The 106,621-nt window shown below is 41.5% G+C and overlaps 1 protein-coding gene across 11 annotated transcripts; it reads right to left on the reverse strand.

The window, feature by feature from the left end:
• Positions 1–14,651: 14,651 nt before the first annotated feature.
• Positions 14,652–71,556, reverse strand: BDNF (brain derived neurotrophic factor). Of its 11 annotated transcripts, XM_012814105.1 has the most exons (4): positions 50,478–50,561; positions 30,442–30,723; positions 19,960–20,082; positions 14,652–18,397 (listed from the first exon to the last, which is right to left on the reverse strand). In XM_012814105.1, exon 4 carries the CDS (start codon positions 18,374–18,376, stop codon positions 17,630–17,632), a length of 747 nt encoding a protein of 248 aa, XP_012669559.1. In that variant the 5' UTR covers positions 18,377–18,397; positions 19,960–20,082; positions 30,442–30,723; positions 50,478–50,561; the 3' UTR covers positions 14,652–17,629. The 11 variants fall into 11 exon arrangements, with proteins under 11 accessions (XP_012669559.1, XP_012669501.1, XP_012669564.1 ...); XM_012814047.1 differs by lacking the exon at positions 19,960–20,082; XM_012814110.1 differs by lacking the exons at positions 19,960–20,082; positions 30,442–30,723; positions 50,478–50,561 and adding exons at positions 18,627–18,736; positions 49,669–50,000.
• Positions 71,557–106,621: the final 35,065 nt, after the last annotated feature.

Raw genomic sequence — 106,621 nt, forward strand, 5'->3', positions numbered from 1 at the left:
CCTCCCTCCCTATCCTCCTCCCTTCCTCCTTTCCTATCCTCCTCCCTTCCTCCCTCCCTATCCTCCTCCCTCCCTATCCCCCTCCCTTCCTCCCTTCCTATCCTCCTCCCTTCCTCCCTTCCTATTCTCCTCCCTTCCTCCCTTCCTATTCTCTTCCCTTCCTCCCTTCCTATCTTCCTCCCTTCCTACCTATCCTCCTCCCTTCCTCTCTTCTCCCCTCTCTTCTTCCCTCCCTTTCTTCCTTCTTCTCTCTTAGACAATACGTATTTTTGTTGTTGTTGTTCTTTAATTCTGATCTCTCCTTCATGTTCTAAATGCTGTCTTATGTTAGAGACAAATTGTGTCTCAACATTCATCATGATATGATTTCTCAGTCACTTAGGACACCTAACATCCCTGGAATGTCAGAGTTGAAATATCCTGATATTCACATTACAGGTGAGAAGACTAAGGCACAGAGAGGAGATGTGACTTTTCTAAGCACATTAGAGTCTGCTCAAGGCAGGACTGGGACCTGGACTTGTCACCTACCTAGCACTCATTTCAGTATACTGTCTGAGCACATGCATAAGCAGGATTCTGGGGAATTTAGCTCCTTAGAAATGGTTCACAGAGTCTCAATAGATTTCTCATAGAGAAATAGATTTCTCTCCTTGCTTCAGAAATTAGAATCTATGGATATTTAGAGCTGTCAGGAACCTTAAAATCATCAAATCAGCATTCTCATTGCTATGATCTGAACGTGTCCCTCAAAATTCATATGTTGTAAATTTAATTCCCAATGCAACAGTGTTGGGAGGTAGGGCTTTTTGGGAAGTATTTAAGTCAGGAGGCCTTTGCCCTCATGGACAGATTAATGGCATTACAAAAGAGCTTGACTGAGGGAGTGTGGCCACTTCTCACCCCTGTCCCTTCTGCCTTGTGAGGGTCCAGCATTCCTCTTCTTTGGAGGATGCAGCATTGAGGTGCCATCTTAGAAGTAGAGAGAAGCCCTTACCAGAAAGCTGAACCCGCCAGTGCCTTGACCTTGGACTTCCCAGCCTCCAGAACCTTGAGAAATAAATTTCTGTTCTTTAGAAATTACCCAGCCTCAGGTATTTTACTATAGCAGCACAAATACACCAAGATGCTCCTTTTGCAGAGGAGAAAGTTGAGGCTGACCAAAGCAGGGATACGCGCCCATCTCCTGTGCCTGGAGCTGGGCAGAGCAAGGCCAGGGATTCATTCTAACCTGCTAACTCCCAGGTCCATGTTTTCAGTCTGTACGTGCTCTTTCTTATTATTCAAAGTCTCTGTTTCAAGAATTCATTTCTTTATAGTCACATATACTAAAACAAATTCTACTTCACAATGCCTAAAAGAGCTTCAAGAGGACTGTATCCACACCAGGGAGAAATATTTCCCTTGGTTTTCCTCTGGATGGTCAGTTCAGGTTGGTGTGTGGTGGGACTAGGGGTCTGGGGAACTGGCCAGTTCTACTTTAACAGAAAGTATTGTATTGTATTCTTTCATACCCAGAAGGTACCACAGTCATTTGGTTCTCAATGAAACCAGAACCCAATGCAGTGATAGGGAAATTGAGAACCCGGTGAAGCAATGCTCCATCCAGCCCAAACCTAGACTACATATCCACATAGTACTTCTGTAGCCATATAGTTCTTCACACTCACAAAGTGAACACATAGCCCCAGGTTTAGTGTCCAGATTCTGTAGTGGATGCAGGCTGTGCAAAATCATGTGTGTATGTGTGTGTGGAAACACTGTGTAAATTATAAAATACATACAAAAAGAAAAGCAAGAAATCCGTAATTCTTACATACATTATCTTTTTCTCTCTCCTCTGTCGTGCATTAGAACCAGAGAAGAATATTGATCCAAAACTCTAGCAACCTCCCATAGTTTTCAAACTTGCCTGCTTGGTAAAGTCATCTGGGAGCTCTCAAAATAATGCTAAGGCCTCAGCTCTACCCACAAAGAATCTGAGTCACCTTATCTGCTATGGGATCTAGATATTACAATTTCTTAATACTCCACAAATGTTTAATGTGTAACAAGAATGTAACTCAATTTGGCAATAGCCAGCTTTCCCTGACTGCTGGGTTCCACTCCTTGTGCTGCTACTAACTATTTCAGAGCCACTTAAGGCTTAATACACTTATAATGTGATCTTATGGCACAGCCATTTGATCAAATAGACCCTTGTTGAGCACTTCTTGGCACATGGCTAGACGGATTACAGTTGGTGAACAGGTGAATGAAAATGTTCACTACTCTAGAAGAGCTTAGGGTAAAATGAAAGGTCAAGATATCTATACGAATAACTACTGCCTAGTAAGGGAGCACTTTTTTATCTTGAGAAAATGCAAAAGTCCTTGTGGAATTGAACCTGGAAGATTCTGTAACTGTGGTTCCCAATCTCTGGGGCATGGACTGGCACCTGTTAGGTACCTGTACAGAAAGGGGTGAGCGGTGGCAATCAAGTGACACTTCATCTGTATTTACAGCCACACCCCCCATCCTGGCCCCACCCCTGAGCTCCACCTCCTATCAGATTAGTGCAGCAGTAGATTTTCACAGAAGCATAAACTCTTCTGTAAGCTACAGACACTAAGGATCTAGGTTGCATGCCTTTATGAGAATCTAATACCTGATGACCTGAGGTGGAGCTCAGGCAGTGATGTCAGCTCTGGACAGTGGCTGCAAAGTCCCGGGGCCTGCCATCCGGCCCTCCAACGGTCTGAGGGACAGTGAGCTGGCCCCCTATTTAAAAAGTTTGAGGACCCCTGATGGGAGTACAATGGGTGGGAGTACAATGTAAAGTGTGCTGGGAGTTGTCTGGGCATTAAAGTAGGAAAATAATCTACAGCCACATCCTAGAAGGTCGTGAATGCCAGTCTCACTGATTTGTGCTCTGTCAGCAATTAAGAGTGCTTTGACATGTTAATGGAGGGAAGTCATGCTCCATTCATCCATCTACCTGTGTCTGTATCATGGCACCCTGGGAAACACACATCCTCTGAATTTATATTCTGGTTCTGCTATGTGCTCTTTGAACAGTGCTCCACAAATCCACAGCCACTCTCAGCCTCAGGTTCCCAAGGAATGGCATAATTAGATCTACAGCCTATACTTCTTATAAGGATTATCATACTGACAAACAATTACCAAGCAGACAAGGCCAACTGGAATGCTTTTTTGAAGACTCCTTTGAAAGATCCAATATTGGGAGCATCAACTTGTTACCTGAAAGTTTTCCTCTCAGTCTGCCTGTGCCATCTCTTTGCAAAAGCACTGGACTTTACCCCTGTGTAGTCAACAGTGAGTAAGAGCTTCATCTCTGTCTCTGTCTGAACTGATCCATTTCGGTGCATTTGTGTACAGTGGGTGTTGCTATCTGTACAATGTGTCCCAAAGTGTTTTCACATATAATGGCAATCATTCTGCTATCAATCATTCAGTCTATTCTATCAGGATAGACTGGAAGGAGGTGGGGTAGTGGATTGGAAGTCGAGAGACCATGAAAAGGCTGCTGTGGTAGTCCAGGTGAGATGCAGTGAAGACCTGAGTCTGAGTAGTGGGAAGAAACAGATGAAAAGAAATGACACAGAAACAAAAATGAAGGGACGTTCTGACACCCACGTTTTGGTCTCCTTGACGTTGCTTCCATTTCCTCTAGGGACATGTCCTGGACAAGGGTGAAACCGGATGCTCCTTGGCCGTTTCAGATGTCACCACCCCTAACTTTCCATTGGATAAGGGAGAGCCCAAAATAGCCTCTGGTCCCACAGGCTAGTGATTACTGGGACTCAAATTCCTTGTTCTGAAAACAGGGGGAAGAAGCCAGGCATTTGCCCACTTACCCTCTCACCAGCTGACCCAGGGCATTAGCACGCTGGTGCCTGCTGACACAGAGCATCTGCCAAATTCGATTAGCTCCATGGCCTGGCTAAGCCAGGCACGTCCTGCATTGCTGCTAAAAGCAGCTCTCTAGGAAGGAGCCGTGAGACTCAAGAAATGTTTTTTGTTGTTGTTGTTTTCCTTCTAAGTGTCAGTCGGGACTGACTGCTTACACTTTCAGGTAGGGGTGAGGAAGAGACAAAATATTAGAAGGGGTAGAAGACAAGAGCCAAATATTAATCTAACAGTCACTTCTGAAACAGAGAAAACTCCCAACAGTTGACGTAGATTGTTTTTCATCTCTTTGCTTGAACGTTATAAAGTCCTTTGGAGTCTAGCATATTAAGCCAAAGACTCATGAAATGATGTGTAGAGACCTGCTGCCGGCTCAGAGCAGGTTGCTTGGAGGTGGGACAGGTGATGACCTGCCCATGAGAAGCCCATGCAGCCCTATTGACCCTCTGGGCCAGTTGACCCTCCTCTGTTGACTCAGCTTTCTGTAACCTTGAGTACCTCTCCTGTTTCTAATCATGGGTAATCAGAAGGGATTTAAGGACCCTATTTCAGGAGCTCAGATTGAGCTTTCTCATGAGCCCATTCTGACTCTGAATGTCGATTTTATTATCTAATGTTGTTGGGTTTTTCAAATTTGTTTTTGTGGTTAGCCTCCTAGTACTCAGTTTCCCCTATTACTAGGTTACTGCTTACTTAATCCTCAGTCATTAGAATCCCACATCCAAATCCTAGCCACCAAGTTAGGGCCCCACTTCCTGTGGACAGAATTTTCTGCTATCTCTGACCTCTGTTTACCTGGAGGAAGAGAGATTGAGGATAGGAGCTCTACCCTGGCTGGTCAACAGAACCCACTGGGAAAACTTTTTAAAGTATAGATGCTTGAACTAAACTCTCAGATTTTGACTTAATTTTTCTAAAAAGTTTCCTATGTGATTCAAATGTACAGGTCAGGATCGAAAGCCACTCTTCTGGTCATCAAGACAGTGGTCTTGACATTGTATATAGACATGGCTTCAAATCTGGCTATATCATTTATTATCTGACCTTGGGCAAGTTATTTAGGCTCCCACATTGTCAGCTTCCTTGTCTGTAAAATTACACCTGTCTCTTGGTTGATGAGTATTTTAGGTAGCATGCAAAGCATCTAGCATGGCATCTAGTACAAAATAGGGAGACAGTGCAGTGGCATTGCCCATGGCCAAGCACTTGTCCTTGTGTCCACCCCATTCCTAGGGTGCTCATCCTTTACCAGGCTTTTCCCATATGGGGCGTCTGTCTGAAGGCCATGAATACTGCTCTTTTTTTTTTTTTTTTTTTTTTTTTTTGAGACAGTGCCTCAAGCTGTCCCCCTGGGTAGAGTGGCATTACAGCTCACAGCAACCTCCAACTCCTGGGCTCAAGCGAGTCTCCTGCCTCCGCCTCCCAAGTAGCTGGGACCACAGGCGCCCGCCACAACGCCCGGCTGTTTTTTGGTTGCAGCCATCATTGTTGTTTTGGCAGGACCAGGGTGGGGATTCGAACCCACCGCCTTAGGTGTACGTGGCTGGCGCCTTAGCCGGTTGAGCTATAGGCGCCGAGCCGAATACTGCTCTTTATGGTCATGATAGAACATTCTTTACCCTTTCATGCCTAATTCTGCTTAACTGAAGGGGTATATCCAGTCCTCAGCACCTTGACTTTGCTGTCTACCTCACCATCAATGGGACCAGTTTCTGAGAAATGGGGGAAACCACCACAGCAAACTGAGTTCATCTTTTGAGCCAGTTCTAGTCAACTGGAAGTTACTATGTGGAGCATGACCTTGAGAAGGATTCTGAACCTGAGGCTGAGCTCAGCTAGAACTTACAAGTAACTGGTGTCTACAACAATTGAAGACTCACCAGGCCTGGGTTATGGTCTCTTCCCTTCTTCACTAATCTCAAACACAAAATAACTGTAGGGTATTCATCTAGGGAAGATTGAGAATTCCTGAGTCTAGAAAGTGGTTCCAGAACCCTCTGCCCATCTGCCCAATTCTGGTAACTCACAGGAAGCTTTTCAGATCTGCCATGAGGTTGAAGGGATAACAGCTGCCTCATTTCCAGGTATTGGAAACAGGTGCTATGAAGCTCTAGAACAGTGCTTCTCAACCTTCCTAATGCTGCAGCCTTTTAATATAGTTCCTGTGGGTTGTGACCCCCAAGTTGAGAACCACTGCTCTAGAAACTCTGTGCTCAGATTGTTCAGCATGGAACTGTGTTATGTCCACTTTTGAAAGGGCTTACACGCAATGTGAGCCTGTTAGCATTACCCCTTAAAAGAGCAAGCCAGTGCTCTCTTAAAAGCTAGAAACTATAGGCATCATGAGTGTGCACCCTTTCTTCTTTTTAAATTTCAAAATATTAATGGAGTACAAATGTTTTCGGTTAGATGGATCACTTTTATAATACTTGAGACCTGGCTTATCACCCAAATAGTGTTCATTGTACCCATTAGGTAGGTTTTTGTTCCTTCCCTCCCCTGCCTCCCCCTTGGTTGGTTTGCACTAGGTTTTACTTCCCTCTGTGCACATGTGTGCTCATGGGTTAGTTCTGATTTAATAGTGAGTGCATGTAGGGTTTGTCTTTCCATTCTGGAGATACTTAGGGGAACAACCTCTAGTTCCTTCCAAATTGTTGCAAAAGGTACTAATTCATCTTTTTTATGGCTAGGTAGTACTTCATGGTATACATGTGCTATATTTTATTAATTCACTCGTGAATTGATGGGCACTTGGGTTGATTCCCCATCTTTGCGATTGTGAATTGTGCTGCAATAAACATTTGATTGCAGGTGTCTTTTTGAAAGTCTTCTTTTCCTTTGGGTAGATATCCAATAGTGAGATTACTAGGTCATCAAATGGCAGGTCTACTTTTAGTTCTTTGCAGAATCTCCATAAGAATTTTTCCATAAGAATTTCCATAAGAATTTTTCCATAAGAATTGTACTGATAGAAGCCCAAGTCCTCTTAGCCATTTAGCTAGCAACTTCCCACTCTTTTTCCTTCTCTATTTTCTTGACACCAACCTCACCCTTTCAATTTTGCAGTGATTAAGTGGATCCAGGCTTCATGGAGTCCAGTGTCTGCACTGCTGCTCACTAGCAGTGTGACCTCTGGCCCCTTAATTGGATTCTCTGAGCCTAAGTTTCTTCGCCTCTAACACAGGAATGCTAATGTTGTCACCTAGTTTGTGGATGATTGTGCAGTGGGTAATCTATATGCCATGCCAGGAACACTGGCCACTAATGGCAAGCTTTAGTTCTTCACAGGCGTGTGTGACCTGCATGCATGTGGCTATTTTCACAAATGTGTCTGTGGCCCCTTGTTTTTCTTTCAGACTAGATACGTTCATCCATTTTACCCTGGCTTCAATGACTATCATGCAGCCGAGATAGACACTCAGGAATAACGGGCTTCATTTACAAGGCACTGTCTGAAAAATACTTTTTATTTTAGCCCATCTCCTCCATTTGCCTAAGTGTGTATAGTGGGCACAGCTTAACTGCCAAGCAGTACTGTGAGTGACTTAACAAGAAAAGACAAAGCGGGCCTAGATACTAATGACACAGACACTATGGGATCCCTTCCAGGAGTCAGAATATTAGAAAAATATCTCTAAGGTCTGCTCTAGGTAAGACCTGCTTATCACCAGTCAGCAGAGTGACTACCAAGTTGGTAAACAACTTTTGAGGCTTTTATTATAGGCCCATCGTCATTTCTAAGTGCTTTGTATGTCTTACCTCATGAGATTCCTACAAAATCCTGTGAGGTAGATAGTTGTATTTTGACCTGTCCTTTATAGGTAAAGAAACTGAAGCACAGAGAAGTTAATTAACTTGCCTACAGTCACACAGGGCAGATCTGGGATTCAGACCCCAGTGGTCAGGCTTCAAAGTCTGTGTCTTTAACTGCCATGCTATGTGCTCTCTGAGAGGTGAGAAGTTGAATCTCAGAGGGAACAGTGCCCTGAGGTCACTAGGAAAAAAAACAGGGCATGAAGTGGGAGCAGAGTAGACAGACTAGAAAGAAAATAGAGGTTTGTCAGAGATCCAGGCCCAAAGGACTAAGCCAGGAGGGAGCCAAAGTTGAGAGACTGGAATGAGGAATCCTAGAGCCTGGTATGCCAGGGAGCCTAAGCTAGTCAAATCTCCACTCAGGATGACCTCTCCATGCTAGTGAAGTAGATTTTATTGCTGGGAAGAAATCTGCTTGTGTGGACCTGCCGTGATTTGTCATAAGACACTCTGATCCTCAGTCCATTCTCTCAAGAAGAGAATCTATCCAAAGGGTGGTGGCGATGTAGATAGAGAGTTGCACATCCTTGGAGAAGTGTAAAAGCCTGAAGGAACTAGGATGCAAGTCCATGGTGTTACAGAAAGCTCTATAAATAGTGTCTCTACAGGACGCACATCCAGTGGTTTAACCCAAGGTCCTGACTGTGAAACTCAGCAAAACACACCGGCTCTCTCTTTGTCAGGCACCAGGCAATATGGCATGTGTGATTGATGTAAAACATAGTAAATGACATTGCCTGGCTTTGAAAGAAAGGTTAGAGCCAAGAGAGAAAGTTTGCTTGTTGAAGAATATTTGGGCACCATCCCCAAGGCATCTCAGCCTGATTGTCAAAGAGTTGGCAACATTTTTATAGTTACATATGAAGAAACCTTCCTCTGGGCACATCTCTCCTGCCCAATCCACATGCTGACCCAAAGTGCCTCCTGGTTTCAGTCTCATGGCAAGTGCCAAGTAATAAGAAAACCAACCATGGAGGCAGGTAGAAGATGGATGGGGAATTATCTCAGAATATTCCCCAGCCTTTCAGTGCTTCAGAAACCTCTTTAATCTGTTTGTGCTGCAAACAATGAAGTAGGAGGAATGGAACCATAAAGTCAAAGCTGTAATTTATCCCTAAACCCACCCAGTTCAGCTTCTTCCACTGACAGTAGAGGGCCTGGAGCAGGCACCCTCAAACTACGGCCCGCAGGCCACGTGCAGCCCGCATAGGACATATCTGGCCTGCTGGTCGTTTTTCCCGCCGCTGCCTGTCCAACTTAGCAGCCAACTCGTTCCAGGGCCCACAGTCTGACCCTCCAACGGTCTAAGGAACAGTGAACTGACCCCCTGTTTTAAAAGTTTGAGGACTCCTGGCCTGGAGGGTCAGAAAGCAGAAATGTTTGGCTAGCCTAATGTCTGAATTACTGGGGTTCCTGGCTCCTCAGGTAGGCTTGTTAGAATTCACATTTCCATACTGCTTCATAGCTGGGTAATATATGTGAACACACTCCCCTCCATGCCATGAACAGGAACTCTTCAAATGCAGTTTGCAGACTAAAGCGTGCAGGAGTGTGCACACACAGAGACATACACACACAGAGAGATGGGGTGGGGACAGGAGCAGCTTATGCGCAGGCCCTCATTTCCAGAAACCGGTTCTGGCCATCAGGAAATCCTTTGCCACAAAGTCTGGGGAAACCCTTTGTATTTGCAGTCTGGTCATTCTGGCAGGTGTGAACCTAGAGTCCTCTGCTGGATGTCAATAGCTGATTAATTCAGGACAACTGATTTAATTTGTGGAACAATGAACCTCTATTTCACAGAGAGGGCTGTGTTGGCGTGTGCAGAGCCCAGCTCCCCAGATGGAGTGATCTTTTCCTTATTAATTTGCTGTATGTTGCGTCTCAATTCTCACAGTCATTCCAAATGTGTTACAAACGACTACATGCTCTGGGTCCCAAATTCACTACTGCTGTTGCTTTGAAAGGAAAGGAAAAAAAATTCTTGACTCTAAATGGCAGTGAGCTTTCCTGGCTCACATTTACATACTTGCTTTCAAGTCATCAGTGCGCTCTTCCAACTCCTGCCTTGCTGGGCATTGCTCTGCCTGCAAACACCCATCACTCTTGTGTTTTTTAGGAAATGAAAACTTAAATGGTTTGAATGATGTTGTCAGGGTCAAGGAAAGAGGTAGTGATGTGGCTGGTGTAAGAGCTCTCAGTTCTAAACTCTGGAGCTGTGTTATCTTCTTATTATCTAGATACAGGGGTGTCCAACCCGTGGCCCTTGAGCTGCATCCTGATTCTGTGAGGACATTTTTTGCTTATCTATGGTGCCAGATGTCACAAAAATATACATGGGCTTTTTCCTTTTTGCTAATGAGCTTTTGTTAGTGTTTGTTTATTTACCTGGTGGCCCAAGACAATTCTTCTTGCGATGTGCAACAGAGAAAAAAAGGGGTGGGCACCCCCTGAAACTAGACGAGCATGTGGAAGGCTTGTTTTTTAATTCCCGCAGTCCAATGTGTCTCAAATTTGAGTGGGCACAGAATCACCCGGAAGGCTTGTTAAAGCCCAGATTGCTGGGTCCTACCCCCACAGCCTCTGATTCAGTAAGTCGAGGGTGGCCGGAGAATGTGCATTTCTAACCAGTTCCCAGAGACACTGATGCTGCTGTGGCCACAGATCCGAAGCACTGCAGGAGACGATTTGGAGGACAGTATGTGTGCCGCCAGCTCCAAGGGAACCCCGCTTCATATCTCGGAGAAGGCCTCTGCTGTCTAAGGGTTTCTACGTTATGTCTATTTCCTCTTTGCTTCCTGATAGGTACCAAAGCCCAATTTGGAAACGACTTTTTCCATGTTGGTGCTCAATGGAGAATGTAGCTACCTAAATAAATTTGAGTGTGCACTACAGCATTCGATATGGATTTTTCCAAAATGTGAGCTCTTATGCTAGGCGAAAATATTTCCCCTGGGTTCAGCCGTTCAATGCAGACCAGCTCCTGGTTTCTAAGGAGTCATTTGCAACAGAATACGCTACAGAAGTGCAATGCTGCAGAAGCATCCTTGTGTTCTGTCTAAAAGTAAAACATACACCGAGCGCTCAAGTATTTCCACCGCTTTTTGGTCATTTGCAGACTTAAGACAATTCCTGTCATTAACTTCAACACTTTATGTGATGTTTTCTTCAAGACAGAAGGGCTTGTTTTTCTAAAGGGAAATACTTTTGTTTTGCCAGACATAAGTTAGCTGCTTACACTTAAACATAAAATGAGGCCGGGCATGGTAGATCACACCTGAAATCCTAGCACTCTGTGAGACTGACGCGGGGAGAGGAGGGAGATGAATCACTTGAGCTCAGGAGTTTGAGACCAGCCTGAACAAGTGCGAGACCTCATCTTTACTAAAAATTAGAAAAATTAGCTGGGTGTCATGGTCGACACCTGTCCTTTAGCCCAAACTACTTGGAAAGCTGAGGTGGGAGGATTACTTAAACTCAGGAATTTGAGGTTGCTGTGAACTAGGCTGATGCTATACATTCTAGCCTGGGCCACAGAGCGAGACTCTGTCTCTAAACAAATAAATAAATAAATAAATAAATAAATAAAACAAAGATCTTGGGGTGTGTGTGTTTGTGTGTGTGGGGGGAGGGGGTGAGATTTAATTGGAAGGGGAACTTTTACAATTCCTTGTTATGGATATTAGCAAATATACAGGAAATAAATACATAAAGCAAAGATCTTAGTGTGTGTGTGTGTGTGTGTGTGAGTGGTGAGTGGTGAGATTTAATTGGAAGCACAACTTTTACAATTCCTTGCTCTGGATATTATCAAGTACACAGGAAATAAAGAAAGCAAGCAAGCAAAGATCTTGGGTGTGGGTGAGTGGTGAGATTTAATTGGAAACCCAACTTTTATAATTCCTTGTTATGGATATTATCAAGTACACAGGAAGTAAATAAATAAATAAATGAAGCAACGATCTTGGGGTATATGTATGTGAGTGGTGACATTTAATTGGAAGGCCAACTTTTACAGTTCCTTGCTATGGATATTACCAAGCATACAGGATTGCTGTTAGTCAGAAAAGCAAATGTCAAGTTAAGATTTCCTGATCTGCTGGTCTGTGCCTTGCAAATAATTAGAGGGGGTGAAGTGAAGGCCTATGAAAATCTTACTGAGTGCCACATAATGAGTCTTTTTTTAATGAGGGATATAATGGGTAACAAAACATTTTTTTCTTTTAATATTATTAAACATTCTTCAGGCAATTTACTCCATCTAATCTTGTATCAAAAAGCAAGGAGGCAAAGGCGGGACATAGTGGCTCATGCCTGTAATCCCAGCACTCTGGGAGGCCCAGGGGCGTGATCACTTGAGCTCAGGACTTCGAGACCAGCCTAGCAAGAGATCCCATCTCTATTAAAAAAAAAAAAAAAAAAAAACAATAGAAAAACTTCGCCATGCATCACCGTTCATGCCTGTAGTCCAGCTACTTGGGAGGCTGAGGCAAGAGGATTGCTGGTGCCTGGGAGTTTGAGATTGCTGTGATCTATGAGGCTGGGCACTCTAGCCTGGGAAAACAGAGTGAGACTGTGTCTCAAACAAAAAAAGAAAGAAAGAAAGAAAGAAAGAAAAGAAAAGAAAGAATCGGCGGTGCCTGTGGCTCAAAGAAGTAGGGTCCCGGACTCATATACTGGAGGTGGTGGGTTCAAACCCAGCCCCAGCCAAAAACTGCAAAGAAAAAAAAAGAATGAAAGAAAAGGACAAAAAAAGCATGGAGGTTGTTTTTTTGTTGTTGTTTGTTTGTTTTTTGTCTACAGAGAATTAAAATAGTGGCCAGAATTGAGAGAACAGATGAAGGTACTCATAGACTGGGAGTAAGGTTGTGGGCAGGGTGCTTTTTTAGTGGGAAAGCCCATAAACACTGGCTGGTTTGGGGTGGCTGCACGCACTCTTGTTGATGAGTTTGGCTCTCATTGGGTTCACCAAACACCAGTTAATTAAATGTAACCAATAAGAGTCAGATTCCCAGCCACTGTCTCTCTTATCCCCAAACCAACCAACCATTAAAATAACAGTTAAAACAACTCATAGCTAAAAGAATGACCCAAGTTCCATCAAACACTAATTTTACTGGTCGATATTTTGAGATTGGCTCAAATTCATGAATGGTTCTTTCCAGGATAAATGCTTCCTCCACCTATCTGTGTATTGTTTCTTATTCCAATTCTTAGCATTCTTTGCTTAACAGTGGCTTACCAAAAGACGGAGCCATCTCTGTTTCATAGAACAGGCCTGATGTTAGAACATGATGGACACATGTATGCTTTCCATTAAACTGGAACACTAATGCTGCCAGGAGTGCTGGCTAAAGCCTTTTGTTGCAGTTCAAAGACATTTGGCATTTTATTTAGAGTCTAGTAACCACTTAAAGGAATGAGGAACATCTTAACACTGATCCATCCTAGGATTTGGTTCAGATTCTCACTCAGAGCTGTCATACTATTCACGGAATTAACAGAGCCAATAAGGACTTCATAGACACAAATAATGACTCCATAGGCTGATCAATAATGTGGAGAAAAACAACAGATCAGAGTCATGATCTATTTCCTGGCATCTTACTAATTAAATAGGTTTAACTGTCTACCCAATGAATATAGTACAGATGGGTTATTCCTCTTAAGGCCAAGTTGGATCATTCAGGAGATGCCTTCATTTTCTGTTTGTTTCTCTGACCTCATCTTCTAATGAAAACTTTTGGTCATATTTACCAAACTGCTTTAACTTCGAGTAACTTGGATGTCATGTTTAATTTTCACTTCTTTTTACTCGACCGTTTCATAAATATTTTAGTCTGCCTCGACTATGACTATTGGTTAAGCCTTTCGTTTATGAGAGTTTTAATTCCACGGCTGGGCTGTCATGACTGGCAGTCAAGGGCTTCTCTTAGTTAGAGTTGAGAGTACTTTGCAAGTTTACTAGACAGATTAGAATAGAGCAATTCATCTCATTCGATCTCTTCCCTATACACACACAAGTCCATGTTTGTTATGACTTTCTTGATCCTTATTTATAAGACAATACAAGAGGAAACCATGTGCGTATGTTTAGAAATAGAGATGATAGACTGCACAGATATAGTTCACCACGTTCTGGGATGGGTTGTCAGTGTTCAAATAGGGAGTCTGGAGAGTAAGAACAGATGCTTTTTTTCCCTTAATGGCCCTTTCTCTAATTTAAAGTCCTTCCATTTATTTCCCTAAGATTTAGTGATAATTTTAAACACTTTAACTAAATTACCCAGCGGCTTGGCAGCCATCACAGAGGCAAATCCTTTTAGAAATCCTAGCAATCTGTTAGATCATGGGTACTATGATATAAAATCTGTGTGCTCCATGTACAAAAATTAAATCAGTGCAATGGATACAAATACGTACTGCAAATGGCACCATTTTCAAACCAAGGGGACGTGACCTACCTCTGAATATTGAATTTCTACATTTTTATTCAGAAGTTGGTTTTCCAAATTTGGACCAACTTATTTTCATTATCCCTAAGTAAGCCTACTTTGATTTTTTTTAACAGTTATTTTATAATCAGATAGAGCCAGCCAGCCCTGATTCATGGATTCTGATGTTGCTAGGATACACAGTTTGGTATTTGATGAAAGTATATCACTTCAAAGGGGAAAACTTACAAGTGTCCTAGAAAATGACACTCCCGTCTTCCACCATGGAAGACAGACCCAATCCTAGAGCTTCTCAGAAGCTTCAGACTGCAGGATTGGCCTCCCCATGCTCTGAAATAATCCTTTCTGGTGGGCTGTCCAATTGCTAAAACTAGTCAGGTTAATCTTAAAGCAAGGAACACATGTATTTATAATAAAACATGTTTTCGTGTTTGTTTTACAGTGAAGAGAAAAAAACCCAGAACCCCCAGATTTTATGTACTTTGAAAATATATTTAAAAACATTAAAAATTCTATATTTAAAACATATATTATATGTTAATTAGTACACTTAAATAGAACTTGTATTTACAATAGGCTTCTGATGCGGTTAAGTTTTAATGCCAATTTTTTTCAATAACATAATTATATAAATATACTAAAATACAATAAATATTTTTTTTTGTTTTACATGGTGAATAATATCTTTACCATAAAGAGAACAAGGCCACAGACATTTACTTACATTTTCAATGGGATCACCATAAAAAAGCAACAGGCCTGCTGCCATGCATGAAACACTTCTGCCACAAAGAGACCACAGCAAAACTTTAAAAAACAAAACAAAACAGAACACGAACGAACAGCAAAAGAGAGCGATTTTAACAAAATAAATCTCAGGTCAACAGAAACCACCAAGCATGTGACTATGATGTATCCTATTGGGTAAGAGAGAGCCACTGACCACACAATTGCTGAATGTCCCCCTATGAAACTGCTTAACAAATTAGGTCCTGGCAATCCTTTGAGATTGCGAGGGGGACTTTTTGTTTTTTAATTTTGTCCCTCAAAAGGAAGCTGCAAAAAAGTTAACATACAGCAGATTTTTTTCTTTCAAGCATTCTTACATGTTGAAAATGATTACAAAGATAATATTTTCAAATAGCACAAAACAAACCTATACTACATAAAGTCTTCTTTCTTTTAAAGAAAGGTATTTGGATGATGGATGGGCTAGCTCCAAATGAAAGACTGAACAAATAGACATTATTTGCTGATGGTATCTTTGTTCCCTGGGTCACAGTGGACATACTGTTCTGCTTATCCCTCACCCTGCTAAGATGCAGCAATTGCTTGAGGCTTTCTGATACTCAAGGACACCCTTCGAGGTGGTGCCTACTAACATTTCCAGGCTTGAAATGGGCTGAACGGGTGAATGGATTTAATTGGTTTTCACTGGGATCCATTTTCCCCAGAACCAGTATCCCAACTTGACTCCTCCTAGCCCAAATGGAAGAGGTGAGGCAGGGACACTATCCATGAACAGGCAGGACGGGCAGGAGGTTGCTATGGCCTTCACTGGGGAGCAAATTTTGTCAGCTCTGTCCTGGCTGCCTCCACTGAGCTGGGCACCTTCAAGCCCTAGGGTCTAAGATGTCCAGACACCCACCTTCCCAAAATCTTGTCTCTGGACAAGATTTTCATGATTTTTCTATTGGTCCCCTTGATCATTTGGCCTGAGTTTTTAATTTGTTTGTGTTCCTGTTCCCTTTCCCCTTAACCAAAAGTTCTCAAAAGATAAAACCCTGGTTTCCTCAAGTCTAATTTCAAAGCAATAAGTGTTCATGTAGCAAACAGCTTCTCTCTCATTGCATAATCTCATGATCACAAATGCCACATTTTGGCTCCAAACTTGCTCCAGGCTAATCCAACTTTATGCAAAATTATCCAGAGGTGGGATGGAGGGCATAAGTTGGCTTGAGTGTGGTCCTCCAGTTGAGAACCTCTTGAGCAGTTAGATAATGTAGGCACTTAAAGCACGAGGTCCAACCAACTTGACACATGTCATTCCAGGGCCATCTGAAGGGTCCTTCAGAGGCCTTTCTTTGGAATGTCTCAAGTACCATTCCCCACCTCCACCTAGACCTTGAGAGGGCCACTCAGAAATTCCTCTGCATTACCAGAAAATGACACATCAGCTCCACATAGCCTCCACATAGCTGCTTAGTCTCATTTCACTGGCAATGTGGATTCCTGCACCGATCTAGGTATTTCTGGGTTCATACAGAACTCTACCTTTTGCTTGCAAGACATTTTTAAGCCTTACCATGAATTTTTTAAGCCTTACCATGATTTATTCAAATGTTTACAGAGTTCATAAAAAAAGGATCTTTATTTTTTTTTCTTTTTTTGCTGTTCTTTTTCTCTCCTAAAAAAGATAAATCAATCACTGTTCTCCATGCTTACATGAGTGCCATGATGTGATACAATTGTTCACATATTCACAGCAGTGGTAAAATATTCCAGAGCGCGCAACTCATTTTTCTTCCTTATGATAAAAATAAAACAAAGAGGGGACCAAAGGGGGAGGGGGGAAAGAATGTGCTCTAAGCAAACATAGGTTTTTCTAACAAAAGAAGCTTCCCCTGACCAACACCCTGAAGCGTAAGCAGGGGCCTGGAGGTGCATCATGGGATGTGGAGTGTGAGTGTTTTTTTGTTCAGTTGCCTTAATTTTTATTCACTTTCCAGTCATCTGATTGATATTGCAAACATCTTTATAACTTACAAATATATCTTTTATCAACCAGAATCTATACTGAAAGAATTCTTTCCCCATCCCTACTCCCTGTAGAACTTAAACAAAACAAAACAAAACAAAAACAAACAAAAAAAGAAACACAAAACAAACAAAAATATACCCCTCCCATCCCCCATCCCCTAAAGCCAGTAAAGCAATGACAACAGCACCTTGACATTGTTTTAATTCCAACGCTATCAGAAGTTAAAAGCAGTAAAACAGATATAGTACTAACAAGAACGGAGATACTTACTGTCTAAAATGTAAACGGAATGTTTTGGTTCAAATTTTTGTTGTGTGTTTTTTTTTTTTTGTCTGTTTTCTGAAAGAGGACAGTTTATTATCAATTCACAATTAAAGCAGCATGCAATTTATTCTTATTTTTTTTTTTTTAACTTTTTATGTTTCAATTCTTGGCAACGGCAACAAACCACAACATTATCGAGGAATGTAATGCAAACTTTTTTTTTCAAAGTTGTGCGCAAATGACTGTTTCCCTTCTGGTCATGGATATGTCCAATAAATAGATTGTAGAACCACTGTACTGTATAAACTTCATTTATACATGCAGTTCATAAAATTATTTTTTCTTAACTGAATAATTTACCCTGTTATGTATATATACAAATAGATAATTTTTGTCTCAATATAATCTATACAACATAAATCCACTATCTTCCCCTTTTAATGGTCAATGTACATACACAGGAAGTGTCTATCCTTATGAATCGCCAGCCAATTCTCTTTTTGCTATCCATGGTCAGGGCCCTCACGTACGATTGGGTAGTTCGGCACTGGGAGTTCCAATGCCTCTTGTCTATGCCCCTGCATCCTTCCTTCGTGTAACCCATGGGATTGCACTTGGTCTCGTAGAAGTACTGCTTCAGTTGGCCTTTCGAAACAGGGACTTTTTCGAGGACTGTGACCGTCCCGCCCGACATGTCCACTGCAGTCTTTTTGTCTGCTGCCGTGACCCACTCACTAATACTGTCACACACGCTCAGCTCCCCACGGCGGGCAGGGTCAGAGTGGCGCCGGACCCTCATAGACATGTTTGCAGCATCCAGGTAATTTTTGTATTCCTCAAGCAGAAAGAGAAGAGGAGGCTCCAAAGGCACTTGGCTACTAAGCATCACCCTGGAAGTGTACAAGTCCGCGTCCTTAGTGTTTTCTTCATGAGGCCGAACTTTCTGGTCCTCATCCAACAGCTCTTCTATCACGTGTTCAAAAGTGTCAGCCAACGACGATGTCAGGCCTCTCGAACCTGCCTTGGGCCCATTCACGCTCTCCAGAGTCCCATGGGTCCGCACACCTGGGTAGGCCAAGCCGCCTTGTCCTCGGACGTTCACTTCCTTCATGGGGGCAGCCTTCATGCAACCGAAGTATGAAATAACCATAGTAAGGAAAAGGATGGTCATCACTCTTCTCACCTGGTGGAACTGTCAAGAGAAAACAGAAAGAAGACACAGAACTGGTTAGGCAGGGAGACAGTGTAGCCCCTCTGACTGTCATTCAGGCCATTCTGCAGGGTCAAGGATTTCTATGCCTTAGGGATAAAGTCCAGCTGCTCCGGACACTAATCAATGTCAGGAGCGCGCGCTGTATGTGATTTGAAATAAACCAGAGGCTATGCAGGGTTGCCCCCACCCCAAGATTTCGCATGTCAACCTGAGATGAGATGGCTTCTGAGCAAGGGAAAAAACTGTGGTTTCAAGTTCCTTTCCTTCCTCCCACTTCAGCAGCTTTGTAAGTTTAATTTTTAATGATCTCTGCTCAGGCTGTCACAAGAAACACAAAATCAGAAATGTTACTAAGCAACAACTCCAAGTGTAATAGTAATTTTTTTTTTCAAGTTAGCAACATGGTCCTTTGCAGGAACGTGTGACAGGCACAGCCGTGGCCTGAGGGGTCTGATGGGCCATTCTAGCTATGTGATGTCTAGGCATGAATAGCACAATAAAACAGCAGTCGGGGAGCTGTAAGGAGCCCTTCCACTGACTTTTTTCCCCTCCCACAGAGATCTATTACAGCAAAAAAAGAAAGATAATTTCATGGAGCCATCCTGGTTTACAGGTGAGGACACCAAAGGCCATGGAGGACTTGCCCCATGCCGTGCGGAAAGTTTCTATCAGAACTTGGGGCTCCCAGCTCCCCTGTGCTTTCCACTATACCTGGGTGGTCATAACTGAAAATGTTTTGCTTATTTCCAAACAGAAATCATTTTCTACATGTTAATTTTAATTATATGCCTGTGCCTGGGGCAGATACATGAAAATGATGTGTCTGCTTAAGAGAAAACTGACAAAGTCGGCATTAAAAAGCCAATTTAGGTCAATTTCAAATGCCTCCCACAGGCAGCTTCCATGTTTATCTCTGTCAATTCTCCAAAATCCTTCACCCCTTGGCTTTTGCTGGCTAAGACACAGATCTAGCTAAGAAAGCTAACCTTCTTTTTTATTGGTCCTCCTGTGTGTGTGTGTGTGTGTGTGTGTGTACATGCCTGTGTGTGTGAGCTCTGAGTTTCTCATACCTTTAAAATGCTGAGTGGAATTTAACACATTTTGGAAGAGGCAGCCAGTGCTTCTTTTTGTGCTTTTGAAGTTTCCTGGGAAGTCCCTTAACAGCATACCACAAAATTAATCTCTTCCTCTTTGCCAGAGGGTTGCTCTACTCTAAATTTGGCTCTACATCTACAGGCATGCTCTAGGAAGCCAATTAGAATGGATGAACAAGCAGAAAGAAAACATACCTATGGACCAACCCAAGGTTGCCGTCAGGTGGTGAAGGACTTCCGAGTCACTTACCTGAAGCACTGTGTCCCTTAGTAGTAAAGACTAGTATCTTCAGCCCTGACACGCTAACTTTATTCCTGCTTCTCCATTCTGGGGCATGGACTTACAAAAAGATACGCGCATGCCACAGTGATTATGCTGTGCTAGTAAGCAGGAAAATGGACTGTGTTTCTGCCCATGATATATCCCTGAATGCAAAGGCAACCTACCTCCCATCAATAGTTCAGAATGCAGAAATAACAGAAAGTTCTGGTATTGAAAATCAAATGTTTCTCTTTTCTCCTTTTGTAAGAGATTACATTTTCTACCACTCAGAGACTTCACTGCTATCCCTAAACGCAAACAAATGTCCTTCAGATTTACTTTAGCTTTGCATGAATAGTAAGAGTGCTCAGAATGGTTCAGATTGCACTGTGGTCGGAGAATAGGAAGGGCAAATTGGTTTGAATAAAATACAGATGTCCATTCTGCTAATGTCTAAACCTTTGTGAATGTTCTGGATTTTGCACTATCAAAGACAAGGATCCTCCAAGGAAAATTCTATTCCTGGAAGATAGATCATTGCATGGAAAATCTTTCTCCTAACCTTCCCAGTCCAAATTAAAATAATCCGAGGTGGCATAGCCCACTTAGGTCAAGGAAAGGATGCACATTTGGAATACCTTAGCCATCCATGCCAGACCGGTGGACATTCTGTGTGATCAGCTATCTTTCAACATCATATTTTATCAAATCTAGGATACCATCATTGTAAATCACAATATTTTATGTACTACTATGAAAGAAAAGAAATGCAGTTAAACTATTTCTTTATCACTTAGAACTTGTATGCTTACCAAAATAATTCTTTTATACTTATTTGGACACATCATATATAACTTTTGTGCATACGTAAAATAGAAAAATAAGTGAAGTAAATTATGCAATGACAACGACATAGTGATGACCATATAACAGCTGAAGAAAAACAAGATGACATTCACTGTAAGATATAGCTTACTTGAGGGATATTTACATATTTAAAAAAGTACACTCAGAATCAATGAAATATATAAGTGCCCACATTAACTGCTTAAAATGGTCCAAGTCAATGAGGCATTTTTTTTTTTTTTTGGTTTTTTCTTGAGATAGAGTCTCACTATGTCACCCTTAGTAGAGTGCCATCGTGTTACAGCTCACAGCAATCTCAAACTCTTGGGCTTAAGTGATTCTCTCACCTCAGCCTCCCGAGTAGCTGGGACCACAGATGCTTGCCACAATGCCCAGCCATTTTTTGGTTGCAATTGTCATCATTGTTTAGCAGGCACAGGCAGGGCTTGAACCTGCCACCTTTGGTGTATGTGGCTGGCACCCTACTCACTGAGCTACGGGCACTGAGCCCAAGTCAATAAGGCATCTTAAACTACGGAGCTGGAAAATTGTTCTGTTGTCACTACTACAGTAAGGAGTCCTTTTTTTTTAAAATTTCAGATTAATATGAGGGTGCAGACAGTTAGGTTACATTGTTTGTGTTAGTTAAAATCCAAGTTGTAGTTGTGCCCCTGTGCCCCCCACCCAAGAGGTGTGCCACCTAACCTTCCATTGTGCCTATTAGGTGAGAGCACACCCGTTTCCCTTTCTCTTCCCTTCCCCCTCTTCTTCTCCCCAAACCCTGCTTGAGTTTTGTTTTTTTTTTTCTCTTATGTGGGCGTGTATTTATTTGTTTACTGGTTTCATGTTAGTATTGAGTACATTGGATACTTGCTTTTCCATTCTTGTGATACTTTACTAAGTAGAATGTTCTCCAACTCAGTAAGGGTCTTTTAATGATACCAATACTTGGCTTCGAGAAGTTTACCTTTCACTGGTCTTATCTCTTTATTAATAACTTTTTGATTAGAAAGGCAATTAATACTTTATATATCATTTTCTCATTAGATCCACAAGCAAATATTTCAGAGGAACAATTAACATCTGAGTCCAAACATGAGCTTTCATTCTAAAGTCCAAATGTGGGAATTCCTCAGAACGGAACATGTGTATGGAATTCGGAATTTACTAAATGGTGATAAAGTCCAATCCAACATCTCTAGCCCTGCTCTCTTAGTGGCACTTCTGCAATTCTAACTGCCTACTCACTTATAAGGCCTTGAAATCAAGTAGATCCAACATCAAACTCAATATCTTTTATCAGAACAATGGTGCCTTCTACCTTTTCTGTTCCAAACAAGTCAGAAAATTTGGAATCAAGTTTGATAACATATTTCTTGCATAACCTTCAAATCTAATTGGTAAAGATGCCCTGATAATTTGTCCTTCAAAACACTTCTCCTTGTCCATCCTTTTTCCTCCAACCCATTGCCACCAGCTCAGCTGAAGCCCTCCCAATCTCATTTTGTAACTACAACATCCCCCTGCTATACTGGATACCCCTTCTGCTCCATTCATTCTGACCATCGCCTCCTGACTAACCAACCACTCTCATATTATTTATTCTTTCACACAAAAACTTGCAGTGGCTTTTTTTGTTCCATTGGATCAAATCTAACCTCTTCTATCTGGCACTAAACACCCTCCAAAATATGGCCTCACCCTTCTTAGCTTTCTCTTATTACTCAATGCTTCACTTTCTCATATTACTCAACACTTTGTCATTTCTGCTCTAATCAGGCCAGAGCCCTATACACGCTAATGCCTGGAAGTGACTTGTCCCATTCTTCTAGCAAACTCTTCTCTGTCTCTCTTTTCCTGGCTCAGTCTTGCTCATCCTTCTTGACCCAATTCAAGCATCAAGCCACCTTCTCTGATTACCCCAACCCATATGACCTTCCTTCTCTGCAATTCCACATTATATCTTATTTAGTATTTTATTCCCTACTTATTAATTAACTATATTCATGAATTATAGTCAGTTCTCAGTTGGAAACTTTCTGAGGGAATGAATCATGTCTGATCCCCCGTAATGCTTCACACAGGGAAATGTAATTGTAATAATAGGTAGAAACTTAACTAATGGGTGTATTAACCTAAGAGAAAATACAGTTCTGACATAATTTTTATGGGAAGTCTTTTCATCTGGAAAGCACCAGTGAACTCAGTGAAATTCTATAGGTTAGGCTATATTTGACCCCAAATTATAAGCTGGAAGGAATGTGACAGATAGCAACTCTCAGCCAGGAGCAATTTCTTGAGGGCCTTGAATCGGGTAAAACTTTACTTGAATAATTAAAAAGCAAATTACACTTCAATATACTAACTGTCCTACTCCATTTCTAACAGATCAATAGAAGACTTAGAAAGTAGGCAGTGGTAGTAATAATAACAATAATAATAATATTAAAATTTAGAGTTTTCAGTCTGTTAACTTCTTTATTCTGCTAAGTTCATTGATTAGTAATTGCATATATTATATTAGAAAATCATGAAAGATGAAATGAAAGCTTCCATGACAATTTTTCATTTTCAACCTTCAGATGAGTCTTTGTTACACAAAAGATAAAGAATCTGTGCAATATGCCAAGACCATTAGTCTATATATCTATTTATACTTCATATACTCATTGGTGCTAATTCTGCTCCAAGGCTTAAAACAAACGACTCAACCACTTCCATAAGATGGTAGGAAGGTTTTCTCAGCTCTACTCTCAGAAAATTCAATGAAGTACATACAACTAAAAAAAAAATTAACAAAGTTGATATAAAGTTTAGTTCCAAGTATGACTCAAAAGTCTTAAACATTCAATCAGAATAGTGTCCATGACAACATATTCTCTTTACGTTTGTCTAAGAAACTACAGAACATTCACAAGCATCATTTAATTTCATTTTTACAAGGAGATAGGATGGGTATCATTATCCCTATTATACAGATGAGGCAATTACACTTCGGAGAGGTTGAGTATCCTGTCAAATGTCATAAAGCTAGCAGGTCACCTGTCTCCTGATCCAAGCTTTTGCCATCAGGAAATGCTGCCATTTTTAGAACATTCACTGCAGAGAGGCCAGAAGCTATGACAATGAGGGAGCTCATAAAATGTGGGCGCAGTTTCCTGCAGTTATATGTATCCTGAAGCCCAGCTTTCTAAAGGCAGCACCATTAAGATACTACTTCATAGGACTGGATTCATCATGACCTCCACGACCCTTTGACTTCAAGGTTTGACTACTTCGGTGGGTGGAATTTCAGGCAATACAGTCTTCTTCGAAGAGAAAACTGCAAAAATTTTTGCTTATTAGGATGAAGTTTCTGTGGCCAAAGCTGAGAAGGGGAACTAAACAACAGTACAGAAAATTTGGACATACAGGGAAAAAAATGCAAAGTTTTGTTTGTTCTCCACCCCCTTGGGTTTAAATATAGTTTACAGATATGACGGCTCATTTTAGACAGTCCTGTAAGCAACAGTAATAATGATAATAGTGAAGAAATTATTAACTAATATTTCATTTCTAACATAAATGATGTAAACCTATTAAGCAACAACCTTAAAGAAGTTTTACAAATCAGTAAAAATCTTTAATTTGCATCCATCCATGAGCCCTCCTTTTGTTTATTTACCATATGAACTGAAGTTTACCTTTCCAGTCTTATCATCTAGGAGGGAGGTAGAGCATTTATTTAATTAGAATATAAAGGTCAAAACAGTCCAGGAAAGGCATGAACAACATTTTGGAAAGAGAAAGAAGTTAGTTGGAGAATGAAGGGATGTTTTGTGAAGATTGGAAGAGTTTGTGCATACCCAGAAAAGGTCCAAGTGAGTGAATGGCAGCTTGATTAACATCCCAGAGATGGAAAGGCATGGGGTGCTGTCTGGAGAGAAGACTTGGAATAGAAATAGTGAGAAATAAGATCGAATGATCGCCAGATTTGGGAAGGCTCTGAAGGTACGCTAAAGAGTCTGGATATCAGAAGAAGGCTACTGAAGAACCAGTGAGAGTTTCTGAGCGGGGGAAATCAAGTTTCTCAAGTAAGTTGCAAGAAGACCAGTTTACCACCGTGAGCAAGGTTTGAAAGAATGATAGACTGGAAAAAATGAATGGGTTGATTTTATTCTTAGTGACTACTGAACTTTAAAAACAAATATTAGTCATATGAGGTCAGACAGTTAAGTTCACAAACCAATCCTAGAAAAAGTGCTCTATACCTCATTGCTGACTAGCCCTACGGTCACTTGTCAGTAGTCCCCTGGAGAGGCTACGCACTCACACCTGTGCCTCGCCTTTCTCTAGGATGAGTTCGAAACTTAATTTTCAGACCTCGTACAACAACAGTTCTGATGACCATTCCAGGAAAAGAGTTCCAAAATTGCTTTGAAGGGTGAACCAGATGCTGGTGTTCATGGAAAGCTTCTTTTTTTTTTTTTTTTTTTTTTTGAGACAGGAGCCTCAAGCTGTCCCCCTGGGTAGAGTGCTGTGGCATCTCAGCTCACAGCAACCTCAAACTCCTGGGCTCAAGTGAGTCTCCTGCCTCAGCCTCCCAAGTAGCTGGGACCACAGGCGCCTGTCACAACGCCCAGCTATTTTTTGGTTGCAGCCATCATTGTTGTTTGGCGGCCCGGGCTGGATTTGAACCCACCACCTTGGGTGTACGTGGCTGGTGCCTTAGCCACTTGAGCCACAGGCACTGAGCCCGTGCAAAGCTTCTTAAGGGGAGTCTTCAAAGGTGACCATAGTGATATTTAGTAGTGAGGTATGTAGTGCTTTTTCTAGGACTAGTTGATGAATTTAATTGTCCAACCTCACATAAGTGTGGGGTTAAAGGCCGGAATATATCTTTTAAATTAATCAATCATCGATTAATCGATTGATAAGTTTATAAGCAGTTAGAGAGAAGTGTGCAGAGTTGAGTAGCTGGAATCGTCAGTGACATGTAGGTTGGCAGAAGAACAGGACAGAGGTAGAGGGGAGGTGAGATGACAAACTTTCATGCCAGTTCTAATTACACTGAACTTTGATTCTATGTTTAGCACTTTTCATTCAAAGATCTCCAAGATCTCCAAACACTTTGCAAATATTAAGTAATTAAGACTCATAGGACCCTAGAGGTGCAGGTAACTATAATTATCCCCATTTCATACAGAAGGAACAAGGACCTAAGTTTTTAATCAACTCCTCCACTCACTGTGGTTCCCCTGATAGAATAAGGTCAGAGCTCTAGGTTCCCAAGAAAACTGGGTCTTAAACTACAGGGACTGGTTTGTTCTATTTCTCTACATTATTTTCCCATTATATATATATATTGCTTAGCCAAGAAGACAAAGCAAACAAATAGAAAACCACCACCATAAAAATCCCTATACAAATTCTTCAAACAAAGTAATAGATAGTTGAAATCCATAAATAAAATGGAAAAAAATGTAATGATCATTACAGATACCTACTTATCTGGATGACCATTCAATTAAAAATAAATATTTCAGTAAATAATATCTGGTGTAATTAATAATGCAGGTAATATAAAGCTCTGAAGGAAGTATCTTCCTTTTTTTTTTTTTTTTTTTTGTTAAGTAGGCCCAGGCCAGGTTCAAACCTGCCACCCCTGGTGCACAGGGCCAGCACTCTTAATCACTGGCACCCAGCCAGGGGGTACCTTTAAAAATGTAGTTTCTAACCATAATGTAGTCTATGTCTTAGATAAGAATATCCCAATACATTACCTACAAAACACAATCTTTCATAGCAGAGAACCCTGTGATCCCCTGGTACACACATGGTGTTATGTGAAACTTGCAGACATTATTTAAACTCAATAAGAACACCAGAGAGATTGCTGATTCTTAGTTCACATCCAGAATAATGCACACTTGTAATTTCCATGAGAAAAAAAATGTATATTTTCCTGAATCATTAATTTGATGGATATATATACATGCATCTTTGATTGAAAGCACCTCCCAGTATTCCCCAACCTATCACTGAAAAAATAAGACTTTTGCTACTGGCAGAATGTCTAGCCTTCTGCAAGAGCAAAACCAGACCCTATGCTCTCTAAGGATAGGGACTAGGTAGTCTCCCTTGAATTACCACCTACAGCAGCAGTTCTCAACCTGTGGGTCGTGATCCCTTTGGACTATATTAAAGGTTTGTGGCATTAGGAAGGTTGGGAACCACTGACCTAGAGGAATTTATACAGTATCCTGCACAAACTAGGCTCCCCCAACACAATGAATAACTCTCTGTGCTGGTAATATCTGCCTACTATTTGGGAAGGTGCAATTAAAATATGAGCAGGATGTCTCAAAGTGAGCTGAAATGATGTCATGAATTTGGAATAAGGGATAAATAACACCCAGCACAAGGACCAGACCTGGGCAGAGAATATCCTACCCGGCATCCTGACCCCAGGCCCTGCTGCCACCATCCAATATGTTCTAAGTGCTTCTGCCACTATTTCCCTAAACTACTTGTTCTCCTGTAATTGATGGAGTCTCCCTGAAAGCTAGACTCACCCCAAACTGCCAGTCTCATCTGGACCTTGTCCTCCTTCTCTGCCTTCAGTCACAGAGTGACACTGTGTCAGTGGCACACACCTCTAGTCTCTAATTCAGAAGCCTTAGCATCAAGCATACCCAAGCCACTTGTATATCAAGTGAGATTATCTGAAAATACTTTATATCTTTAAATCTACTATTTTTTATTTTATAGGACCCAAACGACAGTTGACATTCAATTAAAGAGGTAAACCTCCTTTAGGATTCTGTTTTCTTTAGAATTTCAGGTCGGATGTGTTCTATAATTCACTTAAGTTTAGATTTAACAATGTTCTAACTATTGTCAAAAGGAATGTATTATTTATCAAATTCCTGCATGTGGTAAATGATGACATTAATTAAGAAGATAGGCTCGGCGCCTGTGGCTCAAGCGGCTAAGGCGCCAGCCACATACACCTAAGGTGGCGGGTTCGAATCCCCAGCCCGTACCCGCCAAACAACAATGACGCTGCAACCAAAAAATAGCCAGGCATTGTGGCAGGCGCCTGTGGTCCCAGCTACTTGGGAGGCGGAGGCAGGAGACTCGCTTGAGCCCAGGAGTTGGAGGTTGCTGTGAGCGTGATGCCACAGCACTCTACCCAGGGGGATAGCTTGAGGCTCCGTCTCAAAAAAAAAAAAATTAAGAAGATAATTAATTACAGGTGTTTCCAAGAATTCAATGACTCTCCCCATAACGAAGAACCTGGAAAAATTATTGAGTAAGTGTCACATTTAATGACAGGTATCCTGCAACTTCTGTGAAATAATATGGAGAAAAATTTCCTGTAAGATCATAACTTTGGTGAATATAGATCTAGAAAAACAAATGTCATTGTAACACAGGCATTTGCATTATACTTCATCATACATAAAGACTTTGGAACTTACTGAAAATTTTCAAGTATGCATTTAAGTTTATGCAGCCTACAGTCTGAAACTTTAGAGATTTTTGAGTGCTACATTTATAAATAAAGTGTACTAATGCAATTCCAATTCTTACTAGAAAAATATTCCAACAACAGGAGAAATTTCTGGGGGCCTGGGTTTAGGTGACTAAGGTAGGAGATAAACTTCCATGAGCTGAAATTAAATAAAATCTTATTTTTCAAAGTGTACAATGGATCAGCCGCTCTAAGGTATTCTAGGAGCTTATAAGAAACACAGAAGCTCAGCTTCCCCTCCCCCAGTCCACCCTCTTAATCAGAACCTGCACTTCAACAAGATAGTATAGTTCAGGTGACTCATATGCTTATTAAAGCTGAGAAGGAACAGACTAAATGATAAAGAGAAAGGAAGCCGCTCCAGATAAGAGAATGGAAGGTTTAAGCCAACTTAAGTATTATGGTACTTTCTCAGCATGCCATAGGGTTACCTGTCATCTTCCACCTTGGGTTCAACTTGTTTTATGGGGACATTCACGTGGGAAAATATCTTTGCTTTTGTAATGGCATTAAGTAAAATGTGAGTTCCCTTTATGTCAACTGGCTTTTCCACTATTGTGGTTATGTGCAGGCTACCTATAAACGTGATTGGATGAGTAAGAATTTTATACAGTGCTATTGACCTAAATTTGGACTTCTATTCAATCATTAATTTTTACCTAATTGCTGCAAGGCAAGTGCAAGCCTAGTCGGCCTCCCTGATCACTAAACAGAACCTAATATCTCTCACTGAAGCAGAATCCTATTAGAAATGATATGTGTAACCAGCTATAGCACATAGTAGATTTCTAGGCACAATGATATTATTTTCAGACAGATGTCGCTGGTCCTTTGGAGACTTTTCTGTCCTGAAATGGAGAAACAGAGACAGAGGCAGGGATAACTGGCAGATTTCTTATTTCTAGATTTGTCCTAAAACCAACAGATCCAGCTCTCTCCTACCAAGTACCAGTAAATTTAAACAAAAACAACTCATAAAACAGCAGTAACAGCAACAACAAAATCTTAAAATATATTAGTGTAGTGTCAAGCATCAAAAGACCAAAATACTGAAAATGGTTTACATAAATCAGAACCCAGAGAAAAGTGTAAAAGTTTTGAGTTGAACATTTTAAGGGAGTCCATGGGGGCAGTTTTGCCTGGAGACTGGTCCACTGTGTAGGCTTTTTACAAAGGACTACAGAGATTGCTGGTTTCCAAACATGAGGAAGTCACCAAGTTCACCAGTCCAAATTCTAATGACTCACAGTGGAACCCTGATAGTGCTGTTGTTAAATCATTTGCAAATGGGTAGGGCTGAGATGACACATAGCCCTATTTTCCTAGGTGGTATCTCAAGTATGTTGGGTTCCACCTTCAGCCCTATGTTGAAAAGTACAGATGTCAACACAGCTAAGGGACTGCCTCCTCCCAGTTACACACAACGCACACTATTAAGTGGGGATGTCGTGAGAGCTAAGCAGAGCACTGTCTTCTAAGTGGCTGCAGCCAAGAATCAGCATGTACCCAAAATGTACATAAGTAAATAAGGCAAGGGTGACATAATTGCATTCTTCCTCCCAAAGGGGAGACAAAGTAACTCTCAGACCCAAGGATAAAGCAAAAAGAAGTTTGCCTTTGTGTAAAGATCAGGAACATGCCAGAACAATCATAATTTTTTTTTTTAGAGAGAGAAAAAGTTAATACCAGCCTATTTTATTTCAGTCTCTTGCTTCAGAATTGGCAACTTGTAATCAACAGGATGCTTTTCAAGTATTGCTGGACACCCCAAGTTCCTGCCATGGGATGCTATGGTGATTCAGACAGCTGAGACCCAACAACCCAGCACACACTGTCACTCCACAAGCACACTTTTAATGGACCCCAGGGCTGCGGTAAAGGCATGCCCCTCCCGGTTTTTACACAGATGGTGCCCTTGAAATTTTCCAGCTAGTATATTCTTGTGGTTAATTAGTTACCTGAGCAATTTCCATTATAGAAAGAATATCTGTACATAATTAAACCCCTCTTAGGACCAAGTTGGCAAGCTTCAATGTCATTAACCTAGAAGGGCTCCAATGGGCATGGAATGGATAATTCTCACCTGATGAATGGACCACACTAGATTATACCTTCACCTCTGAAGTATGTAGAACACTTAAATCATAAAAAGCAAGAGAGGCAAAAAGACAGGTAGGGAAAGAAACTAGAACGGTAAGTTGCCTTTAGAGACAAAAGGATCACATTCCTTTTCAAACTACTCTCAAGAAATCCTGCAAAAAAGATAAAATTAGCAAGAGAAGGCTATTAACGCTCTGTTGCTCACCTTTATGAGACCATTTTCAGGAATCAGTTTGTTAAATTCCACTGAAGCGCAGAGGCACACACCACAGCCTTGCTCCTGGGACGCATAGTCATACCACACAGAAGCGTGTGGGCAGATGCCAAAACATGTGAGGACATGAAACTCTTTCTGGAGAAACTCAATGTTCTGCGTGGCAACAAGGATTAACCTTGCGCACACGTGGAGAAAACAGGTGGTTCCACACATCCAGTTGTCCTTGGGGTTATTTTTACATCCAACTCTGTAATTTCTTTTAATTACTTACTGTAAAGCACGGGAAAGGGCTCATTACTTATAGCTTAATAGAGGAGGAAAAATAATGGAATATTTTCTCCTGTCCCTTACTCTACCCTGGCTCCCAACTCTTCTGAGTGGTCACTGTTCCCCTGAACAGCACAAGTATGGAAGTTTCCAGACTTTATTCAAGATAATGAGCCGTGTGGGCCCTCTTCAAGAAACTGGCTGTGCTCCAGAGGTATGACATCATAATATAAGGAAAAATATTAACATCTCAGATGACCAAAGATTCATGTGGCTGACCAGAAAACGTTCACATCAGTGAAGCCATCAGAACGCTCCTATTTGGAAACATTCACTTCTGTGAATAACTGGGCTGGGAAAACATCTGCTGGTCTCCACCCCTCTTTGTTAAGCACTGATTCCTGCAGATGACATGCAAACTCAAATACCAATATATTTAATGTAAGCACAGGGTGAGGACCGTATTTTTATAAAGTAAACTATAAATAAATGCAGCACTGTATGTTTTGGTGGGGGTGGTATACGGGTGAGATCTTTGGAAGAGGCTTTGAGCAGCTATATAAATGATAAATAATATTAAGCTGTTCTTTATATTAAACATGATTTGAAATATAATAGCTGGCCAGGCACAATGGCTCATGCCTGTAATCCCAGCACTCTGGATTGCTGAGGTGGGGGAATTGCTTAGGGCCTGAACTTCCAGACTAGCGTAAGAAGGAGCAAGACCCCCATCTCTACAAAAAATAGAAAAAGTAGCCGGGCATGGTGGTACATGCCTCTAATCCCAGCTACTCAGGGGGCTGAGGCAGGACGATCACTTGAGCCCAGGAGTTCGAGATTGTAGTGAGCTATGATGACACCCTCAGTACTCTAGCTCACAGGGGGTAAAAAATAATAGTTAACATGTATTAACTATGAGGTAGATAATTTAGTTATCCATAGTTTACAGCTGAGGAAACTGAGGCTTGAGGAGAGTTAGTAAGTTTCCTAAGCCCATACACCTAGTCTGTGGTGGACATGGAACAGGAACCTGGGCTGGCTGGCAGTGCCTCTCTCCATATTGGGTCAGATAAGGATGGGAGGTCTTCTTTTTTGAGGGAGGTCCATTTGGCAGAGAGAGCCCGCGGATCCCATGCACCAGTTTCTTACTCATTAAGCAAAGTTGCACGTGGTCATTTCTGAGAAGCAGTTTGTTTATGCACTCATTTCCCAGAGGGCCAACGTCACCCTCATGTTTCACCATGACTACCTTTTGCTAAATCTTGGATTATTCCCACAAGATACTGACAAACTATGCATGAAGGTAACTTGAGATGTCAGAACACTTTTTTCCCGGAGAAGATCTCCTCAGGTATTGGAACAGACCCATATATTTTTCATACCCGTACATACCTGTACATAACTACCAAATACTCCCTCAAGTCTACTTGAGAAGAGTTTTCAATCAAGGCCCAAGTATCACTGTGCCTTTAAAAAAAATAGTTGTGACCTAAAATCTTTCTTTATAGCACCTAAAGCACCCCTCAAAGTCCTGTGGTCTGACACCTCATGCCACTGCATTTGAGGCCCATCCATTGGTCCTGGTATTCAGGAATACAGCTGAGGGACTGAGGTACAGCAAGACAATCTCAAATTTATTCTCAAGGAGTAATGTGGACCATTGGTTAAGACCACAAAGACAGCAGATGGTCCAGCATGGGTGGAGCATCAGACGCTCGCAGATTGTGCCAACAAGACCCATTGAGTCAAAATAGCCAAGGGAAAGAGGGTGGTGGAATGGGTTCTCTCCCACCAAACTAGCACCTAGAGGCCCTTGGTGTGAATGACAAGGCCAGTGGACCCCGGAGCCACATGGAGTTGATACAAAACATACCTGGGCTGACACTGGGTTACTTGATGATGGCACAAAACACAACACCCTGTCCCTGGCCATAACTGGCCCTGGGAAGAGAGCAGACCTGCAGAGAAGCAGCTGCAAGGAGCCTGAGAACAAAACTGGAAATGCCTGTTGTGAAAGCCTTCACTGGCACTATTTACAAAAGAAAATGTGTATTTGTCAGTGGTGTGTCAGCTAGCCTTTGGCTGTCTACCTCTGTGCCCCACAGCGATCTCGTGTGTGCCAAATATTAACACAATTATCCAACTGCGACTGCTCCATAGAGAGGAAACGTGGCTTGCCCCTAAAAAGTGGTCCCATCAACAAGTGTATGGAAAAAAAAAAAAAAGAACATCTATTTGGAAACAGTAATCACTCTGCCTGGCTCCATTTACCACAGTTTTAATGCAATAGAACTGAAGGGAGATTTTTTTTTTTCCCGTCCTCAGAAAAAAGTCAGACTGAGAATCAATCTTTAATGGTAAGGAGTTATGTGAGGATGACCTGGAATACATGCCTTTCAAAATGTGAAGCTGTTATCTAGGCCATGGATCACGGTGTTTTTATACGATTCCTGTCTAACGCAGGAAACTGCCTGGCAGCTTTAAGGAAGAAATCCAGCAGTATCACACCAGAGTTCAATGTTTGTATCGCATTTTGGCAGTTTTAATTTCTCTTATAATGTAGTAGTTAATTACAAATCTTGGGGGAAAATATAAAATCATTCCTCAAAAATGAATCCCCTGGGTATGACAGTTCCAAGCTTAGCAAGATTTCCTCTGATTGAAGATACATCTCTTGAACTCAGTTCCTGGAAATAATGTTTATAGCTGAGAAAAGGGCACTGATGGCCTAATATACAGTGCACTGTGATGGAACAATTCTCCCTTCTGTTCTAATAAACACCGCTGCGCTCCTTAGATCCATCATTGCTAGTCAGGTGAATAATGAATGCATCAACTTTCCATGACAGGAAATTCTGCAAGTGGCGACATGGGTCCCTTCCATGTGTATCCCTAGAATTGGCACAAGCCCATGGCTGTGGTGTGGTCAGGCATTATTTCCACTGGAACTGACGCCTCCACCAGCTCTTGGAACAGTCTAGTATTCCCACTGCAAACTCGAGATGAGGTAAAAGACTGAGCCTTCACTTAGAAGTTCGCCTCCCGTTTCTCATCTCATCTCACCCACTGTTAGGTGAAGCTATGGAGAAGCGGATATTCTCATCCACTAACAGCGGATCATGCAGGACAACTAGGCAGTATCTATCAAAATAGAAATGAATTTTCCTGTGGTCCCAGCAATTCCACTTGTGAGAAGAGATGTACAGATACAGGTGTACAAAATGATATATATACAACACTAGTAATTGCAGCAAGATATGTATTAGCAAAAATACTAAACATGGCCCCCTTTCCAGCTATAGGAAAGTAGATAAATGACAGCACATACTTACAATCCATGCAACTATGAAGAAGAATGAGTTATTTCCCCATATGCTAAACGAGAAAGCTCTCTGAAACATAAGTGACAAAAAGAAGGGGCAAAACATTGTATATGTGGCATAATATCTTTTGTTTTAAAAATGGAGGAAAATAATAGCACATTCCCATCATCTGTATTTACATAAACACGCTATAAATGATGCACAAGAAAATAACACAAATGATCATCTACGGATGGTGTGTGTTGGGGAAACAGGTGACTCAAGCACAAGTGGAGCGAGACCCCTCAACTTCTTTTTAACACTATTTTGATTTTCGAATGTTACAAATTATCCAAAAATTAAATAAAAAATATCCAAATTAAATAAAAATGTTTAGCCCAGTGGCATCATTTCTGGCCCAAACCACCTCCCATAATGCTCTGATGCAACAGATATTCCAGAATTTTCCTTTGCTTGTGTCTGTCCTACTAGTGACAACAATTAATAAGTCCGGTGGGTGCCATCTCAGTTTGGGGCACACTTCCCTTGAAAAAACTAATTTGAGGTGGGACAAGTAGGCATAGAAGACAGTCCCTGGGACTGTGGGCTGAAGACTCAAGTCCTAGTCCTGCGTAACTTCTCTGTTAAGTTGACCCTATGAAACAACTGGCATTTAACCATTTTTAACCAACAAATTAGACATATTCATGGGTGAACATGCTGCCTCACCTCTGTGATACAATGAGGATAAGTATACTTACCCTGCCTAATTCTCAGCATCACACCAGGGATTGTGAGTAGATGAAAAAGGACTTTGTAAACTGTAAAGGGCAACTCTACAAACAAATTTGTAAAACATAACATGAGTCTGAGGGGTGGCCAGGGGCAAATACAAGAGGGGAATGGGACTCATTCCCAATGTACCTGAGATACTGAAATAGTGGAGAGGAGAGAAAACTTACGAAGAATAGATTCTAACTATAAATAAAAAAACCAAGAGCAGGCTGACCTGAAGTGGAAAATGTGTTTAAATGAGTCCATATGTGGCCATCTGCAGTTGAACATGCTCAAAATTCTGGAAAGCCTGCTAGGGAACTCTGGGAGACATATCTGGGGGTAAACTGTCAGGATACTGACTTGAACAGGAATGTGAGATCAATGTTGAATGAACAACCCAACATGGGTTAAGACGGCCCTTACTCCTAAGACAGGCATAGTTGCTGGAGAAGTGTACCTGTCGCACACAGGTAGGCCTCCAAATTACCTCCAAAATCAAATGCAAACTTCAAACACTTCTGAAAATGCTCCCAGAGGACCTTTTACCCCAAATTTAGAGACTTAATGAAAAACCCCTCTTTAAAATGGCAAAAAGTAAAACCCAAAAAGCTTCTCATCTCCATATGTACAGTCATCTGGAAAACAGATCTCCCATTAAATGGATGGTCAAAGCTGAACCACAGTGTTAAACTACTCACAAAAATTCAAGGGCTGTTTTCCTACCTTCCTAAAGTGAAACATTCCAAAAGCCTAGAAATAACCACATGAGAAAGTTCAAAGAAGGTACTCCAACTTGGTGCTGCTATCCAGACATTGGGTTAGCAAACCAGCTACCTGGAACTCAGAAAGAGGAAGTAAGAGATTCCTATTTTGATTAGACAAGGTCTCTGTGCAAGGTGCCTGTGAACACAGAGATGAGAAACTGCTACCTCCAAATTCTATGTCCAGGGCATAGATACAAGCTCCCGTTTCATCAGCAGAGTTGTGGTTGGTCAGCTGAAGATGAAGGTCAGAGCCAGCTGTGTTTCTGTAATCCCCTCATTTGAAGAGAAGTCAACTATAGATCGTGTTTATTCCATGATGGGGGGGAAAACAACAAATACTTTGTAATCTTCATTTCTGCCTCTTCTCCCTTCAGAGCTGCAAAGGTCACCCAAATTTCTGTATTCAGCTTATGTGTCAGACTGGCAGCTTAGGACAACAGCAATTTTAGCCTTTTTCTAAAATTTAATTTTTAACTAAGTGTGCATTTAACAGATATTTTCGGTGCCTAGGCACTGGGGACACCAAAATGAATGAGACAGAATTTCGGCCTTTGGGGACTTCTTTGTTAAAGGGAGCATGGGGTGTGGGTTAGACACTTATATCAACAAGGAAGTACATGTTGTAGCTGACAAATGCACAGAGGCCATTCCCAAGGGAGGGAATGTAGTGGAGAGCAGGTCTTGGTTAATACAGATCATATTTTACAGAACAGAAGATTATAATGTCTGATCTGCTATCCTTTTAGCATGTATAACCCATAAAAGCAAGATGAAGAATCCAGCAAGAGTTCAATGTTGGTGAGCTTCTGGGGCACATAAGCTGAAAACCATAACTCATTTATAGATTCTTAGCCAGAACTGATTTTCCATTAAAAGCGTCTTCCTTGCTGATAATAACAATGTGGGAGCATTTCTTTTCCATATGGGAAAAACATGTTGAATCACTTAGCAAGTACCTACAGGGCCGCCTACTATGTATGTGCCCAGCACTCAGCTATGTGCTATGGGGACTAAGACATGTTTTTGCTTTCAAAGCATTTGCAATCTGATTGTAGAGTTAATCCTAAAATAGGTGTGAGAAAAAAGGCAAACCTAGCTCTTGAGGATAAGGACCACATCCTGTGCAACTTTGAAAAAATTAGCCATTTACTCAACTTTCTGCCATTACACATTTCTGGTAATCATATACCTCTTCCCTTTGGGATTTTGAATTGAGAGTAGAATAGAAACAAATTGCCAACAAGAATCAAACTGAAGGTTCAGGTGCAGCATCAGCGCAGGGGTCCATTGCTTTGGTTCACATGCTCCGGAAGATACCAGATCTCTTGTTTTTTCATAGGAAGGAACAGATAATGGGGACAAGATATTCTGGACAAGAGTCCAGAATATTTCTTTGCTAATATTCCTTTTTAGGAAGCAAGTATCCTTCTGGAAACACAAAGATGGGGAAAAAGATTTTCCCTCAACATTGTTTTAAGCACAGAGAATTTAAGTAGTTTGCTCAAGATCACGGAGCTAGTAAGTGGTGGACCTAAAATCAAACTCGATCTTCAAGCCCAGGAATGTGGGTACCAGGCCTAGGCCACCTCAAGAAAATTCTATTTATGGTGGGGTGTGGTGGCTCACACTTATAATCCTAGCACTATGGAAGGCTGAGACAGGTGGATTGCTTAAGCTCAGGAGTTTAAGACCAGCCTGAGCAAGAGGGAGACTCTGACTCTACTAAAAATAGAAAAACAAGCTACACATTGTGGTGGGCACTTACAGTCCCAGCTACTTGGGAGGCTGAGGTATGAGATGAGGATCACCTGAGCCCAAGAGGTTTGAGGTTGCTGTGAGCTATGATGCCATGACCCTCTACCCAGCGTACAGATTGAGACTCTACCTCCAAAAAAAAAAAGAAAGAAAGAAAAGAAATTTCTATTTACAAAATGCTTCTTTCAAGTCAAAAGAGTATCCTGAGCAGGACACTCTATGGCAGTGGTTCTCAACCTTCCTAATGCTGCAACCCTTTAATACAGTTCCTGTGGGTTGCGACCCACAGGTTGAGAACTGCTGCTCTATAGCATCTTTCTAGACTGACTAAAACATTTTATTTCCAACTCCTAGCATAGGGTCTGACACAGTAAAGACACACAATAGTAACTTAATTGCTATATAATTGCTTATACAATTAACTACTAAGTTGGGAGGTACAGACCATAAATGGCCCAGGAACTCTAGATAGGGCAGGTTTTTTATGGACAGGAATCTTTCTAGAGAAGGTAGAATTCCAGCTGGGTCTTGAAGAATGAATAGGATTTAGATGGATAAAAGAAGCGGAAAAAGTCATAAGTAAACAAATTAGACCCAGAGAATGACAACAAAACAGAGTTTGAGTTTTGTCAACTCAAAGTTTTAGTTATGAAGCCTACTGATGAAGCTTTTGATTCTCTTGATAAGTCGTCATTTAAAATATGGTTTTGGTGGGGTTTTTTTTTTTTTTTGGAACCAAAAAGTATTCATACTTAAACAGTAGTTGAAATTCACTAAGCATTTACTATGCCAAACACTGATCTAAGAACTTCATGTGTATTAGCACATTTAATCCCTGCCAATGCTCTGTTAAGTGGTCAAGGGACAGAGAATATAAGTAAACTTGCCCAAGATCAAAGACCTAGTAAGGGTTAGGCCTGGGATCAGACTCATTCCGGGGACTCAGAAATACTGTCCCAGGTCTTTTGCTCTCATGTGGAAGTTTCATATCAGAACATTTCTTTCAAGTCAGAGGAAAATCTTCAGCAGGCTCCTATGTCAAAGCCCCCGGATTTCTGATGATTTACAGATTTGGGATGCCGCAAATCCCTTCTAACTGCACTTTAATCCAAGTATTTGGATGATGAAGTCAATGTTTCTTTAAATCACAGGATTTTCAATTTACTTGGCTTCTAATTCAGCAATTCCCAAACTTTCTTATACATCTGAACCACCTGTGGAAGTTTCTGACCATAACATAGGCCTAGGGGTCCTATCCCAAACCCATAAATCTCAGACATTAGGCCCTCATATGTGTATCTATCATTTTTTAATTTCAGTAGTAATGCTGAGAATCATTAATTTTTTGTTTGTCTGGTTTTGTTTTTGTGGGAGGCTCTTGCTCTATGTCCCAGGATACAAGGTGGTGGCATCATCACAGCTCACTACAACCTCAAACTCCTGGGTTCAACTGATCTTCCTGCCTCAGCCTTTTCAGTACCTGGCACTACAGGCAAGCACCACCATATCTGGCTAATTTTTACTTTTTTATTTTTTATAGCAATAGGGTCTCACTTTTGTTCAGGCTAGTCTTGAACCCCTGGCCTCAAGTGATCCTCCAGACTTGCCTTCCCAAAGTGCTACGATTACAGGCGTGAACCATGCACCCAGCCTGATTATCGTGTTTGAGAACCCTGTGTTCTATTCTATTAGCATCTGCAATAGCTCACTTACTAAGTTCCTTAGCTTTAAGCAAAATTGAAACTACGAAGCTTGAGGAACAGCACATCAAAATCATGTATTCATTTTCTCTCCTTTCAAGAGTTTTTCCCTTAAAGAAACTAAATTCAAAAACTTGTTAGGATAAACATTTTTAATCTTTCCATTACTATGTTCTTCCTTGGCACACAGAAGGGTGTCAGATTCTGCTGTAGAGAAAAAAGTGGATACTAGGCCAGGGTGACAATATCAGCTTGCACCTGCTCTGGGCCCTCTACATTAGTGCAGCAAGGGTGAAATGTAGTTTCTTATTTGAATACTGCAGTCCTCAGTGGTGGTAAGAGGACTGGGTAGATAAAGTTACTGGTCTATAATCCTTGCTCTGGTTCTATAGCTATATATTTCTAATCATTATTTAGCTTCTCTAAGTTTCAGTTTCTCCCTTGATTATATACAAATAATATCTGCCCAACCTTTTTCTTATGGTTTTCTGTATAATGAAATGAGATGCAGAAGTGCATGTTTTAAAGGATGGACTACTACACATTTGAGCAAGGTAATTATCAAAGCATGCAATCTTGTCCGCATGACTTTAGCCAGTGAAATCACGTAGGAATCTTAGTGACAACAAACCAACCACATTTTGGTTCTAGTACCAACAATTAACTGGGGCAGTGCACAAGGACAAGTTTTTATAACCCCCTCATGTGGTTGGAACAGCTGTGGTGAAGGTTCTCCTAGGTTTTTAGATGACTGACTCTGAGGACAAAAGAGGAGGCTCTGGGACAATAGATGCTACCAAGTTTAAGAAAGTCATTGTTAGGGAGGCGAAACCCAGGTGGAAAAGTCTGATAATTTAGGGAAAGCATCTTAAAATAAATTTTATTAATGATAAGACATTTTAATGATTAACAAAACATTTAGGATAAGGTCATCGTGTATTGCTTCTCAGCCATTGCACATAATTATTTAAAAAAATTATGCCATGCAAAAAAGAATTCACACTTAAAAAGCAGTATCTACTTTATCAGGTTACCATTTGTTGAATGCTCTCAATAAGCAGGTGAATACAGCTCTCCGTGCAAGTGAAGGGTCACAGAAATGGACAGCGAGATTGTCCTCTGCCTGATTGCCCTGCTCAAGTGTGAGAGAGAAGGCGAGGAATGTGGATGTAGGTTTGGTATTAGAGGGGAAGTGGGACCTATTCCCACTTCCTCAACTTCTGATTTTTTTTTTTTTTTTTTGAGATTCACAGAAGAACTATGCAGATGTTTGCTTCCTTGCGGCTTCCTTGCTTCCCTATCAAGAGCTTGACCATTTCTCCATTGATGACGCTAACTTATGCCCCAGTTAGCCTATTTACACGATCCATGAATATACCACACGCAGACTCCTACCCTGCGCAGCAGAGCAAAATCACTGCCTGACTTCACAATGAAGGGACACCTAATGAGTGAGTGTGGTTTCAGTAAACTCATAAAAGATCCCATTACTCAATTGCTGAAGTTAAATATGTTATTAACTAAGGCTTAAAGGCAAAATAGCCCTCACAAAACTGAGTTTTTGTCTTTTTCCTCATTTGGCATAATCATGAAGCCAACTTTTAGTAAATGGAAACATTCGCATCATTTAAGTTTTTTTTTTTTTTAGAAGAGAAACACACAGCATTTATAAATACTGTCAAATTAAAGACACATTGCTGAATCCCGTACATGAGAGAAAAAAACAAGTCCATCATAAAATCAGGGGAAGCAAATAGCATCTTTGGTCCAGAAGTTTCCTTCTACTGTGGCTTCTGTTGTAGAGACATTGCTGTAAACAGTTCCTTACAAAATGCTCTTAAATAGCAAAATGTCTTTTAAGATAATGTCTAACAAGTATTTCTGTTATCTCAATTTGAACACAAAATGATACCTGAAAATCAGAGGCTAAAAAAGTTTAACCTCTAAAACAGAGAAATAGGTTCTTTCAAAATGATACAGTCAATACATGAAAATACAGGATGGCAGGAGGTTCTAAAATAACTCAGAGAATTTGCTCAAGATTTTTCTCCTTTTTTTTTTTTTTAGAGTAGACCTCTATGGGAATACATGAATAGGTAATAAAAGCCTTATAGGAGCAAATCAATGGAGTTCCTTATCAAGTAGACCTAAAAATAAATGGATCAATGTAGGAAAAAGAAGCCCAACTAGCCCAGTGCCCAGTGCCTGGCACCCACTGGGCGCTCAATTAATGCTTGGTGAATTAATCAGTGAAGGAATCATTCCCTGTAGATAACACTTTAACTTTTTTTTTAAGCCTTGCAACAGAAAAAAATATATATAAACTGTAAAGTATGTGATATCGTAAAGGGATGTGGACAGTCAACTGTTCTGCTGACTGACAATATTAATACTTGAAAGCAGTAAGAAAGATCATAAAGAATAAATACTCATTGATCCTTGGAGTGGCCTGATCTTCTCATGGTCTATGCTTGCATTTTATGACATCTCTCTGTTGGTTAATCTCCAACTGTTCTACAGAAGAGTAAAACAAGATATATGAATGTTGAAGCCCAATGGTGTTGGGTAAGAGGTCGATTTCTCTGAGGGTTTACATTTAAAAAGAAAAACTCTTTGGAAAGCTAATATCTGTGGTATCCAGGAAGTGAAGTAAATGGTAGAAAGTTGGCTTAGTTCAGCGGCTAAGCTGTCTGACAAATGTAATGTTAGAAGTTAATTTCTTTGTTTTTTTTTGAGACAGAGTCTCACTCTGCCACCCCAGGTAGAGTACCCTCGCGTCATAGCTCACAGCAACCTCAAATTCCTGGGCTCAAGCAATCCTCTTGCCTCAGCTTCCCCACTAGCTGGACTACAGGTACCCATCACAATGCTGGCTATTTGTTTAGAGATGAGAGTCTCACTCTTACTTAGGCTCTTAGGTCTTGAACTCCTGAGCTCACCAATCCACCTACCTTGGCCTCCCAAACTGCTAGATTATAGGTGTGAACCACTGCAACCAGCCAAAAGTTAATTTCTTAAACAATTTGCCCATCTGCTAAGAACTCTTTCTTTCAAACGTTCTGTTCTGCCTGACCCAAAGGAAAAATAACTTGTGAGAATCCATATAAATGTGAAAAGAGTAAATTACAACACTTTGCAAAGAAACAGAGTTTCTGACACTCAGTTCATGATACTATTCCCATCTAGAGGAAGACTCAAAGACAGAAATATATCCTTGTCTTCATTAGGATTGTTTGTGAACTAAAAATAAAGAGCACACTTATGATCAGTATATTGGAAAAACTTGAAGAAGAAAATGTCCAGATTCCAAAGAAGCCTCTTTTTTCTTTATTAGATTATAAATTGCTCTAATAAAGTGCTTTGCATGCAGTAAAATGCTTAATTAAATTGAACTGAAAGGTCTTCTTGCTATCATAGTACTTAATTTTACATCAGCAGTCCTGGGTCTGATCTCTAAGGCAACACAGAATACACCCACTCCCTCTTCTTTACAATAGTTCTTCAAAGTTTTAAAGACTGTCCTCACAATATGGATGACAAAAATACATCGTGATGCGTGTTGCCACTCTAATCCCCCAGCGATAGCAGGCATCAACAATCAAGACATTCTTTCTCACTGAGCCTGGACAATTTCAGAATTCTTCCAACCTGGCATTCCATGTAGCCACTATCATGTGATTAAGGTTGCTAAGGGAAATGAAAACCATTTGCCATTCCAGTCTAAGTCTTCTTGTCCCCAAGCCACCCATTTCAAGTTCCCTTAATAATTCTTCACATGCAATGCTTTTAAATTCCCTACATTTGGTCACAATGATAGGAACGGACACTAATTTATCAATGAGGTGCCCCAAACAACCTATTTTAGTTCTTGAAGGTAATATTCTAGAGTCTGTCTTTTTAGAAAGCAGAGAGTTATTAACTTTTGACTTTGAGGATTGTGCTTCTAACGGCGCAGTCCAGAATTTCAGTTGGATTTGTTAACAGCCCCTAGTCACACCACTGGCTCACACTGAACTTGCAGTTAATTTAAAACACTCAGGTTTCCTTTCCACAATGTGATCACTCACACCACCCCCACCCTCACTGCACCCTCAACTACCTGTTCTGTCCTGTGTTTACGCAATTGATGTTTTGAACTTCATCATAATAAACGTAAATGATCCAGATTCTGTCATTCAACAGAAGGTCTGCAGTATCTGCTGGCTTTATGTTTCAACAGGATAAGCATATCGTCTGTGCCTTCAGACATGTTATCAGCCAGCATGTCGGTGCTGGATGTGTTTCCCCAATGCTGCATGACAGAGAATACCTTCGAGAGTTTGGCCTAGGAATGTGGCCTGGGACTCCGCCAGGCATCTCCCTCCAGCAACATGACTGCAAATTCCTCGACCTACAGATTCTACACGATGTAAAAGAAATTTGTCTGTGTTTAAAAACACATTCAAGAAATAAGTGAACATGTGAAACGATGGAGAAACTTGTTTCAATTTGGGCATAGTTTCAGCTTTCAGAGGCACAAGAAAGCAGAAAGCAAGCATAGGAAAATGGAACTGCTGACGGTAGCAGCTCCAAGCTCAAGACTGATTAGACTGAATCCCATGTGGCAAAAATTTTATTCAATGAGCTTCCTTCTCTCCCTGCATCCCCTTTAGAACTTTGTTTTTTTAAAGAATTTTTTTTTCTTGGAAAATGTACGCCCTTTTTAAAACTTTCTTTTTTCTAAAAACGAAAGTTTTCTGCCCCTGGTGGCCACGACGGATGACACAAAGGACAGCCAGTATGATGACTTTCTTTGGTTACCATGCTATTTTTCCTCTGCTTACCAAAATTGGCGCCGATTTAAGACACACTATATTCCATTCCCTGAAGCACAGAAATTGGCATCTCCTCTGGCATCCACAAATTTCAAGACATTTAAAAGAAAATCCATAAGTTTACAGTTGCTGTTTAAATGAACTTTATCATTTCATCTATTCCAAATATAATCCCCCGACTGAATCAAATTATGCATAAGAAATTTTAGAACTAAGCTAACCAAATGACTTTTATCATAGATATTGCAAAAAATGTTATTCAACTTCCTTCTTTCCATTTCTGCCTTCCTGTCAGCAAGACAAATCATTATTTTTCTATACGGTTTCTTCATTGTCTATATCACTAGTGAGAATCTCTATTAGAGAAGCAACTGTTAATCTATTTGCTCACTCCACAACTTTTATCCAACTGCATTAGTGTTATTCTGGATGCTATTATGGGAGCATGCAAAAATGAACTAAATATAGGTTTTTTTCATTAAAGAATTTTCAGCCAATTTGAAATTATTGGTTCCTGTTTTTGTTATTTTTTTTTTTTTTTGGTGTTGGCTCACATATATATCTTTATTCTAAGATTAAGGGAATCCTTATAATTTCCTTCCCCTTCTCCTTTTTTGTGTCTTATTTTTTGGTGTTTATAATCCTATTTTAACATCTATTTTATTCGTAGTCTTCTTAAATCACTAAAGTCAAAATTGAATCATAGATCAAAGACATTCTTAAAGGTCTCTCTACTCAATTTATTTGGTGTTACTGTATCTCAGAAAGGGTAATGAATTGCCCGTGGCAAATGAATCAGATCAGAACCTTTGTACTCCATGTTTTAGTACATATCCCTAAAAATAATAAATGTGAAAAAGGAGGCCAGCCCTTGCTTCCGGCAGGCTAGTCTTTATTTGGTTACTACATAAAAATGCTAAAAGGACTTTGTGTATATATCGAGTGGTGGATCTGCTTGTTTTTAAATTTCCTCTATAATTCCATATGCACACTCTCCCTCCCCCCCCCAATCTGCCAAATCTGAATGGGATGGCAAGAAATCCTTGTAACTATAGCCTTGGAAAAATGGTTCACATGGAAATAAGCCATTTGGCTGGTAAAGCTGGTAGTTTTGTTCTCTAGGTGGCACTATTACTTCAATTTTTGATGAGTTGCTACAATTATTCGAACTGCTTGGGTTTTTTTTTTTTTGAGTTTCCATCATTCCAACTCTTAATTTCATACAAAATTTAATGACAGATTGTCTTCTAGGTTTTACTGTAATAAGCCAATTTGAAGTTCAGTGATTTATCATATAATTGTACATCTCCTTGTTTATGTTGTCTTAGAATTAAGAAATCCTCTTTTGTATTTCCTCCAGAGAGGCATGTCAAAAACCCAGAAGGTCGTCATAAAGTTTCCGTCAGACCAAAGGAACAAAGATGAAAGCACATTTAAGAGCGGCTAGGTTCTGGGAGCTTTCAAAATCAGGACATTACTACCACCATGAAAAGTTCTTTCAAGTGAACCTTTTGGGAAAACTACATAACATTTGTTACTCTCTGGGGTCCCTGGAAATAAACTTTTGCTTTATATGGCTGTCACTGAAGCTTGTAAATTACTTTGCTTTCCCCCAATCACTCTCCCATCCCACATCCAGTTTCCTAATTCACCTAATGTGACCTATCCTCAAACGTTAAGCAATTTATAAATGAGGTATCGGGGTAATGATCCACTTCTTAGCAGCCAGTATGTTTAGCCAGATTTGTCTCCCCAAGAGCATAAATTTGAATACTTACATTTCAGTGAAAGCTTCCATACAAATCCGACCAGCTACTCATGTGCTTCTACAGAAAAGAGAATACCTTCCTCTTCCTTTCAGAGAACACACCCATTTGCCACCCTCTCCCCAGCAATGATTTTTCAATGTCAATACATGAGAGAGCTCCATTCTTCTGCATCCGCCATCAGTAATGATTCCATATATTCAATAATGGGGTCCACGACTTTTCTAAGTCCGTTTAGTATGAGCATTTCTAGAAATCCAGTGATGCATTTAAGTATAAAATTACTTAGGATTAAATAATTCTGTTATATTAAGTGGACGTTTCAGGGGACTTTTAGGATACATATGCCTAAGCTTAAAAATCCGAAAACTCTCCCAGGTTTCCTAGGGTTAAATCCCACATGCAATGACATAAAGATTTCATTTGCCAACATCATGTATTGCTTAGCGTAGCTCCATACTAAACAGAGTAAATGGCTGCAGAGTGTAAGCAGTAAGTTTGCTCATTCACTTCTGAAGCCCATCTGTGCGTGTTATTCATCCTAATAAAGAAAATTTATCACAACACAACTTAATGTGATTCTTGTTCAAATGATTTCTTCCTCCATTGAACAAGAGCCAGCACTTTAAACCTAGAATTCCACAGAATTCTCTCCTGGATTCCTTTTTAAAATGCAATTCACAGCTTGAGATCACAGAGCCTGCCAGTGGCTGAATGGCTGCCCTGGATGGCTGAGAGTCCTTCAATTAAGCAGCAATTTTGCAATTAGTGGAAACTGAGTGCCCTACAATTGTTTGAAAACACGTTGAGGCAAGTTAGCAATTACCCTATTACAGGGATATATTCACGTGCCTTGGACTAGGGAGCCCCCTCACAGAAACTGAACTCTCCAACACAGGGAGATCCAAGTGGAATATTAAGGTCTTAATCATTAAAATAAAATTGGTATGATGGACGTCTGAAATAGGGTTGCCTTTCATCTTAAAAGATATTCAGACTTGTCTGCTTTCATTCAGGAATTCAGAAATTGTTCTCTCTACTCTAGGACTAGTTTCCTAGACATTAAAATTTTAACAAACTGATAGCATCTGACCTGTCCATTCTGCACATCTTCAGTTTTCTAAACATAAAGTCTATGATTGAGATCCAAAGCTACTGGCTGTGTTACATTTATATATGTTCTATCACAGTTCACATAGGTAGAGTTCTGAGATTTACAGAAGGTTTTAAAAGATGAATGCAAAAAATGTAAACAAGCTCTTTGCTATACTATTAGGTGGGCGTGCTGAGAGCTCTCTGTGTGCTGAGCTACAAACTAGAGTTATTTATATTAGAAAGAAATGAGATTATCAATCATCCACCTTTTAACTATTAAAAAGCTGGGACTCTTATTAAAGATTCCAGGAAGGGGGAAACAGCTTACATTCTAAGAGTGTCCATGTAAACAAGGACTTTGAGCCAGGATATTAGAAATTTGCACTATTTACCGGATTTCCCCTTGTGAAGAAGTCAAAAAGAACCAGAAATAACCCAGCACCTACCCTCCCCATTTTTGGCCATTATAAGATGAAGGCTATTAACTCACATGGTAAAAATGAATCATTTGAAGTGATTACTACATTTTAGGCCAATGATCATGCTCTTGATTCCTTTGGTTTGCCAGTAAAAGCTACGCACAGTGAAAAGATATCCTAAAACAGATTTACTAAATGCTTCATTTTCTGAACACACAAATAATGTCGACCTACTATCTCAAATGGCCTTAGATGTCACCTTAAATTTAACATTTCCACTTACTAACTCAGCTCTGAATGGGCTATGAAAGTCTCCAAAGGTATGTGAAAAATTGCTGTTATTTTGCTTTAAAAAATGTGATGTCTAAGTGTGTCTGCAATGTTCTAAGGCTTCAAAACATGTACGTAAGTCTTGTTTATCTGGAAATTATTTCTTTCTGCTTATAAATAGAAAATGTTCTTGTAATATCTTAAAATAGTTCTACATACATAATGCTTTTCATATCATAGTACTTACTACTGGTCTATATTTACCAACATTGATCACTTTTACAAAATAAAATAGAAGAAAAAAAGACATCGACTTTATGGCCCTGGAATTCCAGTAATGGTAACCAACGTGTTTTAAATTCCAGCAAAGGTTATGGTTACATTTCAACAAGTGTTTTTTTCCTTTCTCTTACCTCTGCTGCTAGTCCAGAGGTAAACTTATTACAAAAGAAAAAAGCAAGGCACTTGCAAAATCAGGGAGTAGGAGTTTAGCACTTGTTTTAAGGGGGTGGTGTTCCCCCATCAAACCCTTGTAAGCTATATGATCTGTTATGTGTAATGGCATGAAGCACCACATGTCATAATCTCACAAACCTCTGACCTAAAAGTGATAAGGTTGCAGGAGGTAAAGGATTCAGGGCTCCCACGTTTAGACAAATTAAGTCTGTAATTATACCACAATAAATTAAAATGCAAAAAAATACGTCTATCAAATTGTAAGGCCCAAATGGCCTTTGACCTTATAACATATAAAAACAGATTTTGGACACAATTAAAGGAGGGAGGATATTTTCCAAGAAGTTGAACCAATTTGATGGGGGGGGGGTGTGTCTCAATCGCATAGCACCTTATTTACACACAGAAAAAATTAACGTTCCCAATTACATATCTCTTTGCTTTAAAAATAACAGTACCAGGAGGATCAATAAACACTCAGAAATATGCTTCTCTCTGCTTCTGGCTAAGAACGTTCTTGTATTCTTTGTCAGAAAACATTCACTGGTCGCTGCTGACATGGAGGTTCCTAGAGGAACCTAAAATAAGATCCAGGAAGCCTTAATTCGACCACCAACTATAACTTCCTTGGCTCCCCAGCGCAAGGAAAACTTTTTGCATTGGAGCCAAAGAAGAGTCAAAATCCGACTAGTCGCACGCCTACCGAGCTGCAGTCAGAAGCACCATTCAAGTCCCTCCTACCAGCTCTCTTAAGGGTTCCCGCAAAACCATCCCTTACCACGTCCCCACCCCCAGCCTCCGCCCACAGCAGCTGCTCTTGGCAGCATGGCCGGCAGAGGGCACCCTCTACCTTCCCTAGCACCGTTTCCCTAACCTCTAACTCCTGGCCCCCCTCCACCCCCATCCTTCATCCCCGTTCCACCCCCAACATAGAAACACTGCATCCACCAGTTCAATCCCGGAGGCCCAAGACTTTTTCCCCTTGGGAGTGCCCCAGTCTGCAATTTCCCCTTCTTCTTACCCGTCAGGCATAAAGCCTTCAGTTATTTCTTTCCAGGCTCAGCTCACTCGCCTCTCTTCCCCGTTCTGCATCCCCAGAGACCAACCAGAGTCAGGAATCCCTCCCTCCGTACATCCCTCCCACCCCGCCCAAGTCAGAACTTTTATGTCCCTAGAGGGAGTTCCAGGAAGGGGCAGAGAATGGAGAGAAGTGTGGGTACCGCCGCCCAGGAGTCCCACAGATCGTCGCGGGTCTCCGTGGCAGAAATGCTCCAAGTTTTCCTAGTTACAGTGGCTTTGGACTTGTAAGTCTGCTTTGGTCTCAACTCGGGAAAGCAGGTGCCCACGTGCAGACTGGCCCAAGCCCCGGAGACGGGATTCGGACCAAGAACGCGAGCTCCCCCCTCCTCTGCCCCTCGGCTCGGGGACCGAGTAGCCCTCGGGAAGGATTCATACCCTGGCCCCAACACCCTCCCCTAGCAGGGTCGCCGACAGCTGGCGCCCTAAATCCTTCACTATTCCTCCTTGGCTGGAGGGGGATTTGGGAGGTCCCGGGGGTGCCGTCTTTGCTCCTGTCGCGAAGCTTCGCGTCTCCTCTTGGCCTTCTCTCCTCTACTTAGAGGCTTCCCGAGGTCCCTCTCCCTCGGCTGTCCCTCTGGGTCGTGGGATAGAGGGAGAAGGGTCCCCAAGGGGCAACTCCAAATCCTCCCCTTATGGAGGGGAGCGAAGGAGAAGTCTGGGCTCTTACCACAACTTTGGGGGGACCTTAATCAACTTTCCCCCGAGGACGGGCGGCTCCCGTGCCAAACCCCACGCCAGGCGCTCGCCTACCTCGGGGTCCACACAAAGCTCACGGGTCCCGGGCGGCGGAGTCACATCGCTGTCCCGCTCCTGGCCCCAGCGCCCAGCCCTGGTCCCAGTGGCGGTGCCGCTCCCCGCCGGCCCCACAGCAGCGGTGGCAGCTGCATTCAAATGTCTCATCAAAGCTTCGCGGGGAGGAGGTGAAGGGCGCACCGGGCCGGCAGCTCAGTCCGACCCGGCAGCCCGAGGCGCGACGGGGTGCGCGGGACGGGAGCGGGCGGGTGCGCCGGGGCGCTGCGGCGCGGCGGGGACCCGGAGCTCCAGCCTGCGCTTGGCTCTCGGGTCAGACATTATTTAGCTCTTCGGTTGAGCTTGGATTGGTCAAACGGCGCCGCCCCCCGCTCCCCTCCCCCCGACTCGCCGGCGCTACCGATACCCGTTCGGGGCGGCCGCTTAAAGTGAACGCCGCGCCTTTTCCTAGCTCTGGCTCGGCCCCCCGGGGTCCCAGGGCAGCCCGGGACTCCCATCTGCTCCGGGACCTGTCCCCTGCTCCCGCTCCCTCGGGGGACCGCGCGACGTCACCCCGCCAGCCCCGCACCTGCCTGGGGAGCCTCGGCGGGACGCCCGGAGGTTTCGAGGGGTGGTGGAGCCCCAGCCCCTGGGAACCCCGCGTGCGGCACTATGCGGAAACCTGGACGGTGTGCGCTGGAGCGAGAGGAAGCGAGGGCCATGAGGACGCCCGGAGGTCTTGATCCCCTCGCGCGCAACTCTCCCCTTCCTCCCCATCCCAGCACCCAAGTTCTGTGGGAGAGGGCGTGCATTTCCCGGGCCACAGACACACCTCTCCGCACCTTCCCGCACCACGGAGCTCGCAAACGCGACCACACAATGAAATGGCACAGAGCATGGGGCTATTGGTTTACTCCGCTGCCTTAAACACGCCAGCTTAAACAGAGTTCGCGCACTGACCTCTCCAGAGTTTGCCTAATAGGAATTCAATCAAGATAATAACGGCATTTTTTATTAATGAACGCCCCCAGATAACGTTACACCAAGTTACTTGTTCCAGCCAGGAAGCCGAGGCAATGACAGACCTCGCTAAAGGCACACGCTTTCTAGCAGACCAAACAGAAAAACGGAAAGAGGAAGAAAGAAAAGAAACCCACCTTTTCAGTTACTACTTGTCAAAGTAAACATCAAGGCAGCTGCTCTGAGGAAGACTCCGGCCGAAAACTCCCAGACTCTATTATTGTTTCTCGTTCCCTTGGCTTCAGAAAAGGGTGGGTGGGGGGGGCGAGTCTTTGGTGCCCAGTAGGTACTCCTTCTGTTCCGCAGCAAAGAAGTTAAATTATTGATAGTGGAAATTGCATGGCGGAGGTAATACTCGCACCCCTTGAGCGAGGAGCTCCATTTGATCTCGGCAGAGGCAGGGAGATTTCATGCTAGCTCGCCTGGGGGAGCGGCAGCGCCAGCAGCCCTCTGCGCCGTGAATGGGAAAGTGGGTGGGAGTCCACGAGAGGGCTCCACGGTGCCTTGACGTGCGCTGTCATATGATACCTCCGCTGCCTCGAAATAGACACTCTAGTGCACGAATTACCAGAATCAAAATTCAGCGCATTTAAAATGATACATCTTTTATTAGAAGAGTTCCGTTCCAGGGCATTGCATGGTTTTGCAGATGTTTTCACTTCCAGCCCTAGCAAACTTACACACATAAGCTAACCCTTTTTTTAATAATGATCCTAGGCTGCAAAGATAAATAAAAAGCCTTCTGCTTTAACCAGAACAGGGGGGAGGAGGTCGAGGGGAGAGTTGGCTGGTAATCCTCCACCACTCCCCACCCCACTCCACCTCACCTCACCCCACCCCCGCCGGCAGCAGATGAGCCAATAGTCTTTAGGGTTCTCACGTGGCTGTAGCCCAGACCCTTCGAGAGAACTTAGGTAGGTGGCTGGGGGCCAGAGGACTATTTTCAATTAGCCATTTGACGGACTCCGTCAACTGTCTACCTGTGTTCCTGCTTTAAAACTAATTGTTTTTTCTTCCTAGTTCAACCAATTTGTACACATTATGAATTACCTAAAAATTTAGAATAGAGAATAATATTGTACCTAACTTGGAGTCTCAGGACCTCCTCAAAGCATAAAAATCACCTGGGTGAATGTCAAAATGAAGATTCCCCCTCCCGAAATTGTGATTTTAGTGAAGGTGGGGCACGGTCCAGGAGTTAGCATTTTAATAAGCACTCCAAGCCATTTCAATGCAAAATGTCTGAGGTCACACTTTGAAAAACACTCATATAAGGGGTGCAAAAAATGGGATCGGAGGACTCTCCCACCCACATCATGTCCAAATTCTGCAGGAAGTTTAATGTGTATGTGCATTTTTCTGTAATTTCAAAGGGGGGTTGACCTAATAATTGCTAAGACTCATTGCTGTAAGACTTTCCTAAACACTCCAACATTAATTTTGCTAAAGGAAAAGATTTATAAACAGTTTCCTTCCCTGGACCCTCTTGTGGTTGTCAAGAATGTTCTGTTGACCTGAATATGTAACATTATTACATACTTGGTTCAATTTACCTAAGAGTTTACAGTTAACAAAATGAGTTCACTAACATTGGCTATTTTGGAGCTTCTAAGGACTAGTGACAGAAATTATTATTCCTGCTTCATAAAAGAAGAATCTGAGACAGAATGCCAGGAAATAATTTACCCAAGTTCGCAGTTATGTACCAGAGACAAGACTTCAGTGAACTTAAGAACTCCAGCTAGAAATAACTCTGTTTCCAGCCCTTTCCTCACCCCAATAAAGGAAACTTATCTGTTCCTTGGCAGTGTTATCAGGATGTGTGATCATTCAGAGCTCCTTTGCAAAATGTTGGACAAAATAGTCAAATTATTCAAATATATGCATATTCTTAGAGTATCACACATTTAGCTTTGCACCTCTGTCAACTTGACAGAGCACATGACCAATACAAACTACCTTACAACACAGATGGTGGAGTTTATTGTGGAGTATTCAACATACACGGAATATGCATACTAATTAGCAAGCAATATAGCTCTGAGGGCATGAAGCTGGGTTTGGCCTCCCCAAAGACCCTCTGCATTGGTTCCCAGAGGTGTAGACTGAATGCAAACACGTTTTCTCTTAAGGTTGTAATACAATTTAACACAGTAGTTTTCTAAATTTAAAAATAATACTCGTACTACATTATAAGGGACTCTCCCATCCCTACCACAAACTTTTTCTTTTATAGCTTTACGTGAATTTCAAACTGATGCTTACTTTCCGACTTTAAATTTGCTTGAAAATGATCTATACACCTAGATTTTTAAGTTCCATTGTAATTTACTTCCTTTCTGAAAACTACCTGGCAAACTAACATCAGGAATCCAAGCTAGCATTCTCAAAGATGCTCAGTTAGAAGTGATGGCAAATCTTTTACCTGCTAAATTCACACTGCCACGTCAGCATTTCTGCTGAAGGAAAAGGTGTTCTCATTTCCCAGACTCTGATTGGGTAGGTCTATGGCCAGCCTTCTTAATCCTACTCTCCCTTGACATTATATAAATAAATGTGTGTATCTTCACTTTCCAGTGTGTGGTGCAGTTTTACCGAAGAAAAGACAGAGGAGTCAGAAATGGCAGGGAAATCTGGAAATAAAAGATCAAATGCCAATTCAGATAAGCCTGATGAATCACAACTCTTACCATTTCGGAGCATTCCCAAACTTTATGATTTGTGATTATAGCATTTCCAAAACAGTAAGAGACCAGACTTAAAGCACTCACCTACTTGCCTTAAATGTATATCTAACATACAGAAACAATGCAGCCAAGATTACCTAAAGCCGTACCAGTGCTTTGCCTGGAATTCTGAATATTTTTTATTTGTTTAATTCAAGTAGCATATAGAGATAGTTCTGCGGATCCGAGATTAACCTTTTTACAAAATTATTTTCCTATTGTGATCAAGGGTGATATAGAGCAGGCATTTCTGCTTCTTCTTAAAGATTGCTTCCTGGTATAATTCATATGTTAGAAGCAAAGATTCCAAGATTATTACTTGAACATTTTTCTCTGTCTCCAAAAGGAGGAAAATCTTTGCAGCTTGAAAAATGAATCTTACCTATTTCACATTTGTGGGACTTAAAACTTAATTTTGAGTAAGTCTAAGTTTTTATTTCTTTTTGGTTATGGTCTAATACTTTCCTAACCCAATGTTCCAGGAAAACAAAGGCAAGGAAGAAATGTGAATTCCTATCTATTCTTGTCAGGAAATATAAACTAATCCTTATTACCAAAGTGGGGGCAGAGGCAGTAGGCTCAGATTTGACACTGACATAATTTTTCTATTAATAATTTTAATTGGCTGAGGTCAATTCTACAGTCCCTATAAGCATTTTATGTTTAATTATGTTTGTTTAAGTTTCCTAGTTACTCCTACCTTCAGCCTTTCTTGCCAAAACAAAAAGGATTGTCTAGCATCAAATGAATTGACCTCAAAAACTGCTGAAAATTGGAGTAATTAGCATAAGGAAAATAGTAAGTAAACAGGAAAATCTCCCACTAAGAAGAGTGGCAAAAATGTTTTCAAATTCATACGGAATGATTTCAAAGGTTCAATCTAGCACTGAACTGTGTCACTCAACAATTTCCAGAATTATTGAATAAAGCCCATTCTGAGAAAAATCTTAAGGAAGAAATAACTTCTCTATTGATTAGATGGTGTTTCTTCTCTGTAAGCTTTTTATGAACCATGAGAATAGCTCAGTGCCATACTCCTAGGTGTTGAAATTGGTCAACACCCGTTGCAAGAGCTATGTAACTAGGCATGGCCATTAGTAGCAGACAAAGGAAAGGAATTACAGTAAGAAAATTCTAGAAAGGCCAAGATTAAGATTAAGAGAATAAAACAAGCGGGTCAAAATCTGATCCCATCTGGGAATAATATTTAGTTGGATGAAGAGAAACAGCTCACAAACCATTAGGAAACTGCTAAGACTGATCTCAGACATGTGAGAGTCATCAGTTCGTAAACTTTTGAGTTACCAGATTTTCCCTGAGAACAGTTAAAAATTAATACTGAAGAATAAATTTAGTTTACTTGTTTTAATATTTCTATAAGCATGGTAAAAAAAAAAAAAAAAAGGATGCCAGAGTGGGGACTTGGGACATAAGTTAGAGCTGACAATAATAAATTGCTGTCATCTTTGTGGGTTTTTCTGGGGAAAGAGCCATGAAAAGAAGGAACAAATTTACCAAAGGGTTTTGGGTGTAAGGAGCAGATTACCTTATTTTGAAGACTCGAGTATTTAGGCTGTGTGATGATTGGAGTAAGAGGTTTTTCTACTGGTCAATTATATATCATTAAAATAATGAGAAAGAAAAGTATGCAAAAAAAAAAAAAGTTCAGGAAAAATAATTACTGAACTTCCCAAAGTCATACTTTAAAAGCCACACTAAAAATCTGGCCCTTTCTTGTGTGATTTTGATACATGAATCTACACAGCATCTAGCTTTAGTGGTCTTTGTAACCAAGAACCTGGGCAGACTGGTTCTCTTTTCCTGGTCCTCCAGACAGCACAGATATGGTGGGAATAAAATCCTTAGTCACACACAGGTGCAGAATGGGTTAGGTTTTTGATTTGTCTTGCACACAACATCATTTGAAAACATCTGAAACTCTTGACTTTATTATCTTCAATTTCCCTTCACTGCATAATTATATTCTTTTCATTGATGAAAACTTGCTGAGCACCTACTATGTGTCAGAGATGAGTCTATGCTCTCTGACACAGGCAGATGATTGAGATGGATTTCAGCCCTTTGATATTTGTATTCTAGGATATGAGTTGTATTTTAATGCTTGTAAATTTGCTGCCAGTAGGATGTTCAGTTTTGTTTTCTTTTACAGTAGTTTTGGTTTATGGAAAGGTGATGCCCCTAGTGGCCAGAAGAAGTAGTGATAGACAAGAAACTGGTCCCAAAGCTAGAGGAGTACTGAGAGGTTGGAGAGGGCCACCAGGATGGTGAGTGCCCCAGTTATTCTTGCTTAGCAGGGTTTTACAAAGGTAAACAAAGGATAAAGGGTAGAGGGCATGGGAGGGAAGGAATGAGACAAATAATTTTTGCTTGAAGCAAATAATTTTTCTAATTATGGTAGGTAGGCTTATGAAACGATAGATCCAGAAGGGATATTAAAAGATTATCTCATTTTCTTCATCACTTATAAGCCTATCATTGCAGACCAGGGAAGTAGACTACACATCCTTCTTCTGAGGACCTTTCCAAAATCCAGCAATGCTAGTGCTTAGAAGTTCCCACTTACAATGCATTTCTGTTATTGTTGCAATTTATATCTTATTTCATTTCATCCAACCTTCGTGAAGATGGAGAACAGCTGCTTACTAACCTCCTTGTTATTAAGTCACCACTCAGACTTTTCTCATAGCAAAAGATCAGATCTCACAACCTTTCTTCATAAACTCCAACTTTCAATCCATTAATCATTTCCCTTGGTCTACTCTGGACCTCCTCCAAGGTTTCCATATTCTTCTGAAAATGTGGAGCCACAAACCAGACATGTGTGTGAAATTATCCAGGGCTCAGGAAACATGGGAGTCATGAATTATATGAACACAGCTGTTGGGAAAAACTAAGGGGAAGGTCCAATCAGATTGACAAATCTTCCCCTTGCAACTTGGAGACAGAAGTGTTGTTTAATAAAAAGATGAGTCTTCGTAACAAAGCTATATCTTTTACCCTTAGCTTTTAGACGAAGCATTTTCTTTTCAAAAGAAACAGATCTTGAGCAGAACATTTAGCTTTCTCTTTTCTCCCCCTCAACAAAATTGTTTAAGAACAAGTGATTTTTCTGTACTCTGTTTAATATCCTAAGTTTTGGACCTTTAACTGTTGGATTGGGATAGAGCTTTCGTATTCTCAGGTGCTTATATTTTAGTATCATTCCTCTCAAAAGGCAAGGTCTTTGAAAATCTATACTACTTTTGAAGCTTCCATTTTCTCCCACATTGTACCATTTCTTTTTATTTTGTCTACATACAGCACCTAATTTGAATAAAGTGAATGAAACTTGGTTGAATTCCATAAAAAAAAAAACAAAAAGCATGCTAAACTACATGTTAGCCTACCAGAATCAAGTTTACCTAAATATTTCAGTCGTCAAATATATCCCTCTGATAGCCTCATAATTCAATGTGACCTAATATTTGAGGCCTTTTAATTCTCTATAGGCCAGTTGAAGAGGATGAGATCAGCAGAAATACCATTCTCACTACTCCTAGTCGTCTGGTCAGGGCATATTCAATGGTTACTATAAAACAACTCAATTGTCTCAAGAAGAAATTAGGCCAGATATAGAATGAAGGCAGCACTCTAAAAAGAAAATGGGTAAGAGAGAAAAACATTTCCTTCTTCTTCTTAGCATCACTTTGACTCTGTGACAAAAAAAAGGGACTAATAAAAGTATTTGCTATAAGTGGGCACTTCTGAAACCTTAATCTGCCAGTGAGGGGCACCAAGAAGTGGTAAGTCTAAGATCTAAGAAAGGGTGATGCTGATGCAGATGGATGGGACAAATAAAGGTTTCATCGAAGTTGAGGACAGAGAGATGGGGTGGCACGAGGAAGGAACGAGTGAGAGCAGAGATGTGCATTGAAATTCAAAGACCCCATGATTGATTTGTTTTCTTTTGATACTGCTATGTAAGCACTGGGGGAAACTCCTTAAATTTCACTGCTTAACCAGTAGTCATGACGTGGGAGAGGGATGCTGTGTGTGTAATGTGTAGAGGGTGGTATCTTATATATGGCCAGATACCAAATTTTGGAAGCCCAGATGTGATGTTGATGCTGTGGCTCAAATGAAATATATTTCTGGCACACAAACTTAGATAACAGTCAAATTCCTTGGGACAGCTTCCATGCTGAATTATAAAAATGAAGACCCAAGACTTAATTTATTACCACGTTTCACACTTCCTAAAAGTATAGTAAAGTGTTTAGCATTGAGGCTCTTTTATTTCATAGGAATGTTTTCCTGAAGACCTTGGGAAGAATAAGCCTAACATATCACCCACTGACCTTTATACTTCCCAGTATAAACAACTGAAGTTAGCTTTGCATTGCTCATTGCTTCACGTTGACACTGAATACGAACTTGAACTAGTATTGTCACGTCGTTAACATATCCCTATTCTTATTATAACAAGATTGCGGATGTAGATCACGTTAGAACTACTTTGCAAGCCAAATTTCCATTACCTTCCATTTTGCACACAAAAACCAATCAGACTAACGTGAGTAAAAATAAGTGAATTCCATAAAAAAGAATCTTGCTAATCTCTACGGTGCCAATTTATCTCAAATGTATTTAGAAGTTTGACATATTCGTGAGTATTTGCTAGACTGTTTCCTGGCAATACTACTTTTTGTCATTATGTTTTTGAAAACTCATCTGGTTATTTATTTATATGATCTTGCCCTCTAATTATAGAAATAATTTCTAAAATACCTAATTTATCCTTCAGTTAATTGATGTTTGTAAGAGTACAACTTTAGGACAGTATTTAATCATGAAAGCAGGATTATGTGTATGGATGTCATAGGGAAGAAGAGACAGGTCTAAGGAGTATTTCTTTAGAAAATGGTCTGGGTTAGGACAGTGCCTGTGGCTCAAAGGAGTAGGGCGCCAGCCCCATATGCCAGAGGTGGCGGGTTCAAACCCAGCCCTGGCCAAAAACTGCAAAAAAAAAAAAAAAAAAGAAAAGAAAAGAAAAAAAAGAATATAGTATGGGTTAAAAAATATAAATTTTAAATTAGTAAACATTTTCTAAGATTTTTAGGACTGGGGATCTTAATAGATACAATTAATTTTATAGTCTCCTCTTACTTCTTAATCATTCTGAGGTAAACAAATCAGATGTTGATGTCCTGGGATGGGAAAGAAAAAGAGAAACATTTTGTCACTGAAAATTAGATAAATGCTGTCAAATCTTAAATAGGAGAACCAAGTGAAGAAACTCTGAAACACAAGTAGTAATATAGAAATCAATGGAAACTTAAGGGTTCAATTCATTTTATTTTAACTAGTGTCTCCATAATCAGAAAGTAACTAGAAGGTATTTAGGAAATTTAAAGTAGAATTAGTTATGTCCTATCATTTTGATATCAATATCTTATTAGCATGCTGCTACAGTTTTATGTTTATATTTTAGTAATTAACCTAAATTTTTCACTTTATTTTGAAAATCAAGGTAATTAAAATCTTGCACATATTGTCCTCAGTTTTCTTTTGTTCTGCTTATTGAGAAATAGAATAAATGTCATTGTCATGTGATTGGATTTCAAGGCTCAGATAGTGTAGTCAAGAGAACTTAGGTCCTAATTTAAACTCTGTCACTTTCTGGACAAGCCACATCACTAGCCCAAGTTTGTTCACATAGATACTATAAATAGTGCCATACAAATGTTTACTGAATAAATTGAGAGACCTGTACTACTGTGCACCTTAGTTGCCCAGTCAGTAAAATGAAGTCCGTGCTATATAAGCCGTGGTTGCCAAATATAGCAATACATTCAGACCCTAACTCAGAAAGAATAAATGGTTCGAGTGATTTCAGTGTACTCAGGGAACGAATGAACTAGATCATCATTAAGGCAACTTTTCATCTAAATGTGGACTCCTTTAAGGAATCGTATATTATTTGCAAAACTTAATTTGGAACTCATGTCATTATTTCCTCTAAAGTTAGAGCTCTGAGCCAAGGTAAGGATTCATTCTCCTTGATTATATGTGTCTTCCTTATTTATCTCTGACAAGACTTTAGGCAGACTTTTTCCACACATCATAATGTCTTTTAAGAACGTGCTTTCTGCTGGGCTGGTTTCTGAGCTTTGCGACATATCAAATACATGATAAGTTCACAGCATCCTTCCCTAAATAAATCAGAGTGGAGGTGGGATGAAGTCTCCCCATAGACTTCTGCATCTTTGATGACTTATACGACTTTGGCAGCTCTGCAAAGACCACTGACTTGTGCTAAGACATACCAGTATGCATCCAATTCCTCATTTAAAACCACATCTTTCTAGGAGTTGCTTTCTAGGAGGAAGATGGATGGATATATCAGGAGGATACTCAGTAGATGTATGACTCCCTTATGCCAACTATATCCTGGCTTATAGTTTCTAGAACTGGTACCCTGAATTCTGAGTCAGTGCAAAGACACAAAGGACCCAGACACCAATTTCTGGCATTCTCCCAAATGAGATACTATTAATACATCCAGAGAAGTTCCAAGTTTGGAGTGGAGCCTTTGGAGGAAGAACATCGAATTACACAAGGAAAGCCAATAAACATTTTAGTCCCCAGCAGGGACTGTAAGCCCTGTAATTATGTTTAAGACTGTGCTTGTCCATCCTCTTCTCCTCTGTATCTGTAAACAACACGTTAGCTTTGGAGGTTTGTCATCCACTGTGTGTCTTTGGCGAGGGCGTGCCTCATCACAGCATCTGCAGGGCTGTATCCAGTAACAGTTCGAAAAGGCAAACTTATGAAATGGCTTCTAAACACGCTAAGTTCTAATCTAAACAATTTATAACATTTCTTACTCAATAACTCTCAGAAGTCAACGAACTTGGAACGGCCCTAAACAAGTTAAGAAAGGAGTTAGACATTATCCTCCGGGTTCATAAACTAAGGTAAGTGGGAGGAAGAAACGTGCAGATGAAGAGTTTCAGATTCTAATCTTTCTCTTCTGTATGACAGCACTTATTTCTGGACAATTCTCTATCTTGACAGTGTCTTAAGTGTGACAATAATAATAATAATAATGGCTAAGATTGCATAGTAATTTGGCGATAAGTTTAGTCATTAAAAGAAAGGGCTTTGGCATTGGGCAGATCTAAGTTTGAGTCCAGTTTTGCCACTTACTGGCTCTGCTAATTTAGGATAGTTAATACATTAACTGATGACTCAGTTTCCTCATCTTTAAAATCAGAGTAATGGTCCCTGCATAGAATGCTTATTGTGAGAATCCAATGAACTATGGCAATGTAGAATGCTCACCATCTTGAGCTCAATAAACTTAGATTTTATTATGTATTTATTCGATCCTCGAAAAGCACTTCAACACTCTCTCCATTCTGTGATTGTGAAAACTGGAATGCTACCTAGATAGGCAAGAATTAGTGATTTGAAAGTATCTCATTAGTTAGCAAAGCTCAAAAGGATGATAAAGTAGCACTCACGGCAACTAATTCTGAGACTCTCCACCATCTCAAGGGGTTGTGGTAAAAACCTCTTAAGAAAATACATGTGCAAACCATCTGAAAATGGCACCCACATCAAATCTGGGTGGTCGCTCTTAGATTGGGGAGGCGTGATTTTGTAATGGACATTGGAACCAAACAGTTACCTTTTCCACTTGAGGTTTGCTGTGTTAGTTTGGGTCAGTTACTTAAATTGTCTGAGCTCTAGTTTTCTTCATCTATCTCCAAGAGTTCGTCTAAAGGTTAAATAGTATATGTCAAATACAAAACAATGGACGTGGCACTGGATAAATGCAACATAAATGTTATCCCCATTGTACATCCTCATTGTAACTTGCATATACCTTCCCGTGGTGTAGTAATGACAAGCGAGAGAGTGTTAATGATCTATTGCGTTAGTGAGGTTGTACGTGTACTGGGTGTCTGGGGCAATGCTCACGAAATTAATGACCAGAGTCTGAACTTAATTTATCTTTTTCAGTGGCATTCTGGATTTCTAGGGCAATTAAATTGTGCTGGTGATCCGAAGGATAGACTTCAGAGTAATAGCAAGGTTAGCCAAAATAAAAACGCTTACCACACCCCACCTATCTCACCATTTGGTCTTTCCCCCACTTGGCAGCTTGTCTAATGGCAAAAGTAAATTTTACACATTTTCTTCCGATGCCAATTTCCTTTTGCCAGGCAGGAAAACCCAGTGGCTAATGTTGACATTGACTAAATTAACATTTCTGAATTTATGCTGCTTTAATAAGTGTTTCCCAAGTGTTATGTTGTCAAATATGTACAGGAAATGTTATGCAGCAGGATGTGCAGACATTATCACCAATAGAAATCACGGGCAACATCGTATCCCATAATAGTTGTTACAGTTATTTCAGAATACACTGATGTTTACCACTACTTCAAAACTGTAGTATTTCGGCTGGGCACAGTGGCTCACGCCTGTAATTCTAGCACTTTGGAAGGCTGAGGTGAGTGGATTGCCTGAGCTCGTGGGTTCAAGTCCAGCCCGAGTCAGAGTGAGACCTCATCTCTAACAATAGCTGGGCATTGTGGTGGGAGCCTATAGTCCCAACTACTCTGGAGGCTGAGGCAAGAGGATTGCTTGAGCCCAAGAGTTTGAGGTTGCTGTGAGCTATGATGCCATGGCACTGTATGGAGAGTAACAAAGTGAGACTGTCTCAAAGAAAAAACAAAGCTCTAGTATTTACCTTGCTGCTAAACCGTATTTAATGCATTTAAAGATACATACATTACTGTATTATACAACATATTAATTTAAAATATTTTTATAGTTGTATGCCTATATAATTTGCTTCCTTTATAATCTTACACTTTTTTTTGAGAGAGAGAGTCTCACTTTGTTGTCCTCAGTAGAGTGCTGTGGTATCATAGCTTATAGCAATCTCAAACTCTTGGACTCAAGTGATCCTCTTGCCTCCGCCTCCCAAGTAGCTGGGACTACAGGGGCCTGCCACAACACCCAGTTACTTTTGAAGATGAGGTCTCAGGCTGGCTCCAGCTCCTGAGCTCAGGCAATCCACCTGCCTCAGCCTCCCAGAGTGCTAAGATTACAGGTGTATGCCACTGCGCCCAGCCTTTTAGACTTTTATTCTATGCATTTAGAAACATTTTTTGAGAAGGATTTACTTAAGTTTTACCACAATTCCGAAAGAGTGGAATCCATGGCACAAAAATGGTTACTAGCCCCATATTAATCCAATGGTTACTAGCCCCATATTATACTATAAAAGATAATAATAACAGAACAATTCTTAGACACTGAATATGGAAGTTGTTGGGGAGAAATACGCCTTTGGTGGAGGAGGACTGTAAGAGGAGAAGAATCATTGTTTCCTACTAAAGCAACCAGAACAGGAATGATCTGGAAGATAGAAATCAGTCTCAGGGGATAAATGGCCTTGAGGAATACTCACAGGATGGACACTGCAATTTAAGAGTCCCCATATAATTTTAACCCTATCTCAGTTTTCCAATGTATTGCTCTACTCAATGTTCTCCATGTTCCTCATGAAGCCTGCAGTGTCCCATCCCAGAGTCTTTGGATGCTGGGGAGCCCTTCTGCCATCACCTAATTTGTGTATTTCTTCCCACAGCAGCCTTATAACTTAGGGATAGTAGGTGGTTGATACATTTCCATGAAGCTGCAGATAAATCAGTTCTAACTCCCTCTGGTACTGATGAGTAAGGGGTTTAGCATATTCCGAGGGAATTTCTAGAAACCATAGCAATAGAACATGTACCCTGGGCACACACAGCTCAGAGCATTTTCTTCCTCTGTTTAGGGCAATTGTTGGCTCTTCTTGCTTAGTGTGAAGGGGCTGGGGAGTGCATTTAACATTCACCCAGAGGTTAAAAACATTGGCAAAGTACTTTCTACTTCCTGTAGTGATCCAGAAGATGCCCAAGACTGGTCCAAATGTCTCATAAAAATCTTTCTCCCAGCTTAGGTTGTATTGTCAAATTCAGAGGTCACATGTTGTTATGCTTTGGGTTTTTAGACTTTAAAGTTTTTTTAAATTTTAAAATTAATACTTCAGAATATATTTTGTCATTTGCCTAAAATAGAATTCAAGAGTGATGTCTGTCATCCCTAGTGCATCAGAAGTTATTTTAAATATGGCATCTTTATAAAAGTCAATAGCTGCCTCATCAAAGGGCAATCATGTCTAGTGTGGGTGGCTGTGCCAATTGTTTTTGAACTACTGCAGCAATTTAGCCAATCCCAGGGAATGGCTTGCAGTCTTTCTACACCCACATTTTTTCTTAATTATCTCCACCAGGCTGAGTTAGCTAAGGACAGATCTATAGCATTTCCTGGATGTCAAAATGCCCACACACCTTCTGCGATCCTTGGGCTACCCACTATCCTTCATGTTTTCTTTTGATCGGTCCATCTAATTATCTATTACGTGTATCATGTGTATATAATGCCCTTTTCATGAGACCTAGGCAATTTTGGATGTGATATCTTTGATTTTTAAAAGGAAATGACTGGAAACATCAGAACTTCTGCTTTCACAAAGAAGAGAAGCATTCAATTTGATAGCAGGTCATCCCCCAGGTCACCCTTAAAAAAAATAATCTGCAGAAGTTTGAGATCATTGTTGAAATTAAAACTTTCCAAGGTATCATTCTTCATAAATGACAGGCTTAACATCTAGGTTCCTTCGAGGTTCAAATTAAGCTGCGTTGGTTTTTCGTAATGTACTTCTTAACATGTTAAAAATTGGTGGCACCCTAAATTGTAAATCATTGAAGTTTAGGGTAACTGAAGACTCCATTCCCACCAGTAAATAGCATCAACTATGTCCTTTATATCACTCAAACTTGGAGCTGAAATAGAATTTAGAGTTTATCCTGGGAACATCCTCCTTGTTTTATGAGATCAGGAGCTACTGATTTGACTTTTCTAGCTACTGACAACTAGTGGGGAGTACAGTTTAAACTTGGGCATTTTAATCTGATTCATGTGCTCTCTTGAAAGAAGGTTAAGAATCTAGAAGTCCTTCCCTTTCTAGGGATCAGAACACCTTCTATGAGGACTGCAGAATTTTCGAGCCAAGCTTTGTCTCTGTGATACAGACACCACCAACATAGAGGGCATCTAGTCTCGCTTCTGAATCTTCAGAAGGCCAAGCCAGTTTGGGACACATAATAGGCTGTCAATTTATAGAGCAAAATCATGAATGTTAGTGTCTCTATAGAAAGTATAACTTTTGGACAAAATGTGACATGGCCAGTCAAGCTGCTAATGCACATAAATGACAGAATATCTGCCAGGACAATTGAGTACCCAGGTGCCCAAGACGGGGATGAAATTCCAGAGGGTTGAAAGACAACAAGCCAGCCAGCGTGAATTCATGCATGAGATATGGGCCAGACTAACTGACCTCTGAGAACCTTTCCAGCCCTCAGATTCTATGACTCACAAGTAAAAGTAATGTACTTCTTGGCTTTGGCACTTCCTATTCTCTGTGTTTGTTTTTGGGGGAATTAGCAGCTATGACTTAGATGGTGTGTCAGCAGCTACAGGAAGTTTCTCGCTCTCTTCCAGCCGCCAGCTGTGGGAGAGGGAAAGAATGGCTTAGGAAGGGGAGGTCATAGGCTGCTTAACACTTTCTATTAGGCCTGTAGAAGTTGGGAGACTATTTGTAGGTAACGTTGTTTACTTAATTAAAAAAATCAAAAGAGGAGAAATAATGCCTACAGCTCCCTCAGATGCCTTAATGGGGGTTGAGGCAGCATGATCTAAAGGGAAACAAACTTCCTTGAAGTTTGAAGAGACAGATTTTGAGTTAGTCTTTAACTCTTAACTTCTTACTGGCAGTATGTTCTTGGACAACTCTGTTGTAAACTCATCTGTAAAAGCTGATTTATGATTTCTACCCCATATAAATTGCTAAGGAAATCCAATGAAGACACCCAGTAAAGAGCTATCAAAGTACTATATAAATATAAAGTACTGTCACCGGGAAAGCAAATAAAGTCTGCACTGTAGCACAAAGAATTCCTTATAGGGCTCTTTTGTTGGAAAGAAAGTGAGGAAGAAAGTTCACCTGAATAATAAAAAACTCAGAATGAGCACCCCAAAATCACCAAATGAAAATGGAGGCAGGAATAAAAGAATCCAATATTTCTAACTCTGCATCACAATATTTAGGAGTATCAATCTTTATGGCACATGTGTATCTTTCTCAAGAGATAATTGGTAAAGCAGCACCTCTAAACCCCCAAAGTAGAAGAAACAGTTCATAGTTTTGAAATTATGATTACAATTGAGCCAAAAGGGAGAGAAAAAAAATTGCTTTTATTTTTTTAAGAATTGAATCTTTCTCCCCTTAAGCCATCGCTCTCATTTCCATAGCACTCAGTAATGGTAAGCTTTCACTAAATGCTAATGTTTATTTTGATTATAAAGTACTATGCATTGTTCTTGACGTAGATTATGGCATATAAATTTTAAGAGCTCAGTGCTTGTTAAATTCCCACTAGAAAACACACAGACACACACGCCCATACACACACACACATACACACACACACAGAGCAGTAGCAGATCAGCAGAGAAAGACATCAGCCAAAAAGAAAGATAATTCGAGATACTTCTGAGGTAGCAGTTGTAAAATTAAAATAGGCAACTCATTAAATTATCCATACAGTGAAAAGAAAGCTACGAAAATAGATATTTTTCTGGCAAGTCAGTGCTTTTCAGAACAAATTTAGTTTTAAGCAGAGTTTTAAAATCAGATGATATCAGTTCATATTCATTAGAATTATTTAAATGGTTAGATTAGTTTGTTCTAATTAAAATCAAAAAAATAGCTTTTCTGGCCTTTGATGGAAGTATGTTTAATAAAAAATATGCTCAGTTAAACATTTTAACTGACAGATTGGAAGCAATATGATTGAGTGAATGTTATTTGAGCAAGTTGGAGTCTGATCCCCAAATCACAGAATTGAAAAATAAAATTCCTTTGTAGGTTATGCTTTAAAACTGATTTTCTCTCATTTTTATTTGGCTTTTGTGGCTGATTATTTATTTTGTGGTTACCCTGCCCCTCTCTTCTTTCTCTCACTACCTGATTTTAGAATGTGTTTCTTACTAAGGCTTCCCCTAGAGGACAGGCCAGGAAAAGGAAAGAAACTAAATCCACCAGTTTCTCTTTTTATTAAGAATTTAGTTCAGAGATTTGCTAGGGAAAGAGTCTGGCAAATTTAAAAGGAAACTTACGTATGTTTATTTTAAACCTTTTAAAAGCCTCTTTCCTATGTACATTGATAGACAGTTGACAATATTTTGTAAGCCGATTAATTACTTGCTTTTAAAATCCCATTTACAGCCTTGAACATACAAATTAAATGATGTTTTAAAATAACTAGTGCTCTATCTGGTTCAATCAGATGAAAAAGGAATGTCATAATGACACTTCCCACTTTTGGAAGGCCTGCTTCCCCGGAGTAGGCAAAGCCCTTTCAGACATTCTCGTCCATCCTCCCAAAATTGCTGTGTTGTAGATCTTACTATCAATGACACTGAAAAAGCTATGGGCAGGATGCACATATTTTAATCTGAATCAATACTGCCATATTCCATTGGGGGAGCTAGACCAAGCTACAAATCTCACATACAGAAATATTAGTATGCGAGACTAGCGGGTACAAAAGTAGGCTATGTGACTGGTAATTTTTGAATATTAACAATTCTCTTTCTCCTCCCTCTTTCTTTCCCTCTCCTCTCTATCATCTTCTCACTGATTCCAAACAGGACAACTGAAATTTCTTGCCTTCATGCTGAAGAGCCTATATAAATACATATAAACAGTGATTATCAGGTGCGCTATTCTTAAAGTGACATCCATTTCCACGCACTTTAGGCAAAACCATTTCATCTTACAACGGGAGAGAGAGAGAGAGAGAGAGAGAGAGAAGATGACGTGACACTTTTGAGGTTTATTTAAGTTGTTAAAGATCTCGAGGTTACAAGAATTAGACTATTAAGCATTTTTCCTCCATGTCTTCCAGAGACACGAAATCTACAATTTTCTCTGTTCAACTGTCAGATAAATTGGCAAGTAGACTAAAAGGATAATATTCCCTTAACGATGCGTTCATGTGAAGCCCTAGCAACCGTATTAGGCAGCAGCGAGTATTCGCTAGCAAGGCACGGGGCGGGGAGAGAGAACTCTGCAATTTAGAGTGACAGATGATTTTTTTCCCATCCATCAAGCTGCCTCAAAATGTCACAATATTTACACCTCTTCCTTGGTGAATTTGAATCCAGAGACAAGCAGACAGGAAAATAAAAAATTTTTCCGACCGGTTTCCGCCTGATTGGGAAAAGCGAGCGTTGCACCTTTAAATTCTGCCCCTCCATTCCCCGTCCCTCCACCCCCCCTTCCCGGGATTTTGCAATAAATCTCCCAGTTCTGCGTTCAGCCCTGCAGATCCGTATTTAAAACAGCACCATCTGGGAAGGGTGGGTGGCGATGGTGATGCGGGCGCCTTGGAGTTCCTTTGCAGCACGCTTGGAATTGCATCAGACTGATCAGAAATCCCCCCGCCCCCAAGCCCAGCCCCTCCCGCCACGCTCCCCTCCCTGCCCCTCCCCTCCCCTCCCTTCGCGTAGATCTGACTGAGAAAACGACTGGATCTCAGAACAATCTGTGCCCCATTCGCTGCAGGCTTGCTCCGTAAACCCTGCCCTACGCTCCCTTTGTGTGCGGAGCAGCCTATCACCGTCATCTGATCCTAGTGCCAGTTTTATTTTTTTATTTTTTTCCTTCTAAATTTCCACAATATCCTCGCGTTGCCTAAGAATCCATCCTTTCCACCTGCGCAGAGTTGGGATTCTTCCTTTCGTTTGCTAAAACAGTCGAGTCCGGAGTTTGGGAAATAGGTTTTTCCCGGCGCTCCCCTCGCCCCTACCTCGCCTTTGCCTCTTAATTAAAAAGGACTGATGTGGGGAGGAGTCCAGAACTACCAAGCCCTTGGGCGAAAATTGTCACCCCGCACGGCTCAGTGGCCTGAACAAAAGGGCCCGGGAAGAGGGTGGGGGTGAGGATTTACAGGAGTGGGGAGAGGCTGGTGGCCCCCGCCCAGGGGCGCGCAAGTCCCAGGGCTCCCGGAGGAGAGGAAAGAGGACAACGCAGCTGCGCGCTCCGGCCGTTCGTAGTCCCCAGGGGCGCAACGGGGGCGGGGAAGGTGGAACTAAAGGCTGAGCTGCTCTGAGTCTCTTCAGTCTCACCCGCCAAGCCCCCCTCCAACCTTCGCCAGCCCCTGGCCCACCCGGGTGGAGGTGGCGGTGACTCCGCCACAAGCCAACCGCCCTCCATTCGCGCCTCCGGACGCAACCTCGCCCTGGCAGGGCGGTCTGGACGCCCAGCTGATTGGTGGCTCTGTCCAGCCGCCGCACGGAGCTACGAGTATTCTTCTCCACCTCCTCCAGCCGCCCAGGCCCCCTCCCCCGGCCCGCTCCCTGGCTCTTAGGTCCAGAAAGGACCTTCTACTCCCAAGCGGAGGCCCCCCTTTCCCAGAGTTACCCCGACTGACTCGGACCTGGACTCAGTAAGGCATCCGGCCCGGCGGGGAAGCGGAGGAGCGCGATCTGGGCAGCTCCCCTTCCCTTGAGAAAGCGGGGGCCCTCTAAGCCAGCGCCCAAAACTCACGGGGAGGGAGGTCAGAAAGAGAAAAACCCAGAAAGAAACATCCAGAGAGGAGCGAAGGCGACCAAGAGGAAGAGACAGAATGAGGGAGGGATGGAGGCAGGAGGAGGGGGCGGGGTGGAAGAAGGGGGGGCGGGAGGGAGGGGGAAAAGAGGGAGGGAAGAATACAGAGAGAATGAATCCTTCTCACTAGAAGAGCTGAAATTACCTTGGTTCATTTTGTGTTGGGAGATTTAGCTGTACCTCCTTCCCTCTCAGCAACCTCCACCTCCCCTTTCCCCAGCGCATACCACCTCCACCGCCTGATTCTAAATAGTACAAAGTCAAATTATAGGAAATCGAATGTTGTGCAAAAGCTTCATAATTAGTAATGAATCTACTGTACACCACACACACACTCACTCACACACACACACACACCAGCCAAGAGAACGGAAAAGAGGGAGGTAAGGGGCAGAAAACGAGAAATCTTACATTTGAATCAGACATTAGCAGGTCCAAGTTAACTAAACTCATATCCGCAGGAAGTCTGAGGGCTTTTTTCCCCTCTAGCTTTGCCCTAGGGTTCTCACCTAGGGCAATTCAAACTGGGCAAATACCAAGAAACAACCCCTTCTCATGCTCTCCCGCTACCTCCTCCCGTCCACCACGCGTCCTCTCCGGAAGATCGAGTATCAATATAGCTCTAGAATTGGGGAGCAGGGGGTCCCCGCCCCGGTTCTTACCTTCTTTGCGGCTTACACCACCCCGGTGGCTAGATCCTGGAGATAAACACTTGCATTTCCCAAAGTTAACCCAGTATACCAACCCGGAGCTTGCCAAGAGTCTATTCCAGCCTACACCGCTAGGAAGCCAACTTCAGCGAGCTCAATGAGGGGACAAAACTGGGGCTCGCTTTCCAAACGCTCCGCTCCAAAATCTGACTCTCTCTCCAGCCCCGATCTCAGTGTGAGCCAAACCTCAGAAAAGACGCTTTTTAAGGGCGACACGGGGTTGGCTTTACCGCTGGGCCAAGAAGGCTACCTGGGGTACCGCCACCTCGGACAAATCCGTTGGCTCTGTCCAAGGTGCTGAATGGACTCTGAACGCCCAGATTACACACCCGGCACAGCAGGAGGAAACGGCTAAAATTCTCTAATTAAGTGACACTTGATATTGCTGTAGACGGTTTCTTCCACTTCCTTACGTTTTGTCACGTGCGGACGGCTTTGCCAGAGCCATCCTGTTAATAGTTGATCACATGTTGATGAGACCCTTTTCTTCTATGAGAGGATTACCCATTTCATTACCGGGGATATGCACTTCTGACTTATTTCTCCCCCCCAGCCCCACCCCCACCCCCATCTAGCCTCTATACCCCACCCTCACCCCTACCTCACCCCCTAACCCCAACCTCTAACAGAATTATTGTTTTTAGATGGAAATTATTCCCCTGGTAAATGTCAATTATATGCCCACATATAAATCATAGAATATGTTCATACATCATATACATAAAGGCAAATAATGGAATGCAAGACAGCTGAGAGACAAGCACCAGCCTTGAACAGCCGATATAACACACCCCCCCTCCAGCTCCAAGTTTGTTCCACGCAGTTCCACATTTCTGTGTTAAATCTCAAATGATTCCAATTAAAGTTGCACTGTGTAAAAACCCGGTTCCTCTGGCCTGAGTAGCTGCTGTTCTTGGCGTGTGAAGTGTTAAGAAGAGCCGTGATATGCCCGTCGTTAAGCAACATGTCAAGATTTTTCAATTATAATGCAGGGTTTATTGCTACTCACCATTGTGCCTTTGCTGTCCTGGAGACTCAAGTGTCTTAAAATCTCGTCTCCCCAACAGATGCTGGAAGGTAATGTGTCTTGTTTGAAGTCATCATGTGAGAAGTTCGGCTTTGCTCAGTGGATCGCCCACCACTTGGTGTGACTTATGAATCTAATAACCCTTTGCAATATCCGCAAGCTTAAACTCTCAACCACCTTGGCGACTACAGAAGACAAAGCAACTGGCATCGATGTTGAAAAACCTATAGATTTACGCAAACGCCCTCACTCCGAGAGACACGTTTCCCTTTGAGTTCTTACGTGATTCTAATGAATGAGCGAGGTTACCAATGACTGTCCAACTGCCCTGCTCTATAGCGGGTGGTTCCTGGGGCTGCCTTCTAACCGCCCGTCACTGGGTCCTGGCACAGAAAGTTCCCAGAGAAAGTGAGGAGTTTCAGGGTACCCCCATAAAAATAACCGAGTCTGCACACCGCTCCCTTGCCCACTGCTCAGGTCACACCTGGGGCTCTGGCAAAGCTGAGTTCGGCTCAGAAGATTTTCCCTGTCGCCAGGTAAGAAAACCTTCGCCTCGTCAGGCTAGGGCGGGAAGACCGCTGGGGAACTTGTTGCTGATCAGCGCCAGCAGGCTACCGCTTTAATAATAATGCCAGAAAAGCGCAGCGGGGAGGGGGCGAGGGGGGCGGCAACGACAGCTATCCGTGCTGTTTACGTGACCGACTCACTGTGACTACCTTGCTAAAAAGGAAACTTCTTAGAAAAGTTCTCGCCCCTCCCCCTCCCCCATCATGACTAAGGGTCTCCAGCCGATGAGGTCGTGAGTGATGATCAAATGGGAGCCGGGGGGCTGGGCAGCGGCGGAGGGAGGCGGGGGGAGACAAGTGACTTGTCCTTGGGCACAACTGCATGCGTCGAAGCGCGCATCAGCCCAGCAACTTTCTCTTTCCCTCTTAGGGACTGATGACTAGGCGAGAGGCACCAGGGCGAGCCACTAGTTGCCCACAGGAACCTGTGTAAGCCGAGCTCTAGAGCGGCTGAGTTGAATGAAGTTATGACTGCGTGTGTTCTAATGGGTTATGGCTCCTCAAATGTGAGTTAACAGCCCCGGTGCGCAGCTAGGTCGGCGTGGCTTGCCGCGGAGAGCTGAGCCGCCCGCAAGAGCAGGGAGGGGAGGCTGCGCGCCCGGCCCCGAGCTCTGCGTCCGCTCGGTGCCTCGTCCCCGAGTCGCTTCCGCAGCACCGGGGGGCTCCCCGCCGCCGGGGTGCCGGGGTGCCGGGGCGAGAGCGGCGGGGAAGCGGGGCCGCGCGCGCGGGGAGCCGGGGCTGGAATTGCGAACATCGGGAGGGGGCTCTCCCGAGAAGCCCCGCGGTTAGCACCCGCGCTTCCCCACCAGAGGCTGCGCAGGCTGGGGAGTGGAGAGGTCACGTGTTGGCGGAAAGTAACTTGGAAGGAAAAGGATGAACTTCAAGAAGAAGAAAAAACGCACACTGAAACAAACCGCTCCCCCCCATATCCACCCCAGTGTGTAAAATAAAGGGAGAGGCGGAGGAGGTGGGGGAGGGGCGCTGCTCTCTGCAGAAGACCTGGAGAGAACTCCGGAAATCTCAGGAAATAAGCAATAACTCGAGCGTTGGCAACGTTCCCCAGCCTAGGGAGGCGCTAACCCAAGGTATCTTTCCACTGAAGCTGCCCTTTGCCTACCCCCCCGCCCCATGCCAACGCCTGCACAGCCAGCAGAGGAACCAAAGATGAATGTACACCAGTTGTTATGGAGATGTCCGTCGCTCTGAGGAGCGCTAGTGCCCTGGGAAGTCCCCAGACGCATTTCAGGTTTCGTCGTTTTGGCACTGGCACCATGATTCTACTCTCCAACCGGAGTTCCCACCAAGGGGAGCCCACCAGCAGCGTCACAGGCCCTGGCGTGGCGCTATTGACTGCAGGGAAGAGGCAGAGCCATGCTGCAGATGGTGGATAGCTCTGAAGTTTCAGACCACTCGGCCTTTTCCAATGTCCAGTTTCTTTATTCAATCAGAAGCGTGGCGTTTGAATGGCATTCGTGCTTGCTTATGTATAAAATCCTCAGTTACAGGTCCGATAGGACCATAAGGAGCAAGAGAACATTAGCATTCAGCGGCTGCTTCAAGGTCCTCCCCCTCCCATCCCAGAAAGCCTTCAGTAGGGAAAATAAGCTTTACTTCCTAATTCTGTATGTGGGCCTCTGTTCATTGGAACCCCCATTGGTACTGGGTTATTATTATTAGCAGTAAATCTGTGCCTCTCTAGAGATGTTTCCAAAGTCAAACCAGCTTGTCCTAGTCCCCAGACAAGGCACATATATACAAATGCTTCCTGGGCCTCATTAGGGACAGTTCTAGACTCACCCGGCTCCTGGAGACCTGAGGATGGTCATCATTAAAGGATGCCAATTACCCTCACAGTCACCAACACCACAGTCCCCTCCAAGTAAAAGGACTGCTCAAATTGCCCTCAAACTGCCACTTTTTGTCCATCCATGAAGTAGCCAGCAGATGCTGCCCTAAGACAGGGACAGCTGGCTCAGACCATCCTTAGAGGTCTTGGGGTACAGGCTTTGTGGGCAAAACTGGTGTCTTGAGACTGCAATCCATACGCTGTCAATAACTTCCCTGCCTGTGTACAAATTCCATGACTCCTGTACAAATCTTCAATTCTGAAATGATGCGAGGAGGTGATCACTATGTGAACATGGTTATTCTCCACTGTCGTCATGTGTCACATTTATCTGACTTCTTTGTCAACAGTTTGTGATCTGTGGAGAGACTATCAGCTAATCCTCAGCTGGATGGTTATTCTGACGACCATATTTTAGGATTCAGACCATAGGTACTAAGGATTCAGAATGGGAATGATTGATTAGTTTGTAATTATTTATACAACACACAGTGGTACTCAGACAATATTTCCTAGGTAGTATTTCTTACCATGACCCTTATTTTTTGGAGCCATTATGAAAACGTCCAACTCATGGTCAAAGATAAGGAGAGTTGGGATATGATGTGAGTTGCTGTAGTGAGCTGGGGGGAGTGGTGAAGAGATGGTATTTGACTTATATTATGTTTCTTTTCTCTGTTGATTTCTCAGTGGTCTGAGAGAAAATTCTTTTTTCCTGGTACATTATCAGTTCTCCAGCCTTTTATCTCCATCCACTCACTCACACATTTTATTTTCTTTTCTTCTCATCTGCAGCAATTCCACGTCTAGTATAAGCAAAGGTTATAGTCATTTCATTTGTTACAATATATGCCAAGCACTGTACCTGCCATGATTTTAATCTCAGGAGCACTTATACCTGAGGTCGTCTTATTTTTTTCATTCAACTCTCATCAGTGTGATATGAATATCACACTTCTCTGAGTTCACCTGACCTCATTTATTTTTAGTAATGTTAAGAACATTTCAAACTCAATGGCAAACAAACTCGTTCCTTAAAGATCGCTACTTAACAAGGTAGCCAAATTTAAAGGAAAATGTATTAACAACCTAGGAGGAAAGGCTTTTGCTTTCAAACTCTGAGTATTGTGTTCCTATAGATCAGCTGTTCAGTGGTCATGGTTTTCTGCCAAAGCTACAATTCTCTGCCCGTATCAGTATGTAGATGGGTACCAAAATTAATAAGAAGGGGCTTATTAAGACTAGGAGGTGCAAGAACATCATTAAATAGGTATACAAAGAATCTTAAAATTAGTGGAGGATGTAAAAAACAGAGTCTACAAAATCAAAAATGAAAGAAAACTCCTTTTTCTTAGAGAATGAAATATCTCTTGAGACCAAGCCTACTCTATGGATTTCTAAAAGGAAATTCAGAAAGTCACTTTTAAAAAGATGGTTTGTGTGCTCTTACCTACATATCAAAGCAGATGAGACATTACTTCCACTCTCTCCACCTAACTATTCTTTCCGAATCTAAGTGGTTGTATTTAACTTCCCAGTTCCCCATTTTACCTGGTGTTGGGTAGATCATTTTCTTCCTTACCTGCTGTACCCACTTCTCCTTCCCCATTGGTTCTCATTCTATTCCAGGCAGGTTGAAAAGGGTTGGTGATCCATTTATTATTAATTCCCTATCTTAAAGCATCTTAGAGCTTCAGAGTTGAAGCATGTTTGGTTAATTATTGCTAAGATGTCAACAGTATATTCTCCCCCACCCTCAATTTCTCTTCCCTTAGTCATTACCTTGGGATCATCTGTTATAATTAATGAAGAAGAGTGTTCACAGAGAGGCATCAGATGGTGGCACAATTGCTATCTGGGACTCTAAAAATAAAAAACAAAACACGTAGCAAAAGATTTGTGCTTGTGATATAAGAAGTGATTCTAACCAGGTAGGAAGAAAGATTGGCTCTCTTAGTCACTTCCTGGTCTCTAATGGTTCTCCACAGGCAATAGAAGGAGAGGCAAAGAATCACGATGCACATATTTGGAAAGCTTTCTGAAAACCAGAAATAGTCAATGATTGCCAAGAACCTGGTGTTGAGCTCATATTCAAAAAAAAACCTCAAGGAATCTTCCATCTACCAAACTTAGTTTAGTTAAAAGGGAAACAATCAGAGCATAAAAAGGAAACAAGCAAGAAAAATCCTCAGGAAAGTCATGATTTAGTTTGCAATAACCCCTGTGCATTCCTGAACCTGACAAGCAAACATGAGACAGAAGATCTGAACATGACTTAACTCAATTTCAGAAAACCAGACAACCTCATAATGAGGCTGAAGCAAGACCACATGGAATCCTGAGGAAGAACCGAATGACTCTTTCTAAACCACCTTGCAGACAAGAGATGAATGAGAGGGAGTATGGGTGGCAAGTAAGAGAACGTGACACGATTGAAAAGTTGATGGGAGATTAAGGCAGGTGAAGAACATGACAGGTCAGGATTTGCAAAATGTACTTAACATAAGATCAGATTAAGAATTGGGTAAGATGAGAAATCAAATCCCCAAAGGGTCGTAAGACTTAGATTATGGAAAGGCACATAAAAAAAACATAAAGGTAGTAGAGGGTCTAAATCACAGCAGGACCTAGAAAGATATGCTCGCGATTTTATCTGCCTAGAACATCTGGAGGAAAACTTTCACAGATGCTAAACCAAGCCCCCTATAAGTTAATGTGTGCATGAATTCCCTGGGCAACATGTTAGAAAACAGATGATTCTGAGTCTGAAGTTAGCACCAAGATTTGGTATTTTCAACAGATTCTCAGGTGACATGAAGCTGGGTTACATTTTGCGCAGCAAAGTGCTAAAGCACACTCCTCCAGCCTAAGTTTCCATTTACATTATGGCTTTACTGAAGACGAGCTAATCTCTTTAGTAACTGAAGTGAATGCCGTGAAACAAAAATTAATTCAAGGAAAAGTGCTGTTCCTTTAACCCTAGTGTTACACAAACCACAAACTCACACCTGCACCTGAGCCCATTAATTCTAGAGAGTTCCTGAGCACAGGGGACATCAACTTCCTAGGATCGATCCCATTGGCTGTCATTTGAATATTTGTCATTTCCTATGTCTTGGAATAAAAGGAAAGAGAATCAGTTTGGAATACATTGGGCACACTGCAAAACGGAAGAGAAGTCAGGGAAAATTATTCTAGTCATGTAAAGAGGATTGGTTAGGTCATATTATGAGTCCTGAGCTCATTCTGGGTTTCTTTCTATAAATAGGATATTTTGGAACTAGAGAAGGCATAGCAGAAGGCAACCAGAATGACAGAGGGATTTGGGGAATTTGCTTCTGCTGAAAGGTTAAAGAAACTAGGTCTGTTTTCTTTTGTAAGGAGAGAAAAGATGGTACCTCACTGAGGTGATATCATTCTGAAAGTGGTGGAAGTAATAGGATGCGACAAGAGTGCCTTATGGAAACAAGACTAGAAGGATTCTGGCAAGGAACGAAGGCCAGAAGAATGGCTGTAGCTGTTCTAAAGGCCCTCAGTTAGCCGTGTTCCTTTTGGCAAAACTCCACTGCTCACAAAAGGAGGGGTAAACGCTGGATTGAGATCAGGAAATAAGTGAGAGATAGAAAGTGAGGCGGTCAGAGAGAACGTATCTCTCCGTTCGTTGACAACATTTTCATCATTAACTTATTAATCCTATGGAGGCCCTGCACTCCCGGCATATGGTGAACTTTACCAACATTCCCCAGGCTCAGGGACTCTGCATCTGTAACACATCACGTTTCTGCTTACTCTTCATCCCAAAGTGGCATTTTTTTCATCAGTTCAGCAAAGAAATGTAAATAGTCAGTTACAATATGCAGGGTTCTTCCTCCAAGTTACTTTTTCCTCTGCTTCAATCTAGGCAAACATTCTCTTGTTTGTTGCGTTGGCAGAAAAGCATCGTGCACAGCTTGGCAGATGAGCTTCCACCATCGTCACGTGAGCCCTGAAGCTCAGAGATGAGAAGACCGACAGGCCATCCCGGGCAACCCCATCATTTGACAGCAGGGGAAGATGGAGCTCATAGAGGTGATAATCATTCCAGTCTATAGGATACTAGAATACATAAGCTTTCCAGAAACTGAAAAAATTCCCCAATGAGCTATCTAGGAAATATCAATTATACAGTGAGATAGTTCAGTACCCTGGGCCCCTGTCAAAATCTATTTTCAGCTCTATTTCCAATAGGACAACCCTTGGGAGGAATTGTTCTCGGTCTACTGCTTTAGGGGGCTGCTCTCATGCTGCCATGATTGGTTGACAACTTAAGGAAGCAGGTGGGAGAAGGAGGCCACTTTCTCCTAGCTTCTGCTTGGAAATGATGCTCACATGCATGCTGGTTATTGTCTCTCACTGCCTCTCGCTCCAGCAAGACAACATGGCGTTGTGCATTCCCACTTTCATGTTGTCCTCCCCTGCCTTGCTTTCTGAATAAGGGTTAGCTTGACAAAGAAAGGAGGAAAGAGGGTTCCAAGAAGAGAAAATAGTCTTGTGATGCTCCAGTGGTGGCATCTTAGTTAGCTGCAGCTGTATAACAAATCACACCAAAATTTAGCAGCTTAAATAAAAATGCACATTCACTATACTCATATTTTTCTGAGCAAGGAATTCAAGATCAGCTTAGCTGGGCAGTTCTGGCTTGGGAAGGAGAGAGGATAGTCAAGGGATCATCTGAAGTCTGAAGTCAAGTAGTCAGGGATCATCTGAAGACTTGACTGTGATGACTGGGTTAGAACAGTCTAGATTTGGAGTCCAGGTAAGAGTCTGGTCTCTACAGGTGCCAGGGGAGAGATGACAGAGGCCTATAGTTAGAAAAGTAAATGAATGTGAGATATATTTTAGAGATAAATCAGAAGGACTTGGTTATGGATTGGTTCATGGGAAAGAAAGGGGAGGGAAGGTTCTGGCATGAGCAATTACAGGTTTGGAGAAGATCGGAGGAAGAGCACATTTCAGAATAGGTGAGGGTGGGAGAAATCAAGAATCTAGGTCATTAAAGTCTTACAGCCATCCTGGGAGACTGGTTAAAATGATAGCTACCATTTCTTGGATACTAACTCTGTGCCAGGCACTGTGTTCACAATATCACCTACATTCTTCTGTTTAATCCTCTCAGTGATGCAACTCTTAGATTTACTTGCAAGTTAACCTGTCCATGCCTGTGTTAATAGTAAAGGCATAGAAAGGTTAACGTGTAAGTGGTAAAGTAGGCATTGAAACTCAGGATTTTCAGATTCTGAAGTTTATGCTTTTAAGCACTAGGCTACATTTACTCTTTCTTGCCTCCTCCTTCCCTTAGTATATGTGCCTTTGCTTTTGTTGCAGCTTACTTTGTGTTAGAGTATTGGGACAGGTCACTTTCCCTTAACTATACTGCCCCCTCCAACACTGTCACTGCTGTATAATAGAAGCTTAATATAATTTTGCTGTGTGACTTGAAATTAAACCTCTGCTTTTACTGCTTGGAAGACTTGTTTTTTAACCTTATACAAATTAGAAACACAGATTGGAATCCAAGGAAGGACTGGAAGAAAAATAATGAACACCAATTGTCCTGTGTTCTGGGAGGCTTATTAAACCACTTCTGAAGGCCTCTCTTCCTCCGTCTCCACCTAGAAGGTAGCAGATGCACCCCAGAAGAAGTCTAGACAGAACATAGGCCAATTCCTTTTTAATATTCATGTTATTCTTGAAATCTAAGAGCTGCAAATCCAAGGAGGGGCAGGCACTGCAAATTAGGGGGCACTAATGCGATGACTCAGAGTACCAGAATGGGTCTGAGTTTGCAAATCACTGTGGAGTTGTTCCCACAGTCTCGACAGATCTATGTTAAGGTAGAAACAAGGACATCATATTCTCCAATATTACTGTGATTCAGAATCTAAATAGTGATCTGATCACTAGAAATGTCAGCCAAGAAATGGGGAAAGGAGTGAGCAGGCCAGAGATCTGGGTCTATGGAGAGGCCCATGAACCCAGTAAAGAGTTGGAAACTCCAAAAGAAAAGTGAGAATCTCTGACCTTCACACTGGGCTTTCTAGATGTTCTCTGCCTTGGTTTCCTGATTCCTATAACACAGGATATGTCTGGAATCATCTGGTGTGTTAGGAGGGGCTACAATGGAAAGAGCTCTCAGTTTGACTATGCCACAGGTGGGAAGGTCTGACCTCAGCAAATCATTTTCTCTATCTGGGCCATGGTTTTTCCACTTATATAACAATGTTAGATTTGACATTTCTTGGGACTGAATTGTGTTCCCCCCAATTCCATATGTTTATGTCTAAGCCTCTAATACCTCGGAATGTAACCATATTAAGAGCTGGGTCTTTAAAGAGGTGGTTAATTTAAAATGAAGACATCAGGGTAGGGTCCTAATCCAATATGCCTGGTTTTTACTGAGAGAGATGCCAGGGATGCACATGCACAGAGGAAAGCTTGTGTGAAGACACAGCAAACGGGTCTTCGTCTGCAAGCCCCGGAGAGGGGCCTCCAGAGGCCAGCACCTTCACCTTGGACTTCCAGTCCCCAGAACTGTGAGAAAGTAAATTTCTGATGTTGAAGCCACCCAGTGTGTGGTCTTCTGTTTTTGGCAACTCTAATACAGCTTTCCAACAGCCAAATTATCCGCCTTCCTATTTCTGTGGGCTTAGTACTGGAATGAACTGAAGTTGACTGAAAATTCTTTGATAGTCCTTCCATCAAGGAGGAGGATCTTTCATCCCTCACCCCTCCCCCTGTTCCACATTTTGGAGTCTCCACTGCCTGTCATTTCACTCTGTATTTCCCTGTGTACCCATTGATTCATTCCCACTTATTAGTGACAATGTGCAACGTTCGATTTTCTATTTCTGAGTTGTTTCATTTAAGCTAATGGTTTCCAGTTCCATCCATATTGCTGCAAAAGACATGATTTAACTCCTTTTATGCCTGAGTAGTATTCCATAGTGTGTATGTATGTGTATATGTCTATATATGCACATACATACATCATATATACACATATATATATATACGTATACACGCAAAAACACACACTCCACATTTTCTTTATCCAATTATCCATTGATGGACACCCAGTTAATTCTATATCCTAGCTATGATAAATTATGCTGTGATAAACATGAGTGCAGGTGGCTCTTTTAAATAATAATTTATTTTCTTTTTGGTAGATACCCCAGAGTGGGATTGCTGGATTGGATAGGGGTTACATTTTTAGTTCTCTGAGAAACCTCCATACTGTTTTCCATAGAGGTTGCACTAATTTATATGCCTACCAATATTGTAATAGCATTATTTTTTTTCTCTGTATCCCCACCAGCATCCATTTATGAAAAATTACCTGTTGCTAACAATGCATAGTACTTGGATGATGGTGTACTAGAAGTCCAGACTTCATCACTATGCAATATGTCCATGTAACAAAACTGCTCTTTTATCCCCAACTCTCTAAAAATAAAAATAAATAACATGGGACCCCCTGCATTGGGGAAGCTCTGTGACTATTTTAACCAACAGAACATAGCAAAAGTGACAGTATGTCAGTTTTTTGGGTTTTAAGCCTTAAGAGATTCTACACTTCCTTTTCCTATTTCATGGAACACTTGTGCTTGGAGCCTTGAGCCACCATGTTAAAAAGTGCAACTACCCTGCTGGAAACACCATGTGAAGAAGCCAGGAGACCACATCGAGATGAAGAAGGGCCCAGCTGAGTCCAGCCTCTCAGTTTGCCCTGCTGAGATGTTGGGTATGTAAGCAAAAGTATCTTGGATGATCCAGACCGCACCAGACCAGCCACCAGCTGAAGGTCATTAAGTGACATTAGCCAGTGCTACATGGAATGAAAGAACTGCCAACCCAAGATCTGCTTGGATTTTTAACCCACAAAATCATCAGATATAATATGGCTGTTGACATGAGCCACTAAATTTTAGAGTATCTTGTTATAATGATGTAACAAACATTTCTGAACTGATTTACTAAATGTTTATGGTTATATCAATTCTACACAAGTCCATTCTTACCAGACCTTATTTTGTGCCCAGGGAGAAAGTTAAGGTGATATTACTAAGGGATTGGGCTTGGAACTGAGATTTGGATTCTGGCAAGGGCTACCACTGTAAGTTATTTGATTTGCTTAACATAAGTGCCTTGGCATCCCTGAGTCTCACCTTTCACATCTGTAAAATAGGGATAATCATACCTGCTGTGTGGAGTTTTGTGAGGAGTTAATGTGTTAATTAGGTATCATATTGTAGCCAGATAATGAAGATCCTATAAATGGTAGCCACAATTAGTACAACAGTAATGCTACTGCAGCTGCTGGTTATTATGCTGAGACCAGGTCATCTTGCCTATGGCCTCCAGTGGGCTTGAATGAAATGGTCCTTCCAGATAAGTAGCTCTCACAGGTCTGCCACAAGGCCCACATCTTACCATTGGCTGCTCAGAGTGCTGGTATTTCCATTTAAGGATTTAAATGCCCTTTACATTTTCAGTCGCACCTGGTAAGATTAATGTATGCAAAGGCCAGGGCAGCAAAGTGAAAAGAACATAGCCTCTATGGAAAGAAGTATGGAAAATCCTCAGAGAGCTAAAAGTAAACCTTCCATTTGATCCTGCAATCCCAATACTAGGTATCTACTCAGAAGAAAAAAAATAATTTTACTGTAAGGACATTTGCACTAGAATGTTCATTGCAGCTCAATTCACAATCACCAAGATGTGCAATCAACCCAAGTGCCTATCACCTCACAAATGGATTAATAAGCTGTGATATATGTATATCATTCAGCCATAACCAAGAGGGAGACTTTATGTCTTTTGTATTTACCTGGATGGAGTTGAAGAACATTCTTCTTAGTAAAGTATCACAAGAATGGAAAAGCAAGTATCCAATACCAATAGAAAACCAATAGAAAAAAAACTACACCCCATATGCGAGAAAAAAATTAATAGAAATGAGGGGAGGGAAAAGGGGAGGAAGATTGATAAGTTCTCACCTAATGGGCACAATGTTAGGGTACATAGCACACCCTCTGGGTGAAGGGCTCAACTAGAACTTGAACTTTACCTAACAAACACAAACAATGTAACCTCATCATTTGTGCCCTCATTTAATCTGAAAAATTTTTGAAAAGTATAGGATTAAATTAATTTTAGAATTAGTTTTGGCTGCAAAGGGCTCAAGATCCAAATTAACAGTAGATTGAATGTGTTGTCAAAGTACAAGTAGGTGGTCCTGAGCCATCTGATGTTCTCTGGTGACAGGAACCCAGGCTCTTCCTAGCTCTTGACTTCCTCCTTCCTTGGGTAGTCTCATCCTCCGTGTCACCTCATGATAACATGGCGGCTGCTACTTTGGAAATGGTTGGAGAAGAACATGCCCTCTCACTTTAAGGACCCTTCCTAGCAATTGGATGCTCTGTTTTTGCTTATACAACATTGGCTAAATCTAGCTGATATACAGGCTGCGAAATGTGGATTTGATTCAGGATACCCACATGCCTCACTAAATTCAAGAATTTCCATTTTTGAGGAAGAAGAGAGGCTTACTGGGGAAAAGAAGTTGTCTTTATAACAGTTACAATTTCTTTCAAGTCAGGAACAGTGCTGGGCACTGTCATGATGTTTGCGCTGTCTGCCAGCCCTATGACTTGTTGTTATTATCCCTATGCACTTATTATTATTACCCATATATAAGCAAAAGGAAAGGTCAAACTGAGAAGTGACTTGCATAAAGTCACCGAGCTGGTTAATGCCTGGGCCAGGACTGAACCTGGGGCTATGTGATCCAGAGTTTGTGCTCATTTCACGGAAGAAACCTTGGGTCCATTATTGGGTTGGCCTGTTTACTCGCCGTATGACCTTGAATCAGTCATCTCTACAAGCAAAGGTAGATTTGCTGCCTCACTTGCACGGACCCCTGGAGAAAGGAGTTTCCCGGAGCTGCAGGGTGCTGGGGTGGGGTGGGCATGGGGAAGCCACTTGGAATTGAAAAACCCAAGAAGAAATGGGTCCAATCTCTAAGGCTACAATAATTTATTGTGGTTTCTTTTCTTATTCTAAATAAATATTTGCTTTGGGACCTAAAGTTGCATTTATAACACTGTATTCTCTTCTTTTAAAATTTTATTACTTGTTTATTTTTTGAGACAGAGTCTCTAGCTGTTGCCCTGGGTAGAGGGCCATGGCGTCAGAGCTCACAGCAACCTCCAACTCTTGGGCTAAAGTGATTCTCTTGCCTCAGCTTCCCAAGTAGCTGGGAATATAGGCACCCGACACAACGTCTGGCTATTGTTTGGTTGTAGTTGTCATGGTTGTTTGGCAGTCCAGGGCTGGATCTGAACCCACCAGCTCTGGTGTATGTGGCTGGCACCCTAGTCACCAAGCTAAGAGGGTCCCACAGATTGTATGTACTTTAGCCAGCTGTAAGCCTGGATCCACCCCCGTCCCCATGCCAAAATTGAGCAAAGTCCAAAAACTTGAAGTTGAGAGAAATTTTAAATGAAAGTTTAGATCTGAGAAATGGCAGAGCAGAGACCCTGACCAGGAGGGCAGATTCCTCCCAGATTCCTCCAGAGAGGGGTCTCTTTCCTCCTGACACACTCAGACACCCCTATGTCTTCTTTAACCCATGGCACATTCTACCTGCTGACAGAATTACTGTGTCCCTATCATTCCCCCACCTAGAGTAGCCACTGATAGTAGCACAGGTATCCCTCCTCTCTGCACATTCCCAGGACTCCAGCAAAGGGCTTGGCACAGAACAGGAGCTAATAAGTAGTTGTTGAATTAAGTTGAATTGAGGAACCTGCAGACTCAGAGACCTAAAAAGGAGCACAAAAAAAGCAAAGTTGCTAATGCATTTTTTTTTTTTTTTAATTGCGTGATGTTTTGCAGGCCTCAGTTTTCTTCTGGGAAATGAAAAGTGTTAGATCTATTGATCTCCAGGAGGGCAATTCTGAACCTGACAGTAGCGAACTAATTAACATCTCTGCACTCTACACTCTCACAGTGCAGTTTTCATACCTTGAATTGAGGTGAAATCCAATCTGGAGGCCTTATGTTCATTAAAAAGGCCTATGGCATTCCTTGGAAGTGTCAGATGCTGACCTGACCAAATTCCAGCAGGGATAATTGCATTCTGACAACTTTGAGTTTCCCTAAACTCTTCACTGGATAAGGTAAGCCTTGCTTCCTCTCCCAAAGTATTTTGCACCGCTGTCCTCAGCCATTAAACAGAGATGTACCTCATTTGTACGCCATTTTGTTCTTTCTGTAAAAGAACTGTGTACTTTGGTCAGGTTTAATAATAATTTTGACCAGTTAAGACAATGTATGATTTCAGGTAATTCTCACAGAGGAAAGGCTGTTCCTGCACGTGAACTTGGAACTATTTTAGAACCTTATAATTTGCCCTGCAGTGCCATAGACAGTCACATTGAATGACATGAAAATTTCATCACAGTGATTGATCCCTGGGTTTATGAGAGGAGAACGAAATGAGATGAGAATTCAAACTTCCCTTATAGATGCATGGTCCTTGCTCTAAAATTTGCCAGGGACCACATGTGTTGTCAAGTCAGTAAAATAAATATAGATATCAGTGGGGTGTACATTTGAGACTCAAACGTGTCCAACCTGACTTAATTCACCCTTCAGTCTAATAAAGGAATGGGAATATGTATGAAAGGTGTTGGAAAGTGAGGCAGCCCCACAGATACTGGTGTGATCAGGGTGACATTTACTTGTTTATTTTTTGTCTTTTTTTTTCTTTATTGCCCTCGGCAGAGTGCTGTGGCGTCACAGCTCACAGCAATCTCTAGCTCTTGGGCTTAGGCGATTCTCCTGCCTCAGCCTCCCGAGTAGCAGGGACTACAGGTGCCTGGCACAACACCTGGCTATTTTTTTGCAATTTGGCTGGGGCTGGGTTCAAACCCACAGCCCTCAGTATATGGGGCCTGCACCCTACTCACTGAGCCATGGCCACCGTCCTGTTTATTTTCTGTCTTTGTCATGGAATGTGGTGACAGGAGTGCTAATGTGCCCTGACTTACCCTCATACCCAGTTCCAGCAAGACAGTACTGTAAAATCATTTGTTTAATATTAAAGAGGTAATTTAACCCATTTTACGAGGCTTAATTTTATTAGAAGCTGTTAGAATAGGTTTGCATCTAATCATCTTTCTGGGGTTGTAATAATAACATCCTTATCCTCGTAATGATGAAATTTTCTCTACTCCTTTGATGTCTGTGCTAATTGCTATCTATTATAATATTTAGATTCTGAATTAGAATGAGTTCCTTCCTTCATCTGTAGCTCTTAAAAAGCCAAGTTGTGAACACAGTGACACCAAATCAAACCCCAACTTGAACCTATAATAATCTGGCTTATGAGCTCAATGACTCTCTGGTGTTTTAAATATTAATAGATGGTTCATTCCTTCCATCATCAAATGTTTACTGAGCAATTTCTTTGCCTAAATACAGGTGATGAAAAAATTCCTATACCAATGTGACCCTCTTATCTTGCTCCTCCTTGACATGAATAGTATATGTGTGGTCTGATGATTAAGTTCATGAACTCATGAAAAAGTCTTTAAAGGATGGACTAAGATCTGGTATTGGTGCATAGCTTCCTAAGGGGAGTACTTCCAAACTAACCATAGTGAAATTCAGCAATGAGGTACGTAGCACTTTTTTGAGGATGAGTTTGTGAACTTAATTGTCTGCAAAATCGTCTTGGAAAAAAAAAACTGCCTAACAATTTTATAAGTTGTATCTAAATAATAAAGTTAAGATATATGATGATGGGACACAAAAGAAAGAAAAGGGGTGGGGAAGTGGTCATGAATTACAAAGCAAAGGCCATGTAGGAGGACTTTTTAATTATTTTTGAACTTTTTCTGGAGTCTCGTCTCAGAAAAATGTGCCACTTTCAAAATTTCACTTAGAATTTTAAAAGTACTTAACAAACTCAGAGTCCCGCCAAGAAACCCAGCTCCATGCTAGTGTATTTGGGTGAAATTGAGTGAGCATTTAAATTATTATACAAAGTGTGTGATGTACCACTTGTAAGATTTCCCCAGGATCATTGACCTTGCTCTGGAGTATCGCTCAATCTGTACCCAAGACAATGAGCTTCCTATTAAGAGGCCAAAGTGTCTTTGTGATATTAAGTTTACTGTCTCTATTATAGTTAGTAAATTCTTCTAATTGCGGGACCACACTATTGATGGCTAGGAAGGCTTTGGATTATATGCTTTTTTATGATCTAGTTTATCAGTTTAGTTAAAAACTTTCAACACTTACCCCTTAGTTTAGGAGACTGCAGGCAGAACAGTCACATGATGTTCACACACTTTCTAGGCCCAACTAGACCTATTATTCACCTGCCGTTATCACTGTAGCAAAGAGAGACAAGCAGACATGCTCAAGGATAAACATGAACTTAGCGTGGATAATGGTAGGCAGAGTCTTAGAGGCACATAGTTCTGATAGGCCAATCAAGGAAAAACCATAACTTCTGTTATCATGAGTTTATGAGAGGTGTGTGTGTGAGCCCTTTAGTTCCTTCACGGAGGGAGGAAAAAAATTGACCATTTATTTATAAAGAGACTTCTATTTGGTGGAGGTTCAATAAAAGTGTTGGTTGGGTGACAAAAGTACCTGATATATATATATATATATATATATATGCCACTTGGTTTATGACAAATAGTCTTAGAAGTTACTTTCCTTTTGTTTTATTGAATTCAGTGACTGTGCACTGTGTCCCCACACACCATAATTATGCTATGCTTTCTGAGTGACTCAAAGATGATTACTCCCTTTTCCTGAAGGTATTTATATTATGCTACTTCAACTGGAAAGCACGTGTGTAGGCACTCTCCCTTTTTTCTCCACATCAGACATTTCCAATCGACCACCGTGCTCTTTCTGTCTGAACCTGGATTCAGTCTCAGAATCTTTTCGAACTCAATGCTCTGGGCAGCAGTTTCCAATCAATCTGAGTTGGAATGAGCAAGACAATCTATTTGCCATCTTGGTTCTGGGGCAAGGGCAGATATATGAGCAAATACCCATGGTATCAGGAATATCATAATTATCAACAGAAATAGATATTCCTTGAGTATTTACGATATGCTGAATCAAGTTCTCAACACTATCTTGTAGTAATAATATCCAGCAGATGAAAACTATTTAAAGAAATCCTATTGGGACCTCCTTTTGGAAAGCAAAGAATTATTTTGAAAGCAAATCATCATCCTCTGATTGATCCGTTTAATGAAATCAACTGTGTATTAAATTTTCTTTGTGTACCACACACCTGAGAAGGAGAACGGGTAAATACTGACGCTTTCACTAGAGTATGAGCAGAAGCAAAGCAAGTAGAAAGAAGTGGTTCCTCAAAGAAAAACAATGCCAAGTAAAAAGGAAACAGAAAGTGTCCACTGGGGATACGTGGAAAAAATATAGAAACTAAAATTGCTGTATGAATCTCTTCTCCCCTCTATGTCTCACTTCACAGAGAGAGGAAAAGAAAGGAATATTCATTTCCCTCTTCTTCCCTAATGGGAAAAAATATATATCTGATACCTGTTAGGTCACCTTTTAAAAAAGAATTCCAAACCCTTCATATGTTAACAAACCATAGAAGAATATTTTTAAAGTGAGGCATTTCAGTTTAACAAGGACTTTCCTTAGAAACCATAACAATTTTAAAAAGGTGAAGGGCATGCACACAATGCAAGGGAAATACTGCATCAACAAAGAGCCCTAAGTATAGCATTTGCCAAAAAATAAAACATGCATAGCACTAAGCAGGCAATTTTGAGTCTCATTGGAATGCTTAAAAATAACTTGGTTTCCTAGCTCAATCTTTGTTTTGAGGGCATTTTGGACTTTAAAAAAAAATTGGATTAGGTGTCGATCACCTATCATGAGCCACCTAATAATGATAATAATAACAATAATTAATAACTACTTGGGTGTTTTCTGAGTGCCAGGAACTATTCTGAGAGTTTATGTGTCTTAACATTTAATCTTCTAGAATCTGTATTAGATTCTAGGATCTAACAATAGATATTTCTATTATTCTTATTTTAAGATGATGAAATTAAGGCAGAGAGAGCCAAGTACCTTGGTGAAAGTCACGTAGTTAGCAATAGAGCTGGAACGAGACTTCTCATGGTCTGGTTCCAGTGCGTGCACTTGTAACTGATAATATTTTTCGTTTCAGATGGGCTATTGAGGCCCAGGACAGGCACTCTGGTTTTCCTAGGTTAGGTCCACTTTGAAACACTACTCTTTAGAACTACAGTATGTGCCCTTCTCTTTATCCTTTTGAGACTATATATTGGTAGGAATGTAAGGACGACCAAGACTTTTGCTCCAGAAACGATTTCCCATTCATTCATTTTCAATAAGAAAAATTTGTTGGCATCTTCTTGTTGTTTTTCTTATCTCACTGGCCACTCCTTCTTTGCCTCAGATTGCTGAATGCTTCTGCATCCCCAGACTTCTAAATCATGGTGGTCGGTTCTCAGTTTTAGATCTTGGTTGGTGTTTTTCTCTATTTACAACCATTTTCCCATTGAGTTCCTAAACCTCATGCCTTTAAATACTATTTGTGTGATGTTGCATCCAAAATTTATACTTTTATCCCCGATTCCTCCCTTTAATAACAGACTTATATATGCTACTGCCCACTTGATAGACACTTAGATGTCTAGTAAGCAACTCAAATTTAACAAGCCCCGACCTGAACTGCAGATTCCTGTCCCTGCCTCCAAAGCTTGTTTGTGCCGTGCTCTTTCCACACCAGTCAATGGCAATTCTATTTTTCTCTTCAGGATAAAAACCTTGATGTCATCCCTGCCTCCTCTCTGTCTATCACACTCCATTTCTAAGCCATCAGTAAATTCTGTCAGCTCTCTATCTTGAAATCTAACCAGGACCCAACAGCTTTCTGCCACTCTCCTATACTCCCTTGGTTCATGCTATCATTACCTCTCACCTGAGTTATTTCATCAGCCTCTTAATCGGTCTACCTGCGCCCACCCTGGCCCATTTTCAGTAGTGTGTCTACAGTATCCCTAAGAACAGCACTCACAGAGATCGTTTTAGAATAGAAGTCAGGTCAAGTGGCTTCTCTGTTCAAAGCCCTCCATGGGCTTCCAACCTCATTTGGTACAAAAGCCAGCATTCTTACAGGACTTATGGTGACTGGATCCTTATAGGACCTGCGCTATGCTACATGATTTTCCTCCTCAAGCCTCCCACTACTGGTCTGACTATGTCTCCTTCCACTCTCCCTGCACCCTCACTCATTTTGTTCCAGCTACACTGGCCTCCTTACTGTTCTTTAAACGTGTCAGACACAGTCCCATTTCAATCCCTTTGGATTTGCTGTTGCCCTGTCTGCTGGACACTCTTGCTTCAGACAACTACATATCTCGTTCCCTTACTCCTTCTGGTCTTTGGTTAAATGTCCCTTTGTCAGGGAGGTTGCCTTTGACCCCTTCACATGATGTGTACCTTATCCTCATGCCTGTCCTCTCTTTCCCACCCCTTAACATTTCCTATAATGTTATTCTGCTTTATTTTCCTCTAAAGTCTTTATCAGTGATTGACACTTTATATCTTTATTTGTTCAATGTCTGAATCACCCCATCAGAATTTAAGCTGAGTGAGGGCAGAGATTTGTCCTATTTTGTTCTCTGCTGTATCCTGAGCACTTGGAGTGGTGTCCTGCGTGTAGCTGGTACTCCAGAAATCCTTGTGGACTGACTGATTGAATGAATAAGTGGATGAATGAATGGAGACTGACTGTGAATCAGACACTGAGCTTGGCAGGGAACAAAGGCAGTGAATCTGGTTATTCCCTTTATCATGTTCACACTATTGGTTGTTGGCATTGTTATTTTCTCCAAAGTGTAGCTCAAGTTGTTTCAAGGTCAACTGAAAACAGAAAATGAGGAAAAAATGGGGAAAGATAGAGTGGTATGGCATGATAATGGTTAGGGAAAGGGGAGGATAAAGATTTTAGTATCTACTGTGTTACAAGAGTTCCAATACTCCCTGTGCTACCCTACCATTGTAAATCCTGGCCTTCTGTTAGAAGGACTTCACATACAGCCTGTTGCAAAACTGCCCTGGGGACTATCATTTAACACGCCCTCCAGGGAAGGAAGATAGAAGGCTGTTCATCGTCACACAGGTACAAATGCTTTTTTTACCCAGCATTTTTCTTCGAGCACATCCTAATACTCACACTTTACTATTTGCTTTGTTTCCACCTCCTTTTTCTGCCTTGGCCACATTTCGAATGTTTCATGTGTAGTAAACTTAGGAACATCAGTGCTCCCTGAGTTCTCAGGGGCACGTTGGAAATTTTGGAAATTATTTTCCCACTCACTATAGAAAAATCCATGAATCCTCTTCTCCTCCTTTCCTATCTAACTTTTGACAAACTGGTTCATTTAGTGATAACGGAGTCTCCTTTCTTACACTACGGATGGTTCCCCAGCCACTTTGAGCTGAGAAGGTCCATTGTAGGAGCCTTGCTAAATAGAGGGATAGAGGCAACATTTAAGATTCCTTTAAGGCTCATTGACATTTTAGGAATCTTAGTTGGTTACTTTGCTCCTGTGGAAATGCACGTTTTACTTCAGCTGTGTGGTTCAAGGTGTCGGAAGATAGAACTACATTTTTTTTAGCTAGTTGTTATTCCCTATAATCACAGAATACTGAGTAGATTAATTTTGCTTCTTGAGATTATATTAGTGGTGTAGGATGGTCAGAATTTGGGGATTTTACAGGTACTATAATTAAAATAACAATAGGTACTATAACATAAGAAATACAAGCGTACCACACTATCCTGAGTCAGAGGGAGTTTCCCATCTGTTTCTACCAAACATCTTTGGCAGATATGGAAGACTTCAACTTGAACTGCCATCACCCATCTAAGTTGCCTGGGCTATTGAGTGTTCTGTTCACTGAAAGGGAATTACAGAGTAGGTTGAATGGCTCTGGACAAAGTCCTAGGAAAAAATGGAAATGACTTTCAAACAATCATTGGGTGGTCATTGGGCAACATGCTGGCAGCTGTCATTGGGTTATCCTCATTAGGTGACAGGAAGAAAGCTGACATAGCTGCTCAAGTCAGGAGATGCTCAGGGATTACAGGAAAAGAAAGGGAACTAACTCTATGTGAGTCCTGAGCCGGTTCTCTCCTGGGGCTCCTCTGGGCTGACAACTGATGGTACTTTGGCCAAGTCCAATCACTTCTCTCTACTTTGTTCCCACCCTATCTCCAACACTCACATTCTCTTCTCTGTATCACCATCTTTACTTGGTCTAGAGAATGAAAATAAGATGTAATCATTTAATCTTAGAAATCTTTTTTGAATAACACTTGCTTAGATCACACTTGAAACTCGAGAGTCAAACACATCTTTGCTTCTCCTCCCTAGTTTTACAATGACTCTTTTCTTTAAGGCAAAGGGTGACTTTTATGTAACTGCCAGAGCTGATGAAAGGGTCCTGGAGTTCATGTGAAGGAATGGGAAATGGAAGAGCAGGTGGAGTGATGAAGACAGTGCCTCACAGCTCAAAATGTTCTCACACATGTTCTCTTGCCCTATTACCATTTCATTTGCTGGTTAAGATGCACCATGCCAAACTCTAAACCCTGTTGAGCCCTGTCTCAGGCAGCTTATTTAACTTGCATAACAACCCCGTGGGGAAGGTATTATTTTCTGATTTAACTAAGGAGGCCCCCAAAAGCCCAGAGAGGTTAAGCAATGTGTACATGATCATACAACTGATAGGTGACAGGGCTTTCATTCAAAGTCAGGGCTTTCTAATTCCCAAAGCCATTTGCTTAAGCTTTCATTCACTACGTCTATTGCCACCCCACAGAGAGGCATTTTGAGCAAATATTGTTGTGCCCCCTTCCTTGTTTCATTTCCATTTTTCTAACACCACATTAGACGAAGGGCACAAATTGACATCATGGGGTGAAAGTTACTTTTGCTTTAGACCTGTGGAAAGTTACTTTTGCTTTGTGGCAAGGACATGTGAATTGCTGGAATGTTGAGGAGTGGGGCTTCTTGCTGCTGTCTGAGCCAGTGCAGAGGTGTCAGCTCCTCTTTTATCTATCAAGGGTGTCTCCAACAGGAAGCCCTGGAGACCCACAGGCGCCCAGGCTGCATCCTGCCCTGTCCTTCCTTAAGAGGCTGTGGAAAACAGCAAGCAATTGTTTTCTTCTCTTTCACCCACAAATCGCTTAGCTTTCACCTGGGCCTCCTTCTAGTAAACTCTATTCTTCCATTTACCTCTGGATGGCTACTCTGGCCCAATGCCATCTCCACAGGAAAACAAGAAACCTGCCTTTCTAGGGTAAGAGATTTCTCATCCCCCACTGCAGCTCCCTCAGTAGATAAAGATTTTTTGGCACATTTTCAAGGATGTCGTAGTTGAATGAGCCACCTCTGCGCTTTCTTCCATTTGCTTTTATGACATTTCTTCCATTCGCCATTGTTCCTTGTAACTTTTATTGATGACAAAAGATATCCTCCATTTACATTTGAAAAAGGGTAGGGAGACTGCTGTTACCAACCCCCCCCCCCCCCGAACAATACCCTCTGAAGCTCAGTTTCAGCCCCACTTACTCAATTGAATAGTCATTTAATATTTTAATAAAATAAAGACCTCTTTTCGTACCTACTGCTGGGTCTGTGAAGTTTATGATCCATCTTTTACATTCATTTCCACGTTTAAATTCTAATATTTGCCGTTTTGCCCCAGAGCAGGTTAATACACTGCAGGGAGCACTTTCCCTTGATGATGAAAACAGTATTTTTAAGGTAAGTGGGCTTTTACTCTAAGTGTAACCAGGGGACTCATTAAGGAATGTGTTTAATGTACCAGTACCTAGATTCTCATGTCTAAACCTCTCGTATGTGTGCTTGAGCTAAAAATATTGTTATTTGATCATTTTGGAGGTGGGGGAATAAACCATTTGTGTAAGGTTAGTGAAAACTCAGTAATGTCTCCTAGCCAATCTCTACAAAGCTTCAAATGATGACATTATCTTGGGGAAGTCAGATAGTTTAAGATCTGGCTTTAAGGCTTACAGCCTCTGAAACCAGATTTGTCATTACACAGAGAAAAGCATTATTCTCTCAAAGACAGACTTATATTAACTGGGTGTATTAAGATTATTATATAAATCACCTAATGTCGGTTGATCAATTCATAAAAAGAAATGTAATTATCATTTGCCCCTGAATACTTGTATAGTAAGAATCAGTGTTATTCTTTCTCTGTACAAAGGCCTCCATGTGAAACCCAATTATAACTAAAGATTGCATGTTGATCATGGAATCTGTAGAAAGAGGATTAAATTGATTCTAGTGTCAGCCTAAAATTACCTGATGTAGTGGCTTTATCTCTGGGACTAGTGGAGTTTACAGAATTTTAGAAGCTAGAGACCCATTTTAGACCTAAAATTAGAGCCAGGTATTTCTATTTTTTTTCCTTAAAAAGTCCATATGTGATTCTCTTGGTAAGTCAGGATTGAGAGTATTGGTCTGAAAAGTTTGTCTCCAACATAGGAATGGTTTTGTGGTACTACCATATTACTTAAATTCCCTCTCTCCTGAAAGGTCCTTGAAATCATATCAAGATCTATTTTGGTTATTTCCATTTGGTAACGAGGACAATCAATTCTCTTTTTAGATAGGTGTTTGCCTCTAGAAAAACACATGCGTTGCCCTGAGTCCCTTTAATTTTGGATAACTTTGCCCATCCCTCCTCTTGTTCATCTTGCAGTGATCGTACAATGAAATCTTCCAGACAAGCACCATCTTGAGTTTTTTTTTCTCTGCAAGTTTTAAAAGACTCCTTTTATTTTAATCTGATGTTCTGCTCTTGCAACCAAAAAAACCCAAGTTTGGAGCTGGGTGCTGTGGCTCACGCCTACAATTCCAACACTCTAGGGGGCCGAAGCAGGTGGATTGTCTGAGCTCACAGGTTCAAGACCAGCCTGAACCAGAGCAAGACCCAGTCTCTAAAAGCAGCTGGGCATTGTGGCTGGTGCCTGTAGTTCCAGCTACTTGGGTGGCTGAGACAAGAGAATTGCTTGAGTCCAAGAGTTTGAGGTTGCTATGAGCTATGATGCCATAGCACTCTACTGAGAGTGACTACAAGACACTGCCTTAAAAAAACAAACAAACAAAACCAAATTAGTGGGCAAAGGAAGGTTTTTCCTCCCTGGCCAGGTGGGTTTATGCAGAAATAAGATATTCCACAAAAACGTGTATTTGTTGTCATAAGAACCACAGCAAGAGGATTTCAACCCTTTCCCCAGATTGTAGCCAGAATGATCTTTCTAAACATCAAATTGATCATGCCAGTTCCCTTCAATGAATTCCTGTAGCTCTTGTGCTTAAGTCTACACTCTGAAACTTGCTTCCCAGGCAGCAGGCAGCGTGATCCGTACATCACTCACTTCTCTCGTCTCTCACTCCACAGTGATGCTTCAAGCTGTTTCTGCACTTTGTTCACTCTCTTGAATATGTGTATCTCTTACATTTTCTCTGCCAAGGACACTTACCATGCTCTTTTTCAAGCTCTTACTCACCCATTATCTTCTCTCCCACTTTGATTCCCTGCCTCAGTGTCATGCCTTTTGTGAGGCCTTCTCTGATCTCCTGTCTTGGTTTAGGGATATTAACCATGAACTTTTGTGATGCCCTTGATTTCCACGGTCATAACTTGTTATCATGTTTTTAACAATCGCTCAGTGACTTGCCATTGCTTCTAGTCCAAATTGAGCTTAGTATTTAATCAATTAGCTCACCTCTGGTAATCTTATTCCTCTATCCTCTGGATTACTCTTTCTCCAGGTCTTTTGATTCCATTCATTGCAGGTGTCTTCTTAGCCAGCTATAACTGCCTTTATCATCAGATCAATCCACCAGAGACATCTCGGCCTTTTATCTCTGATTCATATTGATCAGAATTAAACATATGTTCTTTCTTAGTGTCTATAGGCAAAAGTAAAGAGGTGGGATATTTTCAAGGTGGATCTAGTTCAAAACTTTTAAGATATTCTCTTTCTTTACTGCTTCTAAGCTTCATTTCTAGAGACAACCGCTCTTGCTGTTAATCAGAGTGCTGTGCTTCCTGATGTCTTTATGAGATTGAATAAGGGGGAGAGAACCCTTTTGTAAGCATAAGGTTCCAGTCAATCACATTTCATAAGCTTAATTGGGAGGAAGCTAGTTTATCAATGTGTTTGAACAGATCTCAAATTTTTTGGTAGAGTTAGGATTTCACGTATTTTTTAATTTTTCCATATTGGCTTTGTGTTAAATGTTTCCCTAAATGGGATTTCGTTTTTAGAACTCTTAAAGGTATAAATACATTCACAAACTTTTCAAATAATCTTTTGTTAAGCTATATGACTATATTTAACTGAATCTCTGGTTTGGCAAATTCCGTTGCTGTATATATAGAAGCTTTATCTTTCTCCAGTAGTCATATAAAGGGAACAATGTTTCCCCAGCCTTTCTGCAATCTTTCTTCCCATCCTGGTTCCCATATTCTCTTTGCATAAACCCCACTTTTCAGAAAGACCTGGATCCAATTTTGGCTCACCGTCTTACAAAGCTCTGCTATTTGAATTTTTGGTGTCCTGCTCTAAGGCTAGTAATATGCAATGGGAAAAATTAACTGAGATAATCCACTTAAAATACAAGGTCTGACAATTAAGTTGGTGAACTCATCCTAGAAGAAGTGCTGCAGACTTCTTTGCCGAGTATCCCTACAGTCTCCTTTGGGGAAGCTCTGCACCGATGCCAGTGCCTAGTTCACCCTCCAAAGCACTTTTTCTAGGATGAGTTCTCAAACTTAATTTTTGGAACTTGGACAATGACAGCTATGGCCAATCCAGAAAAAGAGTTCAAACATCGCTCTGAAGGTGGACTTGGGACTGGCACTGGTGCATAGCTCCCCAAGGGGAGTATTTTTGAGGTGACTCTGATGATATTCAGCAAGGAGATAAGGAGCACTTTTTCTAGGATGAGTTCCTGAGCTTAATTGTCCAACATCCCCTGTTCAACCTGGCTCCTGACACAGATCAAGATTAAAAAGATAAGAGTTTGTTTTGATTTCCCTTCAGCCACACTGAATTCTCAATTTACGGAATGTATCTTCAAGCCTCTCCCCCCATGTTGTTGCACGTCTTCTTTCTACCATGAAGCCTTCCCAAACTCTGTCAGAGTTATTTCTTCCTTTCTCAGGGTATTCACACCCCCTTAATTTAATTAATTTATTTATTTGAGACAGAGTCTCACTTTGTCACCCTTGGTAGCGTGTTATGGCATCCCAGCTCACAGCAATCTCAAACTCTTAGGCTTAAGTGATTCTCTTGCCTCAGCCTCCCAAGTAGTTGGGACTATAGGTGCTGCCACAATGCCTGGCTATTTTTTGTTGCAGTTGTCATTGTTTAGTTGGCCCAGGCTGGGTTCGAACCCATCACCCTCAGTGTATGTGGCTGGCACTGTAACCACTGTGCTACAGACACTGAGCCCACAGCCCCTTTATTCTTACTATGCTCATAATACTTCCTACTTTATGTTGGGAATCATTAACTTGCCCCAAGTGCTGTGAGCTCCTCCAGAGGAGAGGCACTGCCTTATTCATTACTGTGTCTCTAGGGATAAAAGTAGTACTTACCTTAGAGGTGGTTATGGGGATTAAGTGAGTGAATACCTACAGCGTTCCCAAAAGAGGTACTAGCACATAGAAAATGCTCCATCAGTATTAGCTATATTACTATTTTTACAATTATTATTAGTGCCCAGCACAGCAGCTTATACAGAGCAAGAATTCAATATGGGCTGCACAAATGAGAAAGATACACATACTTTCCATCTCATTATGTTAGCTTAGCGTCTTACAAATAAATTTTAGCACACTTGATTCCTATATTTTCATCTGCCTTTGTCCGGTGACAACACCTCTGTTTTTTGTTGGGAAGCCATCTTTCCCCATGCACATAGTTCAGAGGGTACTAAACCCATTGCCTCAGCTCCAGGGTGAGCGGCAATCCAGATGTGGTTGCTGAGCATATCCTAGACCTTGTCCATTGTTGCATTGTGCATGGAGCATAGGCACATGACTTCAGTTGGTCTAGTGAGAGTCAGGCTTGAACTGACTCCTAGAAAAGAGGTGATATTGCTCTCAGGTTGCTAATTTACCCAGATGTATGTTACGGAGCTGCTGGCAGACATCTTTACTGATAATGGGAGAGAATCTGTCTGAGAACAAAGCCAACACGAAGCACAGTAGAGCCACAACATATAGCCAGATGCTTGGTGGTATCTCCTGAGCCTTTGCATTCAGCTCTGTCTGAATTCAGATCTACCCCTAAACCTTTCACATTTGTGTGTAACTAAAAACTGTGGTCTGGGAAACCCTGGGGACTCCCTGAGATCCTTTCAGGTGTCTGCAAGGTTAAAACCTTTTCACAATAATCTGTTCTTTGTCTTTTTCACTGCGATTCCCTCAGGAGTGGACAGCGGGAACTTGAGAGGCGCAATTATATGCCATAATGCAGATTTTTTGAATGTAGAAGCAAATGTAAGAATGCAACTAACCAAACATTAAAAAGAGGCACAAAAATGTAAAATAATAGTATTCTTTGACTATTTTTGTTTTGTTTGGGAATACATAGTTATTTTTAAAATATAAATGTTATTATATAAATATATCATGAGTTTATGATTGTTATCATAAATGAATGAATAAATATTTCAAACAATTGTCAGTATGAATTTGTAATATGATAAATATCAACATATATAATCTGTATAAGCAAAAGCTCTTTGTAGGGGTTAGGGCATAATTTTTAGGAACGTAAGGGAATTCTCGAGCCAAAATATTTGTGCATCTCTAAATTGCATAAACTAATTAATTCTATTTTTTATGCTGAGGTCATTTTTAGTTGAGTCTCTGTCACTACTAAATGAAAGAGTCTTGATATTGCATTGCATTGCATCGGAAAATAATACTATCTTTAAAGGCTTGTAATAAGTTGAAGAATCCAGAAAGCATTATCGTGTGTTGCAGTGTGAACTACATACAGGAAAAATATCTTTCTGTATCTGGCAAAGGGGTGTATAAAACCCATCCTTCCCAAAGCCACAGATGCTGGAGTGGATATGAAGAGAAGGGAACACTCTTACACTGTTGGTGGGACTGCAAACTAATACAGCCTCTTTGGAAAGAAGTATGGAAAATCCTCAAAGAACTCAAAATAGACTTCTCATTTGATCCTGCAATCCCATTGCTAGGCATCTACCCAGAAGAAAAAAAAATCATTTTATCAACAGAACATTTGCACTAGATTGCTTATTGCAGCTCAATTTAATAATTGCCAAGATGCAGAAAACACCCAAGTGCCCATCAATCCATGAATGGATTAATAAACTGTGGTATCTGTATACCATGGAATATTATTTAGGCATAAAAAGATACTTTACATCTTTTGGATTGACCTAGATAGAGTTGGAGAATATTTTCTTTAGTAAAGTATCACAATAATGGAAAAGCAAGTATCCAATGTGCTCAATACTAAAAAGAAGCCAGTAGATGAATTAATACATGCCCACACAAAAGAAAACTTCAATTTAATTTAAGTTGAGGGGAGGGGAAGGCAGAACAGGGAAGAGGAGAGGGAGGAAGGGGATTGGTGTGCTCCCACCTAATGGGGACAATGTCAGGGCATACAGCACACCTTCTGGGTGTGGGACACAACTACAACAGGGACCTTCCCTAACAAATGCAAACTGTGTAACTTAATCATTTGTACTCTCATATTAATCTGAAATTTAACAAAAAATAAAGAAAAGAAACCTGTCCTTACAGGCTTACTAGGGGATGTTCCAAACCATTGGGATTGTTGGCTCTGATTTTGAACCAGTAAGACAAATGTTTTAGGTTAAGAGGCAGCAGCTCTTCTGTTTTTTAACCCATCAAGATAAGATTTTATAGCCTAAACTCTTAAAATCACTTTCCCCTAATGGGGTTTGTCACTTGGTTTTTGACTTTCATCAAAATTGCTCTCGGTTTCGAATTTCACATGTCAAGAAGCTGCTTTGAAAGTGTCTGAAGATTCAACTGAATGCTGATTTTGGTACTTGGGCAGGACTGCTATATCTGCAGATGAGCCAATTTTGAGAAAGGACCTATAACAGACACTGTGCTTTATTTTTTTTCTCTTAAGTTGCAAACATGGGCAAGAATGCATGGACTTATTCAAGCAACACTTAAGCAGAATGTCATGGTGACATGGCATGATGACATGTGGTGAGAGGAAGCCTCTCTGAAGAGATGACGTTTGAGCTGAGCCCTGTCGTGGGAAGACGAAGTAAAAGTTACTAGCAAAATACAAAGAACAAATACAGGAGGCCCTAATATGCAAGAGAGCTGGTACATTTGAAGGCCAGAAAGGGGATCAATGACTAGAGTAGAATGAATAATCAAATTCCATGGAGAAAGTGAAGCTGGCAGGAGACAGGTCATGCAGATATTAAACAATTAAACGTCATTGAAGGATTTCAAAGGAAGGGTCAGGGGAAAGACTGAAAGAGGGGCACTTCGACTGGCAGAGAATTCTCAGACCACCAAGGCTTGTACTAAAGGTCTGTATTGGTGAGGGGAGGGAGGCTGCAGAGCAGCACCAAGGAGGAGAGAAGAGAGGGGACAGAGATAAGGAGAGAGTGGGGAAGAGAAAAGAGAGAGAGTAGAGAAGAGTGAGGGGGAAGATGGAAGAGAGAGAGAGAGAAGGAAGGCAGAAGGAGGTGAGAGAGAGAGATGGTGGGGGAACATATTCTTATATATGTGAGTTTTAGAATGGTGACGGGCTGATGGGATAACCAATAAGGAGTTATTTCCCAGCGGAAAGAGCCATTAGGGGAGGGCAGTGGGAAAATGGAACAGGGTGATGAGGTAAGCACACTCCCTGTGCTAGGGAGGAGTTGTAACTTTAAGGGCAGAAAGGGGCTTTGGGGGAGAGGCCTTCTGAAGCAATTTTCTAACAAAGACCCTAGTACATAAATGTAGAAAGTAAGGATGTCCTTTCCTTGGATTGGCACTCCAGAGGGCAGACCACTGGTGGTTCCTGAGGGTACTCCTGGCTATTTTGGCTACTAGGTCAACTCAGAGGCAGGTCTTTCATACCCACCTGTTGAAATCCTACCCAACCTTCAGTGAACCCCTTAGATACAATAACTCCTAGATGAAGCTATACATTGGGGCTGTCTCATGCAATGTCTGGGCATTGGCATCCAGAGAATCTGGTTTTGGATCCTGGCTCAATCACTATTAAAATCACAGTGGGTTTTGCACTTTCCGAGTCTCTTGTTTCCTTATAGGTGATGATAACATCCATCTTGAAGAGTTGCTGTGAGGATCAAATGTGATGGCATTTGTAAAGGGCATGGCATATGATAGATGCTTCATAAATGTTAGTTGTCTTCTGCCTTGAAAGGCAATATGATAGTGTTTAAGAGCATTGGGCTGTGAATAGGAGAGGCTTGGTTTGCATCCCACCCTGCTAGAAACTTCATGGGCGATTTTAGGCAGTGTTTCATCTCACCCCAGGTTCCTAATTTGTACATGCAGATAAGAATAGTACTAAAACAATAGGATTGCTGTGAGGATTAAATGAGATAATTTTTATAAAAAGCACTTGGTACAATACTGTCAAATAATAACCACTTCATAGATATTGGCTATTATAAACCAGAGCAGTACCCAGAGCGACTGCGTGATGAAGCACATAGTACTTTCTGAATGAATAGCTGCTGGTGGGGATTGGTAAATTCAGGTCCGGAGTATGGGCAACTGGGCAAGTACGGGGGGAGAAGAATGTGGGAGGGATCACATGCACGCCCACCTGGGCCTCCAAGAGTAAAGTCAATAAGAAGGCACAGAACACAGAGTGGGCTCAGGAAGCTGACGGTGACAAACTTTGCCCTTTTCATAATTTTGGTGCGTGAACAACACAAACCGAATCTCCCTAGCTATAAACAAGAATAAACTTCTTTAAAAATACAACTGAATTTCAATGAGTCATATTTCTTCTTGATGGTATTTGGAGAGATCCAGGGTCCAGACGTGATTGCTCCCACAGAATGCTTGCGTCTCTATCTCTGCTGGTGGAGTGGCAAGCTTGCCAGCTCCATCCAGGGAGGGGGTGGGCACACAGGCCGGCCACACTTGTTATGATTAGCATCCTAAACACTCTAATGCTACCCCCAGATTCAAGGGGTGCAACCGGTCCCAAATTTTCAAGTCTTGGGGAAATGCCAATAAAGAAGGCTCTAATAATAATTTTGATCCTGATGACGCCTTTCTGGGTGTCAGCTCATACTCTCAAGGTAAGCCCTTGCATTCTAGAACATTCCCAAATATGTGACACACATTCAGCCCCTGGTACAGTAGCTTCCATCATAAACACTCAACTCGGGTTTTTCTACTGTTGCTGCTGTTTTTTCTCTGCCTGACATCAGCATGGATTTCTAGCCACACATTTTGTTCGAGTTATATTTGGGTGCAGAAGGATGGGAAAATGTGAGGATAGATAACATGGATGGAGTCATTCAGAACTTTCCCTGAAGGAACCTCTTTACCTGACTCTATTCCTATCACAGTCCCTGTAATAGTGGCCCTTAGAGTTGGGCAATACATGGGATATGTGACCAACATTTTTGGCAGCTTTGAAATTTTCAAACTGAAAATCTTTCAATTCCAAAATACGTAAGAGGGAATTGAGCCCCTCTTTTGCACCGCCTGACAGATGATCTTAGCTTACTAAAGGAAGCCAAAGTCCCAGGACTTACTCTTGATTCCCCTTTCTCTCACTTTACCCCAGCATGGTAGCCAGTCTGGTCAGCTTGACTTTTAAAGTCTAATGTCAATCTGGTCACTGATGAGCATCTCCTCTGCTGCCACCTTAGGTCACACCCCTATCATCCCCCTCCTGCAGGATCTCAGCTGTCTTCTAGTTCTGATACCTGCCTAGCAGCCAGCGTGCTCTCTGAAATATGTAAGTCAGATTATGTCACTTGCTCTCTTAAAACCCTGTGGGGGCTTCCCATCCTCCTTCAGATAAGATGCAACCTGTTCATGACAGCCTACACAGCTCTCCATGATCTGGTCCCCTGCCTATATCTCTGATTCCATCTCCTCATTCTCCCTCTTTGCCAGCTACGCTCTGGTCAAGCTAACCACCTGGCTGTCCCTAAAAAGCTCCAAATCTGTTTCTTCCTTGGAAATGGTCTTCCCCTACACCAGACATCTTCCTCCTTTTTAAAATCATTTTTGATCAGATATCACCTCCTCAGAGATGCCTTCCCTGACTGCTTTATCCAAAGCGTCTTTCTCAATGAAATTCACTCACTAGTCTTTAACCTGTTTTACTGTCTTCAAAGTACTTACCATGATCTGAAATGTTCTTCTTTATGAGTTTACTATTGTCTGCTAGAATGTAAGCTTCATGGAGGCAGTGTCTTGTTCTCTGCTTTTTCTTCTATACTTAAACTCCTTGTATGCAGCAGCACTCAATAAATATTTGTTGAATAAGTGCTCAATAAATTTAATCCTTCGTGAGAGGGTTCTTAAAGTGTGGCCCTGGACCATTAGCATTAGAAGCAACAGAGAAATTGCTCGAAGCTCAGTTTCTTGGTTTCTGACTTGGATGGACCTACTAGGAGTTGGGCCCTAGTAGGGCCCAATGTTTTAAGCTCTCCAGCGTTTTCTGATGTATGCTCAAGTTTGAGAACTATTGCCTTAAAACAAACATCAACTGTTACTAGGCTTGTTGTACCAATATGGAAGTTACCTTTTAGAAAGTGACACAGTTCATATAACTTAAGACAGAACTAACATTTATTGCCATCTATCATTCTGGAAGCACTCAATACACAGTATTAAGGGTAGCTTTTATAATTGTGATGTTACCTACCATGTTCCAGAGGCTGTATATAATCTTTACAATAATTCTCTTCAGTAGGCATTAATGCTACTGTTGGTTATGTAAATTTACTGGGGCTCAGACCATTCAGTCATTTATCCAAGATCATCCACCAAGCAAAAGGCAAAAAGATCTGCTTGCTCCTTTCCTTTTCTCGAAGCAATCTCACTAAGGACAGATCGCTGATGTGGCAGAAGATAGGCAAGGAAAACACATTTGGCATTTTCTGAAACAAATGCCAAGTTTCCACATTTGGAAATGATGAATGGTGGGTCTTGACCTCAAGGGAATCCTCGAAAATGGAAGGGAATGCTCTTACAGCCTGGGAGCTTCATCCCAGAGATACTGGCTAAAGCTGACCCTGATGAGCTTCTAGTACTTCTACACTGGAAACAGGGCTACATGGGCTTTGAACGTGAGCTGGCAAAAGCCCGGCCTGGGTGTCAGGAAGCATGAATAATTGTGGGCTTAGCAAATGACATGGATCCCACTGCCTTCATGGAAGAGAAATGCCATTTGATGGTAATGGAGAAGATGATGATGGAAATATATAAATACATATACTTCCGAAGTCGAGTCAGAGTTGTTCTTGGAACTGCACACTCTGAACACATACAGACAAAACCCCGAACAGCAAAGTGCTAAAATTATGCCATGGCAATCTGGTCAATTTAACCATATATCGTGATGGGGAGATTACATCAACTGGCTTTTCCACTTCCTCCTTATTCCTGTCTCTATTTTGTTTTTTTACAGCAACATTAAAACGTTCCCCTCCTTTTTTGTTTTTTATTTTTAGTTCTTTTATAATATGGAGGCAAGCATTCATGGGATGATTATGCTTTTAGGTCTCCAACGTAAACACAACCAGTGTTGCATTAATTTCTGCTTAAAGTTGATATCTTTACGGACGTGCATTTATACATGAAGGATTTCCTAAAGATCCAGGATACTGCTGTTAAAGTTTTGCCTTCAGATGGCCTAGACTACATGGGTTGAACAGCCACGAGGCAGCTGGACTTAGAGAAAGTGAAGCCAATATGCTTTGAGTTATCAGGAAAAAAAGGACCCTGTCTGAATCACGTGTGTCCCTAGCATGTAATAGACATCTGAAAAATTTGTATGGAGTAATTTTTTAGATGGTGGATATACAGTAAGAGCTTAAAAAATATTTTTTGGTTAGACAGAAGAAGGAAGATAGGAAGGGCTCCCTCTGTACCTGTCATACCATCAGCTTTCAACATTCCTTGATGAAGAGTCTCCGTGAATGTCCAGTGAAGGTTTGAACAAATGCTTGACACATAGTAGGCAGTCAAAGAATGACACTGGAACAGTCAGTCATATTTCCTGCCACATAAATGCTGTCCACAGAGGATAAGGCACAGACAATGGGCTACTTCCTAGAGCAGCCTCCTTGTGCTTGGAACATGTCTTGTGAAGTAAGTCTCTGTGTACTCCATAGCTTTAACAGGAACTTGGGCTGTTCCTTTGTACAGAAGTGGCTTGGTTTTCTTTTCTCACCACTTCTCAGAAGCACATAGACACTTGCCCAAGCTCACACATCAAGACGAGGGTATAGTCCAGGCTTCTGACACCTTCACATTCATTAGAGTCATGAGAAAAGTCATTTCCCCACAAATGCCTGCAGAGTGGTTCTGTCTACACACACAGAGCCCCTGTGCCAGCCCGCATGGTGGGGCCCTGACACATTGGGTGGCATGGGCCTGTGACCTTATGAATTTTTCTAGACATCTCCTTTCACTACCTGGGTACCAAGGCGATATAACCAACTCTGTTCAGCTCCCAAAAAGGGCTCTTGTGGAAAAACTTTCCTAAAAACCAATAATGTTTCGCCTCTGACTGGCATTTCCTTAAAGCCAATGCACAATTGTCTGCTTGGTTTTAGTTTTCTTTGGATCAAGAGACCAGATTCCACTAAGGATCTGAAATCTCTTCTCATTCTGGAAGGAGGCACTCAAGGTTAGAAGTTTTAATTCTGGGGCATATTGATTAAGTTCTTTGTGTCTCAGTTTCTTCTTCTATAAAAAAGAGGTAAATAATAGTACCTATTCTATAGGATTGCTGTGAAAATAAAAAGTTATAGTACTGAAAGCACTTGAAACAATTCATCGGAAGCCCCTTTCTTTCCTTCTCAAAAGTCAAGCCTAGGAGACCCCAAAGAGATCTTGGGGTCCCTTATCTTACAAAGGGGTGTTGGTAGGAAAGAAAAAAGGGCAGTGAGAGGTAGACCCCCCATTGGAAGAGCTCTGCACCCCTGTGCCATTTCAATCTGTGAAGCCCCTTCACCCTATAGTTTGGGGCTGAATGTCAGATTTCAGGACCAAAACCTTTTGGCTTCTACCTAAGAATAATGACAAAAAATGAAAACCAATGATTAGTATTATCTTCCATTTTACAAATGAGAAGACCGAGAACTGAGGGTATCCTGGTGCCCACACCGTGACTCCTGCAGTCTCCAACCTTATTCTAGTCTAAGCTCTCAAAACTGATTGTTCTCAACCTATGGCTACAACCCAGACCTCACAAGGGGGAAAAGAGTGAACTCTCCTTTTCCAGTTGAAAATAAAACCCTTATCTTTTCAATAATTTGTTTAGCTTTCTAGTTAGAAAGTTGCATAGACTATAACTCTTCTACTCATTATTTAACACGATGTATAGGGCACCTGCTGTATTTCAGTCATGTCTGGCACTACTATCTCTACGTGCACTCTAGGACCCTCTGCTCAGCACAGAGCCAAAACCACAAGGCAGGAAAATTCCCATAATGCTACAAGATTACTTTCCAAGGATTTTCTTCCTTCTCATTTCTCTCAAGGAACTGAAAAGAACTTAAGAACCAAGGGTGTGGGTGGCACCTATGGCTCAGTGGGTAGGGTGCTAGCCCCATATACCGAGAGTGGCTGGTTCAAACATGGCCCCAGCCCAACTGCAACAAAAAATAGCCAGGTGTTGTGGCAGGCTCCTGAAGTCCCAGCTAGTTGGGAGGCTGAGGCAAGAGAATTGCCCAAGCCCAGGAGTTGGAGGTTGCTGTGAGCAGTGTCATGCCACAGCACTCTACCAAGGGGGATAAAATAAAAAATGAAACTCTGTCTCTACAAAAAAAAAAAAAAAAAAAAAGAACCACGGGCATCCAACCTTCTTATTCTCTGCCACACATTGGAAGAA

The sequence above is a fragment of the Otolemur garnettii genome, unplaced genomic scaffold (assembly GCF_000181295.1).
Source record: "Otolemur garnettii isolate 467f Iridium unplaced genomic scaffold, OtoGar3 scaffold00001, whole genome shotgun sequence".
NCBI classification, from domain to species: domain Eukaryota; kingdom Metazoa; phylum Chordata; class Mammalia; order Primates; family Galagidae; genus Otolemur; species Otolemur garnettii.

Excerpts from the sequence above, each read along its gene's own strand:
- BDNF (XM_012814047.1), bottom strand. The coding sequence starts at position 30,666 with ATGTGTGGAACCACCTGTTTTCTCCACGTGTGCGCAAGGTTAATCCTT. Across the intron at positions 18,398-30,441 it reads CTGAAAATGGTCTCATAAAG|TTCCACCAGGTGAGAAGAGT; the intron begins GTGAGCAACAGA and ends TTCTCTTGACAG.